Source organism: Xiphophorus maculatus, chromosome 20, assembly GCF_002775205.1.
Source record: "Xiphophorus maculatus strain JP 163 A chromosome 20, X_maculatus-5.0-male, whole genome shotgun sequence".
In the NCBI taxonomy this organism is placed as follows: Eukaryota; Metazoa; Chordata; class Actinopteri; order Cyprinodontiformes; family Poeciliidae; genus Xiphophorus; species Xiphophorus maculatus.
Genome location: NC_036462.1, coordinates 12,324,819 through 12,433,759, shown reverse-complemented (window position 1 = coordinate 12,433,759; position 108,941 = coordinate 12,324,819). Strand labels below are relative to the sequence as shown.

The window sequence follows — 108,941 nt, the reverse complement described above, 5'->3', positions numbered from 1 at the left end:
TGGTTTCTCTGACATTTGATACATTTGATAAATTATGTGCATCTGCATGTGAATGATGTGAAAGTCAGAATGAAAAGTGATGGTGAGTAGGAGGTGAGATAAAAAGGGTGGGTTGTTGGCAAGAAGCTATCAAAAACGTCTCAAAGCAGTGGAGCCCTTAACGTTACTTCAGCAAAGCCACAAAATCAGCTAGTGAGAGGGTTCAAAACTGCTACTAGTTGTAACTACACTGCTCAAAAAAATAAAGGGAACACTTAAACAAGTGTTTAACACTTAAAGTGTTCCCTTTATTTTTCTGAGCAGTATATTTCAGGTGGATGAAATGACCTGTCTCAGAGCAAACAATGTTATTTTATACATAACTGAAATTGGAATGAGGATTAGAATTGGGGTTGGAAGGAGGGTTGTAATTTGTGTTGGATGGACGTTTTGAAGGAGGGTTGGGAGGAGGTTTGAGATTAGGTTTGGAAGGAAAAAGGGCTAACACATACAGTGTGTTCTCCCTTGTCAAGTTTCACTCGGACCCATTAATGTCTCGTCCAATTCTAGCCAAGTTGGGTGTGTATTCACAGGCAAAATGTTCTTCATAAAGTGGGCATGAATATGGAGAAGAACATAGGGGAGAATGTCAGAATATGAGCAGCCCACGAGTTGTGGTTAATGCCCCAATGAAGTCATGTTGTACAGTTTTTTCAAAATTTCTTGGTATATTTGTTTGCTGCCTGATCCAGTTGACACTCTTCTTTCACTACTGGTAAAAGGTACAAGACAATATTTTGTCTTGAAGACAAGGTATCTGAAGACGGAAAATTCATGGGTTTATCAATAAATGCAATCAAGTCATTAGCATTTCAGCAAACAGGGAAGACCTGTGCAGTATCTGAAAATACTGCGCAGTAACCATGGCTGACACCCCAGTCATCCATGGTTACTGACTACGGTGTTGCAAGGGAGCTCCCTTAGGGACCTTTATAACATTCAATGAACAGACCCTGCAAGTTGAATACTGAAGAGAAGTGAGTAGCTGATGCGTCAACATGTGACTTAGAGGAAACCTGATCATTCATCCATATATGACGAGTAGGGAGTAAGAATGTGTTGTGTAAGAACTGATTAATGCTAAGGGCTTTAGTACATTGGAAATGACCAGTTAAATAATTGAAAATGTTTCCATTTTACCATGTACTGCAATCATGTTTTGAAAATTATATAGACAAAAGTGACCACACCGTGCACACACTGAGTTGTCGTCAAATGAAAAGGGACTAACATTAAATTGAAAGTAAATAGTTTGGAGAGAAGAGGCCGGCAAGTAGGAAATGGCCCCAGATCAGGAATTGACCCTTAGACAACCACATTGAGGACTATAGCCTCTGCACATGTTGCACATGCTGTACCAACTGATCCACACAGCATCCTCTGCTTGGTAATAGTCTTAATGGTGGGAAGCTCATTTGGTAAAATCCAGACCTAAAAATTACACTGTGTTCCTTCTAGCTATAAAGTTCAACCGGAAAGATCCGCTCACGTACAGCGAAGGCTGATGTTAAAATCATGTCACATCTATCTTAGTCATAGTTATATTAACTATAACGACATTATATTTAGGTTTTTCGTAAGAATAATTTATGCAGTCCACTGTTCTTCAATTTTACCCTCAAGGTTTTGTAACTTCCTCTTTATTTCCCACTGAACTGTGTTATGTGGTCACAGTCTTGTTAATCCTTTGCCTGACAGGTTTCATAACTCTTCTGCTTTACATCATAACTTCCACAGTAATGTTCATGATCATCCAACCATTTTCCGCTGTTTTTTTTTCTTCAGTTTTACAGAGAGTAATAATGTTTAAGATACAAATGTGATAAGGAAAAGAGAACTAAATCTTAAAAAAAAAAAACACACACATTGTTTGAATAATTTGTAAACACCAAACTTCTGAAAATGTTTATTTTATTCTTTTTTACTGGCAGTGATTCGTTTCATACCTATTTACTGCAAACAAAAGGGAAATAAGCTCAGAGCTGTTTATGATGATTCCAGCCTAGGAATTATGCCCTTTTCTGTTGGCCTAACTGCATCACATTTAAAGATGATTGTGGTAATAATATGCTGACACAGGATGATAGGTCGTTGTGGTTGTTCCTCTGTTTTCTTTGGCATGCAATTTCTAAACACCAGAAACCTTATGACATCTTTAAAAGGACATGTTTAGACATGATATCTGTGCTGTGCTGTTTGCTGTTCTAATGAACTCCTTGGTTTGATTTTGGCATTCAAATCAGAATTGTTGGGCAGCTAAAATTCCCAGTAAAATGGTTGGAAACAGCAAATAAAAGAAAATCAAGGGGGAAGATGTGTTAGGTTAAAGTTTTTACCAGCTTTAATTTACCAGATATTTTGGCTAATTTACAGAAAAATGAACTGCTGGACACCATTCCTATGTGACATTCTTCTACTCTACTAAAACGTTGATAACAATATCAGGAGTTCTTTTCCCCTTGTATGCTACTTGATCTTGATTTTCTGTTTCAACACAGAACTACAAACAAACATGTCTACTTTCATTTTGGCCTGTTATCTTTTGAGTTGTGCCTAGACAACATGCAGGAAATTCAACAGCAGTAAAGGCAATCCAAGTTATATAAAAACTGTAATTGATTCAACTTCAATCAAATTTTCAAACAATGCCTTCAAAACTAAAAATTGTGGTGCAGCATATTTCTCATACATCATATGTATATATAGATGATACAATTATTTTGTCATTTTCTTTTATATTTAATGGAATTATGAAACATAAGTATGACTTTTGGTGAGATTGTTGTATCATTGCAGCAAAACACAATCAACCCTGCATATCTCTGACACTTTAGTGCCAGATTAAGTGTGATATTTTATAGAAATGTAGACAGTAGCTCTGTTAACAATAAATTCAAATAGTTCAAAGGAAAAAATAAAGTCAGGATTACCAAAAATGATTAGAGTAGAAAAAACATAGCTAAAGATTTACAGCTATGTAAATCTTTAGCTAAGTTTAGCTTTAGAACTTATGCCCATAAGTTGAACAAACATCTCAGTTTTAAGGCATTAAGTAAAAAACTCAACCTATTTTTTAGGTTTCACTTAAAAGTGTTAGTGCTCCTCTAAACATCTGCCTGTAATGTTTTTTAAACAGATCAGACAACATCTTGACTCTAGGATTTTAATTAGGAAAAGCTTTCATATGTACCACAGTTCCCTGAGACAGAAAATGTGGTCAGGGCCATATGTTTTTGCATGTATACCTCTAACAGCATGCAAAGATAGATTCAAACCTTTAATTAAAATATATGTTTTTTTTAATCACATTTAAAAACTAATTTTCAGTGATTAACACGTACCATTGAAAAATAATAATACTAAAATTTGCAAAAAAAACAAAAACAAAATTGATCAACTAGTGCAGATAAATGTCAGGATGTCTTTTTCATCTAGAATTAACAGTGAAGGGAAATGAAAGGATTTTAATTGTACAACCGTCTCAGTTGGTCAAACTGACAACTGTAGGCGATTTCACAGATATGTAGGAACCACTCAAAGGCACCTCTGATTTTGTGTCTGGATCTAAAAATGCTCAACGGTGTCTGGTATCTACCATTGCTTAGTTGCAGGCTTGGCTGCAACACATCTGTGAGCATTTCTCTGTCTTCTTTCAGCATCCCTCCTTTTATAAACCCCAATGAATGATTGGTATCCTTTTGTAATGCTGCTTCTGGATTCAATCCTTGCTTTTCAATGAAGCGGACAGAAGAAACGGGATCAGGGCCAGCTGGCCTGGATTCAGTATTGCTTAGGTACATTAGCAAAGACAGGCAACATGAGGGAGGTTAATGCAGTCCAGAACCCGAGTTTTCAGCACCATTGTTCTCCACTCAGTCTTTATGTTGTGGGTACACTTACTGTCCACTGAGAGGGCTACAGATGAAAAGGAGATTTCTCTGTTCATTTGCTCTAACAACATCACATACTGTAAGCTGATATAGATGTTTGACAAATGAGCTTGGGGTTTCTCCATGGATTCCTTTTTTCAAATCCTTGAGCTGCCTGAGAGGCCACTGTTACTGTTTAATGAGCGTTTCGCTGTCACACTCATTTAAAACGAGTAGCAGAAGCACAAAGGCTAAAAACAAAAAATGAAATGTTCACGTGTGTTGTTTTCAACCCACAACGTCATTTTCCTCTGCAGTCAAACCATCATGATACTGAGCTATTGTTTATGTACTCATGTTGTAATAAAACTGATTGGGAGGATCATTTTGGATTTTTTTTCTCCAGAAAGTGCCTTGAGAAAATATTTGCTGGGATTTGGCAATAGATAGATTGATAGATGAACTGAATTAAATTGGAATAGGGGATGTTCAGACAAAAAGATGAAAAGAAATATCATTACATGAGTGGCCAACATTTGGCAAAGATCCAAACAGCTGTGTGTAAAAAAAAAAGGAGACACAATCACTGCTTGTTGCACAACAGAAGACCGCTGTAGGGTGGATAATGCTGGCATTTAAGGGTGAAAACTAGATATGTTTATAAAAAGTACTATTTACAAATATTATTTTAACCTAACGTGACTGGCGACCTGTCCAGGGTGTACCCCGCCTCTCGCCCGGAACGTTAGCTGGAGATAGGCACCAGCACCTCCCGACTCCAAGTAAGACAATGGATGGATGGATGGATTTTAACCTAACGCTAGAAGAAACCCTAATTGACAATATTTGTTTTTTTACCATTTCAGACACCATTTAAAATTCTCAAAATATACAATTTATTCAAAATATGTTAATACAGCCATCAATATACTCCAGTAATTACAAATCAGTAGTTTTTGTTCATCATTTCATCCTTAAAGACAACAGGGATTGCAGGAAAGAACAAGCATTAATTCATGGGCAGTTTAACAGATTCTGACCCCTTTCTTCTTATAATAACACTTTATAAAGTCAAAACTCAGACTGAGTTTTTTTTAAGAAAAATAATACGTGTACTTAGTTTAACAGTTTGGAGAAGCTCAAGTGTCATTGTACTTCAGGTGACATTTTAGGCAATAATATTAAATCTACAGTCGCTAAAAACAAAATTAAAAAAATACTTTTATAAAAATCCAATTTTTTTTCTTTTTAAAAAAAGAAGCTTTGTTGAATCAGAGAAATGATTCAGACTGACTCAGTTTTCTTTTTGTTTTTTAAAAAAAACAACAGACCTAAAAGAATTTAACGTTTTAGATAATGCAAAGAAATCAATCTCAGGATTGAGGGCCAACTAGGTGCATGCAACAGAATTATAATTACTAGATGACTTAAAAAGGGAGCTAGAATGTTTTCTGCATTCCAACCATGAATGTGCAGACATTGTTTATTAAGACAGGTGACTGTATCAGTTCCCCAACAGCAACAACACAGACATGTAAAGGCAAACTATGAAAACAGATCCCGGAACACTGACACAAACATTTTTATGCACTCCTCTGTACACTTATAGAACACTGTACAGGTAATTATAATGTGAAAACAAAAGAGCATCATGGATAAACTTACTAAAAACCAGGTGGCCATGAAAGACAAGCAAATCCTTAACTCTCCAAACTCTAATGCATTTTGTTTTCAACTCATCAAAGAGTCTTTGGCACAATCGAAACAGGGAGGCTGTAGGAAATCAAAAGGTATTAGTTCAGCATGTTTGGAAATACAGATTCTGAGAAGTAAATAAGAAGGGTGATACTATTTTTAAGTTTATTGTGAATCTGCAGTGGGTCCGGCTTCCTCCCACAGTCCAAAAACATGACTATCAGGTTAATTGGTCTCTCTAAATTCTCCCTAGGTGTGAGTGTGTGTGCATGGTTGTTTGTCCTGTATGTCTCTGTATTGCCCTGCGACAGACTGGCGACCTGTCCAGGGTGACCCTGCCTCTCACCTGGAACGAAGCTGGAGATAGGCACCAGCAACCCTCCCGACCCCATTAGGGACCAGGGTGAACAGAAAATGGATGGATGGATGGAGTTTGGCCATGTCTAGCAATGTTAACCCCTAACTAATGTAAAGTTACTGTGGTAGCGGTGATAGTATTGTTGTGTTGGCAACTTTTTCAAACCCATATACTCAAATACATATTAGTTTATGTTTCTTTTTAGTATTTTTTTTATGAATTATAAAAATAAACTGAAAAATACTTTTTATTTTCATAAAACATTATAGATAAATGTATATTTCACCAGTTTAATTTTTTGGAACGTCCTACCCGCTGGCAGGAAGGCGAGGGACAAAAATGATAGATATCTGCTTTATTTTGTATCTGAAAAGTAAAGTACAAAACAATGAAGGTTATAAAGGTGAAAATGGAAAAGAGGAGAAATGACAAGCATCTGTGACATTGCCATCATGTTGACAGTTATTGAACCATATACAAATAAATTACATAAAGGAAATTTGGCATTATTTCTGGCAATTAAAAAACCCACTGTTTGGTCTTCAAGTGGTAGCATATATTCATGTACCATCTGACAGATGGATACATGCATGTTATGTGGAGAAGGGCAAGGACTGTATTTCCAAAAATGTTGCACTATTCCTTTACTTGCATGTCTTATTTTAACTAGAAAGTCGGTATTTTGAATTTGAGCCATTATAGGAAGTTCTAATGACAGCATTGGCTTTTGAAAACTCTTACAGTAATTCACAACAATCTAATAATAAAAATACAGTAAGTGGCAGACAGAGGAGCCACACAATGGCTACCAGGAAAAAGAAGATAAAAACAAATAACACTGTTATTCGTTGAGACACAAACAGAACCCCACCCTAACAAGACAAGTTTGTACTTAACAACATGTACAGACGTCGGACATTAACTTATGTCTCTTCATCATCTGATTGATTTTTTTTCTTTCCATGTCAAAAGGTGCTCATCTCATACTGCATTCACACTCTCCACATATCCAAATAATAAATACACTCAACTTTAAAGAGTCATAATGTTTTTTACACATTAATCTCATAAATAAGGAAATGTACAGCAACCAAGTTTGCTTAAATTATCTATGGGGGTGAGCACAAAGTGGATTATAGAAAATACACAGCATGATCTGTCAGTTAAGGGGTCTTATAAGAGGATGGTGAAATGTAGCCAACATGTTATTCTGACATTTTTAAACAGTGCAGGTGATTTACGTTTGTTATCCACTGTGAAGTACACTTTTTCCATTAGTTAACACTGTTTTCTGGTATTTATTCCCTTTGACAGTTTAAATGCAAAGGAGACTTAAAGACGTCATGCTACGTTTTGCTGTTCCTCAACAATCTTCCTTTAACCCTCCAGCATGGTGTTCCTGCACATTCAGAAATGACAAAAACTAGAGTGATGCAGCTGAACTGTGAATTTGTCCTGCATGAAAATGTTTATTGACCTGATAGCAATCAGTTTGCTGAAAAAATACAACAAAAAGGGGCTGTTTCCAGCTCAGTTTGAGGGCAGAACATGCATCATGTTGGGGAATTTCTCGACTCCACTGCATCAAGATTTTTCACATGATTTCCAAAAATGCCCAATCTCGGTGAATCTACCAATGTACTCAGGCCCATTGAACCAGTTTCTCCTGTACCTTTGAACAACTCGATTCTGCTCTTTTCCTGCTTTGAGCAAGAGAACTTGCACAGAATGGAAGTGTGACTTTTCTGGACCAAGTTTAAAGTGGACAGAGAACAGGATGTCAAAAACAGAATTACTCTTTGTTTTCTTTCTTCCTCTCCTCATTTCCTCTGTACTTTTTCTGTTTTGTCAACAGTTATATGATCAAGAAGCTATGACACGCAGCAGCAGGTCCGCGCCTTCGGCTGCTCCTCATCCAAGGGCTGTTTGAATTTGAGGAGGGGAGGATCGCCGCTGGCTGGCGTGTAGTAAACTGCGTTGCCGTTGGAAGAGACCAGTGGCATTCGAGGGTCCTCAGAGTAAAATTTGGCATCAGAGAAGGAGTCTGTTGAGCCGTTGCCAAGGTGGCCGTTGAACAAAGGGTGATTCAACAGTTTGGCTGCTGCCCTCTGCTTCTTTAACTCTGACAACGTCTGAGCGCGCTCCCTCGGCGCAATGTCCTCCTGCGAAGGCTGGGAAGTGACAACTGCGACCTTACTGGGCGTCGGTGTGCTGCCGTTGGAGGGCGGTTGAAGTGGCATGGACGTCGTGGTTGTGATGAGGCCATTCTGTTTGCCACTGCCATCTTTGAGGATGGTGGGTGTCTTGGGCTTGTCTGGCGGCTCCACAGCTACGACAGGCTTCACCTGCTGAATGTCGATAAAGGTTACTATGATTCCTCTGTAGCTTAGTGCCATTTAGCCTATTCAAACCCCTTGAACTTTTTCATATTTCATTACGTTGCAGCCATAAACTCTAGTGTATTTTATCAGGACTTTGCCTGATAGACCAACACAAAGTAAAACATAATGATGAGGTGGAAAGAAAGATATATGGTTTTCAACATTTTGTACAAACAAAAATCTAAAAAAAATGCTATTTTGGTCTGGACTTGCTTTAATCTAATTCCTTTGTAGCTCTGACTCTATGACCCTATGGTTGCTGACCTGATAAAAGTCAACCTCCTCTCCATATCAAAATCTCTAAATCAAACACAGATGAACTTCATTTCCTAATTAGGTTACTTCTGAATGGTTGCACTGGATTGTATTTAGCTGTATCAGAATAAAGGGGGATGAACACAAATGCCCATCACATTTTTCAGATTTTCATGTTTCAAAAATCAACAATTATTCTTCAGACACAATTATGCACTTGATCTTGTCCAGAGGAAGTCAAGTAAAAATACTAGAAATTAATTTTATTATGTATTTATTTATACAATGTACTTATTTTGTAGAAAATGCAGCTATTCATAAAATGTTTTAAAAAGAGACTTAAAATACATATATTTTAAGTGACCCTGGTTCATGTTTATTAACATAACTTTTTTGAGCATCTTGCAGAAAATTACCCTTCAGCTCATGACTGAGTATTTTTATAATGTTTTGTTTTTCCTTTGTGGGTTTCCTCCTGTGTGGCTGCTAGAGGAAGTCTTAATATCTTGACATCCCAACAGTCAAACTGACATTTATGACAGATGGTTATCCTTCTTGGCATTTTAAAAATACTAATTTTAACATGAGGGAAAAATATACCACAATAATTAGCTTCTTAGTGGAACAACTTCCCACCTGATTATTGTCCTGATCAGACTCTTTCTCCTTCTCCTCCTCCTCTCTTCCTCCCCTCCACACGATGGCCTCAGTTTCATACTCCTTGCGACACAAGTTGTGTCTGTCTGACAAACTAGCTCGCCGCACCACTTTTCTGTAAACACAGACGAAGTTACAATAAATAAAAAACAGAAAGTTATGCTTATCTTCCATCTAAATCAAACTCAAACCATGCAGTAGCAGATTTAGAACCAGCAGAGGGCAGTACTCACCCACGACTGCCTGCGCTGGAAGTTCTCCTGCACAGTGAGGTCTTGTGTTTGAGCTGAGACTTCATGATGGTGTCATGCTTGTGTTTCAGGTCCAGCAGGATGGCTCTGAACTCCTCATCCTCACATAGATCTTAAGTAACAAAGATGACGCACACTGTATGTCAGCTTGGGTAGGGACATGAGATTAATTAAGATTAAGGCAACAAACAACAAGTAAAAGGGTTAGCTTTCCTTAAAACTTTTAAACCAGTTCATAATGTGACTAAATCCTTTATCTTAAGCGTAAGGAAGTCCCTGCAGGGATGATTTGTCTTCTTTAACATACCGATGGGTGTCTCCTCTAGGAAGGTCTTAGCACTGAGACTTGCTCCTTGTGACACCAGCAGCTCTGCCACGTGCATCTGAAACAACCACCACAGGAGTAAATGTCACCAAGGGCTCAATGTGAATGCTCATCTTCTTCATGCTTCTTGCTGTGTTTGCTTTACCTGACCCCAGCACGCTGCCGCATGAAGAGGCTGCCATCCATCAGAGTCCCTCAGGTCCACTCGAGCCCCCGCCTCCAGCAGCAGCAGCTCTGCAGCCTGAACGTAGCCGTTTGCTGCTGCAATGTGGAGCTGCAAAGACGGATTATGGACGACTGTGAAATTTCTGTCAAGTGACTTGGATATGCAGCAGATTTGCTCTAGTGTTTATACACTGTGGCTTAAGATTCCATGCACAAAGATTTTTGCAAACTAATCTTTGTAACAAAGTACAAAAATTACTGGTTTGTAAATTTGGGTGGTCCATTTTCAATCTAAAAAATATATCAAAAGGCTCTACAATCAGTGTTGAGTAAAGCAACAAAAATTAAATCAGTTATTGTTACGAGCATATCTGTGGTTGTTATGTTTCCTGTTTTGCTGGTTGCTGTCAGGGATCACAAAAAGAGCAGAACAGAGTTTTAAGTCAGGCCATTGAATTCAAAACTCTTCTCATCAGACATTAAAAAACATTTCATAGGCATGCAAAAATGTTCAGAAACTATGTGAAGATTAAATTTCAGCTGAAAATAGATACAGTAAGTCTGTTGTTTGCTTCAGTTAATATCCAAAGTTTATTCACATGAACATGTAAAACTTGTTCAAAAATCAAAGGGTTGAAAGTCATGGCTATAAAGAAGAGAACAATAGGAAGTTGGCATATAACCTTCAGAAGGTTTCCAGTGCTTTTAATACAAATAACAAGCATATTTTCTTTGATGCGCCAAGCGGCTGACACAAATCTGTTTATTCATTTCATAATACAAAAAAAAACATGGAAGAATATTAAACTAAACAGTTTGGGTTTTTAAGGAAACTGAATTTTGTTTATTTAAGATAATACAATTAAAGCATACAGACTTGCGGATAAAAGTACTTGACACCTTCAAAGGATAAACACAGCTGCACTTTAGAGCCCTTTTCTATACACCAGAGGGGAAACGTCTAATTTTACCTTATAGATCATGCTTTTGGATTTGCAATCTCTGTACATGGATATACTAAACCTGTAACAAGACACAATATCAAGAACACACAATGTAATTTAGTCACTCCATGCCAACGTGCATGTAAAATGGAAAATTTAAAAGCAAGTTCTTTGGACTTTTTATTGTATTTTTGTTCCGAGTATCAACTCAGGCTTAGCTCATTTCAAACCTGGACTGAAGTTATCCTAAAAACCAAAAACAGCACCTGGTACCAAGAAAAGGAAAAAAAAAACCCAAAGGGTCATATTGAGAAATACCATGTAGTTGAAAAGGGCAAACAGAAGCATGTGAGGAATGTTTTGGGGTCATCCAGTTCATGGAGAGTTGATCTCTGTCTGCTTTTAGGATTATTGGCTGATGCAGCGAGTGACTGAGACATTCTGTTTCAAGAAGGAGGTTTATAGAGAGTTTATTATAATCAGAAAGAAAAAACACAGGCGGTCTGTTATGAACTATACAGGAAACAGAGATTTCAGGCTCACAAGAGAGGAGCAGATTAGCTTTGGTTATGCGTGGTAGTCATTATTCTCATCTCATTCACTAGGATTCTTCCTGTTTAAAGGAGGTGGTTCCTCTCCACTGTCACCACATGCTTGTTCAGGTTGATGGATTACAAAGTGAAATGCTCAAAGAAATTAGTTGGGCTTCCTTTGGTTCGCTTTACAATTAAAGGGCAACTAAGTTTGATTGTAATACAATGAAATTTGGATTTATTGCATAAAATGTAATGTGATCTGATTAAATGACTCATTTGTTCTGCAGTTATTTGGATTGATTTGAGTTGAACTTGTCTTTTAAAGTGCATTCAGACAATCTTTATTGTGAATTAACTTGTCATAAATAACTGATCTAAATTATGCTTTTAGAGGAAAAGAGAAGTTAATATTTTAAAATGTGCTTTGAAAAATCTAAGTCTTTGCAATTTTCTTTTCTTCTGCTTAATTTTACTTCTTGCATAAAAAAGTAAAAACTTGCGGAATATCCACAATTCATAATTTCTGCTGGGTGTATAGCAGCAATTTCTTCACCCAAAAATTAAAGGTTACCTTGATTCATGTTTGTAAAGTAGTGATCTAACCCTGTAATTTTGATTCGTAGTCAGAAAATTATTTATAGAAGTGGAAGTACATTCATGGTTCTCTATTTTACACTTAGCATCATTTATTCACAAATTTAATGAGTGCAGAGTGATTCTGCACATGAAAGCCAGTTAGCGGGTCTCAATGATCATTAATAGTTACATAAAATAATTTAATAAAGTCTTTGTGGCTCCACAAGGAGAACTGAAAAGTCTTTCACCCTCGTGCGATCCTAACATTCTGTTTACTCCTCTTGTCCTATTGGTCAAAAATGAGCCGCCCTAACAAAAGCCCCAAAATAAAGCAAATTAATTGAATTTTAAATCCAAAATCTATCTTGGATGATGAAACAATCTGTTATTTATCAATTCAACTCAATTTAATTCTTTTTTTATCATTTATTTTTGTTATACAATACAAAAAGACAATAAACAGTATTGCACTCTTTTTTTTTTTTACCACAAGTCAAGTGTTGCAGCAGTTTTCTTCTACACAGTAAAGGTTTCATTATTGTAATTATATAAATGTGAAGTAATTACTTCTGAATTATTTATACTGGAAGGGAACAAAAAATCAACAATTTGGAACTTTTTTGTCAATGGTTCCTTCCTTTATATTTTTTTAGGAATTGAATTATAAAAATACCTCTTGTAACACAACAAAAAAATGTAGCTTGATTTTGTGAACAATTTAACATCAGCTCTTATGTTGTGTCTCATAGTTATATGAGATTTTCAACACAAGATCAACATCTTCTGCACAACATAAGGTATTAAACATCTGTTAGTTGCAGATCGAGAGTGCAGGTACAGAAAATCTTCACGAGATGATGTTCATCTCATGAAGGTGTTCTTATGCTGAGCATCCTCAATACAAGATGAACATCTTCTGTTCAACATAAGGTGTTGAACTTATAAGATGTTCTTATGTTGAACATCTTCAACATAAGATGAAGATCATCCTATCCTCCCTACCCTATGTTGAACATAAGTTCCCACATTGAACACAAAATGTTCAACACAAGATGTTCAAGAAAATCTTCATAGCATGAAGATGTTCTTCACCATATGAAGATGCTCCTACGTTGAACATCTTCAGCACAAGAATTTGTTCAACTTCTTATGCTCAAGGTCCCATGTAGGACAGTATGTGCAAATATACAACGTAGCACCTGTTGGGCAGTGAAATGTCTACTCATGGAGTCAGCAAGGAACCAACTAGGAGTACTCAGATTCAGCATACCTTCAAATTCTCTATACCTAATTTGTTTTTATTATTATATCTGAGATTGTTTTCTGTTGTGTTTGGGAGCTTGATGTGAAGGGTTAGCTGCAGGTTGAGAGGGCAGGTACAGGTCAAATGCAAGTTAAATTTGTACATCAATCCAGTTTCTTTGATATGTGTATATGGGGGCGTGTGCATGTGTGTGGGTGGGGTGCAGGTGTGTGCGTGTGTGTATATGTATTAAAGAAAGTTTGTGTGTGGCCTTTGAACTCTTTTTCTGGTGTTTAAATGCTTTTATAATTCGTGGGTCAGAAATGACCCATAAGACAATCCTTGTACCCTAGTGTTGTACAGCCCACATGGAAATATAAACAAAAACAAAGAATCACTTTTTCTAATGACAGGGTCAATTTAGGAAAAGTCATAAAATTTCAAGTCGGAAAAAGATAGTTTAGCGTATTTTTTCTACAGGTAAATATGGTAATGGGTCCCTTTTGACCTGCAAGACAAATATCTCAAGCTGTTTAAGGAGTTGCCAAGACTGTGGAATTGCCTCAACTCTAATAATAAACAAGATAACATGTTTGTTATGCTGGCATGGGTGGATATGAAAGTGCTCTAATTAGTATCAAAAGATCTTACAAGTGCAAGCTTTTTCCAGCATCCTTTGGATTGTAAAACACAGTAGTTTTCTGCCCAAAGAAAACAAGATTCAGATTTATACAGCTCATATGGTGGACTCCATACAAAACAGAAATGTCACCCCCAGGTTGCCACCAAATGTTCCTTTGCAGCTATTCTAGCTTAGCTTTTCAAAAGGTTTTTATTGTCTATATAGGAATATACATTTTTGGACAATTTTCTGAGCATTTGTGAAGTCAGACACTGATGTTGGATGAGAAGGTATGGCTTGCAGTCTCTGCTCTAATTCATCCAAAAGGTCCTCTGTTAAGTTGAGATTAGGACTCTGGGTGGACCAGTCAGTCCTCTGCACCACACTGGAACATCCATGTCTTTGTGGAAGTTCATCCTTGTTTTAGCCATGTCAGACCACAAGACATGAACATCACTACTGCTTAAATAAAATCAACACAAAATGCATATCACTGAAAAGCAAAATATTACAGTTACATACCATCGTAACCAGTTCCCATTTTTTCCCTGTCTTTCCTGCCAGTGATTTTAATAAGGTATGCTCCATTTTGCTTCATCATGCTCAAAAAAGATTAACAGGATGCGAGGCAAAGGGATGAGGAAGTCCAATAGATAATCTGTAGTAAGTATAAAAAGCTTACCAAGGTTATTTTGGGATACTACCTTACTTTGCTATTTCCACCCAGTGATCAGTCACCATGTTTCCACATCGTAGCTAAATCCCTGATACGTAATGAAGACTTTATTTAGGTCCCTGACATTACATCCCTCTTAGGAAATTAAATGTAGATGATTCTTTGCACGCCCTTTTCAGTGCTTAACTGCACTGATCTGCTATGTTGGGGAAGTAGTTAATTCAGTGCACTTCTGAATACTGAAAAACTGATTTAATGAGTGAATAAAGCTTTCTCAGTCTTTCTGCAAGTGCACCCCTTCTATAAATGGCTGAGCTAGCTGAACAAGTACTGTCAAACTCTGTTCCAAAGAGTCTGTAAGTTGTTAATCCACATAACAAGAATGTGTGAAAAATGGCTAGTTTTATAATACATTAACATTAATTTGTTTTATGCTGTATTGAAATGGTCTTACATTGATTATTGACATGCATAGCTTTTTAATGCACCAATTATTGCGTCAGGCTTCTTTACATTGCTGATGTTCACCACTAGATAATCAGCGTATGTGTAGAGGATTTTAAATCTCAGCTGATTCGCCTTAAGAAGGTTTTAATGAGCCTCTAATGCCTGATTAGCTCGGAAGGTTTTACAGCCTCCTGAGACGATGCTGTTGAGAATATAATCTTGAAAAGGTTAAGGTGTAATGAGGAAATTCACTGAATATTTATACATATTTCTTTAATCGTCTCTCTGTTGAAGACCAGTGTGGAGAACTCAGTTTGCGTTGGCAACCAAATGACTCACATTTTCTTCAAAACGACAGATTTCCAGATCTGTTTTGGTTGTACTTCAGACAGTCTTTTTCCAGTTAGTTTGTTTGCTTATTGGACTATCAGTGTTAGGGAACTAGGATATGTAACAGCATATTTGGTTTCACACAAATTAACTGATCTAACAGCAAAAACATTAAAGTACAAAGTAAATGTAAAAAAAACAATAGTCTGAACAAAAGCTTAGGACAAAATGTCTGCTTCAACAGAAGTGTAGCTGCACAATATTAGGAAACATATTTATGGAAAATATTGATGAATATTGAGATGATGATATCAGTTGCTATTATCCCATCTCACTCTTCTTTTCCATCAACATAAATTTGTTCAGAACCAATCGAATGTAAGCACCAGAGGGAGCAAAAGTTATCTTACATGTCAACATACAAACTGTGCATGCATTTACTTTATACTTTAAATACTTTTAAAGTATTACATCTAAGTAGCACTTTTCAATTGAAACATTGAACATATTGATATTGCATTGATGACTGTGGTTCAATATAAGTGATAGAAGGGAACCAGCTGCTACTAACCCTCCTGCGTTTGATGAAAGCAGAAGTATTGGTGTACTTTGTTACTGCATAGTTTTCAATTAGCAGAGGAACTTGATAGAAGTTTTTATTCACGCCAACAGCTTAAAATGGGATTAATTGCAATTAATCACATTTTAATTGAAATTTGCTGTTTGCAGATGTCACTTGTGTATCAGATTTATGGGTGTACCAAAAATGTGGGGATTCCTAGGTTGCAGCTGGAACTTTTGTATGTAAAAATGCTGTTATTAATTGTGTTAAAATATGTAACGTGTTATAATCTATGTAATTAATCAAAATTAAATAATTAGGTAATGGATGTAGCAAAATCAAGTCCAGTCTCTAGATAACCAAACCGCCATAGGAGTGTGTCCTAAACGCATCCTGATCAGATTCTTCAACAACGTTGATATGACGAAGCCGTGTCTCTGCACCAACCTTTTGAGGTTTTCTTGAAGGCTGATCCCAGGCCCTCAATGGAGGAATGTTTGCTTCTAAGATCTTGTTCTTTAGGTCATGTTTCATATCTCAGTGGTGTGGGTGAGAATACTGGTAAACTAATAAATCCAGAGCTGCACCTCACAGCACTAGAACCAGGTTTTGCATACTCTCCATGTATGAGGTTTGTAATACCTTGTTATTAGTAGTACTGAGGAGTAGTTTGCTGAAGAGTTGCACTGAATACATAGGTTTCAGTACTCTCATCGTTAGTTTTTATACAGTAAATATTTACTTAACTTTTTTTTTTTCACTGATTTACATTTTAACATGGAAAGATCTATTTCAAATTATCCCAAAGTAAGACAAACCCTCACTGCCAACTAGTTATGCCTGTGAGCAACTTCTTACCAGCGTGGCTCCCTGAGAGTCCTGTTGGTTGACCTCATCTCCTACTCTCATCATCTCCTGGATGTCTCCCATCATCTTCCTCTCTGTGGAAGCCCGTGTCTCATTGATCATCTCCTGAGTGATGCCTGTGCAAATTGCAAACAGAAGCATGCTTAATAAAGACCAGGAAAACGTTACCCTCCAAGCACAGCATCTATAATTGGCAGCAACATGTTTTTAAATTGCTCCAGACTAAATGAAACTGATATAAAGAGACAGCAACACGCTCTACTTTTTAATGTGCTGCAGGGATGATACAACAGCTCTAAGAAAAAGAAATATCAAATTTCACTTGTCTTTAATATTTGAATGGAATAAATGAGCAAACTGTTTACAAAGAGAGGATAATATGAAAAAAAGCTAAAAAAAAAAAAAAAGTTCTTTATGGAGGTGTATGGAGAACAAACCTATAAAAGTGGCACTTGCTCCAGAAATAAAAAGCAGAAGCCAACAGGTGTCACCTGACCATGCATAGTTTACTGTCAGGGTCTCAGCTCTATGACCTTTCCCATGACACGGACTTGCAGAAGCCCATCCACTCATCTGAGGATCCACCTTCCTACCAAAGGTATTTAAAGATAAACCTCTAGTTTATTTCACACTCTTGGCTGCAGCAGGAATCCACATAAGACTCAGTGAGAGATTGTGATGAAAGCTTGACTGAATTTACAATCAGAGTCTCTACGAGAGAAGCATATAAATCAGTGCTTTTTGTTGGTTTCATGTTCCCTCACATTTTTCTTCTTTTATGTTTTCACTTGTACTTGAATTGAAGTCTTTCTCTTTAGTAATATCACAAATTATGCATACCTGTTGAGGGATTTGGCCTTTATGAGCAACAGCTTGAAGATAAGAGAAATCTTTTCACTCATGTAATAAAAGAGGAAACTATTTCTAATTCAAGGACGAATAATGAAAACACAGCGGCTTATAAAAAAATCTGTTTCTTTGCTCCTCATGGAATGAGATTGTTGTAAATACAACTTTGTGATGGGAGCAAATATTTGCATTTTGCCTTTGATTTTGGTCTAATAGATTTCACTACATCTACAGTAAACAATAAACAAAAACTCTACACTCTAAATCCGACTACAGTTATATACAACTAGGCTTTTTATTGCAAAATTACAATATTTTGGTTAATTATCTTGTTGAAGATACAATATATATTTCACACTTCTTTGCAGTTTACCTAAATGATGCACAAATATCACAGTGGAATCACCTAAACTTATATACCGATATACCAATACTCTCTTGGCACTGATGAAGATTCGCTCACCTCATCATGCTGAGTGCTTTAACTGTCTCCAACTGTCAGCTTTCCGACCGTTTTCTAATTAATTCAGCAGGGTTCTTATACACCAGATGGTGAGGCAATCAATAAATTTTGACAAAAAAATAAAAGGTGTCAGACAATAAGTAACTCTCTCTATCCTTGTGCTGTAGCACAATGTAAATGTTAAATCCTTCACTGAGATAAAAGTGGACTATGCAAAATGACCGCCAACTTTAAATCTTGCACACATTACATAGATTTGATTTGACTGAATGTGATCCATATCTTTGAGCTTAGTAAAAGTATAAAAGTAACACAACCTTACATGGTAAGATAAGAATACAGTGTGACAGTATATTAAATATGATGTATATACTGTATGTATATGTGCAAGCAGTCCAAAACTTTAACATAATATTAAGGATGCATTGCCACCAGTATCAGGAGGGAAAAACTACTGCTGAGACTCACAACACTTGAAAAATATGATGTGATAGCACTGCTGCCTTGCAGCCAGAAGGTCCTGGGTTTTCATCTTGGCCTGGGATTGTTTTGCATAGAGTTTGCATGTTCTTCATGTGCATGCATGGGTTCTGTCCTTGTACTCTGGCTTCCTCCCACAGTCCACAAACATGACTATTAGAGCAACTGATCTCTCTAAATTAACACACTTAGGGATCAGTATGTGTGTGCATGGTTGTGACTCTGTGTTGCCCTGTAATGGACTGGTGACCTATCCTGAATGCCTCTCGCCCAATAACTGTTGGAGATAGGCACAACCTGCAACCACGCAAGGACAAACGATATAGACAGTGGATGGGTGGATAGTTATGTGGTCAAGCACTTTGGTGGAAAACCCCGTAAGAGATCCAATAACTATTGTCAGCCCATATTGTGTCTCAAACACAAGAGACACATCTTTACAGAAAAATGCGACTTGTTAAGGCCAGATAAAATTTAATTAAGGAAGAATCAAAACACTCAAGTTGTTTGTGTTGTGGCTTGTCAACTGGACTATGTCTTCTTCACATACAGGTAGAGATCACCTCATTATCACTGCGACTCATTGCAGATCATCTCTTCTCTACAGGGGGAGGATCAAGGCAGAGTCGGATCAGTCGATGCTGCATATTAAGGGCTCTGTGTGTTGGGGACAGGCTGTGTGTGTGCCTGTCCCTGCAGTGTCTCTGGAGATAGAAGTCTTATTCCCCACTGCTGTGCAGAGAACATTACAAGAGCAATTAGCAGAGCTGGACTCCCTTTGATCAGTATAATAATCATTCTTCTCACCTACTGTACCGCTATCTGCATTCTGCAGCTCCACTGATCCTTTTGTACACCGAGAAGCTCATTTTCGAGTGTGTTCACCCTCTTCAGACCCCCAGTTTGTTTGTGCTTCCATCACTGGCTCCAAACCAGACTCCAGCCAACACAAGGTGGCATCATGTGCCCCATTTATACGGTTAACAGAAAACCAAAGCTATTAACCCTGCTCTTGTTTGCAAGACAGAGCTTATCATAACAGAGTTTTTCTGACCTTTAATTATCTGAGGGAATATGAAGAAGATTTATAATGCTCCTTGCACCCTCTTGCCTCCACACAGTGATGTTTACCACCAAGCAGTCCAGTGATTCATTTACTTGGATGCTGAAGGGCACCTTTGTATCCTTTACAAGCATGCAGACAAGCTAAACAACTTCCCACAGACCTACACATGTGCAGCCATGGTAAAAAAGAAAGTACACTCTACTTGTTTTGTATGTATCCAGGGGTTTTTCCACAAAATTTTAAATTATGTTATGGTGAAATCTGGGATGTGCAGTTCTGCACATTTGGTTTTGAATTTTAATAAGATCAAAATCTAGAGAAGATCAAATAATTTACACAGAACTGACAGAGAGATGACATCTCTTTTTAGTATGACTGTATATCACATACAAGAAGCCGGTGTAAGCAAAAAAAAAATGAGCAAAAAAAGGAGCTGAGGTTCAAAGTAAAACTGAAAAACCTTTAAAAAGCTTGAGGATTACATGAAAATCTCACTCCCTGGAGGCAGTATACAGTATAAAGAAGTTCAAGGTAGCTTGCTTTTTACCCAGTACACTAACTGACATTCAGTCTCAAAGTTTATGTCCTTAGTTGCCTTCATTGATTTTATTTAAATTTCAGTGTAGAAGCACATGAAACATTGAGCTTTTAATCACTTTGAGGTGTCAACTAAGATGGTCCTTTTCACCTCTTTCCAGAGCATTTTACCATTCAGATTTTAGCAGTCAGCTTAAGAGATGTGATTCCTGCCATATTTCTTATAGTTCTAATCACTATGTGTGAGTCTGAGTTGATTTAAATTTCTTAATTGCTGCAATACATATGTCCTTTATGCAAGTACAGTGTGAAAGCCAGATTATAGTATTAAAATGCACCTAGGGAGAAGGACCTTAAAAGTTTGGCTACTTGTTCACTGGCTTGATGAAAGTAAAATTGAAGTGTTTAGCCATAATAACCATCATCACATTTGGAGAAAAGAGGGAGAGCCTTACAACCCAAGAACATTATAATGTGTGAGCATTTTGCTGCAAGGATGGCAACAAAACACTCAGTAAAGCTCATTCACACCAGTTCTGTCTGGAGGAATAGGACAAATTTCCAGAAAAGAAACACAGTATCTACAATATTGCACCAAAGTCATTAATAAAGGATATTCTTTCTTTACATCATCACCTCCAAAGGTTTCTCAGTCGTCCCCAGAACAGAACCAGCCTTCTTTACCAAGCTGCTGAGCCTTTTTAAGTCCCTGGTTCTACTGCTGTTGCTCTAACAGATAATAGCAGCTCCACAACAGACTTATAAAAGACATGCAGCATCTTGCTGCAAACATGGAAGGATCTAAGCTTACCCAAGAAGTAAAGTCTGCTCTATCTCTAATAGACAACTTGTTGCATTTCCACTTCGGTCCGGTCTCCAAGTGAACACCAAAGTATTTATACTCCTCCACCAACTTTCCATGGTGGAAATGGAGCTCGACATACTCATGTTCCTGAAATCTACAGTTATTTCCTTTGTTTTGTTCACATTTAAAATAAGATGATTGTTCCCACACCATGCCACAGAGCGCTCCACCAACTCTCTGTACTCAGCTTCTTGATAATTTCTGGCAGACCTGATGAATGCAGAGTCATCTGAGTATTTCTACAGATCACAGGAATCTTTTTTGTACTGGAAGTCTGACATATACAGAGTGAAAAGGAATGATGAGAGTACAGTCCCCTGTGGTGCTCCTGCATTTCTGACAACCTGCTTCATTTATTAACCATCAGGCATTTTGGCATTGTGGGAATTAATATAATTTTGATAATCCTAGCTAAGGTAAAACAAAAAATGCTTAATCTGATTTAATGTTGGTAAGAAAAAGGTCATGTGTCTTTAGATGTAGTTTATGTAAATATCTAGTTTCAACTGTAATTCAGCAACAGAAGAATAAGAAATCATGATAGACAATCTCAGAATGTATTACCCTTCAAGCACTAAGATTCCTCTGTCACAACAATGCTTGTAAAGGTCAAATATCCAAATATATTCAAGTCAGTTTGTGGGGAAAGACAAAGACCTTCAGAGATCCTCTTTGGAAGAGGAAACACTTTTCCCCTCACACCCTGTTTCTGCAGTAAATACGACACAACGCCATATCCTGTTTATACAAACTCCATATTTGCAAGTATTGAAAAAAGAATTCTGTGTTTAATGGACTTTAAAGGCCAACTATTTCCTGGTGGGTGGCAGGAGCTTCCTGCAATCTCCGTTCCTCCAGCAGATGCTCCTCGTTCTGATCAAGTCCAGCAAGCAACCCAATGGGCTTATTTTTGCTCATTAAACTTACTAAACTCAGCCAAATTGCTAATATATCTACAAAATGCTAATCTGCTCTTGCAGCAGATTATATTTCAGCAGCCAAAGAACATGTATCTAGTCTTCTTAAATGCAAAATTGCTGCCAACAAGAATTTCTTTCTTTACAAGCTGTAGTCACACATGACAGTCTGTAAATGTCACTATTTACCCAAGAAAAACAAACTAAACATTGACAAGCCCTTATGTGGATTTTACTCCAAGCCAAATAAAGCTGTATCTCGCCAAAGCACATATTTGAAACACATCACACGCCCCCCTCCTTCATTTTTGCTGATCTGCAGTCTGTTTTGTCAGCACTGCTCTCCTTGAGCTCTCTCTCACTAATATCACAGACAAACTGCGCCAGCTGCAGCTGTTTACTGTGCCGCAGCATGAATATACAGCCTCCTAATCTGCATCCCATCGAGAGAGACAGAACGCGCGAGGTGTGAATATATTAGGAGTTTACCCAGAGAGCCGGTCCTAAATCTGAGCGAGACTCTTAAAAGCGGAGTGTGGTCTCAGCTCTGCTGCTGATCTTTTCTGCAATCTGTACCTGTGGAGCCCAGAGCAGGAGTGCAAAAACTACTTCAAGCTGCAAGAAATGATGAATGCGTCCGTTTTCTTTATTTTCATGAGTATTTATAAGGCAAGAAATCCCACTTATTAACCTGACAGGGCACACCTATGAAGTGAAAACCATTTCAGGTGACTACCTCTTGAAGCTCATCAAGAAAATGCAGAGTGTGTGCAAAGCAGTAATCACAGCAAAAGGTTGCTACTTTGAAGAAACTAGAATATAAGGGGTATTTTCAGTTGTTTTACACTTTTTTGTTTAGTGCATATTTCCACATGTGTTATTCATAGTTTTGATGCCTTCAGTGTGAATCTACAATGTCAATAGTCATGAAAATAAAGGAAACTCATTGAATTAAAAGGTGTGTCCAAACTTTTGGTCTGTACTGTATATATATATATATATTATATATACAGTATATACATAAATAAATATATATAATATATATAAAAAAATTCATAGTCAGACCCAGAGGTTAAAAGGTTATTTAAAACCCCTTTCTTTCATAACAGTAAAGGAAGTAATTTAATTTCAAAATATAATTAAAAAAAGGGAGATGCTGGAGATAACATCAACAGTCTAAACATTTTCCATTTGAGTACTGTTTTGAAGTCTTCTGAAAGATACAGAAAAATATTTGCATCAGTTATGTTTAAACTTATTTAAAACCATTAAAGGTTATTTCAACATCTCCTACTGGGTGTTTTCTGCAGAGTACAGCTTTGGGGATTAACAGCTCCCTTCAGATTATAGTTCTGTGATAAACACAAGCACACACACTTTCTTCATGGCACACTATTGGAGGCATATGGTAATTACACACAAGGGATATTAAAATGAATCAACTCACATCGATACATGAACGTTGCGAGTGCTTTAAATAGAGCCACTATGAAAAGACAAATTATTTTTATCCTTTTTTGATTTAATGCCTATATTTTTTTATTATCCTTTTATTCTTTGTATCTCTCTGTTTCTGTTTATGCAAATTACTCGATATTAGTTCATTTGTTTCTAGCCATTGTCTCAGGGATAACAAGACTGTATATTATTCCACTTATGAAATGACTTGAAGTTGCTTAGTACTAAGGTTTAAGTTATTTAGTAAAATATCTAGGTTTTTAAACCTATTCCCCAAAGATAAATAACTATACTTACTTAAAAATCTGCAGTGAAGGTATGAGAGACTTTTTATCCAATATTTATAAGCTTATCCCTTCGTTCTGTTGGAATGGCTTTACAGCAAACGTATTTAATTTTTAAAATCTTTTTCATAATTTAATGTCATTTTCTTTCCTTGTCTTTCTATTTTCTTTTAACTTAAAACTGCTTAGAGTAGAAATTACACAAGCCAAAGAAATAGAAGGCATAATTTCAGTATTTAATACTACTTCAGCAATAAGAAGATTAGTTGATGAATTACTGCTGGTAAAAAAATAATTAGTAAGATCATCTTAAACATTAAAATTGTGGTATTTTAGTCGATGACATAATCCTGTGCAGTCTATTCAAACCATTAATTCTAGCTAGACTCAAAACTGAGTCTCTGCTTCAGATTCTCCATCTTTTTTCATTTTCACACCCTACCTCTGTTGGCCATGGCCGTCTCTATGATGTCCAGTGTCGGGTCATCCTCACACAGGTCATAGGGCATGTTTCCGTCTGAGTTGACTGCCAGAAGATCTGCACCACTGTAGGAAATTAGCAGGAAATGAGAAATATATAATATTCATTTGCAAAAGATACTGTGTGGATTAAACACTAAAAAATGTTTAATATATTAATGAAAGCTTCAGCTGTGATAAATGTTCTCCATAGGTGAGTTAAAAAATGCTGAAAGCTCATCGTCACACTGACCTAAAAAGTAAGAAAAGAAGTAATTTGATGACAAAAATGCTATTAAATAACATCAATAATATAAATAAAATGATAAAACAGATATTTGCTCAGTACAGCTTTCTGTCTTCATAAACAGAGACAATGTGGGTGTGACTAGTTTATTCTCATTTCTCTGAGGTTGCCTTTTGTGCCTGCGCATATCTTGATGTTATATCTTCATTAAGCTGTAATTAAAGTCTAATAAAAGCCATCTCATTAAATCCTGATTAAAAATGTCAACATGTGAGTCACACTATCCCGACCATTCATGGTTAATTTAGCTGACGAAGACAGGAGCTTGTGTCAGCACTACTGGATTATTAAAAGCACTTTCATAATAAAGATGGACGGCAAGTCAATCAGTGACTGTTCTTCTATGACATCATGTCCAAGGACAGGACAGAACTCATCATTATATATGTCAAATGTATCCTTTGTTTTTTTTTTTTAAAGAAATCACATATTTCTGCCGTTTTCTATTTGTTTTGGTCTTTTTTTATATCCTATTTTCCATCACGTTATTAAAGTGGGATTGCATTTTCCTCCACTGCTACATACATTACCATCCATTTTGTCGCTCCATAGTGAAGCCAGTGTAATTTTTGTAGACAGAAAATTGTCCTTTTTCCTACAAGGCAGTCAAGGGAAATGAATTCAGGCTTCAAAAAATTGCTTTTTTGTTATCCACAGCTGCATATAAACCTAAAAACAAACCAGCTTAAAAATGCACCAGTGCTGATATTTTGCTGATATTTTCTACACGGGCCTTGTGAATCCCGGCCTTCCCTTACAGCAATTATTGGTTCTTCAAGTTCAGCTTCAAACTGATTAAAAATCTCTTTGAATTTTCTCTTCCACTTGAAGATATAAAACTAGTAATGGGTAACACTAACCCAAAATGTTGTTATTGAATTTATTGCAAACACAATAAAAGTAAAGATAAAAAAAAAAGCTTCACAAAATCTGTTCTAAAACAAAACTTACCTATTATCAAACAGTAATGTAGCTCAACTGCCAAACATTATGCTATATGCTGCAATTATTTACAGCTACTGTACATTAAAACAATACAAAAAATTAATAATAATCCAATTCCTACGATCAGTTTTGGAGGTTAGTGAGTTTTAATAATTAAGAGTTTATTGCTAGAATCAGAAGATGATTGATTCTTATTACAACATTTTTTTTATTTCAAAGCAATTATAACTGATGCAATAACTGTGCATTCTGAGCAGACACCGGATGTGTAAATCCCTAAGCTACCTAAACTATTTTATCACTATATCTAGTAAGTATTCATCATCGTGTACCTCCTTATTTTGGTGCTGCTCTGTCGTGTGCATTTTAGTTGCTTGTTGCTATTGTAGCTCATCCTTACATAGATTCCAAAAGCAAAGTTTTTGTGTGATTTTCTGCAGTATTTGAGCTCAACTCAGGCGCCTTTCCTGTATTTTAGTGGTGGTTGAGGGGCTTCTCCAATATGTACCCTTTGAAGGCTGTGCTGGAGAAGCCCTCCAACTGCAGAGATAGCCCAGTTAAACTACTTTGCACATTCAGCAGAAAATATCTGGCACTCATGCATGAAAACAGCTGAGCTCAATGCATTTAAAGAAAAGATTTTCTTTAACCCTTTAAGAATGCTGGCATCTTCAACCAAAGGAGTTATTAAACATTTATAATATTTGTTTAAAGGTGTGGATGCTTTAACTTATTTCAAGTAATATTCATATTACATATTATTAAAGACTCAATATCTGGAGTAGATAACATTTTATTCATGTAAAAAAATGCATAAGTGCCAGCTACATTAAAGTTATTTTTAGACCCTTTAACTGAACAAATTGTTTTCCTTTATATACTCTTAAAATTATTAGCTGTATACAAACATTTGAAATTTTCTAATGTCTGATCATCTTGATTACTCACAAGATTGAGATGCAGTGATTAGGCTTTTCCCTGCTCATTACAATTTATAATTTTGTTTATGTTTATGGACTGAAAATTGTGGACTTTTTATTTTGATGCATTTAATGAATTTGGAAAAATATATTTTTCAGCTATTGATCTGCCAAACAATAGTCACAGCCAATCAATGGAAAAGTGGCCCATTTCGATCTCTGGCTGGTTTCTCTAATTACTAGTTAAGGCCTTAAGCACTACATTGACTTCTGTATGACAATTTACGTTTGCAACCATATCTAGATCAACCACAGATTGAGGTTTTCATGTCTTCAGAGAGTTTGTGTAAGCTGTTCAAACTTAAATGCATTTCCACTTATTCAGCTTTTTCAACACAATTCATTTAAACTACAACAATAAAATTCCAACTTTAAGGATCTGGAGGAAACATTTCTGGACATCAGCGGAGTCGTGCTTTTTTTTCCTCTGACATAAGACACATCCATTAAACTGAGGTTTCTACATGACTCACTGTGCGATGAGTATTTTGACAAGTCCTGCGTGGCCACAGGTCGCAGCAGCGTGCAGCGGCGTCCAGAGTTCGTTGTCCTGAGCGTTAACGTTTGCTCCACGGTCCAACAGCAGCTTCACCATCTCTTCATAGTTGTCTATACAACACTGTGTGGGGGGAAAACGAGGGATGAATATTCCTGTCATAAAACTGATGAATGCAAGAGCAGTTCTTTAAGGATTTAGGATGTCAGTATAAAATTTAGGGTAATGGAAAGTTACATTATTTTTCAACATCTATCATCATATTATTCCCTCTTGGATATTTTATATCAATATTGACAGACTGAAGAACAGCAGGAAGGACAAAATATGTTTGAAGCTGCTGTTTTTTATTGAGTCACTCTTAATTTGATGTGAAAACTGCTGTGCTTATCTGATGTTTTTTAGAGAAAAACTTTCACATCTGTGTGGCACAGACGAAGACTGACTAAAACAACAGTCAGACAGTATTTCTTCACAAGACCTTTAGCGGCATATTGCTGGGTGGAAAACTGAGAACACATTAAGCCAAGCTGGAGACACTATTCCTACACATCAGCCATTGTGTGGGCTGCTTCCTGGATCCCAGACAAAACTGGAAAAGCACCCAGAACTCACACCCATCCAGAGAAACAGACAAAGGCATGGAGGGGGAGGAAGCCTTGTTAAGCGGAGTGAGAGGCTGGGAGGAGATGTTTCCATGAAAACTGTCAGACAAACTGTTGTTTTCTTCTAAATCGGAGCGAGTTGATGTGAGTGTGGCTCAGTCAAGCCACCGAGCAAAGACTGAGATAGAAAAACAAGAAAATAAGAGACTGCAAAAAGCAGCAGTGAAGGATGAGATTACTGTGTCAGAGAAGGGCAGAGCCAGACATGATATGAACACTCAAAGGTTCAAAATAAAAACCTTTCTAGAGGTCTCTGTCGTCATCATCGTAACATCTTCAGTCAACCCGACTGATTGTCCCATGTGTCTCAGACATATCTCTAGAGAGTTGCAGGTAGCAGCAAAAGGTAGATCTACAAAGGACTGTCTCAGATTTTCTCTATAAAACAGCAAAGAATAACCCTATGTATTGTTTAATTTGTATTGTTCTATCACATAAAGTCACAACAAAATACATTGAATTTTCTAATGTGAAGATTTTTAAGAGATAGACAATATCTACATTAATGAGTTACAACAACATTTAATTTCTCTTTTGGATTAATAAACTATTCTTGAATTTGAATTTACGCCCTGGGTGTAAACTAAAGAATAAATTCACAATTTTATCAAGATGAAGAAGTGCAATAGTTTGTTTTTTCCCTTAAAGACAGGTGGTGAAAGGAGCAGACATTAAAACTAATAAGATCATTAATCTATTTAATATCTGTGAATGGCCCTCAATTGTTCTGCAGCCCCTAGAATGAATAGCAGCAGCATTTTACACGCTCATCATAAAACTTCTTTGGTGCAGAGAGTGGATGCTTCCTTCTACAAGGTTTTTACACAAAATATGAGCTGTGGTGCAATCTCCAGAGGTTTGTCATGTCTGAGAAGTGATAGCACAGTAGAAAATAAAAAAACACGAAAGAGGAACAAAGATATTTTAAAAAGCAGACACAAATAGACACATGAATGTCAAATGGGAGAATGCATAGAACAAGCTTGTATAATGAGTCAGATGTAAAAGATTCAAGAGGAATGTTTGGCTCAGACTATTTCCTTCTGTTCTAAAACAAAAAAAAATCACCTCTTTTGCTGCACTTGTGATCTCTGCTGTCCTATGCTCATATAAAACTGTGTCCACCTAAAACAACACTCAGCAGAAACGGTGCTGTGCTCATTCAAAGCTACTCACACAAAACATTTATTATTTCAAGATGTGGTGGGTGGCAAATACATTCAACACAAGCAAAGGAATGAAATAACTGAGAGAAATGAGACATGACACACGACTGACATATTTCCTCTAAGCAACACATTTCCTCGGGTGTCGATGTAAATAACGACTTAAGAGTTTCTATTTTAACCAATGAAACTACAAAAAAGTCATATCACAAGAAAAGTCTTGTTTTGATGTGACTTTTGATGTGACAGTTTAGACAGATGCTAAACTGTCTGAGAGGAACCATGACACAGCTTCATTTGAAGTCTGTGTTGAAAATGCAAATTTCAACATAAACTTTACATACAAGATCTCCACATTCTTACCCTCATTGTGGTCTCTGGTTATAGACTGAAAAAACTAAATTATAGATACAAATGTCTGAAATCAGTTTCCTCTGCAGGGTTTTTCTTGTTGGCTTTTTTTTTTTATCTTCATGTAAAAAAAAAAAACAGGAAAACTGAAAAAAAAAACACAGTTCATCATTCTTCTACAGCAAATGTTGTAATTTCATGTCTTTTTGAAATGCTGAGGTTTGTCACTCAACTTTTCTCAGCTATGGAAATCGAGACTTTTACTCAGAGTTAAATGACATTATTTACTGAATATTCTGAGATCAGCATGATAAAAATAAAAAAAAGAGCAGGAAGACCGCATCTGTGTGCATTCAGAAGCAGAACTGGCGGTTTAAATATGTCGACTGCTTCCTGTGCTCACAGCGGAAAGAAAAACCAGGTTCAAAGCAGAAGAGAATGAGTCACGCATTTCCTTATTTCAGTATTTTCGTGTGGTTGTCTGATGCTGTATAACTGGCAATTTCATAAATTCATAACAAGCAAACATGATCATACTCTGATCCTGTAGTATTCTCAACACATTCTCAATGTTAAAACATAATACGACCTGAAAACCATCACAAAAAGAGAAGAACAAGACTTTAAACAAGAACTGCAGGAAAAAAACCTAATGATTTCAACACCCTCAAAGTCCAGCCTATGGCTTTTGCATGAAAGATGTTATCAAAAACAACCTAGAAATTAGCAACCCACTTGCCAGATAAAAATCTAGGTTAATCTCTTTTTGAAAAAAAAAAACCCCGTAAAAACCGGCCCACCTGCTTGCTAAATGCTAGGATTATTGCTTAGTTTTTCTACAAGAAGAAAAAAAGGACTTCAATCTACAAACTTGCAAGAAAAAGGGAAAGAAATAATCTGCAATTCATGTAAAGTACTGACAAAGGGATGGAAGTGTGGTCCAAACAAAAGCTCAGATTATCCCAGTGTGGCTGGAAAACAGCAGCAGCAATCTCGACGGGTGTCATCTGTGGGTAGAGAGGACTGCAAGGAGCAGGCTGACGAGGAAACAAGGCTGACACTTGGAGTTTTAAATGACTAAAATTGGTTTGAGGCCACAGCCGAGATGGCTGAAGGCAACAAAGACTGCACTAAAGCTGAAATAGTGATGCTTTAAGAGGCACAGGGCCAGGTGAGAAAGCTTACAGCTCAGACTGAAATGAGCTTAAATGGGCTTTAAATTTTACCAGAGCTTAACAAGCGAGTGCAAATCACTAAGAGTGATGGGAATCTAAGGTTCGGCTGCTGGCAGAGAAGACATAAGAAGGCTAGATTGTTAAATTGAACATTGACAAGCAGCTGAAACACCAGAGGAACACCTGAACTCAAGGGCAATTTGAGCCAACCCTGCAATGTTATTCGTCTGTCTGGAAGAAAAAGTGCCTCTCTGAAGAATGAAGGCACAGATTTATGGTGTCTTTTGTGATTCATACTCTATGAGAACAATTTAAATATGAACATAAATTTTGCCCTATTTTATGAGATTTTATGCTACACACCAATACAATGTGTTGCAAAAGTGCAAAATAAATGGAATATGGGTAGAAGATTTTAAAAGTTTAAAGAAAATAAAGTCTGAAAAGTCTGAAGTGCATTGATATTCAGCAGCCTAAACTGTGATCCCCTTTTAAAGTATATATGTCAAACTCCAGGTGGCCTTCAAGATAACAGTTGTGTACTTAAATATGAAAGTGCGTGTTATACTTTTCATATTTTCAACTGTAAAATAAATATGAAACCCATAATTTCCTATTCATTAGAGACATGCAATAATTTGCTCTACCGTTGTATATGAAAGGGGTCGTAAGTCAAGACTTAAGCACATGATGCTGCAAAGCTTATGGTTGCTCAAACATTGAAGTAATGCAGAGCAGAATTACTGATGAAAAGACCAAAACCACACAGGAACGCAGAGGGAAAACTTCATGATTAAACTCTGCGGATGATCCGTTAGAGCCTGTGGAGTCTGTCATGTCCGCATAAGTATTTCAGCACTAAAATTGCAGAAATGAATGCTTTCAAACATGGCTCCAACAGTGATGTTCTGGGTCACCGTGCACACACAGCCACACCGGGGTCACACACACACACACGCAACAAAATACAAGAGATTACAGCCGCATAACAGCCGGGTCGCTAAAATATAGGACACCATGAGGCAGGTGAATTTAGGAGCAGTAACTGACAAAAGAAAACTGCTACTGGATTAAATTTCCATGTTTACTCAGATTTTCCTTTTGATTTAAAAAGTGGAAAATTTTTTAAATGTTCCACTTTTTTAAATGTTCCATAGTGCTGAGTTCAGTGCTGAATCCAGCACTGAACGGAACTGCATTAAACTCAACTTATTTGGACAGTTTTCTTATCTGTTTAGAATAACCAAACTGTTTCACTTGTTCATTAAATGAACTTGTTCCATATCTTTGTCATAAGCCCACAGACAGTTATATTTTGAAAGACAAAAGCAAATCAGCAATTTATTCAAGTCTGGACATGAGAAGCTTTGGCATGACCCTAAACAGAGAGTTCATGCACAAAACACTCCAGCAAGGATGAAACCTGTAATTAGTTAAAATAATTCTGCAAAGACCATGTGGGCCAAAACATAAAAACGTAGAACAAATATCTTTGGCCTATTAAGTTTAATGGTCTATTACTCTTTCACAAAGAGCCAGGTTGATTTGAATTCTTTTCTTCTGTTATAAATTAAATCAACATTTGAAAACTGCATTTTGTTATTTCTCATGGTAATTTTGTGCAGCACTGAAATGTCAAACCGTTTTTGCCTTTTTAAACTCAAATCACACAATAAACCCTTTTTAAAAATGGAGTTGTGGGAAAAAAGGAACAATAAACCAGGACATGAATACTAATTGTGGGGCTTAGTCTTGAATGTGCGTCGTGGATGATTTCCAGCAGCATTAATCCTGCTTTGCTGGTGGCCTTTAAAATAGCCATGACACAAATAATCCATCACATTATTTTGACTAGAGAGGCATTCATGTGGCTTTGGTCACAGCGGAAAAAATGCTGAGGAGTTTTTATTTCTGATTGCTTGTATTGCACATTGTTTGTGTGTTGTGGTACATGCTGTGACCCTGGAAGCCATTTTTTTTTATTAATGCCTCATATCAAAGAGGTGAGAGCAGGCCTGGATAGATATGACAAACCATCTAAAGAAACAGATCCTGCACCTTTCTTCATTTATGTTACCTTTTGTGATCACATTATTCCTCATGTTCTGGGGACCCAAAACTGTTTAGACTAGCAGATTGTGAAATGTTTTCTTTATGGATATGTACTGAAACTTTAGGAAATGAATCCAAGTGTCCTTTGCATTTGGTGCTCTCTGGACAATATATGTGTGGCAGTTACTGTGAAATTTACGCTCTAAAAGGGTCAAATCTTGAACCCAGCGTGGAGTCAAGCCCATCCAAACAGCGTATAATCAGGAACATTGGAAGCTGAAAGGTCATTCCGATCTCTTGGCCGTGTTTAAAACAGCAGCCTCACCAGTGGTGACTGATGGACTTCAATTTTCTCTTCCGCTGTTCATTTCACTGCCTCCCGGCTGGAGTGTGAATATTAGGCTTTGCACAGCCAGAGGGGAAAAGAGATATGACTGCGCTAGCTCAGGCAGAGAGAAAAGGATGGAACCAAATGAGAAGAGAGGGATGGAGAAGGGATAGAAAGCAATCAACATTTCTCCTTCAGAGATCTTTAAGATAAAGAACCATTCCTGTGAAAGTCAGATACTCTATTAAAAATAAAGCTAAATCCATCTAGCATTTAGATCTATGCTTCAAGCCTCGCCGGTATTTGACATTTTAGCCTAAGTGGAACAAACAGAACGGTTCCCCCTATAATAGAAGCATCTTCATGCACATCCAGCAGCTTCACAGGAAATAAAGTGTTTTTTCCAGCTGCTGCATTTTGAGGAATCGACTCGGGTGCTGGGTAATAGCTTTTCCCAGACAGGTGCCATTTTTCAGTTTTCAGATGGAAACATAAATGTTTGTTTCCTAACTGAAGCATTAATTCGTAAGCTTTGATTGTAAAACCAGTAATGATTTTAATTAGTCTAAAGAATAGGCCTGATGTCCTTGATTAGTTTCCTACATTGAAATGAACTAATTTTCCCAATAATGAACTAATTTCCTCAGAATTAAAAATGACTTTTCAGGAACAGAAACTCTGAACACTTCTTTCTACATGAAACCATCCATTTTACTTGAATGGCAATGCCTTAAAAATTGTTGCGCCGAAAACTTGTGTTGCATTTATATGTTCAAAGCAACAAAACGTCTTGAGACGACAAGTAAGGTGGTAATGTGGTTTGTTCCTACACAGAGTTTAAAATATGCATCTTTATATCTTTTCACTGTGGCAAAAAATGATTTAATAAAAGTTCATACTTGACCTTAACATGAACAATTCAAGGTTCTTTTACTACTGAGATACAAAAAGGAAAAACATCACAAGGTTCAGGTTTATAGAAATTTTCTAAACTTCACTAAATTTGTTTTCCATTAGAACCGCAATTTCAGTGTTTTTTGTTACTATTTTATGATATAATAATAATTTACAGAATTAATTATAGAATACTTCAATCTCGGTCAGTTTTCAGATAGATTTAGATTGTACCAACATATGACTGGATACTTTAATCTTAACCATTCCACTGTAGTTTAAACACTGTGAATTTAGGGCTCTTTTGGGCTAAAGAGGAGCACCCCAAAGCATTTTAAGTAACTACAAATATAGATCTGTGCCTATGCTTTGTTTTATTGTGGTTTCTTCATACTCATCGAGACTCCAAAATCAGTTTCAAAAGAGAAAAAAAATGGTGGAACAAATGGACACAGCTGATCTTACCTGATGCAGAGCAGTGAGACCGTCTTCGTTACAGAGATCTGGACTCACATTGTTCCTCAGTAGGTAGCGAACTGATGGAAAAAAAGAGACAAGGAAACAGAAATAAATACTCAAAGCTTCTGACAGGCCTCCACTTAACCTATTATTACCTGTAGCATCATCAATAAATCTGTATAATCTATTATTCATAGCGCAGCAACGTGATTTCTCTGCATCGCCTAAATTATGCCCCCTGTCAAGATGTTTCCAATCTAAGCTCAGAAGTATAAATGAAAGGGTGAGGTAAAGGGGAGGACTGCTGAGGTAGTGCAATGATGCAAAGGATCAGAGTGCCTGTCTGACTCCCAATCCAACAGATAAAATCGTCAAACTGGATCCTAATTCAAAAAAATACGCAGCGTGTCAATCTGCACACATGACAGATAAAGAGTCTCATCTGTTTCCATTTCACACACACTCAAATAAAAACACAACTAAAAACAGTTTGAACCAAGTCATATAAAAAGATACGAGCAAAGTAACACAGGAAACAACAAAAACAATAAACTCAAGATGGTGTTATTTTTAGTCACCATAAGCACATTATCGTTTTGCTTGCCTTTTGAGTTGAACTGAATATATTTTCAAGTCAGATTAACATATGAAGACAGGACTGATTTGTGTTTCCTGCAGAAAACCACTGATTCAATCTGAAATGACTTACAGAGGAGAAACCCTGGGTAGAGAAAACAGTACTGATTGTTTAAAGTTTATAGTTGCTGGAGGAAGGTTAATCAGTGAAACCAACAGATGACAGTAAAATTTCCAACTTCCTTCTCTGTATTTATGTAGAACACTTTTTGCAGAGATTAAAGGAGCAAAAGGCACAGAAACCAACAGCAAATGAAGTTGAGCTCTGACATTTGCTCTGGCAAAAATCCCCACAATAATAGCAAATTAAGGTCTTAGTAAAATAATCATAATATAAATATACATTTTTTGACCCCTAATGAAGGAACCAAGACCTACTTTTAAGTATTTGTCGTTTAACTCCGAAACAAGCGGATCGAAGGACTTTCCTGGTGTGCATATCCCCCAAGGATAGCATTAATTTAAAATTTTACTTGGCTTTCTAGCTGATAACCAGTGCAGAAACCCTGATTAACAAGATCATGTTGGTAAAAAATTCTGTGCAATAAACCAGCTTCCTTAAAAACCAACGCTGCATACAGGTGTTTATTTTTGCTAATGCCTAATTTATTATTACAAGAATAAAATCAATAGGTCTTTATTTTCGCAATACGAGTAATATTTCTTACTTGTATGTTTTAACTTAGATATTTTCTCCTTTTCTTGTTTTTGTAAATTAAACAAAACCATTGTATTGGCGACCTGTCCTCTTGCTCGTTGTCTGCTGGCGACAGGCATCAGCGTGTTGGAAATGGATGACTAGATGAAAATTAAACACCCTGATGAGACCAGATGATTTATACAGAAAAACTAGAACTCACTTTTCCTTCTTGTTATTGTAAATGTAACAAATTCACTGGGTTCTTTCCACTTGAAAAATTCTCACAGGGAGCCTTTTTCATACCGTCAATACACAGTACTCCATAAAATTAGTTGAAGTTTATTTTATAACACTTTCATAGATTCCCTGATTTTTAATGAGTCTTTGGTTCCTCTTCTCTTCAATATTCGGCTGCAAGAGAGCTCAGCTCTTTCATTACACTTGTCGTTTCAGAAATTCTTTCAGAATACAGACAATAACCCAGGAACACTGCACATGCTTTAAGCCACTTACGGTTAATACATTGCTATATTGACTGCGAAATTTGGCTTTTGTGTTTTATGGTGTAAAATTGTTTTCCTTGTATATCATTGCTCTTTTGTGCTATGATACGGTATGAAATGCATGTAGTCTTTTGGCAGATTTCAATTGATTTTCAAAGAGACAAATAAAGGGGAAATAAAAAAAACATGAATTAGGCTTTCTATTATCAGTAACAATGAAAAAAAAAGTTCCATAAGTTTGAAAATGTGTTATTTAAGCTCACAATAGAAACAATCTTCCCTTTCCTCTCTTTCATCTCCTCTCCAAGGACCTTTCATTAAGAATAACTTTGAAAGAGCCCATTTTAAGTCTCCTTAATAGGTTTAAATAAATAACAGTATGGACAAAAACTATGCACTGTTAAATATGACTGAGGACTTGATTCTTATGCAGTAAAGCTGAAGGATAAAATGAGCAGCTATTATCAACTAGAGGCTTTCAGAGGACTGGTTGAATATTGTGTCTGCTAGACCTTGATTAGGCTTTTTTCACACTTTACTGTCAAAGCTCTCTCACTGCGATTTTTTTTTTTCATTTCGTAGCATATTTTTGCTATGAACCAAACAAAATGAGCTGCTGCAGCGGCTATTGGTGGCTACATGCACTCTCTTGATTGTCAAGGAGTAGACAGCGAAATATTACAGAAATGGGCTCAAGGTTCTGGAGTGAGCGATCAGTCTGGCAGCATCGGGTAAGTGTCACACATCATCTCTGCAGTGTTGTTTTTATAAGTGTACAAATCTCAGGGGAGCTGCCAACATTGCCTCTGCAGCTGACATCGCCACATCCCCAGAGATCTATTGCCATCAAGTTTGTTTTCCTTAAAGGCCCTGATTACCTCCCCTCAGAGAGAATAAGACTACATATACATTTATATTAGGCTAGCCTAACATGCATGTGAAGTCTCTTCAACATACATGACAAAATGGGTGACATGAATGTGAGGTTATCTTGGTTGTTGAAATTACTTATTTTGAGTGTGTGCATGTATGGTTATTAAATATTTGCACTTGTGTTGAATGGGAGACTGATCAAACATCTACCCATGCTCTCACCTACTGACCGCTGCTAATGAGAGACTAGATGAGAGTTAATTTGTTAATGCTTGTATAAAACGTTGTGTAGATAACATCACATGTTGCCACGCAAAGAAATGAACATTGGCCACACGTAGTTTTATTTATGAAAATACTGACTTGTGAACGCAACAAGATAAAAAGTTGAGATGAAACACAAAGACAGCTGTTAGATGCTGAAAAAACCCTGAGGCAAAAATGCAAAAGAAACATACTGTTAGAAATATATTAATGATTCTTATTTACCAGCACAGCTGGAAAAACCATAATAAATAATAAACTTTCTCTTTTTCTACATTGTTAACAAGCTGATCACACATTTACTTTAGCATAAACCCTTGTTACTTTTTTATTGGCAAATATCATGGATTAGCAGTTCAATGCATTCTCCTGCTATCCACATATTGACATGCCCTTGAGCAAAATCCTTAACTTCTGATGGATGCTGAGCTCTCTGCGAGGTAGCATCTCCCATTAAAAGTTGTTTGTTTTGGCAATTTACTGAGGCAAAAGGAAACTGTGTCTATACGAATGTATTATTTACTGCGTTCATGAGTTACAGTCTGTGTATGGAGTCCAAAACTGTCACTTAAGGATTTAAGGAGCACATCAAAAGTTTCTTTGTTCCTCTCTTAAAGCATTTCCTGTTCATACACTGTTTAGCTGATCAGAGACTGGATTAAGGCGGAGACTTGCAAAGAAGTAAATCTTCCAGTTTAACATTACCAGTACACAAATTAATCCAGAGCCAACTTTCTGACTAATACCAGATACTTCATTGCTTAATGTTTTGAACATTGAGAGGCCAATGTTGCAAGAAGAAGAAGGCTTAAATCTCAGCTGGTGTGGAATTTGCAAGTTTTCCCTTCTGCATGCTGCAGACCTGTTTTCTCCCACACTGCAGTGACATGTATGTTACAAAAGTATTTACAGAACTTCAGATTTTTTCCATGTTTTGTTATGTAACAACCTTATTCCCCACAGCAGAGTGTATTTTTCCCACAATTCTGCAAACAATACCCTGTAATGACAGATTGAAAAAAAAATGTTGTAAGAAACTTCTGTGATATTACAAATAACAAAAAGAGAACAAAAGTTTGATGGAAAAAAAAAAACTGGGCAAAAACTTCAATGATTTTTTAAAATTTTAATTCAGCTGTAAAGTCACACTTTTTGTGGATATAAACACTTACTTAGATGAAAGTTATCACAAATTGCACAGAAATGGAAATGTATGTTTATGTGCAGATTTGTCACAGCATGACCACCCTTGTGATTATCACAGTGGTCTACTGTATAAGCACTTTTGTTTCTTCTCATTTTGAATAAGTTGGTGTTTTAAAATGTCAGTATTCGGTATTTTATGTCTATGCCTTCAGCATGTACATTTTACAACATATTATTAGTAAATGTTTTTGCTTGTATGCCTTCACTCATAGGAATTTCTCATTTTCTTCATAGGGTTAGCTTCTGGTCTACTAAGTATTGGGAGTGTGTTTATGACCATTTTTGACCGTCTTATCTAAAGATCATTTGTGAGGTCAGACACTGATGTTGGAAGAGATGGCCCATGTCATACATACATTGGTATGCGGAAACAGTAAGTGTTTCTTTCACTTAAGCTGGAGTGAAACCTGACTGTTGATGTGATCTGCTCTGCACTGAACTTTTCACTTTACAAAATGTACCCAGACAGCTGCAAAACCCAGACTCCTCCACTGGGTCACCAGACAGAGAATATGTCCTCATCGTCCGTAAGTCTAGTGGCAGAATGCTTTACACGACTGCACGTGATTATTTGCATTGTACTTGGTAAAGTAGGCATTTTCCTGAGCTAATCTGAAGGCAACACTAGATTTGGACACCTGTAGCTATGGAAAGTTGCAATTACTTAGATGAAATGTACTGTTCTACACACTTTGAACAGGCCTCACTTATTTTACCTGTTATTTTACGTTGTTGTTCAGTTGCTGTCTTTCCAACATGCTTCCACTTTGTTATAATCTCACCAACACTTTACTATGGATTGTTTAATTGCATTTTCTAACTGGACCTTTTCAAAAATGGAGTCCTATTACAGTACTATGCTGAGATTCACTGAGCTCCTGAGAGTGACGCTTTCACAAATGTTAGCAGAAGAAGTCTAAAATTCCTAGGGCCTGGATTTTATATACCTATGGCCAGAGAAGTGAGTGGTATACTTCAACCCAGTGATTTAGACTGGCGGGGGAATATTTTTTCTGCAATAGGAAAGAACAGTGTCTTTGCAGTGAACATGATTGGTTTCTTGGTGCCAACACTAAAATAAATGGAATGCTGCTGAATTGCATTGTCAGGGAAAGTATGACCATTGATACAGCAGCTAAAATGAAATGTGCCCGAGTTGTGATAAGCATCTTTTGGTGCTGGTGGTGAGGGGAGAGCCGGGTAGCAGAGGGGAGACGATGTGAGGAGGAGACCACCGCAGTGATGAGCATAAACAGCCTCAGGATACTGGGTTTTACAAATATGCTTTCTTATTGTTCTCTTAATATTCATGACTATTCTTGGTTGTTGGGCCTCTTTTCTTTAGCAGTGAGGCAAACATATGATTACATTTATTTTTAACTTGTCTGCCAATGCATCCTTTTACCCTCCTGACAAACAAAAATCATTTCTGTAAAAACCCTTCTAATGAGCTTATTAAACAAAGGAGCAATATATAATCCACTTTAAGAGATGTGCTATATTACTGAAGATGTTTTTAGCTCTAACTTGGTTTATTAAGATGATGTCAAACATTTGGTATTTTACTGAAATGAGGATGAGCAATTATTGTATTATTTATTGGTATTTAAGAAAAAATATAATAATGAGAAGTGGATGTTTAGTCTACAGCAATGTTTAGCTGAAAACAACATCAAAATTGCAATCATAAAACCCAGAATTCAAGGTTACACAGCAGAACATTGAATTACAACACGTTGATCAATGTTTTCCTTCACCTATAATCAGATTAGATGCGACAGAGATGACTGAACTTCACAATGACATTAAAATTTGTTGATGATATCTAGACAGATGACCTCTAAGAGGTGGATGTTATACACATGCATAAAACTCCTCCAACACGATCCCTAACTGATCGGCCACTGAAACATCGACATGTAAACAACAACAAACAAAATTTTTAATTAGTTTCTGCACCAGTTTGGCTGCACAAACCAAATCTCTACAATTACAATTAGAAGTTTTACTGAACTGCAAGCAGAACAGCAACACAAAGTAACTAACCCCGTCCATAGGGAAAACTCTGTGCAGCGCCTTCATCGGTGTCCTATAAATGTGTGAATGGAAACAGTTTACAGTAGCAGAACCACACAGCTGAAGTCAAATACAGTTGGCTAATATTGTCCTTTTTTGTGTGGAGACCTACAAAAAAGGAAAGAAATAAAGACACAAGGTAAGAGAGGTGGAAGGAAGAGGAGTGGAAGGACGCAAACAAGGAAATCAAGGTAGGACTGCAGAATATGAGGACAAAAAAGGAGGAAAAGACACAAAGATGAATAAAAGTAAAGGGATAAAGAAGAGTGAGACATGAACAAGTGAAGAAGAGAGGAAGGGCATGGAAATCAGGAGGGAAGAAAGGACAAAACGAAGGAAAAAATAAGGAAGGACAGGAAGGGCACAAATGAAGAAACTATGAAGGAGGGAATGGCAAAAAAACAAAATGATACAACAAAGGAAGAATGAAAGGAAGGGCACAATACTTAGACAATAAAACAGGGAATAAACTCTGAAAATAGAACATGCTTTCCATGCTCTTATTTTCAGTTCTCTTTATATTCCAGACGTGGAACATGATGGAATTAAATTCCAGACTTTATACAAGTTCTGTAGCATGAATGCAAAAAGCTAAACTTTCCATATAACTTTGTTGCATTGATAGATTCTGACGTACTAAAAGATAAAAACAGAGTTTGCAGCAGGCAGCAGGAATGTGATTCCTATCTGATCCAACATGAAGAGGGATGAAACAACTTCACCAACAAACAAACAAGAATAAATAAAAAAGAAATCATCAAAATGCAATCAACCACAGTTCACCATGGCGACTATCTTCCACCCTACAATCCAGAAGCACAACACTGCAGAAATGTTGTGAACGCCTCCCTGGGCAGGTCCTGTATCCTCTTATCAGGGGAGGAGATGGATCTGGATGAGATGCTTCCCAAAAGATAAAAGATACATCAACAAATAATGACGCAGGAAAAGAAGCCCTCCCTTTCCTTCCTGTTATCTTACTGCGTTTCTACAGCGACATCTGTTTGTGCGTTCAGCTGTGTGCGGGAGATGGACCCTCGCATTAATCAGGTCATAACTTCTCAGAGTGCTGATTACTGATAAGAGGTTATTAACAAACTGTCCTGTGGGCTCTGAGATCAAACAACAGTCATGATAACTTGCAAGTAATACATTTATAATGTCTTCTTTTTTAATCAGTAAATGTATAAAATTCAATTAAGTATGAATGCCAAGAGAAAACAGGATTAAAAAAAGGAACATTTTTGAATTGATTCTGAGCAGCAGAGGAAGACAGAAGATATTGTGAAGAAAACCAAAAAGAAATGAAACACCCTTCAATAAATGGATGTTCACCAGTCAATCACATCTGTAAATGTAAGGTTTGGCAGATAACTGGAGAGTGGTCTCAAACTTTCAATGCTTGAAAGATTTTTTTTTTTCTAGATTAACTGAAGCTGAATCTCTTTTCTACACTACAGTAAAAGATTTGAGTGTTCAGTGAAGATAATAGCAGGGATCTTATCTTTTGTATTTGGCTAAGAACCCTGGCTGAAATGGATTCTTTTGAAAGCTTACACTCACTGATCCCTGATAACAGAGTATTAAAGATACAAATTCTGAAACAAGAGAGGATTGAGAGTCTTTAGGAACAGTGTATCCCAAAAGAAGACCTTATCTTCTACTTTGGATTTCCTAATGAAATAACTTTATTTCACTTTTGTTATAATAGGTGGAATAGTCTATTTTTCCTGTGCTATGCTCTATAAATTAAGTACATAATATCATAATAACAGCCTATTATTTCTAAGTCTTCACATGGTTTTCCTGTGAAATTAATTCCACTAATTCATCTCGGCCATCCTGTTTTTGAGCTGCCTGTAATGCATCGCCAGCAACCACAATGGGAGGCAGTAAATGCATTAACGCTGCATTCAATTTGGAAGTTGATATATGAATTGCTAATTGTACTGGTGGCTAGTTGCTATCAGCAATAAAAACAAATATACTGTACCGTATTTCTCCTCACATTCTAAGTTATAACACAAAAATACTGTTGATTGGTAATATCTTAGGAAACAATCAGCACCACTGGGCATAAGAGTTGTAGAAGTGCTAATAAATGGATTATTTTGGCCACCTTCAATAACTCTTACTGTGTTTTACAATTTTAGATGCTAAACTGCGATAACTTTGGCTTTCCCAGTGAAAATATTGATTTCTCCAAGACTTGAAATATGTAGCTGTTACCGCAAGGAGATGGTAATGGACCAAATAATTTAGGAGGAAGGCCACCAGACATTGTGCGCACATGTTGCTAAGAGACTGTGTTGTTCAAAAGGTGGCAGAATTTTAGCTATTTTACATCCTTCCACTTTTAGCTATCGTTTAATTAATTTAATTCTAAATTCCTAACTCTATGTGCTTAAGTTTGTTTTCAATTTATCTGAATATTTGTGTTAAAAAAAAAGCAAGCAATTTTGAAAAAATTTTGGTTTGGAGAGCTTTTTTTCTTTCTATCTGAAAACTGCTCTTTCAATTTACTAAGGTTATCTGTTTCTGAAATTTGACATTTGTTTGATTATCTGAAACATTTAAGTGCCAACTATCTTGGCACTGGAAAAAAGCGAAACGAAAAGAAATATGTAAAAAGTGTATCCTTCCCTGCAGCCATTTCCTGACTTATGAATGGCATGTTCACGCCAGAGTGGTTGAAAATAAACTAATAATAATAATGATGATGATGAAAACTTTTAGAATAATCCTGCTTTTTTAATCATCCATCTTACGGTGTTGGTAAATCTGAGATTTTTAATTTATTTCTTAAAAGTTTTAAAATTTCCTCCAGTATTCAACCCTGGGGCAGTGATAATTAATCATCAAAAACATGTTTTCCTTCTTGATGATACATACATTGCAGCAATTTATCTAATATAATATATAAAAATATAAAAATAAGAAGAAGAATTTTTCTCCCACTGTGACCATGAACTGATGTGGAGCTGATGTCCTTCAGGGTTATTTTACTCTTTCTCTCTCTTTGGTTCTAACCAGGTGGTTAAAAATTGTGCTTTTGCTGCTTCAGCTTCAGAGTCCAACATTTTGTTCTCGAGGGTCAGAGCCTTCCACCTGCATGAAAGGAGCTGCAGCAGCTCTTCATCTTCAGCAGGAATCTGATGTCTGGGTTTATTTACTTTAAGAAGCGAAACTCTGAAGCTGGAGCTTCCACAGTTTGAAACCTTTTCCCATTGTATCTTTCAGTATATTAAAAAGTTGCCATTTTCAGCTGGATGCTTTCAAGTTAAAATAGCATTTTTAAGATATCTTGGTGTTCCTTTTGCTTATTTTCAGACTCATTTACATTTTAAAAAGACATCAAAGAAAAAAAATTGGCCCAATTATGGCCCTTCACATTTCAAATGTTTTGTTTTTTTTATTCCTGGCAGTTTTTGTAGTCAAGAAGCTCGCCTAATGTGCTTTTGGCAACATAATAAACCGGTTCAAACAATTTTACTGCAATTTACTGCAAACAGGAAAAGACTGATCCACTGCACACAATGATCAGTTCCCACAAAAGAGACATGTTATTCTTGGAACAAACAAATAGCCCTAAACAATGTCCGTGTAGCGTAGCTTCTCTTCAGGCAAGGTGGCCTTCTCTGCATTCCTATCAGCTGTGCAGAAACTAGGCCGCGCTGCACGTACATGCACTGAGTTAGAGCTAAATGACATTGGTTTTAGTAGGACGAAAGCAGAGGAAGATAGTTGGTATAATTAGCAGGTATTATAATTATCACCCACATGATAAGCCATCAGGAGGCTTTAATTGTAGTCCTAACATATGTAGTTGGATGGATGCATGGGAAAGAGAAACTAAATAATTTAAGAAGTAGCAATGCAATACAGCAGGATTTTATTAGGTCACTGTGTGCAAAAAATAATAATAGTTTGTGGCTCCAATAACACTGTACATCCACAGATAAACCTAAATTACTACATCCATCCATCCATCCATTTTCTGAAAACTCTTGTCCCTTAAAGGGTTCAGGAGGGGTGCTGGTGCATATCTCCAGCTAACTTTCCGGGCGAGAGGCAGGGTACACCCTGGACAGGTCGCCAAAATTACAAAATTACTACAATTTCAGTTTAATTATTTGTACTAACAATTATATTTGTTTGTAATATTTTTGTTTCCACTTAATCTGTGCACTTTATTTTTTTATCAGTGGACAAACTCTGCATCTGGGAGATAATAATCAGAAAGCAGTGCTTTGGATGGGTCGAATTAATGTATTAGAGAACTTTAAACTTAACAACTGTGTCTTTTACATGAACTGGAACTGATCACAGCTTTCCCTGGCATCATTAAATGGAGAACTACTAAGGAGGGCATGAGAGATGCAAACTGATAAACTTTCAGCGAATTTTAGTTTCTTAATGCAGAAAAAAGAATTATGACATTTACCCTTAAAGGTAAGAGTGTATTGTTTCTTACAGCTTAAGGTATTAGGCTGGCGTATATGATTGAAAGCCAATATTTGCATACACTTTATAAAATGACACATTACCTTTATTTTGTCATTAAACCAGTTTAAATGTTTCCTGCTTAGGTCAGTGAGGATTCCCAAAATTTGTATTGTCTATATGTGAGAAAGTATTACGAGAAAAAGCATGTTACATATGAGCAGGAGTTTGTAATTGTGCCACGAGTTTGCTTTATTAAGTAATTTCATTTTGCAGGGTTGTTTTATTGTATGCTATTTTTTATAAAGGCAACTATTGGGATGGTCTAGCTGGATTTGTGATGCTCACTTTAAAATATTAATTTTGTGTCCTTAAACAAGAAATATTTACTTTTTGCTCATGTATTTTCACATGCTGAGGGCTCTGTACACCAGTGTTAGATAATCCTGAAATCACCTTGTTTAACCTGAGTGAAGAGGTAACATCTGTGGTTATCATATCACAACATGCAGTGCCAACAACCATGACTGGTTTGTGGTAACGTCTCGTTTAGTTTGCTATAAAAGGAGGAGGTACAAGATCTTAATTTTTGATGCCTTCTTAATCAAGAATTATATTTCAGGCAGCGTTTGGCTACTTGAAGAGATTAGCCACTTTTGAAATAACAAATGCACTTAAACACTTGTAGTGGCAAACGTGCCACTGAAGGTTTACCGGCTTTTGGAAGGCCGTTTATTTTTGGGGATTGTTGTTTGCATTGATTGACGGCTCCTTAGGGTGTAACCAGCTGTTCATCGCAGCTTAACCACTGTTGTCTTTGCACTGCTTAGATTTGTGGGTTTGAATTACCAAGTAAAGGTGGCAGGAAGTGTGTGTGTGTGTTTCAGCATCTGAGTTTCTTATCTAATATACTCTCTTACTCTGTGGTTCATAGTTTTACATTTTGTTTCAGTGCCTTAGTGAATAACATCCTTGCCAAGGTTTTAATACTAAAAAAAAAAAAAAAGCTCACACTTTTTATAGTTATATCAATTTGAAATTTGCAGCAACCCCTTTCTAGTCTGTCACAGTCTAATCCTTATTGGATAATCCTGAATGGTTCGGTGGGATTTATAGTTGAGGGCTGTTCAATCACTAAGAGCAGGTGGACAGACTTTGGAAGATGTTACGGGGCGCTTTAAAAACGGGGGGAGAGCAGCAGGGTGCTGAACAAGCATTTGGGAGATTGGCAGCAGGGGATCAACCCACGACGCACGCTGACATGCCTTCGGCAGGCCAACACCAGGCAGGAGGACTTCAATCACAGTCGCTGATAAGATGGAGCCCTGCTGATAGATTTATTCACTACTTGCTTAAAGTGGCCCCATTTCAACTATGTTTTCCTCTTCTAATGTTTCTTCTTGCTCATTATCAATAAATCAGGATTATTTGGAAGTTGAGTGTTATTAAAACAAGAATCTCTTTATCTTCTGTTACATTAAATCTGTTAAAACTGACCTAACCTCAGTCAAAATGTGACAAGGTAGTAAGATGTGTTTATTTGGCTTTTTTTCGCACACTGTAAAATGACTCATAGCAGCCATGAAGTTTAGGTTTATATAAAGCTTTAAAGTTGATGGAGAGTTTCTCAGGCGTTTCTGATTGTAATTTAGGAAACTGGGATTTTTCAGGAAAAAAATAATCGTGGTTCTGTCTGACCTTTTACTGAACTAAATAAGAAGTCATGTTGCACAGTTTGTGACAGCTGAGTTGCCCGGAGCCACGGCTGCACAGACCTCTCCGTGTCTGCCTCAGTTACCATGGAAATAGGAGTTAACTAAAGAGTCAGGGTTTTCCCAGGAGAGATAACCGATGTGAAAGAGACAAGGTGATGGAGAACTCAGACAGGCCCTGTGCAAGGCACCACTTGTGAGAAAATGGTTCACTGAAGTAGCAAGTAAGTAAGTAATTATTGATAATAATTACTTATTAATTACTTAATTATTAGTAATAATTAGTAAGTAAGTAATAATTATGGTAACGATAAAAAAGACGCTGAAGTGAGCAGATTGAAAAGAAGGACTGGATGAAAATAAGACATGCAAATTAAATTGTAGTGAAGGCAAAGGCCCAGTGGAGGAGCGACTGTCAGTGGCATGCTCAAGCTAAACAAATAACCCTTTGTTGCTTTGATATAATGAGAACACGTGTTCAGATATGAAACTAAATAAGCCAACATTCTGATAATTCTTCGCTCTAGTGCATCCGGTTCTGCTAATTGACTCAACCAGCCACTGATGCCATTTCCCAAACATCTAATCTCCTAACAGCACTGGACATACTACCCAGCAATCAATCATGATGCTTTCACTGTTAGGTTTTTACTTTTTCACAGGTCTGTTGAATCCAAATTACAACTATAATGAGTCATTTCTCTAAAGAATACGCAACGGCTGGGAGGAGACAGCAGTGCCAGGCTGTGCCGGGTGAAGCGATTAACCCTGGAGGAACTGGGTCTCATGAGAGTGAACAGAAATCTCTGAGGCTGAGGGGCAAAGGAGAACAGCAAAACGAGAAAAAGTTGAGTTCTGTTGAGCCAAAGGCTGAGAAGAAAACTCCCTTAATCACACAGGATTCGGAGGAAGGAAAGGACAGGTTGAAAAAGGAGGAAAGGATGCAGTGAGAACCAGCAGCTTTATAACACATATAACTCATGACAGGAGGGAACGATCAAACACCCTAATCAAGGGAGCCTTTGACAACCCACACAAGGTTATCTGTCATTGTTGCAGCCCTACTTGAGGGTATGAAATGCAAAATCCCACTTAAGTAATCAAGCTCCAGGAATGTAACATCAAATCAATAGTGATGATAGGGATGATGATAAAGAGGGAAGAAAGGGTGTAAAAGCATCGGTGAAGGAGTCTTGATTTGTCTTTATGTGAATAATTCTGTGTGAAAAAAACAACAACAAAAAAAAAAACACAAGAGCCAAATTAAATCATTTGTGAGTTAAACAGACATTGGTTTGGTCAGTGTGTTCACGAGCACCAAGAGGTACAGCTCAACCTGCAACCATCTTACAACTTATAGTGCCAGGAATAAATGAAGACTCTTTACAGGTTTCAATAAAAAATACTTTGACTAATCAAAATACATTTTTATATCAAACAATAATAACCCAAGTAAACATAAAGAGCAGTTTTAAAATTATTTAAAAACAGAAAAAAAGCTAGTGTATAGCTTTATTACATCATGACTTAATGGTGATTAACCAATTATTTTATACCAATTTCACAAGACACAACCATGACCGATTCCACAGAATAGAAATCACTTAAACAGAAACAGTCTGACAACATGAAGTTGGCTAAAAGATCTCAAAACGCAACACATCATTGCCAAACACAAAGAAAATCAAGTACCAACAAGAAAAAAGCAATTTACACCAATCAATCTTAAAAGGGCTACAACGCCATCTCTAAGATGGCTGCCATTATTTGTGGATAATGGAAGTCATTATACACAAATTGAGAAAACATGGAACAGTAGAGAACCTTCTCATGAGTGCCTGGCCACAAAAAAAAAAATACTCCAACAATTCAACAATTCATCCGAACAACTCAGAACAACGTAAAAAGCACACCAGCATGTCTACCTCTGACTGGCCCAAAACAAACTTGAAATGAATGTTTTGGAGTGGTCTAGTAAGATCCGAAATAATTAAGTTTAAGGGGTAAGCTACTGTTCACACTGTGCTAAGTTAATAAAGCTACTTTTAGTTTAAATTCAGATTATGTTTGATAAATTTATTTGATCATCTGAAACTTTGAAGTCTGACAAGAAACAAAGGCAAGTCTATACCAGGGCAAAGAACATTTTATTATACTTTCCTCAAACTAATCAATAGCAATTATCAGGTAACAGAAAAGCTAATTGGCTGGAGATCAGAATCAGTGAATTTCCTCTTAATCTGAACTATCCTAATTTATTTTTCCTTCTTCATAAAAGGCTTAAACCACTAAGAAAAGTGAGAATTATGCCTTTAAATCCATCAGCCAACAGCAATCACTCTGATATTTGATTCTGAAGTTTAATAAGTACCAAAATAAGGATTATGACTTGTACATTCATGCAAAAACCTGTAGCACTTTTGTTTTCACATTCATATGCTGTATTGCTTTAAAAAAATGCAATTGGTCAAATCAGCAGCCCAGAACCCCAAAGAAACCTGGAAATCAGTATTGGCAGGAAAGAGCCTGATCAGTGCATTTCTAACAAAGCTAAGGAGCATTTGCAGCTCAGATCTCCACAGATCACTGCTCAGCCTTGTTGTCATTTGTCTTACAACACATGACCCAGCTTACACAGCGGCTGCAAGGGGTCACGCCAGCTTAGTTAGACATGTGAGCAAACAACCTCATGCTGTGGATCAGCAGTTAATTCATATTAAAGGAAAATCTCACTTTACAGGCTTTAGAAAGTCGCTGCTATCCAAGATGGGTCAAATAAAGTCTAACGTGTTTATACTTCAACAAACAAGTCAGATGGAAGTTTACTGATGATGATCTAGGTAAGTTAAAGTACATTGAAAAAACTCAAATTCATAATGAAATTCTTCTTCCATGGAGGCTGATTGAGATGATTCTTTTCAGCTATCTGTTCAAAGCTAGTTGCATCATGTTTTATGTCGAGGCTTGCTCCTTTTTCACTGCTTTTCAGTTCAGTCCTTGCACCTGAGCATGGTTTAGAGGAAAAAGGCTTTTAGATTGTTAACTGACTTATCTTTGACCTATGAATTACTCAAGAATAGAACAAAAATAAACCCTCAAGGATTAACAAGTGTGGCCTGAACCAACAGCAAACTCTACAAGTAAAAACGTTTAAATTAAAATTCAAGGCAAGCTTTGATTTGCAAAGCATAAATAAATGTTTAGCTGAAAGGTTACGACAGATGTCTGCAAACCTCAACATACTATAGAAGCAATGTTGTAAAGGAGAGGAAGTCAAAACTGCTTCACAACAGCAAGAAAGACTGTTAGTCATTCAGTAAATGATTATATTAGTCAATTATCTAACTTATGTTAAGCAAAGAGTGTAGAATACATCTGATTTAAATAATTTTGTAATTTGAAAAGACCAACATTATGTATTTTACCATCCTTTCCAATTCCTGTTCATCCTAGGAAGACAATAAAAAGAATGTAAGTGAGGAGTATCTCCAGTCTTCTAGACAATGCTGTAGATTTATAGATGTGTAAAATGAGCCTGTGTATTACCAACCGGATCAGAGGGCTTTACATCAGATCCAGAGTGTACAGGGTTTAAAAACATTAAAAAGGAGGGGATAGATGACACGATCTGAGCATCTTTATAGGCTGATAAATGTGGTTCAAAAGTTTATCCTTTTACATCCATGAATGACGTATCTGAACTTACCTTCTTCTTTTTGGACTAACTCCATCATTATCACTATAATCAAACAGAACAGACACATTGATGTTGCAACAGAGCGACCTACATCATCATGGCACAGACCTGTTTATCTTTCAATGCCAGACCTGTGAGCAGTTCTGTTTCATGTTTTGAGCTCATTTCTCTTTCATCATGACATGATAAGGACATCGTTTCAGCAACACACTAAGAGACTTTATTACAGGTAGACAACACCTTTTGGGCTACTTCTCTGTGATTAGTCTCATTACTTTTACAGTTAATAGTTAATAAATCCACTAACAAAAATAGAAGAATAGAAGAGAAGTCTGAAACTACCTTTGAAATGAGAACTGGAAGTGACAGGAAGCTGCAAATACAACGATCTGGCAACAGAAATAAAAAATGTATCTTTGCTATTTGGTGTTGAGTAGTCTTTGTTGCATTTTAAAATCAATATATGCAACAAGTCTAAGCCAAAATAAGTCCTTTAGAAACAGAACAGTGTCAGTGAGGCATATAATCCATTTTCATCAGGGTGTAATGAACTCTATTATAATGTATGGGATGTTTCTGCACAAGCTAAAGCCAAACTGATGCAAATGAAGTTCTCCTTTCAGGATATTTCTGAGCAAGGTGTTCTTAAAAAGGAACAAAAGCTTCTATTTGTGTGTCCTTCATCAGTCTGAAGAGTAGCAGCAGAGCAAATCGTAAAAAAAGGCATTTCAAAAAGGATGAACAGTTTTCTGTAAAAGCTCTAGCAATCATTTAAAATAGGAGTTGTGAAGTTTATCTAACTGGTGAGATATGCTTCATTTTTTAAAAAAGACTTCTGCAACTTTTTTTATTTTTTTTTTTAAGTCAACTACTAGGATGGTCTAAAACAATTTTTTCCCAAAGTGACAACTAGCATTTCACATCACAGTGCTTCATATAAAGCAAACAATGGATAGAAAGAAGAGATATACAGCATACATTAATAAAAGATAAAACTAGATATGTGATTTACAGCATAAAAAGATACATCACCTCATTGCCACCACCTGGTATTAAATCAGTTATTAAATCAGAGTTAATGTTGTGTTATATCTTTAAATATGATTCCCAAACATTATATAAAGACGATGAGACCAACTTTAAAACCATGGATACAGAAATAGGGTACGAATCAGAAAAGAAGGGTAATATTTATGAGGATTTCAATGGGATTGCAAAGAATAAGGGAGTTTTCACCTGAGCAGTATAAACAGGAGTTTTTAAACCAGACTTCTCTCACACACAGAAAAGGTCACAAACTATGCAGAGTTTATGAAAAAGAGCCAATTAAATTTCTCAGATTTTCATTCTGTTTTGTTACTGCCTCGGTGAAGGATGTTTGTGACATTTTTCCACTGGTATTTGAAATGAGAAGTGAAGACAAACCACTGTGCGGCATGTTTAACCATGAATCTGAAAGCTGACATTAAAATCAGCAGAAGAGTATAAACATTAGACGAGATAGTTCGTGTTTTGGTGATGAATTGCCCTCCTGCTCTTTGCACTCCTTCTCGTCTTTCACTTTTACGAGACTTTTTGATGCCATTCTGCTGCTGCCATATGCCTGGGAGCAGCTAAGCCTATTTTAGGCCTCTGAGGAGAAGCACTTACCACTCTAATAAGACTGAAGAAGAAGACAAAAGCTCATCTGAGACCTAATTTGCACACAAATAAGAAAAAAATTGTTGAGTGAACCACATGAGTACTTTCCCTCCAGGAGATGATACACACTTGTGGAGTATTTCTTTTATTTTTTTTTTATATCTCTGGTTGTATTTTTATGGTGATGATATGGCAGGAAAAAAATATAGAGAAAAACCAAAAGTAAAAGCCACATGTCTAAAACTGGAATGTGGATTTTAAGGGAGGCTTCTCAGGCTGCAAAGTTAGAAGTTATGAAGTTTCAGTGGGGGGCATAAGTGGTAATTAGAGTGCAGGGTGTTGTCCTTGTGAGTGGGTGGTTAAGTGGAGAGCAGGGTGGGAAGAGGACAGAGCTGCAAAACAAAGACAGGGTTCAACGAGAGGCAAGTCTGGAAGATGTGTGGAGTCACATAACAATGAGGATACTTCAAATGTAAAAACAGTCACTGCTTCAGAGGTTAAAAAAGGTTCTTCACTGGTCTACTAATTTTGCTTGTCTTGTTTATTCATAGCGTTTTGTCACATTGCAGCTACAAACATTGCAGATAAACTTGGCAAATGTCTTATGCTTAGCTGCAAGTGTCGTGCTTTCACAGTTTTGGACATCAAAACTGTCTTATAATATTCTTCACAGAATATTATTCTTTCTGAGAATCTTTGTGAGACTGAATGGAAAGCATGAACATAATTTTTAAAATATTTTCAATGATTCTAAATGGGACATTGATCTGCACTTTGACTAGGCCATTCTTACACACGAATTAAGCTTTGATTTAAACCATCCATCTGGAGCTCTGCCTTCTTGTTTACTGTTATACTGTCTTCCCTGCATCATGATACGACCACCACCATGTTTCACAGTTGGAACGGTGAGTTCAAAGGTCAGCTTTGCATTTACGTTGAAACATTCAACTTTCACCTAATATAATCTATTTCAACATCTCTGCAGATTTCTGCAATGCTTGTTGGAAATTTTAAACAAGACTTTCTTCGGCTTTCTTTCAACAGTCATCTTCTAGTTCTCCCGTTAAGCACAGATTTGTGGAAAGAATGACTAATAATCGATGTGACAACACATTCTCCCTCCAGAGCTGTAGTTCTCCTGAGCTCCTCCAGAGTTACAATGTGTCTTTGTGTCAATTCATCAATTAAAACTCTACTTTCCTGGTCTGCTAGTTTAGATGGATGTCAATGTCTGGGTAAGAATGCAGCTGTGCCATCTATCTTCAGATGGGAAGATGGGACTCTGAGATGTTCAACATCTGGGTTATTGTTTTCTAACCTCATCCTGCTTCAGTCTTCTCCACAACTTTATCCCTGACAAACCTGCTTTGTTCATTAATCTTCATGATTCTGTTTGTTTTCTAACGTTCTGCAACAAAGCTCTGAGGCCTTCAGAGAAAAGATTTATTTATACTGACATTGAAACACATAAAGATGGACTCTGTTGCATGAAATCAGAAAAACAATACATTAAAGTTTGTGGTTGTCATGTGACAAAATGTGAAAAAGTTAAAATTATTATTTTTTAGACAGATATATTTTATCTGGAATTTTTCTTTTCTGTTATGTCATTTAAGAATTTAACCACCTAAGGCACTCGTTTAGTCTTCAGTTTTTATCTCAGGGATTAAACCACAATAGAAGGACTAAATTAAAGCTTTGTTGTCCTCATTACATTAGGAGAAGGTGTGTCCAAGAGTTCTTTGCAGCTTTACAGTAACAGCATTAATGCTCACTTAAAGCTGTCACAAACAAAGGATTATGAAGATTAGAAATGTTTCTTCTGAGGACACATTATCTCTATCTTTTTCATGCCTCACACAAATGTTTGTAGACTGCTTTTGATGGTTGGTCTACAGGAGAACAAGTCATAAATGTTTAGTTCTCCGCAATAATCAGCGATGAAGATTCACAGAAATTACAGAAGCATTTTAAGACCCTGCTCTGCTAATGGACACTTTGGGAAGCAGGAAGTGAAAGTGCTGTTTACCATCTCTTCTTTCACCACCCACTAAACCTCTGCTAATCACCACAAAGAGTTAGCTGCATCCAAACCTGATGATGATGAACAGCAGCTGAATAAAGGTTTGTTTTCTACTTGAAGGCATATTGACCATATGGACTTTAACACACAAGCTGCTGAAATAACACCCTGCTTTGAAAGCGAAAGCATTAGTTCAGTCGATACTCCGTCTTTGTTGCTGACTGTCCACCCTGACCCCGCTGCTCTTCAGTGGGACGGCGGAGAAATCCCATCAGACTCAATGGCCTGACAGCCACACAGAGAGGGGCCGGGGTGATTCACAGTAATTTCACAGCCATCAGCCCTCGACGCTGTGAGGGGGCGCAGGGTTGAGGAGGCCTGGGGACAGAGAAATGGTCTCTGACATCCCTGCTGCACCTCCATCAAGCTATTTCCTTCCTCTTCTCTGCTGTGTTACTCTAACTAGCAACAACAGACCAAAAATATTTACATCCATGAGGAATATATGTCTATATTCCTCTTTTAATTTCACCAACCTTTGTATCCTGACTGCAAATAATATTAACATGTTGGGATAAGGGTGATGGCAAGGAGGCTTTCTCCCTCAACTTGGAGTTAATCACCAAAAATAAATCATCAAATTACCTGTAGATAGAAAAACTGGCCATAAATAGGAATAGATAGCTCCAGTGCTAATCAGGGTTGTTGTAAAGTTTGTAAACTCTTTTTACACTCTACTGAGAGATATCTGTTTAATCTTCCATCAGAAACAAAATTCTGGGTCAAATGAAATTCATTTAAATTTACATTTACCATGAATAATTGTGGTTTGACATTCCCTGGGGAAAATATGGAACTACTTATCAGTAGTCGCTTATTTTACTTTGTAGCAAAATGTCTTGTAGCACAGATAATACACTAACTTATTACATCTAACAACTGAAAGATTTATCTTTAGTAAAAGATAAATAACGTAGTTAACATAGCTCAGAGCAAATTAAGGGGAAAATGTGATATCGCCCTTTAATTTGCATTTCTAAAACAAATATCAGCATAGGTCTATATTTGCACATTTCTACAGTGTCTGTTTATTTGGGGCAGCATGTCTGGTGAAGAGGCAGGGAAGACAGTGACCAAAACCTTACAGGAAATCTAGGGGATAATGACGTTTTGTTGTCATGCCATCAACTTGAGACAGGTTTGTTGATGAATTTGTTTCTCAGGATGTCATCACATTATGTGTGTGCAGTAATAAACGCATGAAGAACTCTTTAGAGTGCAATAATTGTTGGCTAATATATTCCAAGCATTGCAACCTTGCGTTTCTCACAGGAGAAGATTCTCACACTGGACACAAATGGCATTGGCCAAAATACAAAAAGGTCACAGAGTTTAGGAAGGACAGATACCATCAACCAATTTTCTGATATAGTGCAGTCCCACCAATAAATATGAATGCTACTTCATAGTGTGAGGCAAGTCTAAAAATGTCTGTAAGTTTTGCCATTAAATAAAGAAAAAGATCTGACACCTACTCCTCAGAAAGTCGTCTATATTTTGCCTGAGCTGGAGACACAATCTAAAAAAATGAACTGACTCAGAAGAACATATGAACCCCTCGGAGTATTTTCTGATGGAAGCCTGAGTAGTTTGGACAACGTGCAGCTCTTTCAACAAGGACTCAGTCTAAACTAACACTGCACACTGCAGAGCAGCAGTAGCCAAATGTGTCTTTTCATCAGCTACTTAATGAAATCTGTGAGATTGGGTTATTAAATTTATAAATAGCAGCATCGTATAAGCAACATAAAGCTCACAGTCACAGAATTTGCCTGACCACTTTAAAACTACGTATCCACAAATATGGTTTTTTTTGTTGTTGTTGTTTTCTTTTTTTGGACAGAGCATACTGTAACATGCTTTTAATGTAATTTAGAAAGAATATGTTCGGGAGAACTTAATAACACACTTTTTCTGAGGTCAAAGCAACTCAGTTGACTGTCATTTTATATTAGGCCTGATCAGGTACAATTTCAGTAAAATAAATTCGAAAACCTTCTATTCAATAGGATTAAACATGTTGAGAAAGATTACTTTGAGCTCCCTCCACCCTCTGCTGACCTAATCTTACAGAATCTCAGTGTGCTTGTCGTGGTAATATCAATTCATAAGACCTAAGAAAACACGGACAGCAGTGGCATGTGGTATCTCACCTGATTTACTCTCCAATCTCACAAATGGAAAAAAATCACACAGATATTATGGTTCTTCTCCTAACTCATCCAAATGTCTGGGAAAAGACGGATAAAAATGTTGCCGAAAACAAGAATTTGAAGAATAACACAAACACCTGGTAATGGTACTTTGAGCCTGAAATAAGTAATTTGTACGATGTAGTTTTTGTTTTGTTTTATGGTCCAGTTGCAAACAAACACATGAACTTGAGTTTGTGTATGCATTGTTTGAAATGTACGTCTCCTCTCTGGCTGGAGAGTTTACTCCCAGAGCTCCCAGAGCGGAAGTACTAATGACAGGAAAACAAACACACTCACAGAGACACACACATCCATTAAATATGGACCATCGCATCTACACAGATACAGTTTTTAACACTTTTAGCTGTTTTAATGCTGTGCAGCTCTAAAGTTCACAACAAACAGCAAGTGATTCAATTATAAAGAATGCATACCAAAAACAAGCATTATGTCAACACTGAGAGCAAAGGCAGGAAGTGGAGAATTACAGGAAGCAACCCGTCTACTCCTCCAAATCACAGATTAAATGTGAGTCTCCTTCTGCGTCTCATCTCATTATAGCCTCAGTACAGTCAGCCCCAGGTCGGTGTCTCAACCTCTCTGTTTTGTTTACATTTGACTAAACACCCTGAAGATGCCATCTGCTGCAGCACGTGGGCTTTTAAAACTTTTTATTGGAGACGTGATGTGCTTTAATGACATTTTAACCATACAGAAATTCATGTTTAAATATTTATTAGCTTCTTTCTGACTTGTTTTTTTCTTTTTCTTTTACTTCTTGATCTGATCTCTTTACAAAAACTGGAATTGTGTCTTTTTGATTTCCATCCTTTATAAGTATCTTTTCTCTGCTTTTAAGTCACTCTGTGAACACAAACTTTGCAAGAAGTTTGATTTTCTTTTAAATGGGTGAGTGTTATATAATTTCCAGACACACAATGACACAGCACAATCAAGTTACCTTCAGTTATAAAAATGCTGTTTATATCAAGCATAGCCTTAAAGAAATCTGACTTTGCAATTTAAGGCCTTGAAATTGGGCTTCTGTCTCTTTAAGAAGCTCCGACTCTTTCTGACACTCCACCTTCAGCAAGTCATCACAACAGTGCTTCTCCATTATGCTGTTAACAACCATTCTTAGGAACGCTGAACTGAGAGGAAGTTTGTATGCTAAATTCAATAGAACCGCAGTTCAACAAGGTGTTTGTTAATTGCTGCTGCCGCTAGTCTGGAGGAGCTGAGAGCAGAGGGCAAAGGAGAAGGATGATCTGTGAGGCAGAAGCTCGGCTTGGAAACTGCAGCTCTGAGGAGAAACTTTGGATAAGCACCTCTGAATGGTTGCCATGGAGATTCAAGGATTTCGCAAACATGCATGAAAGAATCAAAGCAACACTCCAGGTATGAAGGAATAACATTATAACACGAAGTAAAGCTCAGAATAGTTCCCCGCACTTTAAAGATGTTTTTTGGCACTAGTGGCCTTTTGGAGCTATTGTCATTTTAAAGAGAGAGAGGAACATAGGGCAGCTGAGTCAAGGACTGTAGCACCTATATATGGGGCACATGCTCTACCTTCCACGACAACCACCAACACACAATGACTTCTTTTATTTTAAGAGAAATGTTTGAACACATTCCCACAGTAATTCCTTTAACTACTATTTTTTCCTTTCTTTACATAACCCTAACTGAAATTATGAACAAATGAAATGTCGTCTCTGTTGTGAAGCATTTCTGTAAAACAGGTCGGCCTGCCATGCACAGTCTGCTGGAGCAGCACAGCGTGTGGAGACACGACGCCTGATCGAGCGTTTGGGGACCAGAGAGAATGAGAGGGAAGATTATCAGGCTCCCGAACCAGCCAGCTGCCACTGGAGCTGTGTGGGCAACACTACATCCTGCCTGTCTTCCTTCTGCTTTTTATCTCCATGCCTCATTCATGGTCACCCTCATTAAACAGAAGCGGTAGCAGACGTTTTTGTGCCCAGGCACTGCCAGCAGGAAAGAGAACTGACAAAAGCTTCTGTGTGTCAAACATGCAAAAACCGAGCCAAGAAATCTACTCTCAATGTGTGTCAAGTGTGAAAATGAAAAGTCACATGCATAAACAAAAGTAACTTTGTTTAAATATACAGGATATACTGCATATGCAACATCCACTTCCAGTTTAAGGTTTCATGAGAAGTTTGAAACCACTAATAAAGAGATTAACTCAAAGTTGTTTGAGGCAGATGAAACTGCAGTTCATGAAAAATGGCAACAGAGCTTAGAAGTAAGAATTAAGAGAATAGTGAGCTAAGCTTTAAGACTGAGAAAAATATTACACAAAGTGAAAAATAATAAGATCTCTGTACAGTATTTGGATTGATGCCCTGCCCAAATTCACATGAAAACCCTTAAAAGCTATTATGAAACCATACTACAGTGCTAAAAAGAAAATCCACCCAAGGGCTGTTTTGCACAGCTCTCTTAAGGTTCCTAGCACAGCATTTCAACAGGTTATAGTCTGGACTTTGACTAGGCCATTGCAACACTTTGATTCATTTAGTTTTTTGACATTTGATTGTAGATTTACTGCTGAGTGTGATCATTGTTCTATTTCATGAGCACCTTTCATTCCCTCCCCCCTGTGCTCGACAGAATGAGGTGTTTGGTTTTTATCTTAACATCTGTTCAGGCTCGACTTCGCAAAACCTAAATTATGCTTCTCTCTAAATTATTTTTAGAGAGAAGTTTTCTCCGAGCAACATTTTCACTTCCATAGTTATAAGTCTGCAACAGATTTTCTCAGTAATCTGTTTATATAGCCAAGTAAAACAAGTAAAACACAAACTGATTCAAAACACAATCTGTGTTTATTTCTTTTCATTTAGCTGTAACGTCTACCACAATATGTTTCCCAACACAAAACTATGTTTGTTCATTTGGCCAGTGCTGTATGTTGGACCAAAGTTAAACTATGATAAAATATTACCTTTTTATGTCTTTTTAAAAATGTGCAAAAATAATGTAGCAACTTTAAAGGACTTGTTAGTCTGTCCTGTCATGAATGAGTGCCTTTTAAAGCTCTCTGATGAGCTAAATGCTTTGAAATCATCTTCCTTTGGTTTTCTGTGTGGTAATAATCCCTAAAAAGCTACACCTACATCTAAATGTTTCCCTCCTTGGAAGTGGACATAGATTATTAATTAGCCTTGTGTGTTTTTTCCAGGCCAAACTGAAGACTCAGAGGAAAATTGTAGCTGATAGGCTAAAAGCCCTAAAGTGAATTGCACCCAGCAGAGCAGCCCAACAACACTCTTTAAATGTTCCCTATACCATTTCCAAAAATCAATCCGACACCACAACTCTAGTAACAAACAACAGGGTCTCTACCACAAACGGCATTTCACATTCCTCAGCTGATGTGCATGTGTCTACAAGTAAAAGCAGCCTGTCCTGTTATTATAATTATTACATAAATAAAGCAGCCTTGCGGTGGCTTTTAAATCTGTTGAGACAGTTTGCAAACAGAAAGGATAATAGTGCCACTGTATGCTGGTTTTGTTGTGATTAAAAGAGATCAAACCACTTTCAGGTTAAAGTGACATTACATTAGATGTCATATATGAAAGATAGCAGCATGTTATCATTTATCCATCACAGACTCGCTGCCAAAGCATCGTGGGACAGGATCTACTGGAGGAAAACAATTATTATCTCCAAACAGAGGGGGATTTTTTAATTAAAAGACTGGCAGAGTTTCATCTCAGTGTGACAACTCCATTATTCTCACAATGATAAAGCGGACTTGTGGCAGAACAAATTTCCAGAAGCGTTTTCAGCGTGCAAGCTGAGCTAATTGTTTTCCTGACATTTTGATACCTCTGAACAAGGCGCTCAGTTCACTAACAAAACATGATGAGGCATTTTAACACGAGAGGCACTGAGAGACCTGATATCGATAACCAGATAACAAAAACGTGATTTTTTTTAATTTTCCAATCAGTGAATGAATCATACATGAACACTTCCATAAGGGCTAACATTCTTAAATCTTTGGTGTCAATGAAGAAGAAGAAAATCTAAAGTTAATTATTTTGAGTAACATTGAGAGGTCTAAAAATGAAGGTTTAAGTAAATATTTAAATAGCATGTACTGAAGACATGCTATAACACCTTTATATTCTGTAAATAATGAGCAGACAAAATTCTGAGGCTCTCTTCAGATCCTGCAGTGTAGTAAAGGGAACTGCTTTATCAATATATTTTTCTAATATAAAGCTAAATCAGCTCTTCTTTAAAATCCATGACCATTACATTTGTGAAGTCTGGCCTGAATTTTGCACATTTCCATATTTTTATTCTGTTTGTATAGAAAAATAGGAGTTTCAATGATTTGTATGATGACTAAACCAGATGATATTTGAAAACCCACACACAGTTTAAAACTCTCATATAATATAAATGATTAAAGACCCACTTGCAGTAGAAGAATAGAAGATTATAAATTATGTAAGTTATAGTTCTTCATTTAAAAAATTATTAAAATGTTTATTAATTTCTGCAATTTACAACATCAGTTACCTTCATCGGGATCGTTCCTGGCTGAAGCCTCCAGAAGAGCAACGCTAGCAGCGAAGGACACCCGTCTCTTGGACTCTGACTGCTGAAGGCTGTTTAAATTACGACTCTTCTTGTCGGCCTTCCTCTTCTTGTTCTGCATCTCCTTCTCGTACACGGCCCACCTCTTCAGCTGCTGGGTACGGCGCTTCTGAGCCGTCCGCAGCCTCTCCAGACTGGGCACCTTGTCCAGCTGCTGCAGCTCCTGGATCAGCTCCAGGTGGTTGGCCATGCCTCTGGGTGGGATGGATAGCAGCGGCAGCGGCGGATGATGAGGATAGTGACGGTGAACGGGGGGAGTTGCTGGGAAGGTAGGATTCTAGCGAGGTCTACACCTTCGGCTATGGCCTCCTCCCTTTATCCTCATCATCATCCTTTCATCACCAGTAAACGACCTGAGAGAGCAAACAGAGAGAGAAAAACGTGTTATTAGATATCACACAGAATGTTCACAAATAACTGAGATATGCCATCTTTTAAGAGTATTCAAGCTGTTTGAACTTTTTCAAAGTTTGTCATGTCACAACTACAAACTTCATTGGATTTTACAGGAGTTTCATGTGATTGGCCAACTCAGAATTATAAACCAAAACAAAAGTAACACATGGTTTTATTTTTTCCCCCAATAATAGTCTGGAAAGTGCAGCATGCATTTGTTTTCACCCCCTTTGAGTTTCACCTCTTTCACTTAAATTTCAGCAGGAAGTCCTCTACGGCAGTGGTTCTCAAATGGGGGTACGCGTACCCCTGGGGGTACGTGGAGGTACTGCAGGGGGTACGTGAAGCTTTTCAAAATATCTTTAAAAAATCAGTAGGCTCCTCATAATAAGTCTTGGGAAAAATTATTTTGTAAAAAGTTCGATAAAATATAAATGTGTGTTCATACACTGAATTTTATATTCAGTATTTACAGGGTATTTACAGCACTGTACCTCTTTTTTATTCCAAAAACGTTTTGCCCGTGTCAGGGGGTACTTGACTAAAATTATATTTTTAAGGGGGTACATCACTGAAAAAAGTTTGAGAACCACTGCTCTACGGTATGTAGTAGCTTTGCATTTCTAGACCCTTACGTTCAAATGGAGTGGGTCTGTGGGCATACATTTTCAGGAATTGCAACATATTTTACCTGGGCCATGAATATGTATCAATCTAAATCATTGCACCTCTGGCTCTATGCTTTTTGTTTTATTTTCTTGCTGAAATTTGGACCTACTCTATGTCACCATAGGCAGGATGTGTTCAAGGATTTGTCCAGTCAGTTTTCTGTCAGTCATGTGTTATATGATGAGGAAAATCACATATTTATTTTCTTCCACTGAGGTAATTTCCTCTAAACTCAGATATGTGGAGCCCAAGACTCATGGCTGTGAAATTTTAACAGATTGTCCCAATGTCTTGGCATGAAAGAGACTGGTTCCACTGGTTGTAATCAGGGTGTTAGACTGATGCTATATAAATATGTACACCACACTTTTCAGATTGTTAATTGTAAAGAAATGGTAAATTGCTTTCTCACTTCTTGAAAGTCTACCTGCAAAACTCTGAATGATTTTTCCTCCCCAAAAGAGAAAAATATGGTTTCAGAAAAAAAAAAAAAAATTTACAACAAAAAAGAAAAAATATTCATCTTTATTACTAAACTGATCACTAATGGCTACTACAAATGTTTGTTCACTTTGCGAGCTTTTACGGATCTGACAGCTATTCTTCATCATGGTTAACCACTTCCCTAGAGCTGGAAGCACAGCACAAAAAAAATTATAACTGGGGGGAAGAGTGCTATGTCGAGGAGCAGAAGAGCCGCAGAGGAGATAATTTATTTTTCTAATTCAGAAAAACAGTTTTCCACCCTCTTTGACAGGATGTCCACTAAAGCGTTTGTGGCAAGTGAGAGCTTCAAGGGAAGCTGGAGAGAGATCAATCAAACTATATGGAGGAAAGTAAACATCTAAAACATGAAGCCATAAGACTAAACAAAATGTCCCTTACCAATCACAAATGCCGAAATCACTATTGTAGAAAAGCTGATGAACATTTCCTCAAGTCTGCAGCTGCTCAGTAATGAAAACCACCCAGTTATCCAGTATTGAGAGACAAATTGTTTCACAAAGCAACCAATAACTGCCTCCAGTCTGCCGTCAGACTCATGTTTCCTCTAGACCTCCTACCTAACTGCTAAAAACATGGACAGGAAACACGCTGAACAATCACTTCCCACAACATAATTTTCAGTTGTGGGGGTAACGTTGCACAAAGTCTATGTCAGGTTTCTTTTTTATTCTGAATCTACAGTAAAAAACACTCAAAGGTTCCACAAATTGAACTATAACTTAGATTTTTTTCAGGGTCAAGATGTGAGAATGTCCTTGATTTTTTCCTAACAAAACCTAATGTTCAAATAAATGAGAGAGACACAAAGCTTTTATGCAACAAATGTATTTGACGTTGCAAATGATTCATGTGGAACTGGGCCACAACCTCAAGGCCAAACACATAAAGATTAGTAGCAGGGTCTCAAATTATTTCTGCAAATGCAGTTTGTACAAGAAATCTAGTACACAACTACATTTTTACAAGAAATAAAAAAAATAATTACAACTGGTTTAAGTAGCTACAGTATTTTGTCCTAGTTAAGTGAACTACTTTGTGGTCTGTTATGCATGAGATGTAAAAGCTGATAAAAAAAATAAACTTACTATTTTAATAGTTTGGACTCTGACTGGGCTTGTGCAACTAACAGTCATTTCAACTTATTGGTGAAGTTTAAATCACTTGCAGAGAATTTTTTAATCAAATTAAAGGAACTTCAATTTGAGTGTGCAAGGCAATGGGGAAAAAAATAAGATATTAACAGCTAGTATTTTGAAGGTGTTAATATTGTGTGTGTTTTTTTTATGTTTGTTTTTTTTTTTTTTTTTTTTGCCTAAGTAAAACAGTAATAAAACTGAGATCTTGTGTTCTTTGTTTTCAACAATCTTTGTTTTCTGCAGCTGGAAAACAAGCTAACATTCTTGTAAATTAGGGAAAGTGTAGGTGCCTTCTTTCAGCCAGCTGCTTAGCAATGTGCAGGAAAAGATGTGAGAATGGATTTTTTGTGTTTCTATTAGTGATGGGATTTTCGGCTCCTTTTCGAGATGCGGCTCTAATGGCTCTTCTTACTGGGGAGAGCCGGCTCTTTTGGCTCCCAAATGGCTCCCCATATATATTTTTGACATTATTAATTAATTAATAGCTTAAACCTAATTTTATAATATTTTGTTTCATTATTGACATTGTTAAGCACTTATGATGAGTAAAAATGCCGCATAACAATGCTATAGCAATACCGATGCGTGTGATGTCCGCATGGGCCTGTGCAGGTTGTTTGTCGAGCCTGCACGATAGGAAATGCTGACTTTGCACAGTCTGCACTCTGCCCTGGAGCTTGATGTAGCATTAAAATGAGTCCAAATCTTGCTCCGTTTTCTGTCACTCATTTATTTTCACCTATTCAGTTCTCACACTGACTCCCCTTCTTTCTGTGCTTCTTGACCGCTGAGTGAGTGTCTGTACATAAACACCTGCCGACGAACGCTATACAGCTTGGCCAATTGCCTGCAGTTTCCACAAAAAAAGTGGAGATAAACTTTTTTTTCAGTGTTTTCCCGCCACATTATTAATTGAAACTATGTGTGATTGGTCAGATGTGGAGCACACGCTTGACATGAGGGCAGTGGACCGACCGAGGGAAAAAAAACTCTCCGCTGTAGCACTGGCAGAAGAGCAAAACGCGAAGGAGAGGGAGAAGGGGGGGAGAGACAGCGAGGCACCGCAGGACAAAAAAAAACGATGTGGGGAAAAACGATCGGCTCTGGCACTTGCAGAGCACAAGCACAATGACAGGGAGGCGGAGAGACAGCGATATACTGTAGAAGAAAACCCGGCTCCCAAATAGGATCCTAAAACGGCTCCCATTGTGGAGCCGGTTCCAATCGTTCACTTCAAAGAGCCGGCTCTTAGAGCCGGATCGTTCGCGACCGACACATCACTCGTTTCTATATGCATCATACAAGCAGAGAAAAGGCCTGTGACTTCAGCACTTTATATTGAAAATGTAAAAAAAAAAACACTTAAACATTTCTATAAACTTTTGAAACAAGAAATTGGGAAATTAATTAAAAGAGATTAAAGAAAAAAAAACTGCTAACATAAAGCAACGACATCCAAAAAGAATTTTCAAATTTTAGGCAACTACTTCTCCGCATTGTCCTTCCCTTTAATATCATCTTGTCTCTCTAATATTATTAAATCCTATAAAGCCCCTGCACTGATTTTGAAAGCATCACACACTATTTCAAGAAAAAAAATAAGATATTACCTGAACTTATAAATAGTATTTTCCTTTTTGTGCTCTCATCCATTATGGAGCATAAAGACAGATTCTTGAGCCTATTTTAATGCTCCATTAGCGCTAAAGAGGAAAAGCACCATGCTGAGTAAAATAGACTGTTTGGAAGATGATGTTTGGTGCTAAGAAAAGGTCACATACATGCTCTGCACCTGAATTCACCTGGAGTATATTTCATGCTAAATCAGAGAAAATGAGAAACACATAGCCGAGAAAATGTTTCTCTTATATTGTTCAAGAACAAAGAACAAACTGCTTTGAGGTGAAGTTCTAAATCTTTGATGTTATTTAGAAAATGTAGAGCTCAAAAAGAAAGATAATCTTCATGCTGGGGGCATTTAAAAGCCCACTGACTTTAAATGAGCTTCCCTAACAATAAAAAAAGTCTCTGAATGAGTACCAATGCATTATTGTGATTTATGAATAATGCAGACAAATAAATTTCTGTTACTCAAACTGGCTGACTATAAAACATATCACATAAGATGATTTATTTCATTTTATTTGAAGAGGTTAAAATTTTCACCGCTGCATGGTGATCAGAGCAGATAAAGTGAGTTAACTTCAGGCAGGATGAGTGATGAACAAGGAGGCGGTCAGTGTTTGCTATGACTGTCTTTGACGGTCAAAACCATCAATGCTGGGAATTCAAAAACCAGGAGCGACTGCTGATCGAATCAGAGGGAATCAGAGCAGAGGTAATGATGTTACTCACACACAAACACACAAGTGAAAGTGAAGCCAGAGCCACAAAAAAAGAATGAAAGTCACAAACAGACCCACACAGAAGAAAAGCTTGAGCAATAATCCACTGATATTCAAAATCAGTTGTCATCGTTGTTGGAATCAAAATGTTTTTTTGCATCATTGGTAGCTGATAAACAAGGATCAACTTCCTACAGGAATGAATGCTGACATGTGGTCATCATTTATTCACAGAAGCTGATTTTAATGAAGGAAATGCTTAAATAATAAATCGTGCTAAAATTTGAAGAGATAAAAATTTCAGACCAAATTCAACAAGATGATCTTAGTTAGCATTTCTGTGCTGAACTTTATGCTAAGTAGAACAAACTCTAGAGAAACGATCTGCCTGCTCCTTTCTCTGGTTTTTGTGGTTGGTAACATGATAAGGTTGTTTATCAGGAAAGACAAAGGTTCCTCGAATGTTACATTTTGCTATTTCTGTTTTGGTGATATTGCTTCACTTTGCCAAATTATTCACTTTTTTTTTTATTTTCTTTTTTACTACATATCATAATGTATATTCAATATTTCAACACGCTGGATTGTTGTGAGGATTGAAAACAAAAATCACTTGCTGAACAAATGTTCGGTTCTTTTCTAATTTCTACATAAACAGAACAAAATAATGGAAACTGCTCATTAGATTAATGATGGCCAATTGTCAAATACATGGTTTTTAATACAACTTCAGTCAATAATAAAAAAAAATAATTCAAGTCAACAAACGTTTCAGAACAGATTTAAAGCCACTTCTTCATAAGCTGCTCAAAGTAACTGAAAATTAATTATTGCAGCATCAATATGCACAACACTACGATTCCAAAGGATGATTAGATGTAATAAAGTCTGATAGTGAGGAAAAAAGTAGGAAAGCAGGGGACCAACACCTTCTACCTAAGAAATATCTAATACTGCATATTGATGCAATATTAAACCAGGCCCAATTTTGTGTTAAGGTTTATTTACTACCATTGCTTTCAAGCTTTAAAAACCCGATAAACTACCTGGAGACTACCCACACATTTGAAACCTAAGAGTGTAGGACGAGACTAACAAAGTTTTCCAAGAACAGATTTTTTTTTTCAACAATAACCTCCTTCCATCTGGCAAACTAAACATTGTGTAACCACACAGCGGCAGACAAAGAGCTGAAGTAAACAGCAGTGTGATCGCATGCTGCGACACGGGGAGTAAAAAGAAATTTCCATTTGATGACTCGACTGATGGGCCCACATGCTGATATGCAGCTTTGTTTCCGTTAGATTAAAAACAGGTGAGGAGTTAAATTTAGACAGCACAGCTTTTGTTTCCCCTGTAGGTAAAACAAGAATTCGGTAAGTAATTTGTAAATTCAGAAGCAGTTTATTTTGCCACTGGCTCTTTAAAAGTGCCTCAAAAAAGACGTGACAATGAAAAACCTGACATGATGTCATGGCAAGAGGCAAAAATGAGCTTTTTGATGTTGTGTAAAACAGGGGAGCTGTAGGTAACTGTAAGCCCTGCAGCGACAGCACAGCCGTTACCCGAGGCAAAGGCAGCAAATCACAGATTGACCTCAATCAGCTCCCTGGCTGCAGCCATGAACGTTCCCATGCACTCACTTTGTGTTTTATATTATTACGTAAAAGCCCAAATCTAAATGCAATGCTGATTATCCTCTGAAAAAAGCAGGTCAGACCATGGGCACAAAGCTGCTGCTATCAGTAAACAGTTCCTGCTCAAAGAAACCTCAGAAAAACAGTTGCTGGGCATTTTTAATGGCTGTTTTGTTTAATCTGCCTTCATAAATTGGCAGCTGCAGAACACAAAGCTTTGTTGTGATCAAGGTCAACCAGAATGTAAACATCGCTACAGACAATAATGAATATTAAAATAGTAAAATTAAAAAGCTCCTTTACATCTTCTCCCATTTTCTTTCCTATTTACTGTGTTTTTGACATTCATTGGCACCCATGGTAATGATGTATAAAAAGTATGCAAATAAAAGTAGCATCTATTTAAGTGGCATGTTATCACAAAAGTAAAAGTCAGAAAACTCCTACCTATAATTTAAGCTCAATGAAGAAAATGAAATACACAATAGGATATACTTTATTAACAAAGTACCATAAAATTGATGTCACTGAAAAATGTTAATATTTATCTTAGTAGATCAGAGAACACTCACTCAGTGTGTTTTTCCACTTCCTGGTTTCCTGGTGTATAACTATGACACAAAGGTCTATTTTTCTTTGGCATGTTCTCCTGTCTTTCGCATTTTGAACAGTGTCTCTCATGTCAGGGTACAAATTAGCTTATGGGAGAGTGTAGGAAGGAAGATAAAATCTTATCCGCCTTTGGAGAAACACAGTGTCTTGGCGTCACAAGATCTCCATAGCAACCATTAGACTCCATCAACGTGCCAACCTGATGTTTAGCAGCCTATTCTGTCCTTCCATCTCCAATATAAGCATGTCAAGTTTTCGACATTAACTGGAACAGCATAGGTACTTCAGGGCAGGTGTAAGGCTGAGCATTTGAGTGAATACTCTGCAACACAGTCAAATAAATGGCTCATTACCAACATGGTGGCATGATAACACACTGAGTAGGTAATCAAGCATTATTGCAGCTGTATTAGAGCGTCTTAAACAAGCACTACATGCTCTTGAGAACTGGAGTCCAGCAGAAAGCAAAATATGAACATATGGAAAAGTGGAGGACTGGTGATACTGTGGGCCTGTATTAAACATGTCGTCTTAAGAATCCCTGGATATTTAAAATCTAAATCTGGTGTGTTCTGTCACCATCAAGTCTTTCAAGAGGATAGTGAAAAACAACACAAATGTGATTCATCGTAGATAAAATCAACCAACTTTCATGGCCATCTCGGTCCTTATCTGTATCCTCGCATGAGAGGTGCTCTGATAACAAGAGAGCACGTGAGAGGAAGTAGGACAATTAAGAGATTGTGGAAAGAGGAATGATCAAACATTCCTTTCTGTTTAGGTTAAGGCATATAAGACTGAGCACTGTCTTATTTGCAAATGTCTTTATGGCAGAGGTACCAACAATTGTGGCACCGGTTATTCTATAAATAGAAAGTTTTTTTCCCACTGAATTAATTTACTCAAATTAAAGCTTTTTTTTCTTCAAAAGTTTTCAGGGAGAGATCATGCTCTTGCAGTAAAAGATGAATTCCTTTGAAGACCTTTCACCAGGGGACCACTAATTGTGGAGGTTGCTGTATATTTTTACCTCAGCTATAATTGACCTGCTGGTTAAGTCCGCCTGTTTCTCCAAGATTACAACTGTAAAAAGAAAGTCTATTGTGAAACAGAGACAGGCCCCTAAACACACAGTAGAAATGTAACATTTCTAAGCCGGTGTTTTCTTCCAGTCATAGAGCTTTTTATTGTAGCTAAATTTGCTGATTGATGAAACTGAACAAAGCACAGCAGATTACAGAGGCTCACGAACCATTCACGTCATTATGATCCATTTTCATCTCATTGACAATTATACTGAATGATTTTCCACATATATGAAGGCCAGTCCTTGCTTGTCCGTTAGACTAAGACTGTGATATTGAAACTTAAAACAGTAAGTGCATGAGGGCGTCTTTACTTTTACATTTTTTATATTTTCACACATCAGCTAAAGTGAAATTGATCCAGACTTTCCATCTAAAAAAATATGATTTTGCAAGGACGGTCATAAACTATAGAAACATAGATAATAGCGTTGAGTACATCAAAACACAGATGAGCATTAAAGCACCACAGGATTTCCTGTAAACCTCTTCTGAACACTAACTGCCCGGCTGAAATTCGGTCCACTCTGTGCTGTTTTAGTGATCCTATTAGTCTTGAGAACCAAAAAATAAACCCAATGAGGTCATTAAATCTATTCAAAGTATCCAGGATTGAAAAGAGCTCGTTCTAAATCTTGTTCAAATAAAACCTTTGGATTTATAATGAGCATAAGCTGTTTTTAAAAGTGTTCAGTATGTTTATAGTTAAAACTGATCAAGTTTCATTAGTATTGGCTGGGGATGCACAAAAAAGAAAACATTTTGAAATTTTAGTTTGGGAGCAGGAATCAAGGATAGTAAGTCCATAGCACACAAAATAAATACTCCTTAGAGATTTGGTGACCCCAGCATGTTACTATTTACTACATTTCTCTAACAGCAAACATGAAAAACTGTAACACACTCTGTGTGTTGGGAAGATAAATGTAAGTCCTCATTCAGTGTTAATTGTTACAGATACAGTTGTTTCAGCTCTTTAGCTCTAATTATTGCTCTGACCGTACATCTGATCAGCAAATTCCACACTTACTAACATTTCTTTAAGAGAAATGACCCTGAGAGCAATACCATATTTATAACAGAGGAGACAGAAGGTAATTAGTAGCTGACAGATCCAACAATCTCAAATAAGTAAAATATTAATTGGAAAGATCAGTTTTCTTTCATTTATAAAAATGTGTACATGCCAGTAAATGTGGAGACAAGTTATATCTAATAAAGCAATTAGTATTTAATTGATTAACTGTTCAATTATCCTACATTTTTAAAGTGTATAATTAATCTCTTGCTTTGGGGGTGCCAATACAAGTTGGCAGTGTTGAAATAATGACACGTGTCAATGGATGCTTTTCAGTTTCTCATGCGCAAACAGCATATTTTATTTTGCTTTGTGATGTGTATTTTTATAGTAAAACCTTTGGGGTCAAACTTTTGTTTCCCAGCATGAACCTGAAACCACAAAAACAATGACTGACTGTACCATGGACCCTGTGCTAAAAGAAAATTATAGTAAAACACAAAATTCACAAAAACAAGATATTATTGTTGTATGACAATCATTGGGAACGTTAGGCATAATCGTTGAAATTACATTTTTCCAAGTCGACATTTTCTTTAGAAAAATGCCTGAGTAATCTAGTCAGTTCATGACAACGGTAATAACATGTTGAAAAGCACCACAATTGTAGGGGTTTGGATTAAAATGTCTAACCCAGAAAACACAAATAAGCAAGACATTTCAAATCTGATGCATCTTGAATGCATCTTCACAACAATTACTTCTTCTGAAACATATATGATGCTGAAGCTGCACTCAGAAACACTTTTTAAGAAGTTCTGTGTGAGCTGTGGTCAAAAAGCATATTAATTTTCACATAAACATCCTCCTTAACATCTGAAAAAAGAAACACTTTCAAAATACATTTCTCTGAAAGGGGAAATTGCTTCCTGACTCCAAAAACACCACAAGAGTTAGAGAACAATGGAGAGAGCAACAGAGTAAATGGTAAAAGGCCATCTTAGTACAAATTTATCAAATTATAAGGCCATATCTTTTCAAAAAGACTTTCAAATTACTTCAAATGGAGCCCACATCTTTTCAGACTCTCCATTCAGTCACTTCTATCCCATTAAGAATGCATGACATCATTTTATAATGTTTTCTTACTGAACTTTCTTCTGACTGTGATAAAGAGCCACAAAGTAGAAAAGCTGACCTTTTGGTTAATATAACTGCAGAAACATGCTGCTGCCAAACTAAAACGACTCCCCTCATGGAGGCTGTGACCCCGTCAATCAGCAGCTGCTCATGAAGAAAGCTGAGAACAGAAGGCAGCATGTGTCTGTGTTATGTTCACAGGATGTTCTGCTGTACATCTTGTGGTTGTACAAGCAGATGAGCTAATGCTACTCTGTCTGTAGTAGGTTCGGGAAAAAAATAGTCAAATGGGTAAACATGGCATTTCCCAAGCAATAACATGGTGGATTAGCTTGATAAATTACAACTGAAACTGAGATTAGGATGACTACTGTAGTGTCACGTTGGTTTCTGACTTCAATGTACAGTTTTAAAAAGTTGTAGTAGTACTTTCCATCATACAGTTCTCACAGTTTAAAGTTCTCGAATGCCAGATAAATGCTATATTTCTCTAGCATTGCCTCTCCCTGCCTGTTATTGTGCACTGCTTTTCAACTGGCTGAAAGAAGGGTAGTACTCTTTTTACTAAGTTAAAAGAGAGACAAACTGAGTTGTTTAGAAATATTTCCATAAAATCACCATCATGACGTGGAAACTGAAGGAGCACCACTCATCATAATTAAGTGTTGTTTCATAACTTACCATAAAGCAGCCAACTGCAGGCTTGCTACTAGATATGCAACAGTATTGAAAATTGATTATAGTTAACATTATCCAGGGGTTATAAAAATGTGTAAACATATGCAAAATGTAGGTTAGTTGGTTCACTAACAGACAAGTAAACTGTAAACATAATTATCAAAATCACTGTTATGATCAGCAGTAGTAATAGCCATAGCCTTAGCAGTAATCATTTTATGTTGCATTTAAAACCAAATTTGACACTTCCTTTTAAGTAAGGTCACGGATAAATTAGTCTGCAGACTGAACCCACAGAGAACCAAGCATTCATCCAGCATGTTTTATGAGTGAAAATAGAATAAAGACATTGTAAGCAATTTTAGTCTTAATGATGTGTTTTCTGAAGTTCATAGGGCAGAATACTCATTCCCAAGGCTGTTATTGCAAAAGCATCTACAAAGCTAAGTGGTAAAAACTGTAACTAATCAAAAAAGCTCTGCAATGTTTTGATTTTTTGCATGGACTGGAAATTCACATCTCAATCAAAGCGTTGCTTGACCATGAAAAAAAATACCACACATCACTCAAATTCTTACTTGTTTCCTATATTTGTTTTTAGTTCAAGTATAGTTGTTTTTCTTTTTGTGTAAATTAAACAAGCCTAAAATATCAGAGGTATTTTTGCCCTCTCAGGTCTACAGAGACCAGTCCACATGTTCAGATTTAAAACCAAACATGGTGAAATTATTTTCAGCCATGAGGCTGCCAAGCACTGATATCAGCTTTGCCCCAAACCATTGTCGTTTTTAAATACCTTACTTTTTTTTAAGACAATTTACTGTTTTATCTCATTTTTTAAAATACTACATAAACCTTGGAAACCCTGTGTTCCACACATGAACTGATATCTTTGTTCATTTGACTTTCTGAGCTTCTTGAATAAACTCTGATTAAACAGAAAGAGTAAACTGCAAAAAAATACATATTTTTAATGATCCAATATTAATAATTTCCATGATAAGAAAATTTGAAAATCTCTTACAAGATTACATTTTGAGTTTTAAAAAAGCATAGAAATGGCTGTCAAGTTACTTAAGTGGTGTTCTGTAACGTTTACACACACACAAAAAAACACACACAAACACCAGCTGCTCTCTGCATCAATATTAATGTAAGTTACACTGTGTGACATTTAGCGGTGAAGAGGCGTGTGCTGTGTCAGGACGCTCCATGTGCAGAAACAGAAGTCTGCACTGTTGCAGACAATGGCTTTGTGTGTCCAACAGGGCATGTTTCTGTCTATTTTATCTACATGCCTGTCTATTCATGATAGTTGTACAAACTCATGTATGTCATTACAAAATGTAACTGGAGTGTGTCTGTTTGTAGACTCAGCAAAATTACAGGAAGTAGATACAAACTGTGATGTCTTCCCATGATGCCTGTGCCCCCTGATTCTCTGGGCCCCTTGTTCCAGGTCAGCACTAATGGTTACAGGCCGTATTAGTTCATTTATTCCCAACACTAATGCCACAAGCTGATTATAAAACCCACCAAGACCACTCCCTGAGAGAGTTACAGCTGTCACACAAATGATGCACACAATCCTTCACTGTACAGACACAAATATGTCACTTCCTGCTGGCTAGCTTAAAACAAACTCATGGACTTTTGTCTGGACTGTATTATGGAAGACAATTTTCCTCTCAGTCACACTAAAAAATAAAAAATGCAAAATTGGATTTGTGCAAGGACCCAATATGAAATTGAGGATTTATATCAACTCTTTACAGCAGCTCTGGGGAAAAACAATGAGATTATTTCATGAAACCATTAGCATGGAAAGAGCTCTATCCAATTTCATTTTAAGAATGAGCAGGATAGACTCTCAGAAAAAAAATTACACAGCTTGGCTGAACCTAATTGGACCACAAATACTTTCAGAAAGCGATGTCTACTTTCATTCATGAGCCCTAAAACACAGCAACATGCATCAAACATAACAAAAGATGTAAAAATTGAGACTGTGCAGCCATTTCTGTGGCAGATAACAGTATTTTGCTGATAAATCCTGCACCCATATAATTGCAAACATGCAGCATTTTCATAATGGGTCATGGAAATTGAGAATTTGCAATCAACACAAAAGGGTTAACCTTTTACCGGGACGCAATCCATATTAATCCAAAGAATAATGCAGTCTGCAGACTGGGCCTTTGCAGAATTTAAGTATTCATCCTCTTTGTTTATCATCTCACACCTAAAATGCTGAGACAGGAAAGATGTAGGAGCTCATGATAAAAGAGGGTGCCGTGTTATTTTTATTTATTTATTTTTTTCTCTGAAGCTTTACAATATTTTTATATCATAAAAATGATCATAAGATCATGACATTTCCACACAAACTAATTTGTCTGGAGTACACAGAATATGCTTTATCGGGAGCAGTAAACTGTTATTAGTTCTGACTGAGTAATTCAGTCAACTGCCTGATGATATTTTTTTAAGTTGAACTATGCATACATAAAACATAATTTGGTCTGCTTGTATAGAGACTTATGGAGATTAGTTACTGCAGGCTTTCCCATAAACTTTTTAAAATGTCACAGAAAAACAAAGGTCACTGCGTTTAATAGATATTTTTGTTGGACTAACATAAAGGACGGGATCACTGTGAAGCAGAAAGAAAATGATAAATGGTTTTCAAAATCCCCCTTCCAATAAAAAATAAAAGGTGTGTGGTGTATGTATTCAAATTCACTAATCTGACTTTTGCAGCAAACGCCACTGCCTGAAGTTTAAGTCATTTGTAGAATGTAATTCTTTGGGGCATGTCTTGAGTGAATTTAGAGACTGAATTTTTTTTGCTATTCTTCTAGGAAAATTTCTTTGGGTGGAAAGTATTTGTGAGCATAATTTTTTGTCTTTCCACAGATTCTTAATTGGTTCTGTTAAAATGACTGGGCCATTTTAACATTAAGTTTGCTTTGCTCTAACCCATTCTATTGTAGTTCTTATTGTATTAGAATTTGTTCTGTTACAAGTGGAATCTCCACCTCAGTCTCTAGTATTTTACATCCTCTTACATGCTTTGATCCAAGGATTTTTCTGAATTTAGCTCCATCCATGCTCCCCTTTAAATCATCATGACGCCATTAATATCATAATTGAGTGTGGAGATGGAGTTCATTTTGGTTTTATATTGCCAACGTTTTTTCTATATACAGATTCTCCCAACTGTGCTGTTAATCTCTGCAACTCCTCTGCTTCTCTAATTAATGCTAACTTTGTTTGGCCTGTATATAAAGGTGGAAAGACTTATTCATCATATCATCATATTTCACACAGGTAGACTCTGTTTTCTACTAGGTGATTTCTGAAGGCAATTAGTGGCATTGGATTACAAAGGCCTGAATGCATAGCACATTTTCACATTTTCAATGCATCACACATTTTCAATGCATCACACCAGGTACTACATTTCTTCCAATTCCCAATTATACACACCTTTGTTTGAATCTACCACAAAAAAAGTTTCTGATGTAATGTATTGAAGAATGACTTTCCATTCATCCATTTTCTTACACCCTTGTCCCTAGTGGGGTCGGGAGGTGCTGGTGCCTATCTCCAGTTAACGTTCCGGGCGAGAGGCCCTGGACAGGTCGCCAGTCTGTCGCAGGACAACACAGAAACAGACAGGACACACAACCATGCACACACACACACTCACACCTAGGGAGAATTTAGAGAGACCAATTAACCTAACAGTCATGTTTTTGGACTGTGGGAAGCCGGAGTACCCAGAGAGAACCCACAGAACATGCAAACTCCATGCAGAAAGACCCTAGGCTGGGAATCAAACCCAGGACCTTCTTGCTGCAAGGCAGCAGTGCTACCAACTGCGCCACTGTGCAGCCTAAGAATGACTGTAAAGCTGTAAAATGTTATGAAGATAAAATGCAGTGTTACCTGAAGTTTTGGATATTAAATAAACAACTCTGAGAAACATGTTCTTTCCTCAACAAAATCATAAAAACAAAGCAGCTTCATTAAAAGCTGCCACAAGCTGACATATTGTGGCCTTCTGTGGAGAAGGCCACAATATGTTCAATTTAAGCTGGTAAGTACATTGTTAAAATAATTGACAATAAGTGTAACTTTTTATTATCAAAGTGTGACACCATCCTTTAAACTTTCGTGACCTTATCTTTTTAATAGCTTAAGTTTCACCCTGCTGCCTCATTATCACATACAACCAATTATCTTGAGTCTTCCAGCTGGTGCTGAAAAAGCTTGCACAAATATCTGGAGACGCAATGCATGGTCATTAGAACAGGAAGGACTTGGTTCTAGATGTTAAGACTCAGAATTTGACCTTTCTGACCGCTGTGTTCATTAGCCGAAACGCGACCCCCAGACGTGTCAAGCTGAAGCCTCTGAAGTCAAGCTGACACAAAGCAAGTCTGTCTTCAGAGAGCAAAACAGCTGCACCAAAATCACACCTTCAGCACAAAGGACGTACCATTTCTACGTCACTTCCCAAGCAACGGCAGCAACAGATTTTTCCTCTGTCACAAAAACAAAATTTTGATTAAAAAGATCTCAACCACAAGCAAAGGAGAGAATAGGGACAATGTAGCTGCTGTGTGAATGCATGGCAGAAAAACTAAGCAGAGCTCATTCAGCCACAAATCCCTGCAGAAAATGCTCAAACAAGCAACACTGCATTGCACTGCATCCCTCTAAAAAGCCGGCTGCAGGAAGCTGGTGGTTAAAATTCAAAAGGTCCGTTTAGATTTCAGTTTGGATGAATGCTTGAACTCGCAAATATCAGAAAACTGATTCCCTCTTAATCTTAAATCCATCAGAGTCAAAAAAAGACTAATAATCTGAGCTGCTCAAAATTTCAACTACCTCAGCATCTAAAGAACAGTAGTCACACATTATGATGCTACCACCTCCATGTTTTAGTGTTGGTTTCGGAAAAACATATCGCATATTTTGCTGTTGTGGCCAAAAGTTGAAGTTTGATTTCATCTGTGTAATTAGGATGTGGTGGTAGTCATAGTAACCGTTTCAAAATCTTTGTCTTAGAATATGCATGATGTTTTAGGTACTGCCTAAAGTTGGGTGAGTTGATGCATCTTATTTTGCTTCTTTGATTTCTTCAAGAAAATAGTTTGATACTTTAAAAAATATTAAATAAAGTGCTGCTATTGGTAGCAGAAATTACGAACCGTGTAAATTCACAACACAGGGAGCAGAAGAGAGAGGTGAACAAAGAGGAGAGGTGCAAAATATATACAAAGGATGTCCAAGACAGGTTAAAAACAGACAAACAGCAGTACCTTCATTGCAAGAGTCCATCACCTTCAGGGTGACTTCTTAGGAGTCTAATCACACACCGACTCCCTGTGGCGTAGAGTCCTGGTTTTAAAGCCACAGGCTCCACCCACAGAAAGACCAAACAAGCAGAAAATACTAAACAATTACTTCTAACTCAAGTAAACTCTTAAAGTATACAAAGTAATAAAAATAATAATACTGAAAAAAAGAAATATAAATAAATAAACTTGTGATCAGAAATACAATACTCAATTTAAAGTAAGTGGTTGTGCATATGTTTGTGTGTGCAAACGCTTTGCATTAAGCCTCATTTTAGTCTCGTTTTTGACAATTTTGTCCTGCTTAAAATGTGACAGAAATGTCATTTTTGTCCTAAACACACTAAATAAAAATCTTTATCAGCACAACTTGAATTGTTGTGCCTTCCCTGATACTGATCTCAATCCTGCGAAATTTAAAAACACATCAGAATATCAAAAGTACTGCTGGAGCTTAGTATGAAGTTCATCCTTTCTTTCATACTAAGCTTTAACTTCTTTATCCCTCTCTCTGTAAGCGTCCTCTAAGAGGACGTTTTTATTCTGTCTGGATTACTTGTCCTACTTGGCGCTGGGCGTCCTGGTGGGGCGAGAATTTATTTCCTCTGGTGGAGTCTTGATTTAAAGCGCTCAGGTCAACTTGATTCTGGGTCATCGTCTCCCTTGTTGTAGCGATTCAGGGTGTAGGCTGCCTGCACGCCGCGTATTGAGAAAAGAAAGGTGCTCTGGCACAAACGGGATGCCTTTACTGACCAGCTGCCAAGGAGAGCTAAAGCGATCAAATGATTACGTTTTAAAGCCCATAAGTATTTCAGCTTTAAAAATATGAAGGAAGAAGCTCAACTCTGTCATATTAACTTAAAATTACACAAGCTGACATAAACTGTTTACCACATGCATGAAGTTACTAAGGCTGTAATCTCGAATATGTCGTTCTCTATCAGGACTCATCCGACAAGACCACCTGACCAACATAAGTGAGCTAAATTTTAAACCTTGCAGATCCAAACTTACACTAATGTAGAGTGGATTTCTCCATGTTTGCAAACACAAATAAATCCTCACTTCATGAACTCAAGTTTGAGGTCAAGTCTTTACTATCACTGCTGTTGTTGGATAAAATGCTTTACTGCCCGAGTTCGGCATTTAAAACACATCATCAATCTTTGGCAATAGTAATGTACCCTGCCGTGACTCAGTGGGACACTGTAAATTTTGTGCCCTTCTTCTCAATGGATATGCATGCTTTACAATATGGAGGCACATCACAAGCAGAACACATGCTTCAAATATATGAAAGGACTTTGTGATCCATATAGTCTTCACATTTAGACACATGTGACACAAGTTTTTCTATTTAGAAACATGGAAAGATTGAAGGCACCTTAAAGAATCCATTCATATTTAGTTTGGTTTGTTTGTAACTAAACATAAATGCAACTTATATTCCACCCTGTTAATGAGAAAATACCAAACAAACCAAGACAGCTCTGCACTTTGTGCCTGTGAAGGTTTAACAGCTATCTCTTCAGGACAAGCACAGGTGTCACCAGCCATTAATTCAAACAGGCCTCCAGAAACACTCTAAAGAGGCACTGAAATAACAGCTCAAATTATCATATGCCTCCAGTAATGGCCCATCTGCTGCATGACGAAGGAACATAAATTTTTAGGTGGCTAAATGATAAAAACGGCCAATAAAATCTGTTAAAGTCTGAACGCACCATAATATCAGGCGGCTGCCACTGCAGTGGGTGATGCACAAGAAACTACTCTCAGTCTGCTGTTGGGCTTTAATAAACCATTAGAGTGCCACATTTCTAAATTCTTCCATCAAACTGATTTCATCTGCCACATCCATCTAGTCAAGCTGGAAATAAGACAGCTTCAAGCAAATGAATGCATTTGGGAGAGGGTAATCTAACTGAAGCATGTGCTTTACAACAATAAATGTAAAGTTGCAGCAATCAAAATCAACATAAAATGTGTTTTTCTTTTGCAGTGTAAAGCCAAATTCAAATGGCTAGTGATTGGATAGATCCCCATCACTGATTCTGCTGAGTATCAGTGGGTGTGTGAAGAAAATGTGACAAAATAAGTAAAAACATTACAAGACCCAAAACACACCAGTAAATCCACCACAGAGTGGTTGATAATTCAGAAATGGAAACTCCAGGGCAGAGTCAAAGCCCAGATCTTGATCTCATTAAGCTGCTGTGGAGCGACTTGAAGCAAGTAAAACATGCAAGAAACATTTTAAACATCTCACAGCTGAAGGATTAGTGAAGGACAAAATTCCTCTGACATACAGCATGTCAGCACCTCAGTGAAGTTATTTCACCCAAATGGGGATAAAACTAGCTTTTAAAGAATTAGGGTGTCATTAGCTTTTCCTCCGATTTTTTATTGTAATCTTGTTTTAAAGAGTGTAACAAGGTAATCTTTCAAATTAAAAGTCATTGGATTTTTTTCCTGGAGTATCAATAAAACTAGACATTCATTTTTGAGCATTTTGTATCAAAGAACCAAATATAAAATTTAGATTTTTTTTACAAATATACAAATATAGTTTATAAGAGATAATAATAAGGACAAAGTTATCAGGCTAAAATTACAAAAGGTAAAGAATCCTTTGAAAATCTTAAGCATACCCATTACAAATCTGATTACATCTAAGATGTCTAATTATGTTCAATAATAGTATACATGCATGCTGGTTGAATCAGGTTTTAATGGCTTAATCAATATACAGTAAATCAATGTCATGTAGTGTTCAAATCCCACTGGTCACATTGTCGCTCAGCTTGTGACATTTAACTATGACCACTGAGCTTTACAGTCTCCCTTAATCTCAAACTGAATTTATGATGTTGAGATCAGATTGATGTAGAAATGTTTCACTTTTTATCTGAAATTTTTCTTTTTTCCTCTGAATTTTGGTTTACATATTTCAATATTTGTCAATCAAGTTGTAGAAATTTTGCTCCAAAGAAACATATTTTTAGCAAACACACAGAAAATAATAATGATAGGAAGTTCAGTGACTTGAAGAGTCTATTCTCATATAGAACTACTAACATTAGATTACCCTTTTCCTTTTGAATAATGTGTCAAACAAAACAAAAATGTGATTTAAAATGGAAAATAATTTAAACAAGCTCTAACAAGCTTTGGTAACCCATCTGCAAATATACTTTTGAACGGCATTATCCAGCTTTATTTTCTGCTTTGTTTGAAGTCTTTTCCAGGTAAAATCCAAACAAAAGAAATGGCTAGAAGCCACATACAGTTTGCAAACATTGCATGCAGAAGCAGAAATGCATTTGATTAATGTGTCTGAGGAAATAAACACATTTCTATTTTCCAGTGTGGGGTAGTGGAGTTGTTTAGTTTCCGCTTTAGAAATGAGAGGGGAGCATAACCTCAATGGAAAGCACCTGGTAATTCTGCTGTCAAACAGTAAAGGTAATCTGACTATGAATATAATATAATTTAAATTCTGTAAAAGTCCATAATTGTGGTGGAACTTCGTCATTTTGAAATGTGAATGAACATAATGTAGGAATATTCTGCATTTTTAAAGCAGACTTGATCCTGTAAGATGACAATAAGCTAATGCAGACCATTAAACCAACAAGCAATTATTTGACCATTGACTGTCATTGTTCCCTTCTCTGTACTTTGAGTAATAAATAATGAATCATCCTGAAGGAACAATATTGTTGCAGTTTTGAAAGCAATGTCATTAGATTAGTGCAAACCACAACTAGGATTGCTTAATGCAACAGCTAACTGGTGCCAGTCAGCAGACCACTAATAGTCTATTTTTTCTATGTATGTTTTAGGGCTTTTAGTGGTCAATATTAAATTAGCTGTTTTAATTCACATTCCTTAACCTTTTTCCTAATGAATTGAAGATGTGTTCAATGACAAATAAAATATATCAAAACTACAATGATAACGGATAAGGCCAAGAGCTAAAAGAGTTTTCATAACTCCTATTTCTGAAATGAAGTGTGCTAATTGTGGATAAAAAAGCAGTTTATAGCAGACACTGAGAGCAAAAAAAAAAAAAAAAAGACGTTTTACTTTTAAAGTCCAGCAAATATTACATTTGCTTTCAAATATTCATGGCTTATTTCAAAATAAGCCTTATCAAATAAACCATGAAAAAGTTTATTTCATGGCCTTCTCATGGTCATGAAATAAGCCATTACTTATTTCATGGCTTGAATAAGTCATGAAATAAAAACATATATTTTCTTCATCTGAGATAGGAATGTAATGTGCTTTGCCCCTGAAAATTTGCACCACTTTGAATATTCAAACCTAGGGGACCCAAAGAAAATATCACGGAAAGTTTTTAAAACTTGAGTTTTTAAGACATGCAGTGAGTTCAAAACATTGATATTCTCTCTGAAGCAAGGGAAATGTGATATTTAAATCAGTTTCTTCTTTTTTAAACATGTAGCGATTCTACCCAAAAGAAACGCTACATGGTTGTTGCACTAAACACAGCAAATTCATCTAATACATGGTCTCTATCTATCTATCCATCCATTGGTAAGATCTCAGTTGTTCTGTATTTCCTCGAGAGTTGCTATTTTTTAAATATTGTTGTGTTTTATTCATACACAATGACATTAAAAAGGAATTCTGATGCTAGATGTCAATGAAAAAAAAAACTTCAAATGCAATTATTCCTAATAACTACAGCTAATAACCATTCATTGCTCCTACACATAATGCACCCATGCTCAATCTTAAAAGTATTCAAGTGTTGTTTTCATCTCTGAACTCATGTCCAATAAAAAAATACTTTCATTTTAATTTTATTAATAAAATATGAATATTTGAATGAAAAAAATATTTTACATGCATAAAAGGTAAGAAATAAAGTGTGAACATGGTCTGCCGACAAAAGTTATTTTCTTTCTAAACTCTTTCGACAGCACAAGTAAATTAGCTATAAAATTATATCCTGTCTTATTGTCTTACCACTGCCCTTTATCACTACATACTGAGAAAAAATATTTTTTTTATTTCTTTCTTATAAACAAGTGTGATAACACAAGCCGTTTGATCAGTCAGTGGCTGACTGATCAAGTGATCAGCTGTGTTTTCCTTTGACTTCCTTCACCAGCAACTAACAGATCTGGCCCTCTTAAGAAAGCCTTCATTATTATTTGCTTAAAAAACATTAAAGATGTCCAGTAAGCAAATAGGAACTTTATAAACCTTCTGGATTATATATCCTTATATGTAATATATTCCACAAACATATTATGATAAGATTTTTTTTTTTTCATTAAATGAATCAAAATCAATAACGTCAAAACTTTTGTCTGATAAACAGCATCATGTGCTTTTTTTTCAGTTTAATAAAATCAGGCTGAGGCCCATGCTTTGACTCATAAATGGAGATCATTTTGTAACTCATCCATCTAGAGCACACACTTCTTTCATATTTATGACATAATCCTTAAAAAACTGAATCAGTCAAAATTGATATCAGCCAGGAAAAGCCTGATCAGTGCGTCTGTCAGCTGCCTCTCATGCTGTATGTAAACAGCTGTGCTCAAACACAGATGACACACTGAATTAGCATCTTAAGTCTTCAGATCTGAATCCAGCTCTCTGCATTCCTGCTTTAGAGTCCATTAGGCTAACTCTAAAGAAATATAATTTACTTCCTCTCTGCAGCAGTTATGTTTTGACAAAGATTCATGGCTTGGCGTTGACCAAAAACCAGTTAATTATTCGTCTCATGCTACTTTGGTATACGTGGGCTCCATTTGCTTATCGTCGTCTTTCTTCTTTGCTTTGCTGTGGTTCCTTCTATTCTTGTGCTACTTTTTAAAAAATGTACAGCTTTTATTTCATCTGCCCCCACAGGTCTATTGCTTTCTGTTGCATCAGTAGAACAGCATGCATTTCTGAGGGGATTTACAAAGGAAAATACAGCTTTTAAAATGACATCCAGCGCTTCCACAGTTGAACCTTTCTCAGGAAGACATCCCACTGATCTTCCGTCCCTTTAATTGGACAGTTTAATGTGCGAGCATGAAAAACTGGACCAGTGTGGCGTCTCTGGACAGCGGCAGGAGAGCATGTGGCAAGGCCTGCTGTGCTGTTCCTGTCCTGGGTGGAGCCATTTGTCAATGTGCTTCAGACCAACCAGAGAGTTGTGTTTATGTTAGACGTATCTGTTTATTTTTTCGAAGGGTTTGACCACAACACGCCTTGGCCCAGAGGTTCCAAGCTCTCCCTCAGAATCAGCCAATCTAGTCACTTCAGGAAAACAAAAGGTTTTATCTCATTCCATGTTTCCTATTTTCCTCTAAATGGTTACTGCTCATCTTTTTGTAGCCACTGCACTACTTGACGTATTTAGAGATCTCTCCCAATGTTGAGTCATTTCACTGCCTAATGATGGTTTGAGTCCTCAGCTAAGACCCAGTCAGACTAAACAAGGCTTAAATACAGCCAGCCTGCAGTAAGTGTCACTTCTAATCCACTGCGAAACCAAGAAGTCTGCACACTCATTCCTCCACTGTCCCGGTGTCTGCAGGCATGAACAGAACAAGAGTAGAAACTGAGTGTGCAAATTTCTCATTTCAGTTCTCAGAAAAATAAAGATGCATTTGTTACTTTCAAAGAAGCAAAGGTCGAAGCAATGCATGAGATTATACTGTGGATTTGCAGTCTGTTATTCCCGCCTGAGCAGCACGATTCTCCTAAATGAGCATAATCTGACTGAGTTCAAAGAGCAAAGATCTTGACATCGATACTCAAGAGTACGGATGCTTTTGCTGAAATTTTATCGATTTTATAATTCTATAATTCATTGTAGAGAAAGAAGGAAGGTAACGGTCACAAGGGGTGCTACCATGATGACGATGTTGACAGCCGGCTATTGAACTCCTCTGGGATGGGAGATCAGATATCTGTGTATCAGATTAGGATTGGTGGAGTTTGGAAGTCAGGGTCAACGTATTTTGGCTCTTTGTGTTGCCTCAGCCCACCATTGAGCATTGTTTGCAGTGTGTGTTGTAGGAGGCTGCTGCCATCTGAGACTGCAGCAACCACAAGTAGCATGTTTGGTCTGAAACAAAAGCCCCATTTTAAATCTGAATACCAAGTGATTTCACTTGCAGAATGTTTTTTTAGGAAATAAAACTTAATTTTCCATGGTTAACCTCTCATTTATAAAAGTCTGTCCAAAGAAAAATTATGATTCAAAGAGGAGTAAAGCCACATTAAAAAGGAGAATGCATCAAGTGTGTTGATGTACAACCTGCATAGGTGGTAATCTTAGAACAGGAAGTGCAAAAATGACTGACGACAGAAAGAATCTAGCAAAAACATTTTATGAAAATTGCTCTCCTGCCACAAATACATTTCTAACTTTAGAAAGTTAGAAAAGTTACCCGCCTGAAGTTACCCGAATGAAAGTTATTCGCCATTAAGTCAGCAAACAATTTCTATCTTGATATATTTGTGATGCATTTTCTGTTCCTCTAATGCAGCCCAAAAAACATTTCCTTTACAACTGAAAAATCTACAACTACTTCAGACCTCCTCTAAAAACACAAAAAAAATATCTATTTTATTAGTTTAAACACCAAAAACACCTTAAAACGTTAGCACTACCACAGCAGGTAACACCTACAGTTTGCTCTTCAGGGTACAGCCAATCAGCACCAAGAGAAATTAATAGTGTTCCTGGATTGGCTGCTTTGCAAACACCAGGCAATAGCATGTCACATAGCAATGTGCCTATGTATTTTAACTCTGCAACCTGCAGTTTAAAAAAAAAAAAAAAAAAAAAACATCTTTAGTTTGCTGTCTATAAAACAGTCAGCAAATTTGCAATTTTCTTTATGAATAACTTGCAGTTACATTCCACAGAAAAAAAACTGAATACTGAATCATGGACATTTTCAGTATTCAGATTGTTGCATCCAGTAAAAGGATGGAACAATCTGAATAAAACTAGAAACAATCAACAAAATTAGAAATCTGCAGCAGATTTTGTAAAGCTTTGACCTGCTGATATAAACTTTAGCAGTTTTCTTTCCTTTCCTTTCTGAACTGGAATATAATAAACAGTCATCCTGTTAGAAGTTATTAGTGATATATGAGGAAGAGAGGTGATGTTATCTGGCAGGCATGACTGTAAAAGAGTGGCTATCTATATTAAAACAAAAATGAAGGTCAGGCACAATTAGTTTAAAACACCTCAATAAGCTAGATAATATTGTTTCTTAAGAGGGGCTATAATGTCAAAAATGGTTTCCTTTAAGGAATCCAATGCCGTCATTCGTGTTTAAAAATGTTGACATGCATTTTACAGAGGTCCTTTATAAACAGGACAAAAATAAAGTGGACCAAATTTGTGTGGGACTAAACCAAAATACTGAAAAAATAACCACAGCTCTGTATTTATGGTCGGCTGGCACATTATTTTTTCCTTTTTTTCAGATCAAAGCAGAAACCTCCACGGATACAGGTAGAGTGTGTATAGATGTAAACACTGATACTCTATAAAACATGTTTGTTTTCAACAGGAAAGGTACACATGAATGTGTTCCCAATCATAAAAATTTTAAACGTAAAATAAGATTTGGGAAGCAACAGCTGTCACAGACCAGGACTCAGAAGCCTAGCAGAGTTTTATGGTTAACAATGTGCATCTGTGAGGGGTGTGTGCAAGGGGAAAATAAGCATTGAGCAAAGCTTAAAAACAAGGCAAACAGGCAGGAGCTTCTTAGCTCAAACAAGGAGTATACATGGTTTACAAAGTAGCATCACGAGAGCACAAACCACAAAAAACCTTACAGAAACACACGCATTGCAACAGCAGCCTCGGCACAGCCAGGCACAACCAGGCAATGGAGCATGCGGTCAGTTTTATACCAATGCATGCATGGTGCAGACAGTGAGGCAAGACAGAGCAAACCTGACATTAAAGGGCCTATCTCTATCAAAAAGCACACACAGAGACACACAACACACTCACTCCTGGATGAATTTTGCCTTTGAAGCTCAACAGCTGTGTTCATCTAGATAAGAGGCAGTCTGCTCATCAGGAGAAGAGAGCCTTAATGCACAATGATTTAACTATACATTATGCTTAAAGCAGCCTGAATACAATACTTCAGAAAGTTTTCTTCTTTATTTATCATAAATTCAATGTAGTAACACCAAGCTAAGCCAGACTGTCTGTCCTCTACACAATGTGAGGAAAAAACCTTTTCAATCCCCCCACGGTCAAACACCTTCCTGAACAAAGACTGCAAGCCACAATCTCCATGAAGTCACTTCCTCTTCACTACCTCGCTTCGCTGACTCCCACTGGTGGCCCACTCTCTGCAGCAGAAACACACATTGAGCTGTACACATAGCGCCAGGTCAGTACGAAACACTTTGATGCACTGAGGACAATGATTATGCATGAATCAAAGTTTCATTTTTGCCATAATTGGAGACCAACCGAGTTTTGCACAGATGTGAGTATGCAAAAAATGGAGGTTGACATAGAGCTGATACATACTCTTGTAAGAAAAAGTTTCATCTTAAGTATGCTGAGGTTGGGATTTTACAGATTTCCTGCACGCTAAGCTACAACTCTTAAGACTTTCCAAGTCTGCATATTTAGAAAAGAAAAAGCAACAGTAAGCAATGGGCTCATGAAGTAAATCTTTGCTTTATAGAATATTAGGCAGATGGTGACAAGAGACTGAATACAATTCAATCCACCCTGGACAGGGATGTGGAGCTGGAAGTCAAAGTGAACCACCAATTAGAGAGACGTGTCAGACACTTTTCTCAGCAGAGCAGCTCAGGGAGTGCAGCAGAGCATCGAAAGTCACTAGAGGCAAATTTAGGGCCTTTTTTAGAGACTCACTGTATGGGTGATTTTGCTGTAGGAAAGCTAACACCTCTATTACTGTTATATTTGATGCTGTTTGATAGAGGCATCTTTACTACCAGTTGAACTTGGATGTAAGGTGAATATCCATAGATTGCACCATCCAAGGTTCTTGGTGAACTCAAGAGAAGAGCAAGACTGAAGGTCTAGAACAAGTTCTTCACCTTTTGAGCATCAATCTGCTTGGGATCACAGACCTGCCATCATTTGCAGTGTATCTAATTAAAATACAGCTGTCATCATAGTTTTAACTTTAGTTCATCTGTATTATTTAAATAAAACCAAAGTCATGGGTAGATGTTGAAAATTATCAAATGGGTCTTAATTAAACAAAAGTATCAATCAGGAGAATGATACAAAAAAAGGACTTGGCAAAAACATATTCAGTATCTTTCCACAATATTCTAGCAAAAGTTTGCTTAACCTTTACAGTTCTGTCCACAAATTTTCTATTGGACTCAAATCACTTCATTTGTCTGCTGTGAATTACTCACCAGAAGCTTACAAGGCCAAAGCATCATCACGAAGAATTGTCTTCTTCATTCCTCTTTAATTTGTGCAGACATACATACATTAAAGAAACCAAACAGCTTATTTAGCAAATAAATGAAATATGGGATAATATGTGATGTTGGTAAACACAACAGACTTAAAATACAAGGAGGTTAGTCAAAAGTAAAAACAAAAATGTGCCTTTTTATATGAAGTATGTAAATATATGATTTTCAGACAAGAAGGAATTACTGACATTTGTAATTTCTCAGAATTGGTTAAAAGACAAAACAGAAAGTGGTCAGACAGATTGCCAAGAAGCAACAATGAAAAAGCTGGAAGAGTTTTTGGTAAGTTCAAATTAAGCCATGCATATGACAACAGACAATCTTTGCCCAATAGAACATTCTTCCAAAGAAACCATCAAAAATTGTTTTTATTTTTTAATCTGATTTAGAGATTCTCCCAAAACCTCTAGGGAGAATTGTGAGATGCAATTGAACTTCAACAAATCTAAAAGGTATGTCTGTTTGTACAACACTCCATCATCACAACAATCCTAAATCCACAATGAAGCAATGACTTCCTGCCAATTTCCCACTGAAAAATCATCAGGTGGATGGATTTTATTTTTTCAGCAGCCCAGTGAGTCAAAGCATAAAACCAAATCAACAATGAAATAGCTTCTACAGAAGAAAATTATAGTTTGATGAAGGCTTAGCCTGACTCTAGAAGTAAATCCAGCAGAGAATCTTTCAGATCTGCTGAAAAAGACAGTCAGCATGAAACGTCCTCCAATTTTGACAGATTATGATGTTTTGCAATGAAAAGTTAGAAATATTACCAATTAAAAATCTGGCAAGCACAAAGACTGCTACATGAAAACATTGCAGACATACACAAATTAAAGAAACTAAACAAAAAGCACTCTTTCAATAAACCATCAAAGTTAAAGACAAATTAACCATATCAGAAATTACCAAGCTGTGCATTTTTGGATCCTCTTAGACCTTAGTAACTGTCCTGAGATTTGCCCGTCTCTGTACTAACACCCCAGATTAGCAAGTCTGTGCCTCATCGCTGTCTCTAATCAGACTGCTGATCTACTATAATCTCTTTTCAATAGCGTGCAAACATATTGGTTGCAGGCCCTGATAAAAAAGACTTTTTTAGCAGCAGAAGGTCAAGGAAAAGATTTTGCAAATCCTACAAAGGAACAAAAATGTTTGTGCACTTATTTTCACTTCTTTAACTAGCCTGTTAAACATCCAGTCGTATTCAAAGACTGGCCGATGTCTTTTGCTGTGTCTCTGGGGATACTTCTGTTTCAATATTTTATAAGCTACAGCCAAATCACCATGTTGGAATAATTTAACATCACTACAGAGGCTACATCACACATCAGGCTACAAAACTACAGAGAATATATTACAGAGGAAGCTTATCAGTGAAGAGGGAGTAGTGAAGGAGAGCAGTGGGGCTCCTCAGAGATCAGAGGCTGCTCACTCAGAGGAATCTAATTCTGTCATTACAAAATAGTTTAGAAAGACTAATGATTTACAGCTTTAAATCAAAGCAAATCAAAATCAAATTTTATTTGTATAGCACATTTCAGCAGCAAGGCATTTCATGATGCTTTACATCATAAACACAAAAACACAAAGTCATGCAACATAGAATCAACGATCAAAACATTACATTAAGTCAAGTGCCATCATTAAATTCGTAATTGATTATTTTTCAAAAGTAACTCTAAACAGGTGGGTTTTTAGTCGAAATTTAAAGGAAGTTAGTGTTTCCGCTGTTTTACAGTTTTCTGGACGTTTGTTCCAGATTTGTGGTGCACAGAAGCTGAGTGCTGCTTCTCCTCGTTTGGTTCTGGGGATGCAGAGCAGACCAGAACCAGAAGACCTGATCACAGCATCTGCCACATGAAGTCTGGAGGAAAGTCTCAGTGTAATAAAAAGATATTAAGATTGTATTTTAATGTTAAGTTTTGAAAAGTGTAAAAGATAATAAAAAACTACTTTGAATCCATTTCGGAAAGACTGAATCAGGGTTTAAATGACTTGGAGAAAGAAAGTCACCATCAGCACAATATCAATTTCAGTTTTCTTACACAAGCAGGCATTCATTTTGTGAATGTTGCCACAACCCCCAAAAACCACAGGAGGCTCTTTAAAAACTGTGCCTGAGTTAAAAACCATATGCACTCTTACCAAATCTAAATGCCTGAGGAATTATGGTGCTCTATTTTAGCTTAAAGTCCGGGCCTGCATAACGGTCAAAATAATTATCTGCTGATTTTTCTTTTAATATAAAAACATACATAAATATGCTAATAGCAGGGTTTCCTCCAGAAAACTTACTAAGCCTGGTAGTTGGGGTGCTCAGCAGTCATTCATTCAGCAGCCTGTCATGTTTTTGAGTTAAAAAATGTTTAAAGTTGACAGGAAATTTGAAAATATCATTTGATAATATTGTTTTATTGGAAGATTAATATCTGAAGACCAATTATAAAGTCTTAAAAAATGCAAACATATAAAAAAAATCTAAAGAAATAAACAATGCTAAGCCTGGTGGCCCGCCAGGCTTATAATACACCGGGGGGAACCCTGAATAGTCATGCAAATTTATAAAAACCAAAATGATTTAACAAACATTTTCACATTATTCATGAACAATCAATTTAATAACAGATATGAACATGTTTAGAAAAATAAAGTTGATTGATCTACTAAAAGTTTCCTGTGGTGTCTCACAAGGTTTTGTTTTGGTCCCAAAACTTTTTATTTTTTACATAAGTGATACATGTAGAGTACCTATTGCTCTAAAATTGTCCCTATTTGCTGAAGACATATTATATATTTGGATGAAAGTCTGAAACAGCTTCTGTGTGGAGCAGGAGGGGAACTGATAATTTTAAAGAAATTGTTTGAATAAATAAAGCTTAATTATAGAAAACACAATTTCTAATAATTAGTAATGGTTAGACAAAAATTTTATTATTGTGATTAATGAATTAATACAATAAAATTTAAACCAATTTGCCAACTTTATTTACACAGGACAAGATCTGCTTCAACATTAGCTTGCATTTCAGACATATGCAGTGTTCAAGCTAAAATAAGAAATAGTTTATTTTGTTGCCTTTGCAATTAGAGCTTCATATATCAAAGTCAAAGGTGCACTGAAAACAGACCATACAGTAAATAAACCCGAAACCCTTGAGCATGAAAACACAAAGCACATTTTTGACAGCAGAAAAAGATTAATGCAGCCGTAAACCATAAGTCTTCATACATTGTTTTGTGAGTCTGTGGGACATTTCAGGTATGTTTGCATGCATCAATGTCAATCATCAATGCAACACATTTGCTCAGTACATATGCTGGCAGACTGCACACCTCTTTCTCCAACAAGGACCAACAGCTGGTGCAGATGCTAAGAGAAATTACAGGGAGAGCAATGAGAACGGCTTAATGCATCAAAGATTTAAAAGGCCACGAAAGCCAGGAAGGCCTGCCACCTGTCTTAACTGAATCTACATGAAGGGGAACAGTAAGTTCAGGATATTTCATGAATGCTGGGGAGTGAACAGAGAACAGAGCAAGATACAGAAGTTCACTATTTAAAAGACAATCAGAAGAACTTGCAGTACTGAAAGAATTATGTTGCAGGTTTTGAAAATGTTAAAATTTTTCGTTCAACTGGAACAGGCAAACGATTTAAAAGGTATAAACAATTAAATATCAGATGAATTAATTCAAACAGATTTCCTGCTTTGATTCAGTGTACCAGTTGGTAACCTCCAGGCACTAGGGTGCAAGCTGGACAAGGAAATTTTATTTAGCCCTAGAAATGCTGTTCTACCGCAATGTTTTCAAGATGACAGGATAATTAGAGCAACCAACTTCCCACCCACAGTTGCACAACTTCTGTTATTCAAATATCAACTGGATTTAAGTCTGCATGCAACATCCAGCACTCCTGCAAGTATCTTTGATTTAAGACAAATAAAAAAAACAAAAGTCTAACATTTATATGTGTAATTTCTAAAAAAAAAAAAAAAAAAACTGTTTTGATCAGTGAAAACGTCCACAGATTGTATGCAATGGCTAAAAAACTGAAGAATGTGTTCCAATATTTAGAGGTCACACAGAAATTTTTATTTAAATACTCCCTTTTTCATGGTTATGCTTTAAATAACAGAAAAAATTACTTTGCATAGAAACAAATTGAGGTAGGAACATTTTATAGGGCCTTATTCAGCTTTATGGTCGACTAAAATGTGAAATAAAAAGGGCAATGTTACAGACATTAAATCATCCATTCATTTAGTTTTAATCGCTGCTCTTAAAACTGAAATCAGTCCTATAGTGATTTTATTGAAATGGCTGCCTGTAGTTTCTCACTGCATTTAAACCTTTTTTATTGAGCCTATATTAAGTTTAAATAGCTTCTACAGCCCTGAAGTTGGCTGTCTGAGGTTTTCATGACATAACCTGCATGTCATAACTCTCTGTCAGGTTGGACCCTTAAGAGGCATGCTTAAGGTTGCTGGTTTGTAGAGTGGTAAAACTACTTACCAGAGTACTGGGGATACACCATCACACACTGTAAAAATGAACACTTTCCGTTCTTTTCACATTGTTTTTCAAACTTGTTTGTCTCACATCTTGTTTCTAGAAACAAACTGATGTACGTCTCTTTCAGCAGCCAGCATTTAAAGAGATGCAGCTTTAAAATACAGCCAAAAAGGGTCTGTCACACAAACCAGACAGACACAGACACTTATCCTCTGCAGAGGAAGTTAGCTCTTTGTGATGATGCACAGTGAGTGCCTTTTTTATTTGACGTGTAGATAGATGCTGTTTTCTTCGGAAACTTTTCTGTTGAATCTTTATTTCAAGGAAATCAAAACACTAAACCCTATGATGTTCAATTATGTGTCGCAAGAGCAGAAACTTTAGACACAACTAACCATTAGAAATAAGGTAGAAAGACACTGAAGGTCATGTTGATAGATAATGACAGACTTAAACTCTTCACTCAACTTATGTCAACGTTTGTTGAAGCATCTCAGTCACTAAGATGTAGATTAGGAGGATAGACACAAAGGACAAGAACTATCCATCCAGATGGCCAAATACGTTATTGGCAAAGCAGTGATTCAATGCACAGCACATGAAATATAATGGTGTACCACAAAATGGAACAAACTAGTTGTTTGTGTCCATTGTGATATTCCACACACTCACATTGCAATGATAGTTGTGATTCAGCAATTACTTGACTCTAATTACTGTTTTTATTAAAACAGAATGCCAAAAAATAAGCAAATTGTACAGCAGCTACTTAAAAAATGCAGTTTAGAGTCCATCAGAAAATAAGAAGATTACAGGATTATTTCCATTTAAGTAGAACTGTATATGTTATCAAATATCAATATGACAATCACAAAGGAGAGTTTGGATGTGCCATGTACACATGGTTAGCATTTTCAAATCGTGCATCTTTAGTTTGCATGCCTTAAAAATGTTTCAGGAGTTTGAAATCTCTCTGACTTTCAAAAGCAATGATTAAAAAAAAAATCCAGATCCTAACAAACCACGATCTTGATGTGTAGTGCAATATCGTAATGACAGAAACAAAAGAGAAATGAGGGAAATGTGGGCTAAATGCAACCAATTTCATCGTCACAACATTAAACGCCCTGCAGCTCTTCATAGTCTTTCTCAGATTTGTATTAAACTTGAAAAACGTATGAGATTGCAAGACGCTAGCTTATTTATAGACAAAATATAATGAGTAAGAATTGGGACATTTTTTTTTATTTTAGCATTTGACCAGCTGATCACCAATCAGAGGCGGCCAAGGAGGATTGCTGGATATGATTGGTGCTTCTCATACTATTTTGAACTTACAGTAGCTTTTAGGGCTAGCTTTTTATTCCAAGTCATAAAGTTTGAAACAAAGAATAATATAGCATAAAGCAGTAAAATCATAGATAACACTAGGAATTAGATTCAACTTCGAGTGTTTGTCCCGACTCTGCTCCCCCGTTGAAGATTTGAAGTTTAAAACCAAACAAAACAAACATCCAGCTGATGAGCGGTCAGCATCTTAAAAAGTGAACTATTTGTGCAGCTCCAAACATTTCAAACAACGTTTACCCGTCCCAGCAATCCAGAGCCCCACAGCATCAGGGGAAATATTGTAGTTGTTGCAGACAGAGCCATGTGTAACAGTACAGTGGCGTAGTGGCAGTATGAAGGAGGAGATGTAAGAGCCGCTCTGCTAATCTCAGACCGCGCCGCTGAATGTAACAGGCAGCGGAAGCGGCGCTTTTCTCCGGCTTAACTACAGGTTGATAAACCGTTTGTTTACCCACGAAGGACGACAAAGTGAGCTATCCGAAACTGTTTCCAACAAGCCGGACATGCCTCCCTCTTCCAGCCTGCCTTCCTCTAGAGAGAAAGGGGAAAAAAAAACCCACAGCTTCTTCCCTCAGTTATAAACCAGTCCGCAGCTCACCCCCTTGAAAAAAAAAACAAAAAAACTGGCAGCATGTTTGAATTTCTGCACTTACCTCAGTCCGGGTTAAGATGTTCACATTGGACGAGCCGAAAGGACGGCGTTATCCACCAGGGTTAAACTTGTCCCGTTAGAGAAGACACGGTATTGCTGACCAAAAAAAAAAAAAAAAAAAAAAGAAGATCAGAGTGTGTACGCGTGTGTGTGTCGGCGTGTGTGTGTGCGTGTCTGCAGGGTCTCTGCCTCTCCTCGTTTCAAGTCACTCCTAGGGGGCGGGGCTGAGAGTGAGGAGGAGACTGAGGAGCGGCTGCAGCTCCAGAGACATGCAGGAGCGCACCTAGAGGGGCCACACACCCCTCAGAGAGACCCAGGAAGAAAAAACTCACACAGTCTTTTTTGTAATTACTTCTTTGTGTTTAGGTTTGAAAATAAAACAATAATAATTACAAAAACGCATTTATACTGACAGGATGCAATTTTAAAAATAGTTAGGGTCAGAGTAATTACATTTTTACCGACCTGGATGTTTTTTCTGAGTTTTGGTATTGGAAACAAAACTATTGATGTGTTTAATGCAACATCCCATTTACCGCAGAAGTTGAATCCCAGAGTAACATTCCAGTTAACTTAGGCAAAAAAGTTGGGATTCCAACATGGTGAAATCCAAGTTGCCATTGTTTGTTTTACCTCTTACAAGCACCATTTTTAAGCTACTTCCACATGCAAACACCACTTTTCACTTTTCAGACAGTTTAGAGCTGCAGGCGCTACACGTAGCATTGATTTTAGATGTACTCTTATAAGTGTGTGTCGTAAAATAAACATCTTTCAACCGCAGTGTTCTGTTGTTGATGTGAAGAGCAGCTACACAAGATCTTAAAGTCAGCATTTGAAAAATTCTCAGACTTTCCAAGTGAGTAGTTTGACTTCAGGGAGGCTGTTCCAGTTGACTTGTTTGAGTCAGAAGTCAAATTTCCCAAGTTCCTACTACAAATTGAATGTAGCTGACTGACCACTGCTTTCACAGCAGTGTCTAGAGAGAGGTGTGTGTGTTTACTCTGAAAGTCAAATTCAGGGGGAGTTTGTAAAATTCACAGATATTTAATAAACAAAGCCTGAAAAATGTGATCCAAATAAATATCATAAAATATTACTTTGACTGCAGGAGATACTCCATGTCTTACCACAGAAGGCTGTCAAAAATACATGGGTGATTTAATCTCTTTTGCACTTAAAGTTATCAGACTGTAGATGAGTAGGGTATGGCTGCATATAAAGTTTAAAAAACCTGAAATGATGATGATCTGTTTTAATGCAAAATTTGACAGCAATTTTACAAACAAAAAAAAAACTGACAACAGATACATTAGAGCCTCAGACAGTTTAGAAATGTGTGGATTATGGAATTTCCTCAAATATAGCTACTCAAACCATGTACTTTTCAAAACATCTGTATATCTATCAAGATAGGAAACAGTGTAGCATCATATAGATAAATTTGGGGACTGGGGGATGTTGGAATGTCATCATTTGGGAGGTGTTCAAGGTGTTTTTCCAACTATTAACTTATATGCTCTGACTTTAAGTTCAAATGGAACATATGAGAACAAAACAACGTTAGCTTGAAGCCAAGAGTGTTACAAAACATTTTAATAAGTAACTGGCTGGAGAACTCTCTGATTAACTCCTCCATGGTATGCCACAGATAGCAGGATGCAGCTGTTACGATTGTTGGGAAGTCAAACTGCTTTCAGTTTGATGTGCCGGTATAAAGTTTGCAATTCTGTTGTTGTTTCATTTTATTTTTCTTAAAGACGATTTACCATCAAACAAAATATGACAATTAAATGCATCAAACTAGTTGTTGCAAAGGAAAATAGGGCAATTTTTAGTATTGGGAAATGTTCTCCCACTTTTAGAACTGTCCTTTTACTTATATATGTATTTTCCTTTATAAGTATTTTATTTTAAATGGACTTCCCCCCCATTTACATTCTCTTACTGGTAATATATCAAACACTCATCAGTCTAAGGCTGTGGATCACTTATAAAAATCATATATTGCTCAGCTGTGTTTTTTATTTAAAGATGCTTTGAGGGTATAGTAAATGTACTTATTTCATTGTCATTTTACAAAGTAGGCAGATAAAATCACAGATATGCTGCAAAAACGTCAGATGGCGTAGTTTAATTTTCTTTCATTTCTGCTGTAAATTTCTTACAGAAAGTCCATCTGATAATACTCCAGGGCTTAACAGTCCAGACCTACCTTCTGCTAAGATGAAGTTTTCATTGGAAAGAATGATCTTTGATCTACAAACAATAAAATTTTTATACTCTCTGAGGCGGCATAACTGGCCTCTTCCTCCCTTTCTCTCTTGATTATTAATCATTTAGTGACTTCATGCAGCTCTGTAGAGACGAATATATCAGAAGTGTCTGTCTGAGGACTAAATGAAGGTCCTAAAAAAACTTTGAAGGATGACTCCACAATGTCAGATATCTATGAATCTCAGTCTCAGAAAATTAAACATGAGCATTTTATTCAGCACACAGAAAAAATAACAAAAAAAGTTCTCCCGTCCCTCACTGTGTGAGTTAAGGTGTATATAGGTCAGCTATAACAATTGATGGAGTAACATAATTGTTCATATGTGTTTACCATCTCCTCCTAAACCCAATTCCCAAGGTCCCAGAGCAGTTGGAAGTGGTCTGCAGGTTCAAGACTTTACTTCCTACATATTTCATGGATTTGCACTTGGCCCACTTCTTTCCAGGAGCAGGAAATATTTGGTTTGTGTCAGCATAAAGATTTGAAGTAGAATATATTTATTTGAGATTTTTAAATCCTAAACAGAAGTCATATAACTTTGCCTTGTTTTGCTCAAACACCAGTGGACACCACCACACAAACATCAGAATAATTGGAGAAAAGTGGGAATAATGGGTATAAATACATAATGTGCTAATTTTTCAAACTAGTTACCTTCCTGGTGTTGCTTCTCCCCATTTTTTTTAATCAACATCCTATGATTAACTGATCATTTCACTCCAATGATCAGACTCATTTCTATCTTCCCAGAAAGAAAGTAATTATTTTTAAGAAATAATAATATCTCCTTAAATCTTAAGGTTGGCTGATTTTGCTCCTGCTCACGTGCTTGGTCAAAATCACCACAAAGTTATGAAATGAACTTTTAAACGGGAATATATTGAACACTCAGGTGAACAAAGAGAGGACTGAGATAAAAAGTTGCCACAATGCTGCAGAACTTCTGTTTCAGGGGCTTTTTATGAGAGATTAACTTTAATTAATTAACTTTAATTCTGTGATAACTTTAACTTTAATTCTATGATACACATCTGTAAAAATCCACTCTTCAGTCCTTCTCTCAGCCTTTGTAGCCTCCAAGTACCAAAATGTATGAGCTCAAGTAGTTGTCGTGGAAAAGGTACTAATGACCCCATGAAGATGATGCAGGCTCTTTTCTTCCTTTATCTTTTTAAGATCAACTACACATCAATCACTGAGACCATCATTCCTTATGTAAACTACATTTGAGCACGCTGCTCATTTTAAAGGTGCTCCCACTTACTTCAACCTGCTTCTTCTAAAGCAAAGAGAAGTCTGAGGTTTCAGTGCCTTGACACGATTTCACACAAAGGGAACTTGAGATTTTCATTGAAGCAACATGGTATTACTGTGATTTGGGAGATCAGGAGCCTAATTAAGTTTAATTGTTTCAGATTAGTTTATAATTCAACACTACAGAGTTTGAAGAGGTTTCCATTGTCCTAATTGCTTTTTTTTGTGGCCCTATTGATTATTTATTATAGATTGACTGCAGGTGCAGTGGTGTAGTCTCATCTCAGCACATGTATGAAGTCATTTTTTTGCAATAGTAAGTGGTTGGGACTTAAACTTGTTTAAACTATCCACCTAATATTAGGCAGTGTTTACATCACCTTTTATTTGGTTCAGCTCTAAAGCAGTTTCCTCAAACTAATGTTTTATTTTTAATGCTATAATATAAATTAATTTGACTAAGCACTGGTATTTATGCATTGCACTGCTTAAAATTTTGATGCCAACAATTTCTATTGATTTTTCTGCACAAAGTTTATTGGTGAGCAGTGTGATGGATGGATGGCCTATAAACTACAGTACTGACATGCATTTACAATTCCCTTTTTTCCAAATGGGCATTGGTCCTGGTTTAGTGTAATATGTTGCTGATTGAAAATGTTATGGCGTCATCATCTATGGCAGGGGTCTCAAACTCCAGTCCTCGAGGGCCGCAGTCCTGCAGTTTGTAGATGTGCCACGGGTACTGGAATGAAATGACTTAATGACCTCCTCCTTGTGTAGATCAGTTTTCCAGAGCCTTAATGACCTAATTATTCTGTTCAGGTGTGGTGCAGCAGAGGCACATCTAAAAATTGCAGGACTGCGGCCCTCGTGGACTGGAGTTTGAGACCCCTGACTATGGCATACAGCATGTCTTACATACCAAGTGAACAAATGGCCGCTTTTCTGTTTTCACTACGCAGCACTAAAAGCTCCCTTTATTGAGAGACCTCAACTTTTTTTCTTCTTTAATAAATATTTTGATCCAGAAATCAATATTCAGTGTATCTTCCCACATGTTTAATAGACTACAGTATTGAAGTATTTTATTAGCATAGGTCTAGAATCAAAATTGTTTTTGAGTATATTTGCTGTTTGTTTAGTTTTAATAGTTTAAGTCATTGTTTTGTTAAATTACATTCTACTTATCTTTTCTGCTTTCTGTGTGTTTATTTTTCTTCAGATTCTCTGTTTTTTATTTCAGCTCCCCATTCTTCACAGCTTATCTCTATCTATTAATTAGTCCCACCTAATTCCCACTTTGCTCATGGAGTCACAAAGTTTTTCTGTGAAAATATTTATGCTAGATTTAACTGCATTGAAAACCATTTACTCATTTCTCTCAATCCTGGTTACCTAGTACTTAACCCAGGTCTTAAAATCCAGTCCCCAAGGGTCTGTGTCCTGTAACTTTTAAATGTGATCCTGGTCCAACACACCAGAATCAGATGACTAAATTACTTCCACATCATGCAGTCCAGTTCTATGGGTTCCTGCAGGTGTTCTAATTACTGGATTTAGTTATGTTGTGGCACAGACACATTCAGTAGCTGCAAGACATCAGCTCCTGGGGACTGGACTTTGAGACCCTTGCTGAATACAAGCACTTCTAGTTATTTAAATGCCTGAATTTCACTGATGTTTCACCTAAAGTTCTTGTCAGGTGGGAATATGTCTGCCTACATATGAAGGTTGGCACAATCTGGAGCTTTAGTCAACAAGTGAAAGTAACTGATAATTTAAGAAGAACTTAGATCCTTATGATTCTACCTTTGTCAGGAACTCCTCACTGGAGACTGTTGAGTACTGGGATCATTCAGGACTTCATCTTTGGACTTCAGTCCCTTTGTCCAAAAAAAGAGGAAAAAAAACCACACCAGAGGATGTATTTTCTGAAGCTGCTAAAAATTCCACCTGAAGAATAAAATTATTGTGCACTTTTTAGCAGCCATCATTGAGTCCATCCCATCCTCATCTATCACTGTCGAGTCTACTGCTGCAAATGTCAAAGACAAAAGGATGCTCCATGTAGTTCAGCTGTATCCAATCTGCCTTTCTTATGGGACTTGTAACTAAGACTTTATGACAGCAAAGAAAGACTTAGGTTGACCCCCCACTATATGGGAAGAGCTGCTTGATCTTCTCCCAACTGCTAAGAGGCTGAGGCCCATTGGAATCAAAACTACACAGCCTGGGAGAAATCTAAGTTTTTGGTTTTTTGTTTGTTTGTTTTCAAGGTGGGGTTTTTTGTTGTTGTTTTTGTTGTTTTGCAATTTTTAACAGTGTATTTGTATTATCATTCATAGCTTCATTCAAAAAGTTATGAATGATATTTTATTTTATTATGTACAAATCCTGAATGCATATATCTGTGTATTTACATTTGATTATGCATGATGAAAATGTTGGCACCTTTGCTCTTTTTCTGCACCATCCACCAAAAGCAAATCATACGGCTGTAAACCGTGACTTTGTATTTTGTACTTATTCATAAAGCTGGAAAAGGAAAAAAGGAAAAGGCAAGACAAGAAAAGACAAATAACAAAATTCATTTTCATAATGAAAAAACAAACTAGGCAGCCTCCTCAGATATGGGCTGTGTGAGCTTGATTGGATCAGGTGTAATTGATGACCAGCAATCACCTCCATGTTTTACTAACCTTATTCTTATGGGTTTGTTTAGAATATAAAGGCATGTACAAACATGATATAGACTGTGTATATTTTCTCATCAGTTAGCCAGGTCATGTAACCAAACATAAGAAAACTGATTTTAATTTGAAAATATAGGTAAAATGTTGCGCATCGTAATTCATTACAACCTAAAATGCAGGTTGTACCAACAAGATTTTTGTGCCCAGTTCTGCACAACAATCAAAATAACCAACTAAGTTAATCATAATAAACATAACAGCTTCTGTTTTATGTGAGAAAGCTCTTTTCTGCTTTATATACTTTAAGAGCACATTAGTGTCTGAGCTGTCACGATGTAAATTTGACAGCTGCAAATGGCACACTTTGTCATTTAGCTCCAATGGGGGGATTATTTTCTGCAGGCAGAAGAGTTTTTGTTTTTTTTTTGTTTTTTTAGTAGAGAGGCTTCAACATTTAACTGTGAATGTGCCAAACTGAATGTGCCTGGAGAATAATTGATTTCTCTTTTGGTTATATTTATTATTTATCCAGGCAAAAGTTTAATCAAAATCAAAATAAACTTTTTAAAAAGAGTCCTAATCAGTAATAAATGAAAAACAAACCTTCAACAAATAAAGGACAACAATACCCAAAGAAACAAAAATAGCCTGAATGAAAAAAAGAATAAACTGAGATTCAAATTATCCACATATGTACAGTAAAATTCATAAAATAATCTGCAGCAATAATTATCAAAGCCACGAAAAATATCTTCCTTGTAAATGTTCGAATATTATTTGTTCATAGAGAATGAAAATGTGAAACTTCTTCAGGGAGAGATATTTTCTAAAAAGCCTTTTCTCCATATAAACTTGAAAAATTTCTGTATATGAAATAAAATAATGATATGGAGCCTAGAATCATCAGCCATGCTCAAATATGACCCAATTCAAAACTCGTGACAAAAACGCAATATTCACTTTACAGGCAGGTGGATAAACTTCAGTTAACTGTCCTCTGGAGTTTATATGTACAATAAGTTTCAGTATGTAGATAACTGAATATAGAGGTATATACATTTTGTATACACAAATTATCTTAAATACATATATCTATATTTCTATGTATTTATGCAAGTATGTTTAGTAGCAAGAAGGATGTGGTTGTGAGCAAATGTTTATAAAAGTGTAAAAAGGCATTTGCTTTATGCTGTTGCTGTTTTGGACTTGATTTTATAATTATTTACATATACATGCAGTTTACTCTATGAACTGCACATCTCTGAATTAAAACTTTATCAATTTATCAATTAATGTGGAAAAACGTAATGAATTTATTTCCTGTAATGCTGCACAGTAATTCACTTTAATACTTTGATTCATCTAGCTGTCAAAAATAATTTTATTAAAAACATTCTGTATATTTTCCTGAGCACAGAGATCTCAGTATTACACTACACTGTGAGCATTTTCTCTAGAAACATTAGTATGTTGTTGGCATACAAAGATAGACATGCAGATAGATATAAGACTGTATAACAATATAAAAGCTTAAACTTCAAATGAGCAGCACAGCTGGAGAATTGCTCTTCTTCACTACCTGCAGGCTGTATGTATTCAGTGTGCCGCATTCAGATTCTGCCACTTAAAGAGCGTTTCAGTGCCTCTTCATCGTGTTGCAGAGGCAGTGATTATCCATGTACCACGTGTCACGCTGCGAGGAACAACATTGCATCTCTGGAGAATATTTTAGTTTTATTCTCCTTAGAAATGTTTTACTGTAAACCAGATTATGCTGTGATGTTTTTTTTCTTACTAACACCAGCCTTCCATTTTTCCTGTGCTTCCTGTGCAGATAATACAGTTACTTAAAATATATCACCATGAACAGATTTTGATTATTAATATCAAAAGTATTTGCAGACTACTAAGATTATCCACTTTTTACTTCAGTGTTCAAAAATGTAGCAATACACTTTCAAAAGTTTGTGCACTGAATTATCTTTTAGAATAATATCAAACTTTAGATGGAGTTTGGGTTGTTCCAAAGCTCAATAAAGCTTTGAGAACTTCCCCCGCTTCTTGAAAGAGAGAAATTATTTTATAGAAAAAAGTTGTCTTCATAAAGTGGAAAATGCTCGCTATGAGTTCTTTAGTTTATCCAACTGGCTTTTAATATATATATATATCTGTGCTGAAACTATTTCAGTACAGATTCTTTTATCACAAACAAAAAACCAACACCAGAGTCAGAGAGTTTGACGTTCTCCAAAATGCAGTGCTTTCAGTGTGCCATTTTCACTGTAGTCAAGAGTTACTTTTGTTCTTGCTGGAATATATATATATACACTCCTGATCAAAATCTTAAGACCAGTCAAAAAATTACAAAAATTTGCATTTTGCACTATTGGATCTTAAGAAGGTTCTAAGTAGAGCTTCACAATGTTAAAAGAAGAAATCAGCGTAAGAGACAAAACATTTTGAGCGGGGAATTAATTGAAAACTGCATTTATACTCAAACATGATTTTTTCAGCTGATCAAAAGTTTAAGACCATAGCTCAAAAAAACCCCAAAACCCCCCAAAAAAGAAACAAAGTGTCAAAAAAAAGGACTCAGTAATGAGTAGCTCCACCATTCTTGTTGATGACTTCAAACAATCGTTTAGGCATGCTTGATGCCAGTGTTTCCAGGAGGCTAGTGGGAACGTTGCTCCAAGTGTTGAAGATGGCTTCACAAAGGGCATCCACTGTCTGGAACTGATGTCCATTTTTGTAAACTTCCCTTGCCATCCATCCCCAAATGTTCTCAATTGGGTTTAGATCCGGGGAACATGCAGGATGGTCCAAAAGAGTGATGTTATTCTCTTGGAAGAACTCCTTTGTCAGGCGGGCATTGTGAACTGCAGCATTGTCCTGTTGAAAAACCCAATCATTACCACACAGACGAGGGCCCTCAGTCATGAGGGATGCCCGCTGCAACATCTCCACATAGCCAGCTGCTGTTTGACGCCCCTGCACAATCTGAAGCTCCATTGTTCCATTGAAGGAAAACGCACCCCAAATCATGATGGTGCCCCCACCACTGTGCCGTGTAGAAAACATCTCAGGTGGGATCTCCCTGTCATGCCAGTAACGTTGGAAGCCATCAGGACCATCAAGGTTAAATTTTTTCTCATCAGAGAAGACAACTTTCTTCCACCTTTCAATGTCCCATGTTTGGTGCACCCTTGCAAAGTCCAAACGGGCAATTCTGTGGCGTTGAAGAAGACGTGGCCTTTGAAGACGTTTTTTGTTTCTGAAGCCCTTCTCTCTCAGATGCCGTCTGATGGTTATTGGGCTGCAGTCAGCACCAGTAATGGCCTTAATTTGGGTAGAGGATCGTCCCGTGTCTTGACAGGCAGCCAATCGGATCCTGCGGCTCAGAGCTGGTGAAATTTTTTTGGGTCTACAACTTGACTTTTTTGTTCCATAACCCTCAGGATCGTTTAAAAAATGCAAAATGACTGTCTTACTGCGTCCAACCTCAGCAGCGATGGCACGTTGTGAGAGGCCTTGCTTATGCAGCTCAACAATCCTACCACGTTCAAAGTCATTGAGCTTTTTTGCTTTTGCCATCAGAAGGTCTTGACAGTGTAACGACTTCACAGAAAATGACATGGAATCCAGATGTTTGCACAGCTTTTGGCTTTTAAAGACTATGGTCTTAAACTTTTGATCAGCTGAAAAAATCATGTTTGAGTATAAATGCAGTTTTCAGACAATTCCCTGCTCAAATGTTCTTGTCTCTTGCACTGATTTGTCCTTTTAACATTGTGAAGCTCTACTTAGAACCTTCTTAAGATTCAATGGTGCAAAATGCTAATTCTTGCAATTTTTGGACTGGTCTTAAGATTTTGATCAGGAGTGTATACATATACATGTACATTATGCACACACACATATGTATATGATGTATATGTGTGTGTGTGTGTGTGTGTGTGCGTGTGTGTGTGTGTGTGTGTGTGTGTGTGTGTGTGTGTGTGTGTGTGTGTGTGTGTGTGTGTGTGTGTGTGTGTTTTAACCTATCTTTATATACACTGTCACCAGCACAAAGTGAAGGGATGACTCTCTCTGCTGGAGTTATGGTGAAATTACACGCAGAAAATTTTACATTTTGTTTGTTTGCTTTATAAAACTCGACCCAGGTCGTCTGTTCATGTCATTTTAAAGTGTGATGCAAATAATGCTATTGTTTTTTCTGTCTGATCTGGCGATACTAACATTTGAGGCCCTTTCTTTTTTCTTTTTCTTTTTTTTAATAAAAATTACAAATCAAGGGTTAGATATCAACTGCAGGATACACACTGAGACAGAAGAGGGCGCAAGTGTGACGTTACAACACAGTAACAAAAATTGTAAAGTTGTACTGATTATTACAGTGTGTCGCCCAGTTTTTGCCTAGCAACCACTGAGCTGCCACTTCAGTAAGCTATTGGACAAAAGAAAAAAACTAGAAATTAGAATATACAGCAGACTGTGGCATCAATGCAAGTAGCTAAATGCTAAAAACTTTATATTTAGCTTTTACTTCAGCATGAGCCACGTTTAATATGAATTGTATTCACAGCCTGTGAAGTTGAAAACATTAGAGCATAAAAATTGTTTATCGAATTCAAATCTTTGTAATTTTAGGAGCAGCTAAATGAAGGAGAAGTGTTGATGTATTTCCTATTTTCAGAAAAATGTCAATAAATCATCTTTCAAAAACATTTTCTGTTTTACCTTGCAACCATGTCTTAAAATACATGGTTTTAGGTGTTCTCCCCCTCGTATGTATTATCTTGCAACATGTAGTTAAAGATTTCACCTTAAAATAAAAAGAAAATAAGGTTTCAGAAAGGAACTCACTGTGTACTAATGGGACCTCATGAGTTCATAGAAACAGTCTAAATTCTATTGGACTGGTTCATTATTCTTTTCTACATCACTGTGAAATCATATAATTCCCTTTTCAAATGTCAACATACCCCGAGCTGCTGAGGTCACATCCCACCAATGCACTTTGTGCCCAATTCAAATCAGGGTTAATCCCACTGCAGGATATTACTCTGAATGAAAAAAGATTTAGTCAAATATAGCAAGGATTGTTTGCACAACTTGAATAACATCTATTGTGTTCATATTTATGTAAGCGCCCTTCTCTTGGTAAACCTCTTGCTTGTAAACTTTCAGCTTCAAAAAAATCTAAAGTGAATGAATGATAAGCTGTTAGAGATTTTGCCTGGATGCATTTATTTCTGCTCTGCAATTTACAGTGAGGCAGTGATGAGTAATTCATATTTCCAAAGAAAAGTAGCTTTTATTACCTGTTGGCAGTTTGTTACAGTCTTCAAAATATATTTTCCAACCATAAACATGCAATAATCACATGAGACAGAGTGAGCAAGATGACAGTTGTCTGGACCATTTCCTGGATTGACTGGTGCAAAACTGAAGAGTTTAAGGAATTTAAAAATACAACTTAAAGCACACATAATCAAGCACTGGCAATTTTGCAGCACTGCAAATGACCCACTGTTTTCCTGATTGTGACATATTGGTGATTTATTGAGTTTTAGAACTTGACTGTTAAAGAACCTGACTATGAGCACGGGTTGAACTGAATATTTCAGGTAGGTTTTCAGTCAGCTGACATCTTGGTTTTATGATGACACATGTCAGAACATTCCAGTGCATACACAAATGTAAACCAGTGAGCTGCAACAATAAAGCTACACATTATCAACCAAGAGATTAACCAGGAGATGAAGTGTGACCCCACACACTTAATCTCTCCTTGTTGTTTTCTTAATGGTTTCAATCCCACATTGAAACCATTATGTATTCAATGTAGGATTTCTGTATTCCATCTTACAGAAGTGCCTCCCTGCAGGGGATGCGATCCTCTGCAGGCATGTTCTCCACTTCCATGGCAACACACAGCTGTCGTAGGAGGGAATGCAAGCTGAAGTCTATGGCAAGCTAAGTCATAATATATTAGTAAAAGAAGGCTTTTCTGAGCAAAGAAATAATGCCCAACTAAATCACATTATGTGTGAGATTTGAGTATTTTTATAATACTTTACGAGAAAAATAAACTGAAATGTAGCTGTCATGAGTGCATGTGAGATAAATAGTTCCTTTAGTGAGATTAAATAAAAGGAGGTTGGGATGAGTTGTCATGTGCCACATGCCCCTTCACAAGTTTGGTGAAGGGGCACCAAACTTGTGAAGTTTCAGATATCAAGGACATTTGATTTGTTAAATTTATCAGAAGAAATTTCCATTTTGTATGTCTACAAATCATAAGTTAAATATTCAAAATGAACATATTTTTCAGATGTTTTCATTGGTATTTAAAGGCAAGCATCATGTTAGGTGCCTGAAATATTGATTTTGAGTACAGGAAATAGTATCCAGGGTATCTGAAATTGTTTTGAATTTAACTTAAAACACTGAAGCAGGGGTACCTGGAATTCTGACTGGAAATAACTAATATTTTGGGAACAATCTCATTTTTGATATCTAAAATGGTCATTAGGAATACCATTGTCGTGTTATATGCTACACTGGCTTGCCATATAGATTTTCAGGAGGCGTAGCAAAAAGGAACCTCTTGAGGGTCAGTGGGATGAAACAATGGCAGGAAAAGAGTGGGATGCTTTTCTGGCCTTCTGTGATCTTTACTTGTTGAGTTATTTTTTTGTATGCCTATCTCAAACACACACATACATGAACTGTAGCTAACAAGACCCTCTGTGAGAAGGCTGTGACAACAAAAACAGGATGTCAGAGGGAATTTATCTGTCCAGGAGGAATCTCTTTCCATCTAACAGCTGCAAAACGTCACAATGTCTAGGAGGCACTGAAGAGTCACTGTGAGCTTTGGAGTATGTTAGGAATGAGAAGTCTGCCCAACAGGCATCACAGGTGCATGAACATGTTTCCATGATGAGTGGTATACTCATTGAAGAAGTGAAACAGATCCCAGGGCACAATACTCTGACTCAAATAGAGTCAGAGTACATCAGTGGATATTATTTTTGTGTGAGGTAATGAACACCCAGGTTCAGAATATTTTACATTTTGTCTATTCTATTTGTGTTCTAATAGACAATAGTCTAGTGGTCTCACCTTTATCCAACATCAGCATTTGTCAACTGCAATTCTTGACTTGAGTCATAAATCTCTCATGACTAAAAAATAAATTATGTTTTTTTTATATAATCACATTAAAGAAACATTAATCTCAGTGTGAATCAGACATAGGTATGCATTGTTTAAAGGTAATCTGTCCCTGATCATTAGCAAACTCGTAAGTCAGACAAAATGTTAATAACATGCAAGACAGTTCCTGAAATTATTTAAATATTCCTGCAACTCATGAACTCCATGAAAGGATGAAACTCCATTTACAAATCAATTTTATTTTTGTTCATTTTTCTGTGAGCAGGCCTTACATTTTCCCACATTGACATTCAGATTTTAAGTGGGAACTGACACTGTGCTTTCAGCTCCACGTTTAGCTGAATTAAAAGTTGATCTTCACTTGATTCAAAGCTACTGTGAATTGCATTATTATCATTCTATCTTTACATGCAACACAAAGACACAGCTCTACACTGATGCACTGAATTCAACATACTGTTTGCAAATCTTCTAACCACCTTCCTGTTATATTATCAGTAGGAGTACTGATACAGTTATATACCACTGTATCATCAAAGGTCATTCAAATGTTTTCATTTTACAGTGAAATGCTCAAGCTTTGTAGTCACAGAGATAAAATCGGGGCTTAATTTGCTTAAACCATATGGTACATGTTCTACTAACATATATTCAGTGTGATAAATGTCCGGTGAGATGGCTGACACCAACAGAATCCTTTCTTCAGAGTCTGCTGCATAGAGCAGCACAGATTAATGTAAAATGAATTAAACGTAAAGCTTTACCAGTGAATCAAGAATAAGGAAAAAACTGAATAAATGAAGTAAAAGTTTAATTGACCAAATGTTATATGCATGAGGAGAACATGCAAACTCCATGCAGAATGAACCCTGATACAAAGCAAGGACCTCCTTGCTGCAAGGCAAACGGTGCATTCAACTATTCCATTGTAAAGCCACATAATAGTTTTACTTTAGGCATTAAATGATTTCAAATATGAAGAAAGCTGAAATACTTCAATATGGTTATTTTTGGCATTTTTATTCTTTTTGCTCTCTTTTTGATTTGCAGTTCCACATCCACTGAGTGACATTCATCAACTTAAGTTAAAAGAACACTGAGACACTATAGCCAAAACATTACTTTTGATGCACTGGTCTATTTGGTTATTTTGGATTAATGATGGTCTTTTCTGCTCTCAGACTAATACAAATAAATTACACAGAACACATTTTAGCCAGGTTAGGTTTGTATAATTTTTCATTTTATAAATTAAAAAATTTAACGATATTGGCAACTACTTGTATTCACTTCCATGTGCTTAACTCCATCC

At 36.7% G+C, this 108,941-nt stretch overlaps 1 protein-coding gene across 3 annotated transcripts; it reads right to left on the bottom strand.

Moving 5' to 3' along the window:
* Positions 1-5,960: 5,960 nt before the first annotated feature.
* ppp1r16b (protein phosphatase 1 regulatory subunit 16B) lies at positions 5,961-94,334 on the bottom strand. Of its 3 annotated transcripts, none has more exons than XM_023353384.1 (11): positions 94,218-94,334; positions 60,533-60,963; positions 34,001-34,071; positions 26,882-27,027; positions 24,160-24,263; positions 16,790-16,914; positions 9,976-10,104; positions 9,813-9,888; positions 9,488-9,617; positions 9,234-9,369; positions 5,961-8,309 (listed from the first exon to the last, which is right to left on the bottom strand). In XM_023353384.1, the coding sequence occupies exons 2-11, from the start codon at positions 60,798-60,800 to the stop codon at positions 7,833-7,835; spliced, it is 1,662 nt and encodes a 553-aa protein (XP_023209152.1). In that variant the 5' UTR covers positions 60,801-60,963; positions 94,218-94,334; the 3' UTR covers positions 5,961-7,832. The 3 variants fall into 3 exon arrangements, with proteins under 3 accessions (XP_023209152.1, XP_005805321.1, XP_023209154.1); XM_005805264.2 differs by having other exon boundaries at positions 5,961-8,306; XM_023353386.1 differs by lacking the exon at positions 94,218-94,334 and adding an exon at positions 62,561-62,641.
* Positions 94,335-108,941: the final 14,607 nt, after the last annotated feature.

What these genes read in the sequence shown, in the direction of transcription:
- ppp1r16b (XM_023353384.1), bottom strand. Translation starts at nt 60,800, where the DNA reads ATGGCCAACCACCTGGAGCTGATCCAGGAGCTGCAGCAGCTGGACAAG. An exon ending in GTCTCACTGCTCTGCATCAG is followed by an intron (nt 27,028 to 34,000) that starts GTAAGATCAGCT and finishes CCCCCCACACAG; the next exon opens with TGTTGTATAGACAACTATGA. An exon ending in TCCAGCGCAGGCAGTCGTGG is followed by an intron (nt 9,370 to 9,487) that starts GTGAGTACTGCC and finishes CTGTGTTTACAG; the next exon opens with AAAAGTGGTGCGGCGAGCTA.